Below are 121,896 nucleotides of genomic sequence, written 5' to 3'. Positions count from 1 at the left end.
TGCATTTAAGATAATGCCTAATGCACCTTGATCGATCCAGCCAAGAACGGATGGACCAACTTCAGCAACATATAATTTGCCCAAACATTTCCGTCCTTCGAATTCAAAAATTTCCTCAACGAACCCCACCATGGGAATTCTTTCATCAGTATACGTACCAGGTTTACTATCAGGTGGCAATAACTCCTTTTTTAAAACATGTGCAAACAACTTTTTCCATATATCACGCTTAACGATCGTGTAGGGAGAGCCAGAATCAGGTACAATATTAATTAAAACTCCCTCTATTAAGATGTCACAAGTAGGTTTTTTAGATCTGCAATTTACATTCAGAACAGCATTCTCATCGTCCCAAAAGTCAAGGATGCAAAAGATGCTATCATCACTAGATGCATCATAGTTCTCAGCATTCGGCTCATTAGAGTCATCAATGCATTTCACCATTTTCTTATCTTTCCCAGATTTAAATTTACAAACTTTAGAAAAATGACCAATTTTATAGCAAAAATTGCATTTTGATTTTAAGGCTGGACATTTAGGATCATTAGCATAATGTCCATTAAACCCACATCTGAAAAAATTAGGAATGCTTTCTTTTTATCTTTAAAAGATAGACCAGGATTAGCGGTTTTTTTATAAGAGAAAGAGGATTTATAATTATTCTTTTTTTGATAATTATGAGACACTTTGCTCACTGTTAGTCATCTTCTTAATCATTATCCTTAAGAACAACTTTAGCACACCTCTTAGACATCTCTGCCTTTCTAACAATTGCAAAAATGTTGTTAAGTGGAGAATCACCACAAGTCCAAAGCTTTTCTTGAATAGAGGTATTGTTGCAATGCATTACTAATTGGTCCCTAATGAAACTATCATGAAGGGTGCTAAACTCGCAATTAATGGCTAACTTCTTTAGAGATGAAACATAGTCCTCATCAGACTCTGACTTCCCTTGTTTCCTTTTGAAAAACTCATATCTGCTTATTCCTACACAAACTGGTGGATGGTAATGCATATCTAAATCCTCCAGAGCGTCTAGGAATGCAGTGTTGTCATCAGCTCTAACCTTTTTTTCCATCTGATTAAAAATTCTATTGCCTTCCGGCCCTAGACTATGTAGAAGCATTTTCTTCTTTCTATTTTGAGAAAATGCATCATCCGGTTCTTCCTCTAAGGCCTCTATATAATTTAAAAAGTAGACTTTCCAATCCGACCATTTCATTGATGGTTCACCAGGACGGGGTAAAAATGGAACAGGAGTATTCAACCCTCCTTGTGATGCCATTTGATAACAACTAAAGGCAACCTGAAAATAAAACGTTAATATTAGAGCAGAAAAACAAAATGAAGGTATAATGAGTTAAAAAAAAAAAAAAAAAGTACAATGTAAGGGAAATGAAAAGAATTTAAAACAAGTAAGAGAATTGCAAGGTGTGCATGTCACCGAAACTGTTCAATGTAACATGCGACAATGGTGTGCATATCACCGTAGAATCAAATCTTCAGAATATTTCAATGTTTCTTAAATTCACTGAGAAAAGGATTAAAGCAGTACCTTGAGTGTCTAAAAGAATCCGTTCGAGTAATTCCTAAAATTTCCGTTACTCGAAAATGAAGCAAATAATACTTGTGGGTGAATCAATGAACGAGAATGATATTGACAGTGAAGGCAAAATGGAGTCACGTTGCGTGACCTTGATCACGTGATGATGTAGTGCGTGACGTGACGTGAGGTGAACTTCGCCGCGTCGTTTCAAGATTCCGTAGAAACGTCACACAACTCACGGGGAAGAACAAAGAGCCTCACAACAAGAACATGCCTCTCCCTCCAGAACGTTCAGTCGATTTGAAGAATGCGCACAGGTACCGTTGCTTTTAACCAAAACGAAGTACCGTTGCTTTTAACCAATAACAAAGTACAAACTTGAATTGGTTATGTGTAAATAGCAGGATTCCAATTAAAATAGCAACGGGTACTATTTAACCCTGTGCAAAAACAAATATATATCCAAATGTTGTGGTGCATCATCCAACACTATGGCAACCGGAGAATGCACCACGAGCACGACACCACAAAGTCATAGAAAAAAAAAATATATTTAATAATGAAAGTTGTCACCGTAGTCAATGAAAATGTGAAGAACTTTATTGAACAGTAAGGTCACTTTCAATAATGTGCACTGTTACTACACATCACCAAACAGAAGAAGAAATTCACAGGTCTCCTGTAATAAAAACTCACCGCAAGGAAAATATTTTGCGAGGAAACATAAATTATACACTCTGCAAACGCTCATTTCGTAACGCTGAAGAAATCCAGCACACTGCAGAAACGACTTATACACTTTGTTGACGCGCATCTCGTAACACACTGACGAAATTCTGCCTGCAGCAGCAACGCAGACTCCAGTAGCTAAGCAACGTATACTCCTCACTCAAAGACTTCGTTTTAATGACACAACGTTGTCTCTGATTGGTAAGCAACCACGTTGATCACGCACGTTGATCACGCTCTCGCTCTTCATGTTGTTTCCAGTTGCCAAGCAACCACGTTGGTCACGCTTTTGCTTCCGGCACAGGAATCACCGGTCACGCTCCCACCAGTCGCGCTCCTCGGCCCACTCAGAAACCGTTGAGAGAATAACGGTGAGAACTTGAATGATAATAAGTTGGGGTTTTTTTTACTCACCAATGCTGCTTTGATGTTGGATTTGCCCGTATACGTGACCAATAAGTTAAAAATGTTGACCGCCAGAGTTTTAGTCCAATTTAAACCAGAGTTTGGTCCGTGTAACTGGTGATCTGCTGTCAATGCCTTGTCAATCTTCTCCACAGTGTGGCCGCAATCACGACACAGGCATCCTTTGAAGTAGATTAAAGTAATCTGCAGACACCTTCAGAGGAGATTCACATCCAGCTGGGTTGATAACAATTTTTTAACGTCTCTCAAATTTTTGTAATAGAAATTTCAGGGGTTAAATTCCAAAGCTGATAAAAGTAGATCCAGGAAATAGTAGTTTTGTCTCATAGCTTCTTCATCCCCTCCTCGTCGCCATTTTTAAGAATGAGAAAACACATTATAGATGAAAGAAGATTTATTAAGTTAACAGGAACAACCCCTTTACCACTCCTCTCTTGGCAGCAACTGTCCCAGCTATGGCCAAACTTCCAGAACATGGAAGGCTCACACATCACTAGGATACCACAAAGTAATCTTATTACCAAGATACAACAGAATAGAGTTGTATAACAGTCTTTTGCTTTAGTCTGAAAAGCATTTTTAAAGCTATGAAAGAAGTTTTATTTTATAAACATTCTAGATTTCCACTTTAGGATTTCCTTTGTGAATGTAATGTTTTCTTCCGAAAAAAAAGATGTGTTGTGATTAATTTTCATGCTGACCTGTTTGACCATGGGTGGCAATGTCTTCCTATGGCATGCCCAAGGCATTGTGATGTCGTTGGGTACCAAGTAGCACCTTGGGCAGAGGCGGCGGTAGGCAGTTGGTTCTTTTCTTGCTTACCGGAGGAGCGTTTCGTTCTCTGTACGGTGTCAGGACAATAAAGAATAAAGGTACTTCTACTTCACCAATTCCAGAAGGGTTCCGAGGCGACCGCTAAACTAGGTTCGCTGGTTTCCTTTCAGTCTCAGTCCGCAATCACGGAGCTAAGACTAGCTGGCGCATGCGCATTAGCGAGCGAGACGCTTGCCCATTTCAAAGACTAGCGCATGCGCAGTAGCGTACGAGGAATGTTTCCGGGTCAGTGTGTCGTAGAGGGGGAAGTGCCGGAGGTCGGAGGGAAGAGTAAGAGCTAACGCCAAGGATCTCTGAGAAGACTAATGGGAGCTCTGACTCCCTCTCTTGGAATGGCTGCGAGATAGGACGCTGAGCTGGTGAGTCTGCAAAGGTATTGCACAGCAGATTGCCCATGTCTCTGAGACTGCCACCCAGGAACTTCTCCTGCCGCAACACCCCAGGAGTCCCCGTCATAACCCTTCCTCTTAGACCTCAGCCATAGTCTTAGCCTGTAGCATCCCCAGGAAAGTAATTCAAAGACACGGGAGACTCTAAACTCAGCCCCCTTCACCCGGTACTACTGTAAGAGATTTCCTACTCTTGCAAGGGCACCCTACCATAGCTCCCCTCTCAGAACTCGACCATTAGTCTATTCCCGGAGTTCTTGGCCCGTGATCTTCAGGAAATCTGGGCTACAGCTATCGCAAGAAAGTCTTGTAGAGCTGCGCGTCCAGAGAATCTTCCACTAAGCATACCCCGAAGGATCCAGAACTCCGCTTTCATCCCTAAGTACTGCTGCTACTCTTCTAGGATACCCTGGTCATAACCCCTTCCCCAAAGCCGCCAGTCAAAGACACTCCAGAAGAATGCGGACACAGCCGTCCCCAAAGAGACGCAACATATAGGATGGTCAGATTTTTTAAAGGCACAAATGTAGGACTCTGTTGGCACTCATAGTGGTCATAGGAGAAGTACGGTGCCAGCAATCGCTGATACCGAGGAAGGATACATATGCATCTTGCAGGCGCGTAGAGCTCTCACGAGCAGCGATACACTTTACAAATGCGGTGCGTTAGATGTTTATTATTGGATGTGCACGACGAGTTGCTGAGAGCATTTTGAATGTTAGCTTAAACTCCTCACTGTCGCTACCCCAAATGAGCCCGGTGTAAGGATATTGACCATTAAGCGCCAAGTTCCCCAGGAACCAGAGGAAAAAGATCTTCTCTTATCTTAACTTCGCTTATCTGCTAGCGCTAAGAGCACTTAGAAACTTGATCATTTCAGTAAGGGAGTGTTATTGAAAACATTGACAGAAGCCACAAGAAGGTGGTCAAATCACTGGGGTGGGCAGCGGGATGTTGTAAATCATATCTTTGTAAGAATTGCCATTAGAATTAAGTCTTTCTTTTACTCTTTATGTAGCCTTCCAGAATCTCTGTTTATTCTAGTGTCTTACCTCAGCCAAGCGAGATTCCAGATTTGACAGTTAGGGTCTGGTCAGCTGGCAAGGTGCATGTTGTTTCTCTGCTCCGTAAATAAATACTAATTACTTACCAGACGTGGCTCCCAGAGGTGTACCTTACACTTACATCACGGGACCTTTCCAACAATCAGATGTGATATAGGGGCTAGTACCTTTTATCCATGAAACTATGCCACTGGTCATTTAATCCAGAGTTTACCCAAATACGATGGGAATAAACACTACTTTAAAAACCTGTGCAGGTTTCTCAAGAAAGTGGTATTGCCCAGGGATATCAACCCATTCCCCAGTTATGATGTTGCGGGCAAGTTGGAAACTCTAAAAACAAATTCCTCTGTTTTTAATCCTAGCCGCTAAAGCAACCAACTTAAAAAAAATATTTGTCTGTTCCTGTGTTTTGCAAAGCTTGAGATAGTTTTAAAAAAAAAAATCTAAATGGTGGCAGCAAGTGTATGATAATAAAATTGGTCCGAATGCACTAGACATAGAATATTTCTTTCTGGGAGACTACCAAATATTAGGGTCTATTCGCTAAAATGTGATACGACCTTAAACAAGTTGTTGTGCCTTTTATTTTTGGTTCTCCTAAGTGACCAAATAATTTGAACTCAGAATAGTTTTGTTCTTTCTGTTCCTTTATCCCCAGTGTTTCACTCAATTTAAGCACTTCAAAATGAACCTGATGCAGGAAATGAGCACAAAGGAACAGTAAATTTTATCAGAACAGGTCTCTGGAGCGGATTTCGTTAATACACAATGATTTCATGTGTTTTTGTGGGTAAAATTAGGTACTTGCCCAGCAATAATTAACTGACCCACTTCTGCCCACGATTTATTGAACACAATATCACATTATTTAGGCTCTAGTACTGCCTGTTGCCTTGGTGAACATTTGCTCAGTGATTAATAGTTAAAATTAAGATAATTGGAAGTATCAAAGATTCCTGATGCAGTTATCTTTTTAAACCTTAAAATTAGTTGTACTTATTAACCGCTGAACATATTCCCAGAAAAGTAGTTTTAATGGTGGTCTGGCTCAATTGTTAAGTCAACCTGGCTAATATAAAAACCCAGAGCTGTAAAAAATAAAGTATATTGCAAGTTGGTCTATGTCACACATGTAGCTCATCTAATCAGCTTTTACTTGTATTTTGGGTCTTCATTTACAAAGCTAAAATAAAACCACACGTGCCAGAAAGTATAGGACAATAACAGGTCTAGATATGCTTCAGTATATGTTTCTGTGGGAGAAAGTTTATAGATAGATTGACACGACCCTATAAAACAAATACTTCATAGGGCTAACACACCCAATGTAAAGTATTGAATCAAAACTCATTCAGGTGAAATCAGGAGCTAAGCTTTAATACAGGAATAACCTTCCTCTGTAACTCCACCCAGTAACCGATCTAACGTGATAGATTTATATTAATCTTGAGAGTATCAGTCCAATATGTTCGACCACACCACAATCAATTGTAATAAAAAACATTGACGTTCCGGCTTAGAATGTTTTTTTGTGTGATGAACTGTCTTAAGGACAAAATATACTATTAGAGAATTTATATCTATAGGCACATAGAGGGGCTTTGGGTCAGCCATCTTCATCCAGTGGTTTGTTAGCTTGGCAGTCTTATTTTAGTTCCTCCCACTCCCCAAGACAACCTTTCCTCATGCTGCATAAAGCATGGGGCAGTGGGCAGCAGGACTTAAGCCATTGACTCCCTTGCACTGTGAGTGGCAGCATTTTACCTGATCATGTACACATCTGCTTAAAAGTAGTACTTTTCAGTACTGGGCTGGTGGTCCAATCTCTCTTGTCATTTCTTTCGTTATTACCTATTTTCTTGCTCACTTTTAAACTCCTTAACCACATTGCTGCGTGCAAGACTCCCCTCCTGTGCTGGACCACAATTAAAACGGGTGTGGTCATGACGAGCTCAGCTCGTCATGAGCATGGAAGGGGTTAATTTGTATTGCATATTTTTTAAATAATTATTGAAAAACATTGCAGGCTTGCTAATGCGAGAGACATTAGCTTTACCAATGCTTGTCATCCTTGTGAACACTCCAGATTGCAGCCCATCCGATTCGTCACCAAAAGACGTCACGCTCTGCAAACTTAGCCTATTTAGCAAGTTATTTAACAGTTCCATATTTTCATTTGAAAACAGTAACCCTGTCTGTCAGACCCGTCAATTGCTGGCATTGTCCTACTTGGGCAGTGGTAAAGCCTTCTTCGCATGTGTCTAGCACTTGTGTTAGAGATGACTGTAAAGTTGTATGGTTTCTTCCAGACGTTTTCATACATATGCATCTTATGTAATTTGCAAACTGCTTTCCTAACCACGGCAACCAGTGTTCCAGATTTGAGGAAGAAGCAGGTGTGTTGAAAGTGGCTAAGTAGTGTTGTGCCTCTGTCCTAAGTGACACCAGCAGGAGTTTGCTGAAGCAAGGTCTGACCATGGTTCATGTTTATGACTGTTAGATAGGCATCTTCTGTCAAAAGGGAATTGATGTTCCTAATTACGAAGATGACACCCACATATAGTTTTGGCTCTCTGTGACAGGGGCTGGAGCTTCCTTTCAGGCAGTTGTTAACAAATTAAGTGTGTAGATAAATGTAAAAAAAACTGCAATCTTCCAAAAAAGCACGTTTTTGCCATTTGGTTCTCGTCGAACCTGCATAACAGAATTATTTTTGGTAGTTAGTTTCAGCGTTATGCTTGCTAACAAAACAATTGATGTCATGAAATCTTTACATGCATACAGTTAATGCAAGTGAATTAAACTGTTGCTTCGTCTAACTGTTTCACTGCCTTAAATTACTAAGACGGATTGGTCATATTTTGTCTTGGGTTCCCAGGGCCATTATTGTAAGAGCTATCTTTGGGTGGAAGATTGATTACTGCAGTACACTTCTGTCAAGTCCTCCAAAAAAGAACCTAAGGAAACTATAAAGCTCTCAAACTCCAGGGCGAGGAGTGGTTACTTCTATCCCAAGGTGAGAACATATTACTCCCTACTTGTGCATACTTGGCTGGTTTCCTCCTTATGCTTAAGTCATATTCAGTGCATTCATAATTGGCCATAACGTCGCTTGAAACTCATATTAAAAGCCTATAATTCCATCAACAACTTCTGCTGTAAAGGCCAGTTTTCGTTGGAGACGCCTCCTATAACTGGGTGAATTATTGGCGTATGCCAGTGTTTCCCAAACTGGGGTCCGTGGACACATTCCCAGGGGGTCTTCAGGCAGCAGTTTTAAAAGCACTTTAAAATTCATTGAAGAATTAGCAGTTTTCGAGCAACAATAGAAGTGTCAAGATAACACCAGTGATTAGTGTACCTACTGGATAGAGATGAGCGTTTTGTCCAGTGGCAGGTTTGACTTATCTAATGTAGCACAGAGGGTTAATATTCCTGCTACAAAGAACGCGTACCATGCATTTTAAAAAACTGTATTTTGTGTGCATAGGTCAGTGCATTACTTCTTTTTTCACAGAGCTTCTTTTGTTACTCTTCAGCTCATCAGAGACAATCATAATCTAGCACAGTGACCTATAAACTGTCATCAAAGAGCTGCTTACACACTGCATGGTACAAGTTTTTCCCAGCCTTTCATTATCCTGATGCTGCTGAAGGGGTTTATTTGGGTGGAAAAACATTTTTATTGTTAAAATCCAATGCTAACCACTGTTAGGTTCTGAATCCTGAGTTTGTGCTTTTCCAGACCAAGCACTCTTTAAAAATGCCTACCAGTATGAATGACATGTGAATCCTGCACTGTGTAGTCCCCTTTGCCTTATGTAACATTTTCTCTACACTGATTTACAAGTATGATTCATTGCCTCTATATGTGTGTGATGTAAAGTGCTCTGACATCCTACAATGGTATGAGAGATGCTATCAAACAAATGATATACATGTGACAGATGCCCATCACCACCCCCTTTTGTACCGCTTTGTTCGCCATAAGTTGGCAGGGTATACTCAGACGTGAGTCCCTTGCTCACTTTGCCACTGGATTCAAGCAAGCCTGGCTGTAATGCCAGAAACCGGTCCTAGGAAGCTTGTTTCCGGTCCAGGGAAGGCCTGGCTTGGCAGTTCTGGCTGGACTGGTCCCATGAGGCACAGGGTCAGATTGATTTGCATATGGCCATGTCTGAACTGGGGTGGCAGAGTGGGCTAAAGAACAGTGATGGATTAAACCCAGATCTGTTGACTGGGTGTGAGTGTTTGATTGGTTCAGATGCTCCGTCCATCACCACCCCATTTTGTACCGCTTTGTTCGCCATAAGTTGGCAGGGTATGCTCAGACGTGAGTCCCTTGCTCACTTTGCCACTAGATTCAAGCAAGCCTGGCTGAAGACGGCTGTAATGTCAGAAACTGGTCCTAGGAAGCTTGTTTCTGGTCCAGGGAAGGCATGGCTTGGCAGTTCGGGATTGACTGTTCCTATGAGGCACAGGGTGAGACTGATTTGCATATGACCATGTCTGAACTGGGGTGGCAGAGTGGGCTAAAGAACGGTGATGGATGAAACCCAGATCTGATGACTGGGTGTGAGTGTTTGATTGGTTCAGATGCTCCGTCCATCACCACCCCCTTTTGTACCGCGATGGAGAAATGAGAGGCACTGTTGAAGGGTGATAATAAGGGAATCATGGAAGAACCACAACAAAGATTGTTGTATCCTGGTGGGGATAGTAAGGTCATCATTTACTACTAAAGCTAATACAATTCAATATATAATGATAAATTTGTTGTAGAATGCACCATTTTATCCTAAATTTTCTTGGGGGGGAGAGCCTCCCAAAGCCCCTTGTGTAGTGGTCAGGCTCACTCACTGCACTTGGTGTGCACTGTATGGGGACTGGTCTGAAAACATTTGTCAGGGCTGCTTTGGGTTTCCACTCTGGCCCTGGCAGGAGCCTTGAACTGCGAAATAAAAGTAACCATTTAAAAGGTAATCGCAGAGATGCAGCATCAACCTTCCCATTAAAAATTTCAGTTTTTTGCAAACTTTCATTATAAAATACTAAAATCCTTATTAATTAGAGTATTTGTTTTGAGTGCACATGTGTTTTTTTTTAATTACTCTTTTAATGTTTGAAATTTAAATTGTACAAATTTCTGGGGGTCCCCGGCTTCCAGTGGTGAGTCAATGGGGGTCCTTAGGAGTTAAAAGTTTGGAAACCACTGGCGTATGCAATTCTCAAGCCTGTCAAGCAAACTATAGAGATCGCTCATTCTTTCATTGGTTGACTCAAGTCCCGTTCTCCTTTCCACAAAGCAGATTACGTTTCTATAGTTCTTGTTTTATCTCTATGTGTATGTATTCTCCGCTTGTGTGCCCCATGTGGTTAGTTCAGCACGTAGCAGAGACATGATGATGCACAGTGACGTTTTTTACCCTCTGTCTTTGGAGCTTATGATTTTAAGGAAAGCTGCAATTAGATTAAGGCCTTCCAGGTCAATGTTTTAATATTTGATTCCTGACCTAAGTTGTGATCATATATAAGGGCTACCTTAAGGCGTGTATGAACCTCCAGAGTAAATCCATTTCTTCTCCCATATTATAAGTGTCATTTTATGATAATGTAAGGCTTGGTATGCATGCATAACATACAGATGGGCTGTCATACATATAATTAATGAACGTGACATACATTAGAAATTTGTGTAGGTGCCACACGTATCTACAGGAAACAAACCAAGATTCCTCCAAACTTCAGATCCCACTGTGATTAAGGTGCTTTATTCCTGATGTTTTCATTAAATGAGTCTATCCATACATAGCTTTTCCTATCATATGAAAGTCACCCATTGAATGAAACTTTAAGTGTACGCTAGATGTGAAATGGATCAGCTGTACTTGGGGTCTGGGTCTGATTTTGAAGCACTCACTGAAAGCAGGTTCATTGAAGTGGGTCGGGTACGAAGTGGTCCTCAGGCCTCGAAAAATCTTCTTGCCCACTCGCTGTGGCGAGTCACATTTTATCAGGTTGATCTATTTTTATTACCTTCCGGTCCGTGAACTTAGGCTGCAAAGGAACAGGTTTTCTGTTAATTCAGAAAGTGAATGGGCAATAAAGATGCCTTTAAATCTTGTTTTTATTTTTACCCATTTGCGGGCCCTTTGTGGACAGGTCAAATGTCAGTTTGTCTTTTTACTTATTGCTGTTTATCTTATCCTTGAAAATGGTGGTTACTTTTGTTTCTCTTACTACAAGTTAAGAGGATTTTGTTAAGTGAGTTGTCTGACGATCATAGTGAAACAAAAGACTGTAAGATGTCAGTTTATTTTTTAACATCATTTAAATAACATATTTCAAGATATATCAGTAATAACTAAAGCACATTTTTTTGTAAATCAGAAATGTGATGCAAACAAAGATTTAAATAGGAGAAAAACTAATTAGAACACTTTACTTGGTGATGTGCAAATGATAAATATTTGCAGAAACTCAATTCTAAGTCAGGACTGGAGGCGAGGATTATGCTCTGCTTTCTTCCTTTATTTCTATTCCAGCAAATTTAAACAACCATATAAAACAAGCATTTGCAATGCAATAGGTATCGCAATAGGAAAGTTTGAGCTATTGGTATTGTAAATGACAAATATTTTATTTATGTGTTGGTTTTGAAAAGCGCTGAATTAATAGTTTTTCATTTACAATGCCAATAGTTGTAACTTTCGCAAATGTGACACCTAAAGCATTTGTAATGCAATATGTGTTGTATTTACGTGACTTAGATGTATTGATATTACAAATAACAATGGCTTTGAATTTTTTTAATAATTAATACTTAAATAAAAGTTATTGTAATTTATAATGGCAATAGCTTAAACTTTTGTAAATAACTTTTGTGAAGATTATGTTCAGTGTATTTTATTGTGATAAATCCAAGAACAGAAGAGAAATATTTTTTTTTGTTTTTTTTTTGTGGAAAACCTTTATTACAAGAAAAATAGTACAGTTACAAACCTACAACCACAGAGGCCGGCCAGTAGCAATAAATATCAAAATCAAAATGTTACACGGCTCATCAGCCGACAACCCGTTGGTCCGGCAGCGATACCATATGTCAATGCAGTGATCTTGTGGTGATAGGAGGATGAATGAAAGGTTTCACATTTTATATTTTATAAAACAAACACACCAACAAAAATCCGAGGCAATAGACTATACAATAAGTGGCTGTCTCAGGTAGCAGGGGGAGCGACCCAGTTAAAGGAACTAATTTGATAAAGGATAGAGGATCTCGAGGAGGGAAGGGGGCCCGAGAGTAGGCAAGCAAGTTGTATACAATAGGATATAGATGCATGGAATGCACGGTCACGGGGACAGAGGAATATCAGAGGTTTCTATGAAAGGGGGGGCAAATCTCTCCACAATACAGTTCCATTGGCCCCATATCCTCCCCCACTTCTTGGGCCTGCCACGGGCGACATACAGTTTTTTCTCTGAACATGCACCAGTCCATGTTTTCCTTCCATGTTGAAACTAGAGGTGCCCTTTGAGACCCCCACAGTTGGGCTATGTCCCTTTTCGCTATCATGTTGCCAAGGGTGGCCCATTGGGTCTGAGCAACGCTGTAATCATTCGGCTCCCAGACGTTCAACAAGCAGCGTCTGGTCTCAGGCAATAATAAAACCCCCGTTACCTCTTCCATAACAGCATGCACACGGCTCCAAAATACCACGACATCCGGACATTCCCATAAAATATGGAGAAAAGTAGCAAGCATACCGCAGCCGCGCCTACACAACCCATCCACAGAATAACCCATACTTATCAGGCGTGGACCCGTGACATAGACACAGTGTAAAATCTTCAGTTGCACCAGCCGGAGACGCGCCGGAATCGCGACCTCCTTTGGGGATGATATCGCGGCCTGTCAGTCTGCATCATCCAACTCCAGCCCATCGCCGGTCCAGGCCCCACGAAGCTGTACAAGAAGATCCGAGCGGTCATTGATAAGTTTTTTATAAATGAGAGAAATAGTACTATCGGGGACATACCCTTCAAGCACTCTATCTTCCAGGGGAGAGGACTCTGGAATAGCGGTTCCGGCTGGGAAGACCGACTCAAGCGCGTGGCGAATCTGGATATAGCGGAAGTGCTCCCTATCACTCAATTTATATTCTCGTTTGAGTTCATCGAAAGTTTTGATCCTATTCCTGACCCAGAGATCTCCGACCTTACTGATGCCGATGAGGTCCCATTTGTCGAATCCCTTCGTCTCCCAGAGACTGCCCAGTCTCTCTGCCGCGTAAAGCGGGGTAGCTCCAGTTAGCTTGTCCGACCATCCCGTGGCAGCGGTTGCACTACCCCACACTCGTACCGCAACCCCGGTGGGTCCAGTCAGATTCTTCCTAGCCGATCTAGAGTAGAGCGCCCTATTATAATCGCCTCCCGGTAACTGCCATCTATCCATCCCGAATGCTGGGGTTCGGGACCGGACCGTACATTGCATGGTTGACTGCACTCAGTTGGGATGCCCAATAGTATCGTTTGATATCGGGCAGCGCTATGCTGCCGTCGTACCAGGGCAAAGTCAATTTCGCCAGTGCAATGCGAGGCCGCCCGCCCCACACCAGCTTCCTCTGAAGGCCCTCAATCTTGCGAAAATAACTGGCAGGCATCAAGTCAAGCGTATTTTGGAGGGCGTACAGGAATCGGGGAAGAGACATCATCTTAAAGAGGGCTGCTCTCCCTACCGGGGACAGCGGCAAACCACACAGCGCCATGACGTCCGATCGAAGCCGGAGAAGCGGAGGAAGCAAGTTCCTCTCATATCGTACGGCGGAGTCCAATGATATGTAAATCCCCAAATAATTAAAACTGTCGTGTGATATCGGTATCGGACAGACACGGGGCAATAGAGGCAATTCTCCAGTAAGCGAATAGATGCAGGACTTGGCCCAGTTGACAACCAAGCCAGAATTCCTCCCGAAGGAGCTTAAAACGTCGAACAATACTCCTAATGATTTACGAGGGGAAGTGAGGTATAGCAAAATATTGTCTGCGTACAACGATATACGATCCTCAAAGTCAGGGGACCACCTAATGCCTTTGAGCGATGGCTCCCACCGAAGCCACGCGGCAAGGGGCTCAAGGTCGAGCGCAAAGAGCAGTGGTGACAAGGGGCAGCCCTGCCGTGTGCCTCTTCCGAGAACAAAAGGCTCCATTGCCCTACCGTTGACCACCACTTGGGCTAGTGGTTGCTCATACAGGAGTCTAACCCACCCGATGAAGTTTGGGCCAAAACCAAATTTTGCGAGGGCCGCCCACAAATACGGCCATTCCACTGTGTCGAAGGCCATTGAGGCATCCAAAGAAACCAAGATGGCCGACTCACGAAGAGACCCCGCCCTTGCCAGTACGCCATGAAGACGGCGAAGGTTGAGCGCAGTATTGCGATGGGGAATGAACCCAGACTGATCTGGGTGTATCAAATCGCTGATCACTTTAATCAGACGATTTGCCAAAAGTTTTGCCAAGATCTTAGGCACGACGTTCAAAAGCGAGATCGGCCTGTATGATGAACATTGGTCACGGGGCTTCCCGTCTTTGTGGATGACTGCAATGGACGCCAGTCTCTGATTCCAGGGAAGGGATCCAAGATCTTGCGATTCCAAAAACATTCGGCGAAGATGTGGTGCCATTTTGTCGGGATACAACTTGTACAGCTCTATCTGGATACCATTCGGGCCAGAGGCCTTCCCCGAGCGAAGGGAGCGGATAGCGAGCGCTATTTAATCGGTGGAAAAGTCCGCCTCCATAAGCTCCCTGTCTGACGCCGACAGGCTAGGCAACGCGATATCCCTAAGTAGCAAATGTGAGTCCTCCTCCGGTCTGTCCGAGACCGGCGCGTAGACTTTTTGAAAGTGCTGGGCAAAGACCGCGACTATCTCAACTGGGTCCACAGCACGTGTCCCATCCTCTTTTTCTACAACAGGCCCCACCCGATTCAATCGTTCTCTTTTATCCAACCAAGCAATCCATTTTCCCGCTTTGTCACCGACATCATACAGATGCCCCTGTTGCTCACGACTCATCACCTTGGCCGCATCCGTCACAAGAGCCCTGTAGTTGGACTGTTTAAGAGCCAGAACATGTAACCCCTCAGATGTGACCCCAGATTCCAACTCTTCTTCTAAAGCAGTAATTTCATTCTCCAAACATACCACCTCCTCATTCTTGCTTTTCTTCGCACTGGCAATCAGGGACAAGGTTTGACCACGGATCACTGTCTTATAGGTCTCCCACAGGGAGATGGAGGAGGATACCGACCCTACGTTCTCGGCAAAGTAATAATCCATGCATTTAACCACCTCAGCTCTAGTTTTAGGATTACGAAGGTGCCAGGGGTTAATCGTAGCAACCCGGCCCTCACTTCCCAACTGCACATCAATAGTAAGCCAGAGTGGGGAGTGGTCCGAGATCCCCCTAGCAAGATGTCGAATTTCCCTCACAGAGACCACCTGCACCGCTGGTACTAGGATATAATCAAGCCTCGAGAGACTCCCATGTGCTCCTGAATAAAAGGTATATTGTGCCTGTCCAGGGTGCAGTTGCCTCCAGCAATCCACTAAACCCAGCGCATCCAGGAAGTTGCCCAGCCATGATTGTGATTTCGGAAGAATTCTGGGGGAGCTACGATCCTCACTACCACAGGCAACCGAGTTAAAGTCACCACCCACAACCAACATACCCTCAGGGAAACCCAAAATCACCCTTCCCAAATCAGAAAACGTGGTGGACTGTAGGCCCGGCGGAACATATACAGAGAGTATGGAGATAGTCTTCCCCTCCCAGCGGCCCGTAATGGCCGCATATTGGCCTCTATCATCCAGCACAGTGTTGTCTATCTCCAGGGGCAGGGAGCTCCTAACGAGGACGCCTGCCCCCCCTCGTCCCAGTAGTAAATCCAGAATGTGCCGCCAGATGATAGCCTTTTCTGTTCAATGCATGGCATGTGTTCCCTATCAGATGTGCTTCCTGCAATGACACTATATCCGGTGAAAGACGCTTCACATATTGTAAAACTATCCCCCGCTTTATCCTATCGCCCAGACCATTGACATTCCAACTCAGCACCCTCAGCCCCCTAACCCCCATTCCAGAAATGAGAACTGTGCCCCCCCCCACAAAGAAACAGGCACAAAAGAAGGAATATGCAGCAAAGTGAAGCCTCGAAGTAAACAAAGAAACAAAGACCCCCCACCCCAGCGAAATCCCCAAAACACACCCCCCCACCCTGCACCCCTGCGTTAGACCAAAAAGCCACCCCAACTTGCAGTGTGCCTGTCACCCCATTAAACTAACTTACAAAAAGAGAGGAAAACCCCCTAGAGGAGGAAGAGTCCGAGTCCTCCCACCCCCGGGTAATCACCGATATATGTACATAAGAATCATCAAATGTATGTGTATGTAAATGTATTTGAGCTTATATAGCGCACAGCTACCCGCAGTGGGTTTCCCGGCGCTTGCTTAGGGAACCCGTCCTGGTATTCCCCTGTGAGATATCCCGGTAGGGTATCCACAAGGTGAAAGCCAGGCATCCCGCCGCGAGGGGCCGTTGTGGAGATTAAGCAAGCTATTGCCCAGAGTCGCAGAGTGTGAACCCGTGAGTCGAGAGGGCACCGGAGCGAGAATTATCGAGTCCGTGGAATTTTTAGCCCAAGACCCGCCGAGGCGGGGAATTGAACCCTGGTCCAGGGCCGATCTCAGCTTCCGGGTCCGCCGCCTCTAACCCCTGAGCCACACTTCAACCACTGCTATAAGTCCATAGAGCTATCACGCCAGTAGGGACTCATTCCTCCTGTTCCTCCAGGCCACCTTCAGCGCCTCTTGATTGTTCCGGGCGGTTCCGATGTGTCGGCAGAGTATCGAGCCAGTCGCTGACAACCTCTGGGCGGTCAAAGAAGAGTGCACGTTCCTCATATTCAATCCTCAATCGGGCCGGGAAAAGCATGGCGTACTTCAGTCCCATGTCCCTAAGTCGCCGTTTCACCCCGTGAAGCCCATGCGTTGTTTTTGCACCGCCTATGTAAAGTCCGGATAAAAACTGATCGATGCGTTTTCAAATTTTGTGGGACCATTGGTGCGTGATGCTTGAAGAATAGCGTCTCTGTCCCGAAAATTAAAAATCCTGACTATGATAGGCCTCGGGGCGGCAACCAGTTTAGGCTTCCCGCCTGGAACTCGGTGGGCGCGCTACACCGTGAAAAAGTTACTGAGGCCCTTGGGCGTTAGGTGATTCAGCACAAGGTCCTCCACCAGAAGGTCTGTGGATAATTCCGTGGAGTTCTCCGGTACACCAATAATGCAGACGTTGTTGCGCCTGGCCCGGCTCTCGAAATCATCCGGCCGACGGGCAAACAAGTCATTAGATGTCCGGAGATTATGGACTTCGGTCTGAAGGTCCGAGACATCAGTAGAAAGACTTGCAGTCTTAATGTCCAGGGACTTGACCCGCTCATTGGTCTTTGCGAGATCCGTCCTGATGAGGTTGACTTCAATCACCACTGTGTCTATCTTAGAAGCCAGTGTCTCGCACTGCTGGCCCATAGAGGTCTTCACACTTGCAATGGCGCCCATGACGTCCCACAGTGTCAATTCTTCCGTCGCAGGAGAGCCATCTCCGGTCTCATCTGAAACTTTACCCACACCACCAGGGGATCCCTTCGGGCGGGTGAAGCAATCCATAGTATTGGTTTGGGCGACACCCCCTCGGTACGTGCCCCTGGTGGCCTGCTTCTCGCTCTCCGACTTGCCCGCCATGTTGAGTAGCGAGCCCTGACGGGCCTTTTGAGATCTGGTTAGAATGGCTCTCCGCAGAACCGACTTGTGGAGTCCAGGGATGAAGGCAAAAGACAAGACTTGAGCCGGCAGCAAGACACAGGCCAGCAGTGTCAACAGGCAGCAAGTCGCAGTAGACAGTGACCAAAAACGAAACCGAAAGTACCACAGGGGCAGTGACCGAGTCTCACTGGCCGTTGTTGTTCAATTGCCACCTGGGTACCTCGGGGACTCAAGTCCGTGGATAATCGTCGATGTAGGCCGCAAAGTTTCGAAGTGTAGTGAGTCCGGTTCCCGGCGGCCAAATCGATTTTTGAAAAGAGATATCGTGTCAGCAGGGCATCAGCTAGTAGAATCCTTCATCAAAATCAGGATACGTGGCAGGATAGATGCGGGAAGAAGTGAAATATTAACATCTTTTTGTGACATTTGTAATGAAGCTTGAAACATTGAGATTTGAACCAGTTGTTGTTGAATGGTTGCACAGATTGATGCTGTGGTGGCGACGAGTGATGCTGTGGCGGTCAGTGATGCTGTGGTAGTGCATAGTGATGTTGTGGTGCCCCTGAGTGATTCTGTGGTGGTGCTGAGTGATGCTGTGGTGGTGCGATAGATAGATAGAGTGAGGGCGATAGCTAGATAGAGGGAGGACGATAGCTAGATAGAGGGAGGGCGATAGCTAGATAGAGGGTGGGCGATAGCTAGATAGAGGGTGGGCGATAGCTAGATAGAGGGTGGGCGATAGCTAGATAGAGGGTGGGCGATAGCTAGATAGAGGGTGGGCGATAGCTAGATAGAGGGAGGGCGATAGATAAAGTCAGGGCGATAGATGGTTGTGTGTGTTGGGGTTGTGTATGTGGTTGTGTATATTTTTTTGTGTGTGTGGTTGTGTGTGTTGTGTGTGTGTTTGTGTGGTTGTGGGGTTGTGTGTGTGTGGTTGTGTGTGTGTGTGTTTGGTTGTGTGTGCGTTGGGTTGTGTGTGTGTGCGTTGGCTCAGCGAGACCTAAAAAAGTAGACACTACATGTAAATCGTTTTTTCCAGTTTTCAATCTGAGATAAAAAATCCAAACTCCAATTTGTGGGTAAATGCTTGCTGGGTGAAAATAGCGGTACAAAAGGGGGTGGTGATGGACGGAGCATCTGAATCAATCAAACACTCACACCCAGTCAAAAGATCTGGGTTTAATCCATCACCGTTCTTTAGCCCACTCTGCCACCCCAGTTCAGACATGGCTGTATGCAAATCAGTCTGACCCTGTGCCTCATGGGAACAGTACAGCCCGAACTGCCAAGCCATGTCTTCCCTGGACCGGAAACAAGCTTCCGAGGACCGGTGTCTGGTGAAAATAGAGCACCCTTTCCTCACTGAAAATAACGACGAATGGTAGAATTCCATCGTTAGATACAGTAAAATAATCAGAGGAACTGGAAGGATTACTTCCATTATAAAGCGAGAAGGCATCAAATCGCCTTGCGATCCTTAACAAAGTCAGTACATGGCGTGCCATTTGTTATAAATTCATAAAGGCACAGGGAACAGCTATAAAACAGCCTGAAGCGCTGCGCCCATGTACACTATAACACAAGTGTTTTCTACCCGCGTACATACAATGCGCACGCAGCCACTTCGCATTGTTTCTTCAATTGGAAACAATATGTGGAAAAGGGGGGAAAAAAAATGAATACTGAAAATCTGCTATAGTGTGAAGTGTCAGCTTGTTCACACCACCTGAGAAAGGAAACCAGGCCAAGATAATTAAGTGCTTTAAGATCGGCAGTAAAAAATGTAATCTCTTCGTTCCCAGCATCAGTGAGATGCAAATGATGAAACAGCGTAAAGCGAAAGGGCTTTCTTAAAAAAAAAACACGTCACTGGTAATTTAAAAGGAAGAAAACAAAATAGCCTTCGGATTTGCATACTTTTAAATGCATGCTACATCAACTCGCCCTGTTATCCTTACGCAGGCAACATATGCCAAACTATCCTTACACACTGGATACATAACGTGCCAATTAGTAGGGAATTAATAAGGCCAGAAATTACAACTATAAAACAGCCTAAAAAGCTGCGCCCATGTACGCAAATGCTTTGATATGTGCTGATGCATGTGCAATTGAAAAATAGCAGCGAGTTTCACGCTCCCTGCTAACATAAGATGTTGATCTATTTTCGGCACTTATTTATGACATCAACTCGCCCTGCAATCCTTACGCACTCTGTACATGGCATAGCATTCATTACGAATTCCTAAAACCAGAGGTTAAAATTAGAAAACAGCCTGAAGGGCTGAGCCGATATTCAGTGTAACACAAGCATAGCTTAAAAAAACTATGTTTTGTTTTATGCAGATGCAAAAAACAGCCTGAAGGGTTGAGCCCATATTTAGTATAAAACAAGCATAGCTTAAAATAATAATGTTTCGTTTTATGCATATGCATGTGCAATTTTAAACTAAAGCGAGTTTCAAGCTCGCTGCTGACATCAAGTGGGGTGGTATATTTACAGGACTTAATTCTAACATCAACTAACCCTGCTATCCTTACCAATCAGTAGATAGCAGTGAATTGGTTAAGTTAAAAGTATAACTATAAAACAGCCTGAAACGATAAGCCCAGGTTCACTATAACAAAAGAATAGCTTATAATAAAAATGTTTTGTTTTATGCAAGTGAACGTGAAATTGTAAAACATAAACAAAGTTCACGCTTGCTGCTTACATTAGATGTTAAGGTATATTTACTGCACTTAATAAAGACATCAACTCACACTGCTATCCTTACGCCATCAGGTATAGCATACCATTGGTTATGAATTCATTTAAACAGGGGGTACAAGTGTTAAAACAGCCTGAAGCGCTGCACCATTAGACACTATAACACAAGTATAACTTAAAGTCAAAATAATAATGCTGCTAATATATTATGCCAGAAAGTGTACGTTCTAAAAACAATTTACATAGGCTAATAATGCAGCGCAGTTGACTTAGGCCCACTTTAAGAAGCTTATCATATGTTCACAACAACAAAAAATCTGCAACATACTAATCTACCCACGTCCATACAAACTGCACGCAGCCAGTGCAGCAGCTACAAATACAGACCCAAGACACTTCTTAGCGCTAGATGGTAGTAGAAGTAATGCATCAAACACTGAAAGTAAAGACCTAGGAGACTCCATAAAATGCAGGGAAATAAAATAAACCGGAGAGTACCCTAAAAACAAAGCGTTAAATGTCAGTAAGAGTAATGCATCAAACACTGCAATAAAAAAATTAAATAAAAAAACTAATTTCGGACATCAAATCACCCTGATATCTTTAGGCAGTCTGTACATGGCGTGCCATTTGTTGGGAATAAAATAGCATCAAAGGCTGAACTTATGTTCTCTATAACACGAGCATAGTTTAACCCCTTAAGTGCTGCCTCGGTGCATTGGCCGACGGCAGCACTACCTCCCCAGTGCTGCGCACGACCATTGGACGTCCATTCAGCACTAGTTCCAATGGACAGCGCAGCACTGGGGAGGAATGTTTAATAGCATCTATGAGGTTAAAACAAGAAAGTTTTATTTTGTGCAAACGCATTGCCATTTCACACATAAACACATTTCACGATCGCTGCTGATATCGAGTGTGATCATATATTTACGGAACTTAATTCACACATTAAATCACCTTGCGATCCTTAACGAAGTCAGTACATGGCGTGCCATTTGTTATATATTCATAAAGGCACAGAGAACAACTATAAAACAGACGGAAGAGCTGTGCCCATGTACACTGTAACACAAGTGTTATCTACCCACGTCAATACAACGCAGCCACTTCGCATTGTCCTCCAATTGGGAATAATATGTGAAAAAGAGAAACAAGGGGTACTGCGGTGGAAGTAAAAAGTGACAGATGTTTCTCTGGCGACGTGCAAAAGTGGGGTGGAGGCTTAAGGCTGGAAGCAAGGCTTAGAAAACGATGCTGCAGAGCGTGTGAATGGGAAGAGCGGCCGGCCGTGGGTGATAAAGCAGAAAGAATACAGAGAAACGGGACAGCATGCCGGGTCCCTCATTTGGGGGAAGTGCACAGAGCAGAGCGGCACACTGGTGAGAGGACCATAAAAGCACAGATGCGGGGGAAGAGCAACAGCAGGGAGACAGCTGAAACAGCCCTGCTGCTGCGCCTTGAAGTTAAACTAACGCCAATTAAGTCATTTTCGCCGCATTCCAACACAAAAACAAGTCTAAGTAAAGCATGTGAAATGTAAGCAGAAACTGCAAGCTTTTTTTCAGGGAACCAATTTAGCTCCTTGGATAGTGTAGAGCATAAAAAAATCACAAGTAAAGCGATCAGGCTACTGTGTGTTCACCGCTAACAAGATGGTTGCAACACTGGAGTAGATTTAAAGGAAATAAAAAGTTTTCCAAACAGTCCAGTAACTCTGAAAGGTTTAAAAACATAAGGAAGAGTCCGTGAAAAAAAAATTCGTGAGTGCAGGGGTGGAAGACTGAATACTGTTCGTTTGCTCCTTAATTGCAGTGTTGTATTGACCTCATGTCCAGCCAATGACCTCTTGGTTAACTTCGCGTCCTTAAGCAGACTAACCCTGAAATGGCAGTACTCGTTGCAGGCAAGGATGGCAAGTCTATTTGTCTGCTCGCCGTTTGTTTGCACGTTGCCCCATGAGTTAAATAGCACTTATCTAAAAGGACAGCTTTGCTCAAGTCCCTCGTTGTCTTTTCACCATGTCACGAGGCCGGCACTCTGTGCCAGTTCTGGTGACACCCACAAGTTGATTCATGAAGAATGTGAAAGCATTTCTTCGCGGCTCTGGCTTTTCACACGCTAAAGTTCACGCACTACAATATTTATTTACCATTAGTGACCGAGCATTTACAAACTGCAATGTGTACTCGCACTACTCTTTTGAAAATAGAAATGCTACAGCTGCGAAGCCCGAATGGAAATGCTTTTACACACGCTGCTTTTTAAAAATATAAATGCCGCTGCGGAGCTCGTACCTTGTAGGTGCCCGCTGGACCTGTGTTGGAGGGGTGTAGAGAGTCAGGGATGGTCGGGCAGACCAGGGAATGGAGGACGAATAAGGAATCGCTGACACTTGATTAAGAAATGCTCCGTTTGTGCTCCGAGGGTGGGGGGCTAAATTATAATGCCGAAGCGAAGGTCAGCATTCACCGTCATTATCTTCGGTCCCTACCGTATTGATGCGGACTGCGGACCGGCTCGAGTCTACCTTTCTCCCAATGCCTATTAAAACAAGCTTGTGTCCACTTTGGTCTACTCCGACGAAAACAGTGGAGTTCGCTCACTGTTTGGAAAGGAGGGGGAGGGAGGAGTGAAGTAGGGGGAGGGAGGAGAGAAGAGAGTTGGGTGGAGGAGTTGGGGTAAAGGCAAGACAACGAAAGCAAAACCAGCGCAACATTCATGAAAGGGCACCGTCCTGGAGCTTCAGCCTCGACTGTCTCACAGCAGAGCTGAGGAGTCAGGCGGGTGGAGAGGGAGGGCTGTGCTGGAGCCTGATGACTAATTGGGGGAGAGGAGGGTAGACAAGATAAAATACGCAGCAATGAATGTGAAACCAACGCTGCGCTTGTGAAAGGGGCGCAGTGCTGATAAAGTATGTTGACACATTATCCTGCCTGCAATAGTAACAAGAGGTAATACTGTATTTCTCCTGCAAGCTCAAGCACTTTAAAGTCACCACATGCCTACTGGTAATAAGGTACATACGGTTGGGGAACGTAAGAAGTGAAGAGCTTCTAACAAATGTTTTATGTTTGAGGAAGTGCCATCAGAGAAATGCATAACTTCTGTGCCTGCAACAACAACTATGTTGCAGTCAGTAAAATGGGTTAGCGTGTCATGGTGCACTTAGACCCCGTGACTGATCAAAAGATAAATAGAAAAAAAAATGCATTAAGGGCGGCGAAGTGAAACAAGCGCGTGCTGGAGAAGCGCGAGACTGGGGGCGAGTGGGAGGGAACGGGCCAAGCGCGCGCTGGAGAAGCGTCACGGTTGAACAATTAACATGCATTGTAGGAAATTCGGCTGGTTCAAGAGGCTTTGGTTCAGATGTAATAGGTTCGAGTATAAATACTCAACCGTAAAACTAGCTTTCCCAGCAGGAAATGGGAAAGGAACTACAACATTTCAATCAATCAGCTATCAGTCTAATAAATATAGGGAGACGTTCCCTAATTAGTTTCCTCTTTCTTTCCTGCTTCCAGCAGATAAGTACCTTTTTAAAATTATTTTGGCTTGAAGTATATTGAGAGTATTATTAATCAAGAATTTGGTGCTTAACTGTTGCTTTTGCCTATTGTGTTGTCTCCACCGTGGGAACACGTCTCAGCAATTCAGTCGTGGTGCCACTGTAGCCTCTCAAGTGCGGTGAGACCAGTTGGCCAGTACGCACTGCTCGCGGAAAGGAGACACGTCTTGTTGCTCGACTGGGCACATGCTCTAGTCGGTTCCACTGAAACTGAGGAGCCTGCGCCTCTCCTTTCTGCTTAGAAGCCACTGACGCCTGTGTTTCATGTGTCTGTATTATTTCATAGCAGATCAGCCAGTTGCCCTTGTTACGGGTCAGTACAAGCCATAAGGTTAATCCCTGCATTTCTCCTGACAACCAATTCCACTGTCAGGGACAGGGCCCAGGCGAGTGACAACCCGATATAGCTGCATGGGTGAGTCTGCACCAGGGCATAGACCCCCTACAAGCTCCATGTCACTAAAACCAAGGCTGGGTCGCCCAGCGTAATAATAGCTTTGTGCTACCTTGAATTTGGGCAGTTCCTTCGCGTCCAATTACACTACTGACTTCTGCTGTTGATTGCATTTTTTCACAAGCCATTCCCTGCTATCATTGCATTGTGCCCCTGTGCAATTGATCTATTGTGGCCCCTCTGCACTCTCAGGCCAACAGTGAAGGACAAGTACATTGAGGAAGAGTCCCTGCAGGTCCATCCCTTGGATGATGAATTCTGTGAGACAGTAGACTCCTCCATTCATCAGGCAGTGGCATTTGCAATGGAGGCCCTTGAACGCCGGCTCATGGAGTTGGCTTAAGCCTGCCTGGCCCTTCTCAACTTGATTGATTCCTGCCTCATACTGGGGGTGTTCTCATTCCCCAAGCCCGCTTTTAAGTGCAAGAGCAATTCATTGGTAAATCTGAGCACTTTGAAGTGGGTCCCCTTGCCCAAAGCTGCCAAATATGTGACAACCTGCCTTATGAAGCCATTAAAAAAGGAGGTGCTTGCGCACCTTAGGGCTTAGTGTCATCTCCTCTCCCTCTCAGGCAAGGCGGCTCTCATGTTTGAGTTAGATACCAAAATGGCCACCCTTCTTGCAAAAATATATACAAGACTCCCAAAAGGGGTAATGAGAGGTCCTTGAGATCCTGCCAGGATAAGCTCCTCAACATCTGAGGTCCCCTCACAAACATTTTAAACCTGGCAGAGGATCCCAAGCCCTCCGGTCTCGCCGGAGGATCTCTCAGGCTGAGCACAGCTTGCAGTGATTCTTAAGGACTGCTATCTTTTTGGCTGAAAAGCGAGCTGGGGAGTGACAATGATCAATCACAGAGAATTCAATGCGTGGCTGGTCTAACGGAACTTTAAGATGGGGGGTTGGGAATCCATCTTTTATGAGACCTGCTCCACCCTGATGACTGGATGGTGTGCTTAGATCTCAGACACATACCTGACGGTTCCCATTTCTCTTCCCCACCGCAGATTTCTGCAATTCCGGTGGCAAGATCGTTTGCAAATTCACAACTCTACCTTTCGAACTCTCCTCAACCCAGTAGGGTTTCACCAAGGTAATGAAACAGGTGGTGGAATCCCTCAGGGCTTTAGTTTTTGTAATATATTTAGGCACCACCTCCTCACGGACCAATGTCCACTGCGTTTGACGGAACAACTGCAAACTACAATCAACTTGATTGAATCCTTGGGTTTTGTCATCAACAAGCGGAAGTCCCTCCAAACAGGAAACATTTCTCTATTTTATCATCAATTCAGTAGAAAAGACCTTAAGCCTCCCTTCCCGCATGTGGCCAAGATCCGACTGGAGCTGAAAAGGACGCTGTCCAGACCACCAACCTTCCTTCGACAGGTGGCACAAGTGGTGGGCCTTCTGTCCTCCTCAATAAAAGCGATCTTCCTGGGCCCTCTTCACTACAGAGCTCTTCAGCGCCTCAAGGCCTTTCGCCTGCGAAAAGGTTTGCAATACTCAGAGCAGATTCTCCTCACATAGGAGGTCAGGCAGGAAGTGCAATGGTCGTTGGCCCATATGGAGGTTTGGACTGGGAGGGCTATTTTCGGCTCCGATCCAGATATAGCTATTGAATTTGACACCAGGAAGCCTGGTTGGGGAGCTCGCTGCGGGGAATCCTTTACCAACAAAAAATGGTCCGGCAGGTTGGTTTGCAATCCAGTGCTGGACAAAGGACAAGATGAATTGCAGGGTCCTACTAAAGATGAACGGCAGTTCGGTATATCAACCCTCTGGGGGTACCAATTCGAAAGTCCTGGGGAATCTGGCCATGGAATTCTGGGCCTACTGCCTTTCCCACAATTTTTTGGTGTCAGCAGAATAACTTCCTGGAGCCCCCAACCTAGTAGCGGATTGGTGCTCCAGAGAATCGTCCAATATGAGTCCCTGGCAACTGAATCCCCAGGGCTTCAGAAAATTGGAAGACCTATGGAGACCCTTCAAAGTGGACCTGTTTGCCTCCCAGGTAGACCATCAAGTCCTGAGATACTTTAACTGGAAGCCGGATCCTCTGGTAACGGCCATGGACGCTTTCATGCAGGATTGTTCTCTATAAGAGGGATATGTCTTCCCTCCATTCGTGATGATCATACCATTGCGCTTACAGGTCAGAAGGCAAACTTAGTTCTGATCTCTCCGTTTTGGAGGTTGCAAATCTGGTTTCCAGTTTTTCTGGAACTTTCTTGGGATTCTCCAATTCTTCTACCCCTTGCTCCAGATCTCCTTTGGGATCCTGTAGGCAACTGTCACCCGCTAGTCCTGCAGAGACGCATGCCCCTCATAGCGTGGCGGTTTTCAGTCAGTGCTGGCGAGTCCCAAGCCTTTCACAAGAAGCTGAAAGAATCCTGGCTGCAGCGTGAACAGATGGGACCAACAAGCGCTATAGATGTGCATGGTCCAGATTAATTAATTGGAGTATTCAAAACAGTCAGGATCCCATTCGGTACAAGGTGGTCCCTTTCATGAATTTCTTGGCGTCCCTGGCATACCAAGGTTTGGCATATAGGACAATCAACATGTATAGATTTGCCATTTCTGCAGGCCATGTTACCATATTGGGGTTCCAGGTGGGAGAACACCCCTTGGTGTGCAAATTGATGAGGGGGATACGCTTAGCGCTGCCCCCTGAGCCCAGATATATTCATCATTATGGGACAAGCGCAGCGGGAGCGCCGTTGGCGCGCCGAAGGCGCGCCTAAGGCAAGCCCGTCTGCGCCCGTCCGCGACCAGACGGGACCAGGGGCCACCCCCCCTGCCTCTCACATTCCTCTGGCCAGGACTTACAGCTCCGCTGCTCTACGCCTCATAGGAAGCAGAGCCACTGCCTTATGTACCTGCACTTTTGCAGCCACATCTCTCCCTCCTCGTTGCTCCGAATGCAAACACTCCTTCCGAAATACCCTGGCAGCCTCCTCGGTACAGAAATACTGCATGTTGGCATTAAATCGTCGATCACTGCCAAAGCATAGCATCCAAATGTCCATGCTGCTAGAGGACCGCAAGCCAGATGTTATCTTTTTAACAGAGACCTGGCTCTCCACTCATTCTGACCCAGACATAGTCGCAGCTCTACCCAGTGGATACCACATCGTTAGATCGGACAGACCAGTAGGAAGAGGTGGCGGTCTGGCTATTATCTACAAAAACCAGTACCGTTGTCGCATCACAGCAGAAAGTATTCCCGAGTGCGAAAGCATGGAATTCTGCATAGAGTTCAACGCCAACACCTCCTTCTCGGGCACGTTGATCTACCGTCCCCCTGATCCAACAAAACTGTTCCATAGGGCACTCCCGGAGATCATAGCGAAAAGAACTTTATCCGCGGCTAATTACACGGTCCTAGGAGACCTGAATCTTCATTTTAACTCCCCCGCCGATAATATTGCCAAGGAGCTAATAGACGACCTTGGAGCTCTTCAGTTGTTCCAGCTGGTCACAGCTCCAACCCATGAGAAGGGCAATCTGCTCGATCCAATTTTCAGCAGCTGCAGCGACCTGAATGTTGATTCCCTTGTCCCCCTCCCATGGTCAGACCATTTTTTGATTCCGTTTTCTTGGGCCACCCACAAGGCCCCCCAGTTACCCCCCCCGGACAACAATCAGGAGGAACTGGTCAAAACTCCAGCTGGATTCCTGGATGCACAGCCTGGACTCTACCCGCCCGCCTCCCTGCTCAAACCCCAGTGTAGCAAACGAAAATTATGTCAGCTGGATCACCAACTCATTAGACACGATCCTTCCCCTCCGGAGATCCTCATCTAAGAGAATGTATAAATCCGCGCCTTGGTTCTCCGACCCCTTAAGAGAACTAAAAACGCTGCTGCAGGCAACGAGAGAGAGCCTGGCGCTTAGACTTTCTCCCGGAAAAAAAGGTAGCCTACAAAGAGGCGATAAAAGCTTATAGAGACGGGATTAGGACGGCGAAAGCAACCTTCTACTCTGATAAAATCCTAGAGGCTAAATCTAAGCCCAGGGAAATTTTTCAGATAATAAAACACTGCTCAAGTGTCACCACCGCCCCCCCCCTCCGAGCAAAACTCAAGACCAATGCAACGAGCTTGCAGACTTTTTCCACAACAAAGTCCTGAAAATATATTCCACCTTTCAAACGGGAGCCACAGCTCCGGAGATAGCTGACCTACCCTCTCCCAAAATTCTCCCTCCCCCAGAACAGTCAACCCTCGAGCACTTCCCTCCCCTAGACCTCGACACCCTTGGCAAAATGGCACGCCAAGTTAAATCGGGCTCCCCTCGTGACCCAGCCCCACCAGAAGTTCTGATACAAGCCCACGAAGCCACCCTGCCTGTTATCTTAGAACTTCTAAATACATCCATAGCCTCATGCGCTGTTCCTACAGCATGGAAACAAGCCATGGTACGAGCGTTGCTGAAAAAGCCTACCCTGGATCCCGATGAGCACTCCAACTATCGTCCCATTTCACTCCTCCCTTGGGCTGGCAAGGTGTTGGAAAAATACATAAATGCCCAGCTGGTCCAGTTCATTGAAAATCACTCCCTACTGTAGGTATCCCAGACAGGTTTCAGGCCGAAACATGGCACCGAAACTGCCTTACTAGCGGTCGCCGAGGAATCCCGAAGGGCCCTGGATCAGGGAGGATCAGTGGCAGTGATCCTCCTTGATCAAAGCGCCGCCTTCGATACGGTCAGCCATGCCACCCTGCTGAACCGTCTCCGGGACATCGGAGTCTCAGGCGACGCTCTAAGGTGGTTCGACTCCTTCCTGTCCGATAGATCCTTTCAGATCTTCGATGGCGACATAACATCAACCAGCAGGCCTCTCAGTTGCGGAGTACCACAGGGCTCCTCTTTGAGCCCTGTGCTATTCAATGTCTACATGAGACCACTGGCTGGGATCGTCGAACCATACGGCATCAAAATTGTGTCGTACGCCGACGACACTCAGTTAGTGGTATCATTGGCTCAAGATAACATCAGTCAACTCCATGGAGGCCTGCTGGGCTGCCTAGAAGATGTCAAGGAGTGGATGACCAGCTCCTCCCTCAAACTAAATGGAGACAAAACAGAGCTCTTGCTTCTAGGCCCAACCTCGCCAATACCTTTTACTTCCTTGTGGCCCCAAGCTCTGGGCACTCCCCCCACTCCCAAGGAAAGCGTCAAGAGCCTAGGAGTGTGGTTGGACAGGAAACTTTCCTTTGCCACCCAGGCTACTAAGCTGTCCGCCACCTGCTTTGGCATCCTTAAAACTCTAAGGAAAGTCCTTCCACTTCTACCTCTAGAAGCCAAGAAAGTGGCAGTACAAGGCCTCATTCAGTCCCGCCTGGACTCAAATAATGCCCTATATGTAGGGGCTCCCGAGATGACCCTCCGGAAACTCCAAGTGGTGCAAAACTGCGCAGCACACACCCTGCTACAGATTCCACGAGCCCAGTCAGCCAGACCTGCACTAAAAAGTCTTCACTGGCTACCAGTCAAGCACAGGGTGACATTCAAGGCACTGTGCATTGCGCACCGGGCCTTTTGGAAAACAGGAACCGCAATTAACAGCAACCTTGTCATCCCCTATCACCCAAATAGGAACCTCCGCTCCACCGAGGCTTTCTTGGCAGTGGTTCCTAGAGTGAAGAGAGCTAGATCCGGGGGCAGGTTGTTCTCACTGAACGCAGCTAAACTTTGGAACACCCTCCCCCTCTCACTCCGTTCCAACCCGGACCTGCTCGCATTCCGTAAAAAGTTGAAAACTTTATTATTCGCCAAAGCCTCCGAGCTCTAATCTGTCACTCAGCATGTCTCTCCAATTCTTACTTCAGCGCTTGGACGCCCTTGGGCAGCAACCGCGCTCAATAAATTTATTTCTAATTCTAATTCTAATAGAGCTCTGTGCCTTTTTCGGTCATGGCAGAGAAATTAGATTTTGTCACACAAGGAATTCTCAGCAAAGCTCGTTTTGCCTCTATTCCTGATGTCCTGTCGAAGGGTGTCGGACCTCTGAGCACTGGCTATCCCAGGCAGGGTTTTTACCCCCCATGGAATTACCCTTCACATTTCCAAACGCACAAAGTCTCACAAGTGGTGTCATACCTGGCTTTTAATAAAGCCCCAAAGTTATGTGTGGTACCCTGCCTGAAAGCTTATGAGAATATGATGGAGGAGTTCTGTCCCCCTGGAGAGTGGCAGTTGTTAATCTCCATCAGGAAACCTTACAAAGTGGTCACTCCTCCCACCATAGCTCAATGGATCCTTTGGGCCATGCAGACAGCGAGCTTTGATGTCTTGCAGTTTGGGGCCCATTCAATTGGAGGTGCGTCTAAGGCATTCTCTCTAAGGGCTTACCCAGAAGACATTATTCATGCGGTGGATTGGCCTTCGGACTCCATGTTAAAACGGTTTTACTTGAAACTGTTTCTGGACATGCTTGGGTTCATACGATCGCTGTTCTGGGTTCTTTCAGGTTCCGAGAATAACTAAGAATAATGCAAAGAGATGGAATCGCTCCTATTGCAGTCAAGAAAGAGGAAGCTATTCAGGAGACGTCTGCCTATAGTCATTGGACAGCTAGGTGATTGGTTGAAATGTTGTAGTTCATTTCCCATTGCCTGCTGGGAAAGTTCGTTTTTTAACATGGTTGTTGAAGTTTGCTGGACTAGAAATAAAGTAAGATAGCAGAGCATAATCCTCGCCTCTGTGTCCTTAATAGAATTGAAACTTTCTTCATGTTTACAAGGCCATTTTCCGTTTGCAAACATTGTTTGTACACTGTATAGTTTTATTAGTAAAACTGCATGTCAGTGGGAAATTTTGTGGCTATTTCAATGGAAAATATGCTGAATGCAAATAAGGGTGTACTACCACTTCGTGCTTTAGTTATTTATTTATTAAAAGTGATAGTTTTCAAACATCATGTGATAAACATTCCTGCCCTCGTCCTGATGACAATGCTGTTAATCAGGTGTCCTCTGAATACTATATGTGCATTATATATGGAGCAAAAGTTTAGCCTATTAAATACGCAATAATTTTTTTGTACAGCAGATGTGTTTTTCTTCAAAACTTTATTCGTGAATGCATATTCATCACATATGTATATTGTATTGGCATCAGACATGCTATACATCACGCTTTTCACTTTACTCCCAGTTCACAGATAAAGGGTAGAGACTCCTCTTTCAGGACATTTCCATACAGTGTTGTACACATTATTAGAGTCCTCCATTATTATCAAAACATGTTCCCATACCCACCCACACTCTCCCCAACTATCCCACCCCTGCGCATCCAACTCAGGTGTCCAATTTCTCCTAACTGTTCCATTCCAGCTCCCCAGCGCTGACCACTCTCTGCCAGGATTACACAATAGAAGCTCTTTAAACCACCTCCGTCCCGCCTCTGTGCTCGGTAGCTACTACAGTAAGCCCTCAGGGTCTCAGTGTGTTCAGGTGCCCTGGGACAGTGGCCGATCCATACTATCTAATTCTAGTAGCATGACCTCCCAGTCCAGTGCCTTCGGGGTTTTTCTCCTCCCACCTTCTTCCTCCTTTCTAAGGGCAACACATTCCGTTCTACCCCATTTCACCACGTCCGCCCGCCATGCCTCCGCCCTAGGCGCTCTCGGGGACTTCCTCTGCATTGTAATCTTCCTGATCGCCAAGAGGAGAGCTAAGTCCACAAATCGCAGTTTGGGTTTTAATGGTTTGGGGCGAGAACGGGCTCCCACTAAGCAATACAATGCACTCTCCCTCACCTGGATCTGAGACGCATCTCGCACTGTCTGGCAGACCTCACTCCAGTAAACGCCCAACTGTGGGCACGACCAAAGCATGTGTAGGAGGCCTGCCTCATCTGCCCTGCAGCGCGGGCACTGTTGAGAGGCGTCGGGGAAACATCCTGTGGATCCTCTCCGGGGTAAGGTATGCCCTATGGAGTATCATGGTTTGAATGTATACAGCAGACATTTTGAACTCAAGTATTCTAAGGTGCTCTAATATGTGATCATGAAGAAAATGGCGGCTCCGTGAATTAAAATATTTACCCAGCATCACATAATTTGTAACCCGTTTATGGATCAAGAGCATTCCAATTAGGTCAATTAGATTATTTAAGTCACTAGACCTGCAAGACTGGTACTGTTTTAATGCTTTTTTTGAGACCATGTCCCTGTAACTGTGCTTAGTGTGCTGCAGTCAACCGTCTCATATATTTTTAGTTTTCTTTTAGTGTGTGTATTTAAACCATTTGTTTGTCAGTTTTTTAAAATTCTACATGACTGATAAATAGCACCGTACATTGGGGTTCATAGAAGGATAACATAGAGTACTTCTCTCATTGAAAATGCTCTAATTGAATTCCAGTTTCTCTATATGTGAGGTCTCCATACCTCCCTCCTCTCTTTGGTGTCATGGTCATTTTGGTACAGTAAACCTAAATAAAACCTTATGTAAGCAAACGAGGGGGAAAAAAACACCCCCCCCCCCTTATTGCTATGAACGAACTCTCCTCCCTCCTCTTCCCTGGTAGTGCTTGAACACTTATCTACTCTTCATAGAGCAGTCAGAGACGCATCGGGTATTAGGAATGATTCCAGTTCGATTGCATTGACCCTAAAACGCTGTTTGTGTATCAGGATGTGTATAGTCGGGAGTCCGAACTCTAATTAAAGCTGGAAGAGATGTAGTTCTCGTATGGAAGGTGGCCATAAGGCCGAGGGGAGACCGCTCAAGAGAAAGGAAACTAGCAGGCCCCATTTGCATGCAAAGTTTTTATGGTCGTCTCTGAAGATGTCTGCTAGTCTCTCCATCATAAGGATTCTCCAGAGACGTGGGTGCCAAAGTGACTGAGCTGGCACATCCCTCTTTTCCAGGCCACTGCTATCGTCGTTCTGGCAGCCCTCAGACAGGCCCACATTATGGCTTTGTCTGCTTTCATCTGATGCGCTAGGTCTGGATCCCTGATGCCTAGAAGCACTTCTGCAATAGAGGTTGGTATGGGGTAGCCCAGCATGTCTTTGATATGAGTGAGAATCTCCTTCCAGAAAGGCAGGATAGTAGGGCAATCCCACCATATGTGGCAGAAGTTTCACAGGAGACCACACCACGCCATCAGAGATATGAGGAGTTGGGGTAAATCTTCTTGAGTTTAGTGGGGTATAGGTACCAGTCAAAAAGAGTTTTGTAATGGGCCTCCCTTAGGGTTACTGAGTGATTGCTCCTTGTAACATCTGAACACAAAGGCTTCCACTCTTTCTCTGAGATGTTCCTCCCGATTATATGTTCCCAGAAACTTTGTAACACGCTTGTGGGCCATGTATTTCAGAGAGCCCCTTCATGGTACCTGCTTTCTGTAACAATCGTTCTATCAAGGTGTGCTCTCTTGTGGCTGTCTACCGCACCCGTGGTTGGGAAATAACCATCGGACAACCCCCCCTTGCCCCTCTCCCCACCCGCCACGTGTCGAATGGACCCTCACGTTCAGCTGGTGGAAAGCCGGGATTAAAATGAATGGGAGTATATGGTGACGGAAAGGAAGTCAGCCTCCCCTCTTTTGTGACCTCATCCCAAACCTTAAGCCTAGTGCGTGTTGGGGTGCTAATGTACGTATTGGCAGGCCTCTCACTCTTCGATCTCCACAGCAGATCCCAAATGGATCTCCCCATTATTGCCCTGTCCATGTGTAGCCAATATTTATCAGATTCTCTCATAGACCATTCCACCAGCTCTCTCAAATGGGCCGCTTTGTAGTACACTGAGGTATGTAATGGAAGTCGAGCTCTTCCCCACCCCTGCCATATGAATTTAATGATAAGCGAGCAAAGTTTGGGCATTAGCTCGCGATCTAGATCTACTGGGAGTACCTGAAAAAAATAGAGCAATTTTGGAAGTAGTATCATTTTGACAGCATTGATCCGGCCCAACCAGGAGATGAATAGTGGTCTCCGGCGTTTTTAGGTCTTGTTGCATTTTGATCAACATTGGGGGATAGTTTGCCTTATATTGGGTCTCCACCCTTGGGGTGAGTTGAATTCCTAAATACTGAATTTAATTTTTGGCCCATTGAAAGGCAGACTGACCCCGCAATTGTTGTGCCTCTCTCTCTCTCGTGAATGGTAAGGTTTAGTATGAAGGATTTCGTGGTATTGACTTTAAAGCCCCTCTACCGACTCAAACTTATCTAGTTCTCTCTGAAGCGCTGGTAGTGAGGTGCTCAGGATAGTCTGTCATCAAAATGTCATCTGCAAGAGCGAGGCCTTGTGCTCCACACCCCAGAAGGGTATACCCCTGATGTCAGGATCAGCCCTAAACCGGACAGCCAGGGGTTTAATGCTCAGGGCGAATAGAAGTACGTATAAGGGACAGCCATGCCTCGTCCTTCTGCATAAAGCGAATGGTGGTAACTGCGACCCGTTGACCTGTACTCTCGATTGTGGTTGCGTGTAGTTGGCCCGGACCATGTTGATGAACCTATGCCCAAATCGAGGTGGAATGGTAAATTCAGAGACTTTTTCAATCAGGTGTACGGTCCTACGGATGTCTGCCTGTTTATTATGGCATTCAATTCTATGCATTTGCCTCTGAGCACAGCATTAAAAGTGTCCCAATTGTTCTGGGGTGAGGTTGCCTGGGGTTGGTTTAATTCAAAGAACTCTGAGATTGAGCTCCTCAGCTCTTCCCTTAGGAGTTTGTCCCTGGTCAGCGAGATAGGGAAGTACCATCTACGCTTGCATGCTCTGTTGTGACCCCAAGACAAACTAATGGCTATCAGGCCATGATCTGGGATAGTGATTGGAAGTATTTTTGCTGCGTCTAGAGAGCCTAGAGTGACTGGCTTATAAAGATGTGGTCTAGACTAGAGTATGTGGAGTGCACATGGGAAAAGAAAATGAAATCTTTAGTTGTCGGGTATAACCATGCATCCCGGAGACCCAAAGCCTGTATTTTCTGCTTGATTCCTTTAGAGAACGTGCTTTCGGCCGCCCTCTGAGTATGTGTACTATCCGTCTCAGCCTGCCATATCAAACTAAAATCCACCATAAGTATCTTTGGTCTCTCTGCAAACTCACCAATCTGGTCTAAGAGGCAGGTCAAGAACCCTGTTTGCCCTGTATTGGGTTTGTATGTAGATATAAACATACACATTCTGTCTCTGTTTCCCCTTTACCATTACTATTCTGCCATCCCGATCCGTCTTTATAGCCTCAGTTTTGAACTTCACAGAACTGCGAAACATCAGAGCCACACCCTTCTGCTTTGAGTTAGAGGAAGATCTATAGATTAAGGGATAGTTTTTGTAGCAGTCTTAGCTCTTGCTTTTTTTTTTTTTAAATGTATTTCTTGCAGCGCAACTACTTCGGATTGGTGGTCAGTAAGGTATTTACAGATTTGTTCCCCTTTTAAGAGGCAAATTCAGGCCCTTCACGTTCCAAGAGGCTATTGAGACCATATTGAATGCTCCTGAGTGTTATTTATCCCTCTCAAGTTTTCCCCTGTTGATCTGCGATGGCCCCTGGGCCCCCCTTAGGTGTTCCCCGTATTTGCTCCTGCCTACCACTATACATGATCCTACCTGCTCCCGCTGTAGAGATTGCCCTCCCAATCCTTGAGCCCACCACCAGGTACTCCCCCCTCCCTCCATTTAACAAAAAAAAAAAAATCCCCAATAACCCTGTGCTGGATAGCCAAAGGGCCACCAGCCACCTCAATCTTGGAAAAACATGGCATGTTAGTGGGAGACTTGGGCCATGCTCGTAGCCTCGCCCGGAGTTTGCTTCCAAAAACAGTTCTAGTTAGAAGTAGTCCTCTGATTGATTGAGCCAGCACATTCAGTTATGGTTGACGAGGATGCAGAGGTCTCTTTTCTCAGCATTTGGCCTGTGAGCATCGTGCCAATCGTCTTATCACACTCTCCCAGCATGGACTGCTGTCTTTATTCCAAACATCGATTTGGTTGTTCCACACCATCATTTCCCTCTGGGTTTTCTCTTGGTGATGGTGTGCCATTGCTATCTCGGCCGCACCACTGCATCTAAGCATTTCAGAGGTTCTCGGCTGCTGTCTTCTTCAGGCAGCGGGAGGCCCAAAATGCGCAAGCCCTCCTCTAGGTCCTAGACATGTTGCGCTTTGTCGTTCAGTTCCAAGGCAAGACCAAATAGGAATGTCCAGCTATGCTGTATATTGTCCTCCCGGAGCTTTGTTATCGGCCTAAGTTGCTGCCTGCGTTGCAATGTAGAGGGCGCCAGGTCCTGGAACAGCTGATATTTGTACCCCTAAAAGGCTTTTTCTTCCTTTTTTCTCGCTTCTTGTCGTATGGCTTCTTTTGTTTTAAACTAGTGTAGCTTAACGAGGATGTCCCTAGTACGTCGCCTTTCGTCAGACTGAAGGTTGCCAACACGGTGGGCTCTTTCGATCTTGATCTTCAACTGGTGTGGGCTTAGAGCCTCGGCAAAGAGCCCTTCCACAAAGGCCTCCAAGTCTGGTCCCTCTGCACCTTCCTCTAGCTCCCTTATGCGGATGTTCTCCCTCCGGGATCTGTTTTCTAGGTCCTCTGCCTTTAGGCGTGCCTGTTGAAGCTGGGTCTGAAGCTCTTGCTGCTTTTCTTGTAGCCTGTTGGTGCGGACATCCAGTTCCTGAGTGTTCTATCTCCTGGACTCGAGAGCCCACCACGTCCACATCATGTTGGATGGTCGACATGCGTTCGGAGCACAGTTCAGATTTAAAATGCCCTTGGCGAGGCCATCAGGTCCTCCCTAGTGAGCGCCATTGTACCAGGGAGTCCCTCTTCGCCTTGCACATGTCTTTTCTCTGCCCCCAGCAATATGAGTGGAGACCTTGTTTGTCGCCTTTTTCGGTGGCATATGTGCAGCTCAGCGTGCACGCTTTGTTGGGGCGGTGTGATCCCCATTCGGTATGCGGATTCTAGGCGTAGAGAGAGTACGCAATGGAGGCAGTCCGAGTATAGGCCAAGTCATTAGCACATTGCCTTACTTGTATGCTATGGTGGCCATCTTAAGGTCAGGCATAGAGTGAGGTTCTGTGTGTCATACCCTTGCAAGCTGCTCTCTTACTGTGCAGTGTGGGGAATCAGGGTCTCCACACTAGGCCCTCAATCAGTTCCTGCTCCTGTGTCTCAGAGCCTTGTGGCCCCACTCTTTTCAGACTCTCTTCCTATGGGCACCATTATGGAGTCCGACGGCAAGACTCATCCCCCTCTAAGCTCCAAGCCTCACCATCCACATAGTTCAAGTTCAAAATTTGTATAGCGCACTACTCACCCAGAGGGTCTCAAGGCGCTTGAGGAGGGGGATGTACTTTACTTATCGAATATCCAAGTTTTTAGTTGCTTTCTGAAGGAGAGGTGGTTCTGTGTAAGGCGGAGGTGGGTGGGGAGAGAATTCCAGGTTTTGGCCGCTAGGTAGGAGAAGGATATCCCCCCCCCCCCCCATATGGTGGATCTATGGATGCGCGGAATTGCGGCGAGGGCTTGATTGGACGATCGTAGTTGGCGGGTGGGGGTGTAGAAGGACAGGCGCGTGTTGAGGCATTCGGGTCCTAGGTCGTAGAGGGCTTTGTGTGCGTGGGTTAGGAGACGGAATGTTATTCTCTTGTTGACGGGGAGCCATTGGAGGTCTTTCAGGTGACCGGAAATGTGAGCTTGGCGGGGGATGTCTAGTATGAGTCTGGCTGAGGCGTTTTGGATGCGTTGAAGTTTCTTCCGTAGTTTGGCTGTGGTTCCGGCGCAAAGGGTGTTTCCGTAATCCTGTCTGCTTGTGACCAGTGCGTGGGTGACAGTTTTTCTTGTTTCGGTGGGGATCCAACGGAAGATTTTTTTGAGCATTCGTAGGATGTTGAAGCATGATGATGAGAAGGCGTTGACTTGTCTGGTCATCGAGAGGGAGGAGTCTAGGATGAAGTCCAGGTTACGTGCGTGGCCCGTAGGTATGGGTGCTGTTCCCAGGGCCGGTGGCCACCATGAGTCGTCCCAAGCAGAGGGGGATGAACCTAAGATGAGGACCTCCGTTTTGTCCGAGTTCAGTTTTAAACGGCTGTTCTTCATCCATTCGGCAACTTCTTTCATTCCTTCGTGTAAGTTGGTTTTGGCGGTGTTTGGGTCTTTGGTGAGGGAGAGGATCAGCTGGGTGTCGTCTGCGTAGGAGATGATGTTGAGGTTGTGTTGGCGCGCGATGGATGCGAAGGGACTCATGTATACGTTGAAGAGGGTGGGACTAAGTGATGATCCTTGTGGTACGCCGCAGATGACTTCAGAGGCCTCTGATCTGAAAGGGGGGAGGCGGACTCTCTGGGTTCTTCCGGCGAGGAACGAGATGATCCAGTCCAATGCTTTTCCTTGTATACCGATGTTGTTGAGGCCTTGTATGAGGGTGCTATGACAGACTGTGTCGAAGGCTGCGGAGAGGTCAAGTAGGATGTGGGCAACTGTTTCTCCGTTGTCCAGTAGTGTTCGAATGTCGTCAGTTGCTGCGATGAGGGCGGTCTCGGTGCTATGTTTGGCTCGGAAGCCGGACTGTGAAGGGTCGAGGGATTTGTTGGATTCGAGGAAGGCGGCGAGCTGACTGTTGACGGCTTTCTCAATGACTTTGGCAGGGAATGGGAGGAGCGAGATGGGGCGGTATTTCTTAAGTTCAGTGGGGTCTGCTGTGGGTTTCTTCAGAAGGGCGCTGAGTTCGGCATGTTTCCAGCTTTCCGGGAAGGTAGCGGCGTTGAGGGAGCAGTTGATGACGTCTCGGAGATGGGGTGCGATAATGGAGTCTGCTTTGTTGAAGATGTGGTGGGGACATGGGTCGGTTGGCGATCCCGAGTGGATGGAGTTCATCAGGCGGATGGTGTCTTCAGTGGTGATAGGGTCCCAGGCGCAAAGGTAGTTAGAGGGGGGTTTTGGTTCGGAGCTGGGTAAAGTGGACTGGTCTCCGGACTGGTTTTCAAAGCTGTTATGTATGTAGGCGATTTTGTTGTGGAAGAATGAGGCTAGGGAGTCGCAGAGGTCTTGGGAGGGGGTGATGTCGTTGGTGCCGGCGGTAGGATTGGTAAATTCTTTGACGATGTTGAATAGTTCCTTGCTGTTGTGGGCGTTGTTGTCAAGTCTATCCTTGAATGCTGATTTCTTGGTGGATCGGATTAGTTGGTGGTGTTTGCGGGTGGCGTTCTTGAAGGTGGCCAGGTTGTCAGTGGTTGGGTTTTTTCTCCAGGCTTTCTCGAGGGTGCGACAGAACTTCTTGGATTTCTTAAGGTCATCGTTGAACCAGGGGGCATTTTTGCTACCTTGCTTGATTTGATGGTTTTTCAGGGGTGCTAGTTCGTCGGCGCTGTGGGTGATCCATTGTGTGAGGTTGGTGGCTGCTTGGTTTGGGTCCGATGATTTGGCAGGGGGGTTTTTGTGAAGCGATGTGAAGAGTTGGTCGGTGGTGATTTTGTTCCAGTTTCTTCTGGGAATTGGTTGTGGGTCGTAGTCTTTTTGTAATTGAAGTGAACGCAGCTGTGGTCCGACCAGTGGAGAACTGTGGTGTGGTTGAAGGAGATGTGCTTGCTGGAGGTGAAGATTGGGTTGAGCGTGTGCCCGGCATAGTGGGTGGGGGTATCAACAAGTTGTTTGAGTCAGAGGTTGTCCAGAAGGGTGGTGGTGTTGCTGTCGTTTTTCTTTTCCAGGTGGAAGTTGAGGTCTCCCAGTAGAATGTAGTCTTCGGTAGAGGGGGCGTGTGGACTGATGAAGTCAGTGATGTCTTCGCTGAATTGTGTGCGGGGTCCTGGTGGCCTGTAGAGGAGGGTGCCTCTGAGTGTTGTTTTGGGGTCGGTGTGGATCTGGAAGTGAAGGTGTTCGGCGGTGGTGAGGTTATCGTCTGAGCTGGTCGAGATGCGGATGGTGTTCTTATGAACGATGGCGATGCCTCCTCCTGTTTGGTTGGTGCGGTCCTTTCGGATGATCTTGTAGCCGTCCGGGATGGCTATGGCGATGTCGGGAGCTGATGAGGCGTTCATCCAGGTTTCTGTAAGGAAGGCGACATCCGGTGATGTAGTGTCGAGTAGGTTCCAAAGGTCAATGGCGTGTCTGTGGACTGAGCGGATGTTGAGCAGGATGCATTTCAGGTGGTTGGTGTCAGAGCTCTGGTTGGAGTTTGTGGATTTGGTGTGGGTCCTGATGCAGTCGAACTTGCAGGACTGGCAGGTGAAGGGTCCATGGGTGTGTCCTGGGGCGGCTTGGTAGCAGTTTGGGAGTCGGCCGGGGTTAAGTGCAGAGAGGGTTGCGGCATGGTACGTTATGCGGGCAGAGTGGATTTTGCGGGGGTCTGGCGCTGGGCGCGGTCCAGGCGCGGACGGGCGTAGACGGGCTTACCTTTGGCGCACCTTCGGCACGCATGGGGCGCGTCCGCTGCGCGTGAATCTGCGCGCAAAAGCATCTGTCATAAGTGGATAGTGGAGGGGGGTGGGGCGAGGGAGGGGCAGCTGGGAGGCGGGAGCGGGGTGGAGGCCCGGGATGGGAGGCACAATCAACAACATCATAGGAGTTTGCTGGGGGGTGGTTCTTCCTCCCGTGCTGTCCCCGCTGCTGCTCTTTGTCAATCCCCCTTACCTCCTCTTTCTCACGGCGGCAAACACGTTTAGCTCTCACCAGTCATGGGCGCGCCTCTGTCCTTATGGGAGTGCCACTTCATATGGGCGTAATCCTTGCCAAACTTGCACCTCCCGGAGTGCTGTGCTGTTCAAGAGTGCACCGGTGTCTCTGCTCCCTGCCCCAGTGCCGCGAACATCGGGTGTGTCTTATTCCCCGTTCGCGTCTCCTGCGGGTCCCGAAGCTTCCACCCTCTTGTCGCCTCAGGCTCCCCTCTGCCTCTGATTCCATGCCCAAATTGCGGGGATCTTCACAGGTGTAGCTACTCCGCTTGTTCCCGTGACTTTCTTCGGCCGGTCTGATAACTTTGGAACGGCTATTGGTAGATATTTGTTACGCCGAGCCTTTCGAGGCTCCGGAGCTGAAGTGGATTACATCCACTCAGCCATCTTGCCTGGCCACAACCCCTAAACTGTTTTTTAATGGGCTTTTATTTATCTTGCGACACCATGCACTACCTAGCCCACTGCATCTGGTTATATGTGAATTGAAATCCAAACGTCCTTATTTGGCACGCATCTCATTGTTAAACCTGGCACCGATGATTTTTTTAACACTTTTGCCTCTTGTGAGCAGAGTGCAAACAGCACTAATTGGAGTTTTGCTCTCATTTGTCATTAGTTGTTAGGACAAATCGGGCACAAACATTTTTTGCCTCATTACTTCCAAAGTTTGTGCAAAACAGTAGAGGTTTGCTAGTACCTTGTGCAGTTCAGTAGTTAGTAATTGTGCTCTGGTTTTTACACCAGATTTAATGCTGAATGCTAAATGAGAACCATCGTGTTTATAATGATTGTATATGTTTTACATATCATTTTTAGGTGGAACCTAGCGGCAGCGCACATGCACTGCTCACTCTGCGAGGCATGCTGTATTGGAGTATGCACTGGAAGTCCAGCCCTTTCTCCGCCCATATTTCTCATTGTCCTTTGTAAATGCTGGCTTCTAATTTCTGGTACTGCCTTGTCTGCATTTGTTACTTCTCTTAACGACTGGACCTTTTACTTGGCTTGTTACACGGACTGCATTATAAATCGGTGAGCACTATTTTGTTTATGGACACCGATGGGGACAGTGGCGGCTGCTTTGTTATGTATTTGCGGCGCCCCCACTCAGGACAATGGCGGCTGCTTTTCTTATAGAGCGCTATGCTGCTCTAACTTGCATGCTGAGCGCGGCGCCCGCTTTAGGGGCACCACACTGAGTTTCAACTTTTTTTTTTTTACTTGCAATCTGAGCGCGACACCTCGCTCTGTTGCATGTGTTTTATTTTAACAGTAATACTGAGTGCAGCGCCTGCTTCAAGGACACCGCTCATTTTATTTTATTTTTTTAACTTTAATGGTGAGAGTGGCGCTCGCTTCACGGACACCGCCATCTGCAATACAATAAGTACCGCTTTTGCAAAAGTTTGAACTGTTGTTGTAAATGACAATGCCTTTTAATATTACAAAAGGTATTGCCATTTACAATTCCAATAGCTCAAACTCTTGCAATTGCGACACCTATTGCACTGTAAATGCTTGTTTTTTGTTACATTTAATGTGCAATTGAACACGCTATGGCTACTGAGCTGAATGTTTGTGTTTCACAATGCACTACAAAATAACATGTTTTGTAATGAAAATTGCACTGATCTTCCCGTAAAGTTAAGGCATTAGTAGCTGGAGCACACATAGTGGACAGTAATTTATAGAAATAGTCACCCATATTATCACCTTACATCTTGTTGCATACTTCTAATATTATTGTTTTAAGTAAGTTTTTAAATTGTACAGATAATTAAAAATCCAAATCCTGTTCAAATATGCCTATTTGAATACATTTATATAATTAAATATAGCCAAGCTTTTCAGAACTTGACAGAAAATGGTCTAATTATGTCCAATGAAATTTAGGTGTCTAATAGTAATATTTACCAAGATTCTGGCTGCCATTTCAATCGTGCATGTGAAGTATTTGCACTTTAAGCCATGTTTATTTTACATGTATGTATATAGATATATTTCTATAGTGCAAGCATAGCCAAAAAGCTGCCAAGCACTGTAGATGGTAAAACACAATTATGCATGTGCTGACACCATAGCCTCGCGTTGCTGGAGTGCTGGGCAGCAGTGTTTTAAAAATTGCAGTTGCGCTTTGAGATTTTAAACATTTTAAATTGAAATTCATGCCTGCACTAGAACTTAGTTTTAGATCTTTTTACTGCGTATGATTTTGTGTGCTACGCGTAAGCCCTGTGCCAGTCAGTAAGACCGGGCCCGTCTTCAAAGGTCAGCGCTCTAGTTGCTCACAACAATTCCCCATATAGCACGCAATGCTGCGACCGCGCCAAAGGCAAGCCCGGAGAGTGACCTGCGCCAGAACCCCTGCCCATTTTACCCCGCAAACATATACTCTGAGCAAACTCCTTAATCTGAATATCGGTTAGTTCCTTAACCCCACATTATTGCTGGACCGAGTTAATTATAGCCTTAGAAGGTGCAACTCATGTGGCCTGATGGCCTTGCATCAGCCCATTAAGAACAGATGCTGCATTTCAAGTGGGTGTAGGGCTACTCCACACTAAACTATGGACAATAATGATGACACCCAATGGACGAGGGGCTCTCAAGTACATGTAACAGACCAAGGAACATACCTCCAGGGTTCCCCAACTGAGTATAACATATCCCAGGGCCAGAGCTCAGATGCAATTAGCCGCATTTTACTGAACACAAGATCAATGAATAAACACAAATATGATCTAGAATGCCAGATTCGAACCCTGATCTTGTGTTCCTAACAGAAACATGGGTGAAGTGTGCTTCGGAGCCGGACAGGAACGTAGCAGTACAGACAGGCTACCTTGTAGCACATGCAGACAGGGCAGGGATAAAAGGGGCAGGGATAGTTATAATCCACCGATCCCACTACACGGTTAGGATCCTGCCAGCACCATCACTGAAAGCTGAGGCGATGACCTTCAGCATTAAAGCTAACAACTCCAAACTCTTCCCAGGGCTACTTATTTATAGTCCACCTGGGACGAGGTCTTTCTTCACTAGCCCACTTCAGATTTTTCTGGAATCCTGTCTAGATAATCCTAGCTCACTTCAGATTTCCTGGAATCCTGTCTAGGGACTCCCACCTTTACGGTATTAGGGGATGTTAATTTCCATCTTGAAGCGAACAATGACTCTGACATCTCCAGGCTGATAGATAACCTTGCAGGCTGTAGATTGAGACAGATTGTATCTGAGCCAAGGCACCTAGCAGGTCACACGTTGGACGGCATATTTACCATCCAACATATTTAAATAGTAAATTTGATGTAACGGCGATGGATCAAGCCCTGATCTTTGGACTGGGTAAGAGTGGTCTGCTTAATTCAGACACTCTGTTCATCACCACCCCCTTTTCTGAATCGTTTTTGGCCACTATAGGTGTGGCGGGGTATACTCAGACATGAGTCCCTTTCTCACTGCATCATCAGGATTCAAGCAAGCCGGGCCGAAGAGGCTGAAATGCCAGAAACCGGTCCCTGGTAGCTTGTCTCCTTTCTGGTGAAGAATTGGCTTGGTAGTTTGGTCTGCCCTGTTCCCATGATGCCCTCGGCCAGGGACAGACTGATTTGCATATAGCCAGGTTCTGAGCTGGGATGGTGCAGTGAGATAAATAACGGTGATGGATCAAGCCCTGATCTTTGGACTGGGTAAGAGTGGTCTGCTTAAAACTCTGTTCATCACCACCCCCTTTTCTGAATAGTCATTGTGCGACCAGTACCATGGTCCGATCATAGATTCACTTTAATGTAATCCCTATAATCAGTAGGTGCCATCGGAATAGACCTCTTATGGTCAAATCGCATCCATGGAAATTAGTCCCAAAAAACGATCTGGTAATAGCTCTGGCGAGACCAGAAGGAGGTACACCAGGGGCGAGGTAGGCGGACACCAACACGACACTACACTTGGCACTGCACCCAACAGGTGGGTTAGCGAACGGGTAAGGCAGCAAGAGGGAGGGGGGTATGGGGAGTTCTATGGGAGGTTTCTTTTCCTTGTTTGCCTCTGAAAGGAGAGGGTAGTTCACTGGGGGGGGGGGTGTTTTAAAATACAAAACACACCTACATTTCTAGCTTTACAGCTCGCGGCCTACATAACCTGACCTCTGTAAGTGTACAGGCACTGTCATGTGCTCACCCATGACGTCGGAGGAAGTCTGCGATTGAGAACTCCACTAACTGGGGCTGATACGCCGCCGGCAGCAGGCTGTGTACTTTGCATGAACTGTTTAGCGTCTACTTGCATCATTTTGCCTTTATCGCATCGCCGGCCTGGGAAGTTGTAGGCGGACTGCTGTGTACGACTGGAATCATGTTAATAAAGGTGTTAAAAAAAAATAAAAAATAGCTCTGGCGAGGAATCCCCCTAATATGGTTTCAGACTCTAATGATGCAGCTAAGAACTTTGAAGACTGTCTCAGTATATCAATAAATAGGCATGCTCCTGAAATTACTAAGTACTCCAGTAGAAAACATGGTATTCAGCTGAGTTCAAACAGATCAAAGCTAAATGCAGATGTAAGGAGTGCTATTGGAGAACAGATTATAGTGTTAAACATAAAAAGGACTAAAGTACAATGTAGCAATAAAAAATATTAAACCTGTATATTTTAACACTAAAATCCAGGTGGCCAAGAACTCCTCTAAGGAGCTTTTTTAAACTGTAACAGCCTTATCAAAGTGTCCGCAAGACAGTCCATTCTCACCCGACCAAAATGTGAACAAGATTGCCTCCTTTTTTCAAAACAAAGTAAAACAGTTTATAATGAACTCCATAAAACAGCATTTGATCCTATGGGGAACAGTGAAGATCTGTTGGGGGACATCTCAACACATTGTCTGTCACGTTTCTCTGTTCTAGTGGCAGAGCAAGTCGCAGATTTGCTATTTCAAGCTAAGTCCGGCTCACACCTGGACCCCTGTCCCCCTTACATACTGCATCTGGCTTCCAAGGAGGTCCGTGCTCACTCGACTCCCCTATTAAATGAGGTCACTAGTTCGGGGGGGGTCTTTCTACACTCTTGGAAAATGGCCTGTATCAGGCCTATCTTGAAGAAAGCTACTTTGGATCCCACGGAGGCGAATCATTATCGCCCGATATCCTGTCTTCAACTACCTTAAAAAATCCTAGAGAAAGCTATGAACTTGGAACGGACAGATGACCTGTATTGCAATCACATTCTTGACCCCACCCAACACGGCTTCAGATCTCGGCATTCCACCGAGTCAGCCTTGATCATGGCCACAGAAGAGATCTGTTAAGTGATGGATGGGGGGAGAGCCGTTCTCATCCTGCTTGACCTGTCCGCTGCATTTTCTATCGTAAACCATGCGGTACTGTTACGGCGGTTGAAGGCAGCAGGTATTAGAGATAAGGCTTTAACCTTATTTACATCTTTCTTGGCATCCAGGGAACAGCTGATCCATTGGGACGACCTTAAGTCAGGTAATTTCTGTCTCCTGTGTGGAGTCCCACAGGGGTTGGCCTTTTCCCCGAAACTGTTTAATTTATGTGTCACACCCTTAGCAAGACTAATTTAAGATCATGGTCTTATGCTAGTGTCGTAAGCGGACGACACCCTTAGTTGTATCGATCACTCAAAGTGTGGAATTGTTTGCAACTCCGCGTTCTCTGAAGAACGCGAAATTACCCAAATTGCGCAAGCGGAACGGAATTTACCGCCGAGGTCTAGTATCAAACGGCCAAACTGTGTGACTCCCTCCTCACTCTGATCAGACTACAGTCGAACAGGGCTCTTTTTAGAAAATTGATAAAGACATGGCTCTTTCCCTAAACTCGAATAACTAGCATTAGCTCCGGTATCCTCTCACCTCATTGCCAAGACGCCTCTGCAATAGTGCCCTCTATAAGATATCAGTCAGTTACCATAAACAAGTAATAGGAGATTAAGCTGAGTTGTGGATACCTAATGCATTGTGATGTAGTGTTCTTTAAAGAGGTGAGTCGTCAACTGTCATAAATTGGAGCAGCGTTGAGGCAGCCCTGATGGATACAGGGATGTGGTTCCAAATCCTTGCCTGCTGTTTTGTTTTTTCTTTTTTACACTACTTATTCTGCAGTCATGGTGTCATGCCTGCAAATGTGTCCCGAGACACCAGGGATGGTGAGCAGATCTGCAAGGTAAGTGGGAGTTGTTAGTTGAGATAGGTTTGTAAATAATGCTGCTGGTTTTTAAAGATGGTACAGGCTGGCAAGGAGAGCCAAAGGAGTTCTTTCAGAATGGAAGTGATGTGATCATATTTTTGCAGGTCCTGGATAAGATGTGCTTCAGTGTGTAGAATGCCCTAGTGGGCGCCAGTATTGTGTTTGGGAGGCTGTTGAGTAGAGTATCCATATTGCTTGAAAACAGAAACATGTTTAAAATCCTTCCATAAATGTATTTTCTGATTAAATTTTTTCAAGATGTAGTTCATGATATTCAGACATTTATTTAAATGAAGTCAGTACTCTTTCCTTTGACAGCACAACCTAAAATAATTCCTGTTGTACTCGCGCATAAGAATTAATCTTTGTATAAAATTTTTGCAGTGTGTCTGTTTAAAATGTGCTCTGTATTTTCTAAATATTATTTTGTGATGTATTGATTTCATTCTTCATTGAACCTATTTTTACATTGCTTGTTGTTTAAATACACGATGTACAGTGCATTAGTTGACTAACATTTTAGTGTGATCTCCTGGCAGATATGTGTAAGGGGCTAGAAAGCAGCCTCCTTAATTACTGTTTATTTCTAGGCTGTTCATGAAAAAATGGCCTCTCCGTTCACCGGTCCGACTGCGGTAGCTGATGTAATTAAAGACCTAGACACTCAGATAGCTGTAAGTAAGTAGCCTGCGCTAGCCTGCAGTGGGCATGGACGAGGTGTGTGGCATGCACAGCGGTGGGCATTGGTAGCCTGGGTTGCCCAACTGCATTTTATCTTACAAATCATATTGCACATTTATCTATTTGATCTATCTGTATATTAACAAGTACTCCTGCACCTCCCCCTCCTCTCTCCCCAAAAGATGTTAAGCAGTGGCAGATAGCGTAGACCTTGAGATGCTGTACACCGTTTGCAAGTTTAAATTTGTTAGTCTCCTTCTGACTATTGCTCAGTCATAATGGTTCTTATTGAGCACCAGAGAGATTAGCCTTTTCCATAGGCAAAATCTTAATTCATCTCCGTAATTAGCCATCTCTGACAGTACTTGATGTCATTTTTCTTTGGGGAATCCTTTTGTTTCTTTGATTTATTTAAAAAAAAAAAAAAAGTTAGCAACCAAAAGAAGGAAACCGGTAGCGGCTTATCAGACTAACGTTTCACACCAGCGCCTGTATTGTCTAATAGTCGCTCGCCCTGATTCCTTGTTCTGGCTAAATTACTTGATTCTTATGGAGTCTTCTGTGAATCTTCGTCCCATGCTGTGGTTTACAACTGTTACTTAGTAGCATCTTTAGTGGGTCTGCCATGACTGTGCTATATTCTTCATTCTTCCCATACTTTATTTAAAAATAGGTCATTGTTTCCGGCATCAACTTCGCTACGCTCCTCCCTTTCTTTGTGTTAAAAATCAAAACAAATGTTTGTATGGAGGTGAAGGGAACACCCTCCAGTTTCTTAATCCTTTCTCTTTAGCTCCAGTAATTAGCTACATTTTGGTGAAGGTTTCGAAGTTCTTGGTTTAGGGTTTATGTGCTACATAATGCAATCCAAATGTTAAGTTGTTGATTTCAATCTTTTCTTTGAGAGAAAACCAAGATAATCAAAAGTGTAAAGATATTGACTTTTTATATATTTTTTGGCTTCTAATGAGATTGACTAAATTATTGTGCGATGGTAATTTGCAAATTCAAACTTATTTCATCTTACATCTCTTCAGTGCCGCAGTTGAATTTGCTAAAGAAAAACATGTACTACCTACTTCCTTGAGTCATTGAACTGAAGATGTAGCCATGAAGCACCCACCATCCAGGACTTGATGTATCTTAAGAGCATTTTTACACACAAAGAGCACTGATGATGGAATTTAGCAGGAAGGTAGCTCCAAACAATAAGCCTCATATACAGAAAACAACCTATCACCTTTGGGGATATTGTAAAGTTGGACCCAATCCCTACGTTTATATCCATTGCAATGCAAGAATAGTTCTACGCCTTATTGTCTTTAAAGTGTTTTACAATCATGTGTATCTGGTTTGTAGATATCATTTGTTACTGGTTTCTTTTTTATTGTCCTGTAATTTTCTCCTAGAAAATATTTCCCTGGTTGTAAGCTCCTTCTAGCAGGGTTCTGACCCAATCATCTTATCCATTTTGGTGTTTTATGGTGAACCCTGTTCATAGCTTTGCTTGTCGTAGGTAGAGACATGCAGACTCTCCATCTCATGACCTGCCTTTCCAGTGTCTGCTTAGAACACCAGTTTTCCTTTTCCTGTCTCCTAGACCATTCTACAGGCTCCCTTTTTCTGGCTCCCTGTGTTACTCAAGCGAGGGATAATGTTCTCGGTGGTCTGAAACCCACCCATCGTCTTTCCTGTGCCTCACACTGGTCTCACAGGGGTAAGAGCTGTTACTTTTCACGCATTGTTAGGACATATTATACTAGCTTTAGTTTATACTGTCCACAGACAGTTTTTTTGTCTTTTATCTAACCAGCTTGTGACATTCTCTACTTCCTTCAGTCCTCGCCCAGCAGCTTACCGAACTCTTTTTTTAATTAAAATCTATGTATATCACATTTCAATTTTGTAATCTGGTCCAGTTTGTTGTTCAATCATTGCGTCGGGTGCTTGAAATGTTGAGGATAGGTAATTCTTTACACCTTGTGATTCCAGTCTGTTCTCAAACATGTAGGTTCAGCATTACTGGTGTATGGAATCCGGATTGCACCCATATTCCACAATTTAGTGCAGGGCCCATCACCAGCCTCATGTTAGTTCCTGGGATCCCACCAGTGAGCCGTATGTTTTACCATTGATGCTGCTAGCATAAACTCCTACCTTCCAGTCATTTAGTGATCTGCCCAGTCCTATTCTATTCGCTTTCAATTTTGCTACTTCAAGCTGGACTTTTAATATGTTCAGGGGTGTGCTGGGATCTTGTAGCTGAACACTCACAATTTCTGCTAGAAGTTTTCAACCAAAGTGCTTATTCTGAAATTGAGTTTGTATCTCCTGCCCTGAAATTCATTTACACCCTCCTTCCCAAGCTATGATTTAACTTTGAAAGTCCTAAAATTGAAATATTTAATGTGTTAATTGCAAAATGTTGTTTCCTGCCCATCTGGAACTGAATTGGGTCCAATTTTTTTCTTCATAAAACCTTTATGTTGCATCCGCAGAACAGCTAACAACTCATTTTTGTCTTCCGACTTGGATCATAAAGGAGGCAGATTCGTGATCGTGCCTCGGGTGCTATACATACATACCTCTGACCAGCTGGATCCATTGAGACTGCAAGGAGCACTGGTGACACCAGTCCAGTGTCCTATTCCTAATATGTCCCATGTGTCGAGCCTCCATTCTTTTGTAAAGTGGCCCCTGTTGTGCTTTAAAGTCTCAGACTTGCAGTTATGAATTAAAATGTTTTTACTTAGTTGAACATAAATTTTCTAAGCAAAAGTAAGTCAAACTATAAAAACGAATATGGTGCTGTGTGTGGTCTAACAAACCCGGATTGCACACTAATGATATCTGATTCTTACATTGTCTTTTAGTGATTTAGTAAAATGAAGCCTGAATTCTGATGATAAAACTGAAGGGGTGCTAACTATTTGTTTTAACAGTCCCTCTAGTCCAGAGTAGGCCCTTTTGGTCTTGTGTCAAACATTTATAGGTTGGTGGCCTTTGGGTGCCAACTGCACTGAGTGGAATAGAAACTTCTGCTGTGCCACAAACTCCAAAATAATTGATTCTGCTGTTTTGTTAATGTAAGATGGAACCCTTAGTTCAGGCTCATCAGTACTGAGGAGGATAATATGGTTGGACAAACAGCAACCCCTTGCAGTTTGGAAAGTTGGCCAGCCCCTTTGTCGTTTTTGTTTCCTACTTGCACAAATATTAAATTACTGCTGAATTTGAGAAGCTAGTGTGCAGATAACCATCCCTGCTCTATACAGTTTGTCCCACGCTAGGTGTATCAAGGAAGGTGATGGTTCTATCATTTCTTCATGTAAATCACACACTGGGCCTTCCACTTGTGACATTCTTCGCTGGGAATCTTCTTGTTAACAGCCTTTCTTTTTTATTACTAACAAAGACATTTCAATGTTGCCTGCTGGTTTTGGTGCAATGTGTTTGGGGTGAGGTTTTTGTATTGTTTAAGACTGTGTTGTGTCCCTCGCCTGCACTTCATCGGGTGCTATGCAGGGACTGAGGTTAAACCTCTGTTGCGCCTCATCTACAGATCTGTGGCCTGAAAAGGCTCTGTTCTTTATTCATTTTTGCTTTTCAAGGAACTTTTTTTCTATCTCACTTTATTTCCCTTTCCTTTAGCTGATCGGTCTTGGCCCACACACCCCGAAGCAGAAACAGGACAGAGAGAAGCTCTTCGACCTCAAGGCCAAGGCCCAGCAGATTATGAACCAGTTTGGGCCTTCAGCATTGATCAACCTATCAAACTTCTCATCAGTGAAGCCGGAGCCTGTCAGCACTCCACCACTGAACTCCATGGCCAGTTCTCCTGCTGTGGCAAAGATGCCCGGTGCTACAAGTGGAGGCGGTGGCCGCATTAGTCCTGAAACCAACCAGGTACATTTACATGTAGTGCATGTTTGTACTTGAGGAGGCTTTTTCCCAAGAATCCTACCAATAGTTCTAATAAAGGGGAACTTATTCACATGGGTTTTGCTCCAGGCTGCATATTAGGCTGCAAATACAATGCTGGGGATGGAAACACATGGCAAGCCTACTAAATAATATTCACCTAAGCCTATCACTCCTGATCATCTGTCCTATTTGTCAATCCATGTCAGTCTGTATTTGCCCCCAAACTCTTTACGTAAAAGAAAATGTTTTGGCCAACTGCCTCCTCTCTGTTTTTCTTAGCACTTTCTCCTCTGCACACAATTACTTATTATGTGGAAAAAGTGTGTGAGTGAAGTTTACTGTTAATCCTTTGTATCCTAAATTATCACTTATTAGCTCCAGCCCTTACTCTCCTTTGAGTGTCCGAGCATTTTTTGTCATCTGAACCATTCTTCGTATTATCTGAACTCTACCATTCACAGGACTGCCCCATACATGATGATGCCATCTCCAAACTAGTGTTCCTTCATACCTGTCCCTCATTACATTCTTTAAGGCGTCTCTAAATTTGCAAGTAGTAGAAATATTTGCTCTGTAGCTTCTCTGTGCAATTTGGGTTGTCTGTGACCTCACTGACCAAGGCTCAGTAACTCATGAGTGGCATGCAAAGGCCTGTTGGCGAGCAAAGCTTTATTCTGAACAAAATGGGGGTAAACACCCCTGTCACCCAGCGGTTGTAGTCCTAATCCCCTGACATCCTTAATTTCATCGATCTTTTCTTGTAGCAAAGGAAATGCTTGCTACCGCTTTTTGGGGTAACTTTAGTATAATCCCCTTTCCAATGAAGTTTCTATGGCTTAGGAATGTCCGCCTGAAATGCACTAATGTATACAAAAAAGTGATGGATGGAATGCACGGATTCATCTCTGCCACTGGTAATTTTTTGGGCTGCATCTCAGTCCAAAATTAGTTTTGCACACAATGCCACCTCAGTTTGGACCCAGTCATCCATAAATCATTCATTCTCAGCTCCAGTGGGAACAGTCCAGCCCAAACGGGTTGGCCAGGTCCTCCCTGAACTGAAATACAAGAAACCCAGGAATGGTTTTGCCCTAGTTAAGGCTCATCAGCCACGTATAGCTTGATTCCAGTGACAGTGTTCATGGGAACCACACCTGCCCATGCCCTCCTCACTTGAACACACTGAAGTTTACAAAAAAGTGATGGGTGCAATGCTGGAATGTCTTTGGTTGCTATATGTTCCAGTTCAGGGAGGGAGGACTTGGCCTGGCAGTTTGAGCAGGACTGTTCACGCTGGTGCAGGGTCAAGCCATTATACTTGTGACCGATGCCCTTCTGAGAATTAACTTCACTGTTTTTCTCTGGATGTTAGGTTCTCACTAAGAAGAAGTTACAGGATCTTGTACGAGAGGTGGATCCAAATGAACAGCTGGATGAGGACGTTGAGGAGGTAGGAAGTGACTGGCAGTGATCTGAGAGGTCGGAGATTCAGGCGGCGGGACTTGAGCACGAATGCCAGTTTACCTATATTGTGAACCTAATCTGACCTACAAGTTGTCAATCGTGAATTCCTTTCAACAGTGTATATATTCTAGCCTTCAAATTAGAGTTCTGGTCCTGGTTACAAGTATCTTTGGGGTGCAGTGTGCATTTGGGAAGCACACAGCATTATTTGAAGGCTGCATTTGTGCAGTGCTTTGTAAACTGCTGTGTTCTTACCTGGCATGGGTGTTGCTTTAGAACTGATACTTCCTCTTCTTTAACACTTAAAGATTGGGCCTAAGTACCCCAGCATGCGGACAACATTAGTATGGGCGTATTCTGGTATTTAAAAACCCAAGCCAAGAATTGCATGTTCACATGAAGGTTGCTGCATGTGCAGGGACACCTAAACAATCTTTTGACCTGTGTGTTCTTGCTTGCGTTTGAGTGAAGTTTGTATTAGTGTAACCCACACTGTGCTTTACCTCTAATAGAACATGTAAAGTGCTGCTGCCCTCGATTGAAGTGGTGTGTGTGTGTGTGTGTTTCTCTGTGATATGTATTTTGAGACATATGTAATATTTCAGCATTTATTGTACAACTGAGTGTGAAAGAAGATGGCATTGCTATCCTGTATAATGCATGTGTGCTGCATTGGAGTGAAACTTTCATTGCTGCTGCTTTTTTTTTTCCCTCTGCCCTTTTCTCTTTTTTGCCAAAGGTTGTTCTACTACTTTCTTTGTTGTACTTTTTCTGTGTACTAGAAACGTTTGTTTAGGGTTTTTTTTGTGTGTAAGCAATATTTGCGGGACTTCAGCGAATGCTGTATCTGTATTAGGTTTGAGAGTAGCTTCTGTGGGGCAAACATGCTCTCCTGTATATACACTTACTTACAGCTGTTTTTGTCAGTGCATAGTTTCAGTTCTTGCTTCTGTCTTCTAACAGATGCTTCTGCAGATCGCTGATGATTTCATAGAGAGTGTAGTGACGGCCGCCTGCCAACTTGCCAGACACCGCAAGTCGAACACTCTGGAGGTGAAAGATGTGCAGCTGCACCTTGGTAAGATGTTTTCTACATGTTCTTATTCTGTCTTCAGGTCTCATGTGTTCCTTATGCATGCCTGTTGTGCTGTTCGCCCTTTAAGGGGCTAAAGGCTCCTGAAATGTAAGATGCATATAAACTAGACCTTTTCTAGATATGACTAGGTCCGATGGGGGTGATCACAGGGATTAATAGATTTTTTATAACGAACAGCCTATTTTACTTGATGAGATGATAGCAGCTTTGTAAATACATTTATTAGGGCAACTGATGGTTTTTGTGATCAAAATGTGTAGCTAATCTATTGGAAGGAAATAACACTTCTCATACTACAAGACATGAATCGACTGAACCTCAGGGGGTTTTATTTACACTGAAATAAATCACACAGACCTGGTGACTACCTTGTCTGCCCACTCTGCTTCAGATCTCTGCCCTGAAAAATCTAGTTTATCCTTCAAAGGTAATGGTAAGCACTTAACTGTTTGATCCAGTGCAGGATCCTAGAACACTTTTTAGAAAACATTAGCCACTGCATTAGTAAAAGTGACGAGAAAAACTTGTTCATAAACAATTTTAAAGGAAAAGTGAGATTAAAAAAGCTTGCCAATGTATCCAAATAGGCTGCACCACAAAGATGGATAATTTCGAGACTGAAGGCATATTGTCCCAGAAAGAAATGTCCTACCTCATAAATCTGCCAGAACTCCGAGCGGTTCATCTCACACTCAAGTCAGCTTTTTTTCTGGCCTTCAAGACCGACCAGATCCATTCTGGTCTTACGGACTACATAACAAAGCTGTACAACCTGAAAAAGCAAAAAGGCACCAGTAAACATACTGGGGACCCAGGCAATTGAAGTTGCTTTTTGCCAGGAATACCGAAATCGACACTGCTCATGTCCCAAGCAAAATAGAGAAGGGGACACACACTTCTGAATTTTCAGAGGCATCCTGAGTGGGACTAAAACAGATATTTTAAAAGACCTCTTCTTCAAGTGGGGTTTTCCTTAATTAGACTTCTTTACAAATGCCGAAAACAAGAAATGCACAGACATCACATTTTTGTACAACCAACCGGGGTTGAACGGGAATGCTCTATTTATAGACTGGTCATGGAAATTCTTTACACATTCCTGTGATCCTGGTGGGCATATCCAGACTGAATTATTCCACGACCAGAATAATCCTTATGGTCTTGGAGCGGACAGTAAAGTGATAGCTCATAACTCTTTTTTATCTGTCAAAACGTCCACATTGAGACTGCTGTGCAGACCTGGTATACTTCACAAGTTCAAGGTTTACCATTCTTAAACTTGGCTCCTTAATTCATCCAATATAGTCACCTGAGTTTTCATGAAAATTGCATTAGCATTCTTAGAGAAATGAGATGCTCATCCACTATGGAGTGTAATTCTTTGGGGCAGCTTTCAGAAAACATTGACTCGCCAAAATGCCAGGAAGAAAGGGTAGTACTTCGTCTGCTGTACTTGGCCAAGTATGAATTGCCGTTTTTCTGCCACTAAGCTCATCCTGCATCCACAACAGCTTATAGAAAGTGTCCTTTAATAGACTTAATTTCCAGTCACTTGGTACGTTCCTCCCCAAACGAATGGGTTCTCCATTTGAAACAGTGTATAAAGCGTATAAAGTTTAATGAAAAGCTCTTTCCTGGTTACAGTGACATCTACGTGCATCATACATGCAATCCAAGCCCCATGCTCTTTTATTTCGCTGCACAGTATTCCATAGGAATAAAGTGGTTGTGAGAATACGTGCACCGTTCTTACGGAAAGTTGCTTCAGACTTCATGTTAATCAGTCTACAGCTTTTCCAACATTTTTTAACAATTTTTCCACTTCATCAAAAAGGTCTCTGCATACTTTAGATGTTAATAGGGGGTGTATGTTAAGTTTAAGTAGTTGTTTTAGTCATTCCCTCTCTGTACAGGTTTATTCACTTTCAAACAGTCCATTTTCAGATGGGTCTTATTGTGTGTGGGGTTTTTTCCCCAGTAGTTTTTCCCCAGTACTTTATTAAGCTTTGCAGTATAGCATACATACAATCCGTGGGTGCTTATCCCAGTATGTGACAAAGCTTATATTTTCAGTTAGAAAGTTTAATAATTAGTGAGACACACTGGCCTCTCCCCTACACACTACCATAGGCATTGAGCAGTTAAGCATAATGTTTCACAGTTTTAGTGGTACGGATTGAGGTCTTAAGGAGGCCGTTCGTCCAGTGCGCCGATCAGTGCGCGTGACAATACCTTCCAAAGGTTGAGGTCCTCTTGCAATTTATGATTAGTACTAGTTAGTGACATTTTGATTTCTTATGCAGTTGTCCAATATGTAACGTCCTATAACCAGCTTTGCATCTCAGTGCATTGCTACACGTCGTTTTGCCAGAAGTGTGAGCTGTACAAACCTCTTCTTGACTTTAAACTACGTTTTAATAACATCTATGCCTAGCAAACAGGCATGTGACACCAACGGCACAGTGAGGGACATAAGCGTTGAATATCGCCCCACCACCTCCTCCCACTTGTGGCATTCCCAGACCAGATGATAGTATGTGGCTTCAGGGTCAGTACACATGAGGCAGTGTCCCAGAGTATGTGGTGGTGTAACATTGCTGGTGTAATGTATGTGTAATGCGCGTAGTTAAAGTTGGGTAAGCGAAACCTGGCATTACTTGACACTTCCTTTATCAGCAGAATACTTTGTTTCCATTGTGTGTCTGTGAAAGACCTGGTCCATTCTGTCTCCCATTTTGCACGTGAACATAGTGGGTGCTTGGGTGAATCCTCCCTAATGGCCATTTAGATTTGTGTTATGATTTTGCGGACACGGTCCATCTGGACTAGTATTTCCAGGGTGGCAGCTCTCTTGGGGCAGTTTGTCTATCTGACACACAATTCAAGCATTATTTCCTTAATGGCTCTATGTTGTAGAAGTTGTCTTCTAGTAATCTGCTATTGAGCCTGTGCTGTCTTGAAGGAATCCATTTCATTTGTCTCCCATATGTCCGCTATTGTAAGACAGCCCCCCTTTTCCATTCTGTCCTATCCATGTTACATTCCAGGTGGGCAAAGTCCTGTATACATCACAGCTGTAATTCTACAGCATGTGGCATGCGTGCGCCCCATTGCCTGTGATATCTCTGCCATATTTGTGCCATGTCTTGTATGATGCAGGGAGCAATGCTGAGGGTCCCCTGTGCCATAAATAGATAGTGCAGTGGGCAGGTGCCACTCCTCGGCACAATCTCGCAGCAAGTCCCGTCTGTGCTGGCGCCCATGTTGAACCAGCCAGGTGCATACTGTAATTGCAAAGAAGTACCAGAGGGTCTAGAAAGGGGAAGAGTTTACAAAAGGCAGAGACCAGACCAACTAAACAACACCCTTAAACTGACTAAACAGAAACGTGGTATGCAATGACATCTCAATAGATGGAGACAAATACCCATCAGTCACCACTCGGATCCGCCCTTCATCATTTGGGATTTGTCCAGACCATCCGTGTGAGTATGTATTGTCACAGACGTAAGGAGACCAGATGATAAATGGGTCTCCTTCGCCGGCGTCTGAGCCTCCCCAGTCGGTTCAGACGCCGGCTAAGGAGTACCGACGGTCAGAGCGGTGCTTCACTCTGCTCCTGAGCCACTGCCAGGTGGGGTGAGGTCTTCACATCTTACAGACTATGTGTACAACACTAGCTGTAAGCTTAAGACAAGACTTTGCACTTCGAAAACTGCAGGTGACTTTTGTACTCGTCTGTACTACACCGTTTCGTAGTTGTCACTTATTATTTATTTCACAGTTTGCAGTAGCATTCATTTTGTTATATGGTCCTGATGAAAGCAAGGACGATTACGTCCTAAATTGCTGAAACATGTCGACCTGGTTCCACCTTTAGACAGCCCATTCTTTCTAACTGTCTTTAACAAAAAAAATTAATTTTGGTCAAGCGAGCATCATTTGAATAAAGTTGGTTCTATGCTCCCTTATCCAATTTTATAACACATTGTTTATGTTTATTTTTTCACGTTTATTGCACTGCACTCCCTAGTCACACCACGCCTTACCACTCACAAAGTTTCATAGAGTGGTAGACCATACTGTTGTTGGTACAGAGAAGGAGACCCATTTATCATCTGGTCTCCTTACGTCTGTGACAGTACATACTCACACGGATGCTCCAGAGTCTGGTCTTTAAATATTCCCCTGGGTCCTACCCCACCGTTGTGTTTTTGTTGCATACTGTAATTGCGCTGCCCAGTAATAAGCCTCTACATCTGGAACCTGCATACCCCCTCTTCATTTTTGCAAATAAGGGTGTACATTTTTACTTTGCTTCTCTTCTTTCCCCATATGGGTGTATTTATTAGGGACTGGAGCTGCTTGATTTATGTCTGGGATATAGTGTACAGGCTGCACTGCAATAGGTTCAGGATCTGGGTAGCACTTAGTAATAGCTATGCATCCAGATACCGATACGGGGGTGGCGGTTCAGATGTCTATGGAGCTTTTTATACCTTGGATTCGTTTGAGTGTTCAGTTTGTGCCATTTGTGTTCTGAGATGGTCACCATTATGCCCAGATATGGGAAAGTCTTTTTCCGATGGTATGCTGAAGGTCAAAAGTTGCAGGCTTGTTAATGTATAGAGATGCAAGGTATTTCAAATGACCTGCCTCCGTGTTCCAGGTCGACGTAGTGTGTGTTTTACTAGGCTATTAGAGGGTCACCATATCTTTGCCAAGTAAACTAAATGCCTACTGCAGAAGAGATCAAACTGTTAATGCTGCATTGTTAACCCCTTCCCCGCGGATGACAAAGCCAGCTCGTCATGGGCGTTACCTGCGCTGCGCGGATGACGAGCTGGCTTTGTCACGTTACGCGGGATTTTTAAAAATGCCGCGCACAGCGGGAAAAGCCGCCGCGGCGAAGCGGTTAAGAAACATCCACGTAGCAGAAATGTGCAAGTAAGCTATCTTGAAGTCCGTGGATACCTTTACAAGGCGCTGTCTTGAATTTGACTCTTGTGCTGATGTCGAAGACGATCATGCCAAAGGTTCTTCTTTGTCTCTCTTTTTCTACTGTATCGATGGGATGGGCATGCTACTCTATTCACTGCTTACCATTATCAGTGGGAATCACCTGACGTAGAACACAGAATTACTTGTAATCCTACCTCTCCTTTTGGGGAATCTCCATTGAAATCCTAAGCAGCCCACCATTCTTTTCAGTACCATTGACATTGATGGCCTCTGGAGAAGGATCTTGAGTCTGCGGAGAAAGTAACTGGAGTACCTGCCCCTGACAGCATGATGGGATTCCTATTGTGTCCTCCTTTAAAGGAGCAGTGTTCATTTTTGAGCCTCTCTTGGCTGCTGTTTAGCTACTGCACCTTGTGTTTCTCTCACCCTTCAAAAAATGGTTTGTGAAAGTATTTCTTCTCATTTTTACTAATATTGTGACTTGAACATTAGCTTTTGTTTACAGAAAACAAGCAAAAAGTGGCAGGCATAGCCTGTAGTGGGGTGTCAAATATGTGTATTTTTTTTAATGTTTTTTTCCAGAAAATTAAATGATATACATATGTTGTTAAAAATGATCTGGGAGTTACAATTCAGTGCTTCTGATTTCACTCGAGATTCCCCCTGGATATCCATGTAAAACATAAATGAATTACTTATCAGACAAACTCCCCATAATACTGAAACAACTTAACACTTTACGCAAATCTGTATTGTAATAATGTGCATTATAAACAGCTACTAAATCTAACAATTTTTTTTCCAGAAAATTAAATTATATACATATTTTGTTAAAAATGATCTGGGAGGTACAATTCAGTGCTTCTGATTTCACTCGAGATTCCCCCTGGATATCCATGTAAAACATAAATGAATTACTTATCAGACAAACTCCCCATAATACTGAAACAACTTAACACTTTACGCAAATCTGTATTGTAATAATGTGCATTATAAACAGCTACTAAATCTAACAACCAAAAGATAAATGATAAAAATAGCTAAACTCCACAAACAGCCGTTAATTGCTGTGCTTATATTTTTAGGTCGAGCATAGCAGCGTGCATCCGCTGCTCTGCTAGGCATGCCATATCTCCTCCATTGCCATTGATCACGTCCCTTGAGTCTTATTGGTTCCTTTATGTGCTTTTGGAATATCCCTTCATTTCTGGGGATAATTTTCACATTGGTTTCCCTTTTCACATTTCCCTTTCATTGGGTGGCTCCCGTGCCTGGCGACTGGCCATGTAATGTGTATTATTGCTCTTCTCTGTGATTCCTTACGTTTTGTTGCACTTCTTTTCATGTTTCCTTGTGAAAGCCCTCCTTTCAGCAGGGTTAAGCCTTTTCTTAGCCACACCTATCTATCATCCCTCCTCCGCCTCTGGGATTTCCTGCGCCAGCTGCTGTGTGACTCACTAAAACTAGCTCAACTTTGAGTGTGCACCGGGCTCCCTTGGAGACCGAAGCCTCCTCCCCCCGCTGCTGCTGCCTGTCCTCTGAGACTTCCAGTCCTGGGTGACAGGCCTGCTCGCTGAGTCTTTCAGGTGTTTTCCATACTCTATCTATCCAGTGCATGGCCCGGGCACTGACTGGAGCAAACGCAGCAGGCTTGCATTAGTTATCGGACATAGACTCCATTAATATTTTTGGGGCGAGCATGGCCAGCGCATGCACTGCTTTAATGGGCATGCTGTATTAGAGTATGGACTTAAGGCTCCGCCCACTCTCCGCCCATATTTTTCATTGGCTTTTGTCATTGTCCTTTGTAAATGCTGCCTTCTGATTCGTCAATAGACTTGTTAGTCCCTCCGTAGTACTGACTTGTCTTCATTTGTAAACTCCCATGAGGGCTATCCCTTTTACTTCTGTTACACAGTATGTCTGTAAGCACTATTTTCTCTAACAAGTTTCTCCTTCAGCAGGCACGACATGCTTCCTTGCAAGATTCAGAGCGCCATGCACGCTTTCACTTTCCAAGCAGCCAGGGACAATGGCAGACGCCTCTTTGAAATGAAATCGGTCTCGCGTTTACAAGAGTTGGAGCTATTTGCATTGTAAATGACAATGCCTTTTATTTATTAGTTAATTATCAAAACAGAAAAATAGAAGGCATTTTCATTTAATTGCAAATAGATTAAACTCTCGCAAATGCGAGACCTATTCAATTGCAAATACTTGTTTTGTATTAGTACTGTGAAAACTCTGCTGTACAAAGGCACAGTGCCCTTTCACAATCCTTGTGGCCCTGTGCGGCACCCAACCGTACCTCTGCTCTATTTACCAAAAAACCTCTGTTTCTGGGTCCCTTTGGCCACTTGGAAACACCTACTCCTCAGTAAGCATAGTAGTGTGTCCTTCACTACGTTCTCACTAAAACCACACTGGTCGCATCCAACTCTTTACTTCAGTCCACATCACAAAGCAGCTAATTAAAAGAGGGTGCCCCATATTCACAGAAAATGCATGCACTTCACCCAGGAACCTGGCTTAGCAGCGACAGTAAAAAAAAAAAATTTTTAAATACTAAAACATGCCATATAGCTGGAAACCAACTGAGGTTAGTTGAGAGACGGTAGCTGAAGTGCATGGTGTCCACTCACTTCACAGGCAGTGGGATCGTGATTGAAAACAAGCCTGTAATTCTTTTTTTGGCAGTTTCCAATGCGTGTTGCCTGCTCGTGTTTGCAAGCTTTGGCTCAGTATCTCGGTATTTCTGGTTTAAAATGCCCCCTAGCTGTCAGTCTCACCTCTGGGCTGTAATTTGCTTTCTGGAATATTTATGCCCTACATTAACTGGGTTCTCAACAATGTGTTTGGCATGTCAACGTGTTCTGCTTTTTTGATCCACAATGAAATAAATGCATGTTATTATTATTATTATTAATGAATTTTATATAGCGCCCGGTTACCCTTGGGCATCCCCGCGCTGATCCAAAGGAAGACACTGCCACTGAAACACAAGAACTAGACAGTAAATAAATGGGTTTTTAAAAGCTTACGGAAGCGAAGAAGACTCGTTTCCGAGCGTAAGTACAAAGGCAAAGAATTCCATAGCATGGCCACATTCACAGAGAATCTTCTACCCCCAGTTCTTGCCTTCTTCACCCTCGCAACCTGCAGCAGACATTGATGGTCTGAGCGAAGGGAACGAGAGGCCTTATACGGCTGAACCATGTCCCCCAAAATGGGTGGACCTTTCCCCTGCAGGATTTTGTGGGCCACACAGAGTGACTTAAATTTCACCCTGTCTCTGACAGGGAGCCAGTGTAGGGCCTTCAATGCAGGGCGAGCCGATTGACGCTTAGGAAGGCCCATCAGGAGCCTGGCGGCCGCGTTCTGCACCTGTTGCAGTTTGTTCAAGGTAGATTCTGGAGCACCCAAGAACAACGCGTTGCTGAAGTCCAACCGCGAGATGATAAGCCCCTGAATGAGCAACCTCCTGGAAACCTCTGGAAGAAGGGGTAGGATCTTCCGGGCAGATCGAAGCAGGCCAAAGCACACGCCAGCAGTCTTCTTGGCATGTGTTTTAAAAGAAAGGTCCTGCTCGAGCCAAACCCCCAGGCTCTTGATCTCCTGCTTGGGGATAGGTGCTGGACCCAGACAAATGGGCCAGCTGCTGGGAGAAAGAGATGACAAAGAGTTCCCCAGCAGCATCAGTTCCGTTTTGGAGCCGTTCAGCTTGAGGGCTGAGCTGCACATCCACTTGAAGATCTTATCCAGGCACGTGTGCAGCCGGTCGGGATAGAAAGCCGACTGGGAAAGGCCTACCACCAACTGGGTATCATCAGCATAGCTGATTATCTTGATACCCAAAGGCAGTACAACACTCTCCAGGGGGGCCATATAAACGTTGAAAAGGGAAGGGCTCAACGATGAGCCCTGTGGCACACCACACTGGAGAGGTAACGAAGATGATTTCTCGTGGCCTTCCCACACCTCAAACGACCGGCCTTCCAAGAAGGAAGCAAACCACTTAAGGGCCAGCCCAGAGACCCCCATCCCTGACAGCCGTTGGAGAAGCACTTGATGGTCTACAGTATCAAATGCAGCACTAAGGTCCAGGAGGATCACTGCCACCGATCCCCCTGAATCCAAAATGCTTCTCGCGTTCTCCACGACTGCCAGTAGGGCGGTATCGGTCCCCTGACCAGGACGAAAGCCTGTCTGGGAGTCGCCCAACAGGGAATTGGCCTCCAAGAAGCCCGATAGGCGGCTATTCACCAGTTTCTCCGCCACCTTGCTGATGCCGGGGAGCAGGGATATAGGCCTAAAGTTGGAGAGATCTGCTGGGTCCAGATTAGGCTTCTTTAAAAGAGCCTTGACTACCGCTCCTTTCCAACCAGGGGGTACCACACCCTGGGAAAGAGACAGGTTGATGAGATCTGTCACTGGGCCGCCGATGGTGTGGGCTACCTGCTTCAGGTATTTCATAGGAGCAGGATCTTTTGGAGAACCACTTTTCATAGTTGACATAATTGTCAAAACTTCCTCCACCGTGACAGGGCCAAAAGAGACCAACTCTGCAGTTCGCACACTAGGCTGAGGGCTCGTAGTGCAACCAGAGGAAACATCCTCGGATGACTGAGGGAGAGATGCCAATATGTTATCAATTTTAGTTTTAAAAAAGGTGGCCAGTTCTGAACACTTCTCCCGAGGGTCCTCATGATTGACCGGGGGTTCGGGGATTTTCAGGAGTTCTTTAATAACTCTGAACGATTCTTTCGAGGAGTTGGCCGCCATGCCTATTCTCTCCTCAAAGAATCCAGATTTTGCTACCCGAATAGCAGACTTGTAGGTACTTAGAGCCGCCCGATAATCTTTGCGGCTCGTTTCGCTCCAGTCTTTCCTCCAGGTCCGCTCAAACCTCTTGCAGCCTTTCCTCAATGCCCTTAGCTCAGAAGTATACCAAGGCGCCGATCCTACTCTCTTCCCTCTAGTAAGTTGTTTCTTTTTGGGGAGGAGAGCGTCCAGCGAGCTAGTGAGCCAGGAATTTAGCTTCTCATCTGCGACCAGCGGATTGGACCCTAACGGGGGCCGAGATGCCTCCAGGTGAGCCGCCCAACTATCCACTGGGAGTCTAGACCACGCTCTTTCTACGGTGTGTACTCTGGGGGCCGGCGCAGCTGAGATGTCAAACTGCCACCGTGCAGACACCATGAAATGGTCTGTCCAGGGCAGGGCCAGCGCAGGACCCGACTTCAAGTTGTCCGAGTTGGAGAATATAGGGTCCAGCAGGTGGCCCTTCACATGAGTAGCACCCGAGTTAGCCAGATTGATCCCATAGGCTTTGAGATCGCCTAGCAGATCAGTTCCCAGGATGTTAGAGGGATCCTCAAGGTGGATATTAAAATCGCCAAGCGCAACAAAGTTGCTTGTGGAGGAAGCGAGAAGTGCGATAGTTTCCAAAAGGGAGTTAGAAAAAATGTGCAGTCTGGTCACTAGATGAATACTTCTACCATGTTTAATTGCTGTAGCCCTTTCCAGGGATGTTTCACGGGAGCCATTTCTATGCATAATATTAATTAAATGCCAGCCCCAAACTGTCACACATTAGGAAGATGGCCCATTTTTGTTCCCAGTGTTTATTGCATAGGGCAGCTTGATTGCTCTCTGTTTTCAGCCAAAAAGAATTTCCCTGAAACATGAGCCTAAGCCTCTGCCAGCTGCATTTGGGCACTGACCGGGCTAATAAGGAAGATTGAAGGCACATTGCTCAGCCTTCACTGCTTGTAAAAAGATAAGCATGTTATATACGTGCTGTCGGGGGTGCTAGGTGGCGCTCGACAAAGATGGCCGCACTTCTGTGAGGCTCCAGCCCTCTGAGCCTTTCATGATCCTGTACCCCATCCTGATGTGCATTTTAAAGCCTGCAAGTATCACCGCTGACACCCTGAAGGTGTAAGGATTCTCCCGCTGTGTCTACTGTCGGCGCAATCACGGAGGGAGCCGAGATATAGCCATCCCTGGCTGTCTGCGGACCCTGCCGCCCAATCCTGGAGCTCGCTGCCTGGCCACGGCCGTCACTCCACGCCGCGGCGGCTGGGCCTATACAAGACCGCAAAGCTGCCCTGAAGAGAGGCGTATGTCGGAAGTCAACTAACGCCCATCCTACAGCCCGGGGACATCAGCGGCCCGCCCGGAGCTGAGGTGAGGGAACTGCTTGTGTCCTCCCCGCTCCCGCTGCGCTAGTCACCCGCGGAGGCGCGCCCCTCCCGAGCCCGGACCCTCGATCGTCTGGAGGCGCTACTCCAGGTCGGAGATTAAGGCCTTCTCCCCGTGGTGCCTGTCAGACGGCGTTCACTGCCCATTTGAGCGGCACGAACGAGCCCATTGCCTGCTGGACATTTAAGAGAGAATGAGGCATTACGGGCGATAGAGCTAGAAGCACTGCCACAGGGCCTTGGTCCCCCCTCCTTATCGAAACGCGCCCGTCGCGACAGTCTGGGACGGCGTGCTTTTCAGGACATAAGATACTACACCACCGTCCCCCCTCCGTGTGAAACATTGGTCACCCATGCCTCATCACTGATCTGATGCGCTTGACTTACCGACCACCTCATTGTCCCAGGGTCGGCTTCCCTCGGCTCAGCTCTGCCACGCTGCTTTGCTCCTGTCCCATTTGAGTGTCTGCTGCTGCCTGGGGTACGGGCGACTGAATGAGCTAGCCCTGATTATGTGACAACCCCCCCCCCCCCCCCCCCCCCCCTACGCTGATGGATGGAAAGCTGAGTTGGGGAACACACCGCCTTGACCTGCAGCAGCTTCATCACTGTGGAGGCGTGGGCGCACTTTGAGGCCGCCATTTTGAATCGGCCACCATTTTGGACAACCTTCCTTCTCCGCTGTGGTGTCATCGCGGCAGTCTGCCACACTCTGGTCCTGCCCAGGCTAGTCGGTGCCTAGACGCCGCATGGTGCTGGATCTATTACACTCCTAGCAAGGACCACTAACTGCGCACCCCCTTCTCACTTGCCTCAAGTCACGTAGGGCCCATCCTTGATTTTCCTCGCCTCCTGGTACCACGCCTCACGGGCCGCGACCTGCCACCCTTGATGTCTGCAACTCGGGGTTAGCCAAGAGAGCCCTAAGGTCCTATCACCTCTTGTCTGTATCTCCAGACTGCCCCCCCCCATCTATAGCACATCCTACCATCTCAGACTCTTCCACCTCGCCACAGCCCCACCAGATAAAGACTGGAAGTCACTCCTCCTCAGTATGAACCAAAGCCTCACCTCGATAGACTCCAAAATCGATGCATTAAACACCAGAATGGACACTGTCGTGGCTAAGCTGGGCCAACATAACACCCGCTTGAAAGAGGCGGAGAGTAGAATCTCTGATCTTGAGGACACCGCCACATCCAATGGCCGCCAGGTCACTCAAGCGGACAAGCTACTCAAAATCATAGCGGATAAAAATGAGGACCTTGAATCCAGTTCACTAAAAAACGTGTGAATTTTAGGCCTTGCGGAGACAACCAATACTGGGCGCATGGAGGACTTAATTGAAAATCTGCTAGCCGACCTATTTGGCAGGAACTCCTTCTCCGCGCACCTCATGATAGAGAGAGCGCACCGTTCTCTTGCGGCCCGTCCTCCCCCAGGTGCCCCGCCACGGCATATCATCGCCCGGTTCCTCAATTACTGGGACAGGGACACACTACTGCGACTGGCACGAGAGAAACATGTCCCATACGAGAATACTTCGCTGTCCTTTTACCCGGACTTGACAACTGCGGTACAGGAAGCACGCAGCAAATTCACTGGGATAAAGAAAAAGCTGCAATCTCTGGAAATTCCCTATGCCATGCTCAACCCGGCCAAACTAAAAATCACACACTGTGGAAAGCAACACTTCTTTGCGTCCCCGCAGCTGGCTGAGGAGTACCTCAAACGACAGACAGGCGACCTGCGGGACGATGGAATCCAGCAGCCACTCCAGATCGCCCTCTCCACTTTCCCACCAGGACTGACTCCAAGGGTCGTGACGAATTCCAGTGAAGAACACTGCCTTCTTTGATATGCAACAACACTTTGAACTGCTTGGTGATGTATAAGACTATCATACTGTTTGATTATTGCACTCATCACTTTGCTCAGACTTTCATCTCCGTCCCACACTCGGGTGCTTAGCTGCTGGCTGAGCCACCAGAGGGTGAAAGTAGGGAGATGTATGGGCGGGTCGAGGGCCCCTAGCGTCCTTTCCTCTTGCCACAGGGCGAACCCCTGCACTTCCTCCACTGTTGCCTTGGTGGAGAGGACATTGTTTCTTGGAAGAGTTTTTGTTTTGTGGGAGGGACTGTATTTCCCGGCAAGTTGGGGATGCTGGAGTGGTTGGGGGGAGGGCTTAATGGGCAACGTATCATACTGCATACCGTAGCATTACCTGTAGTCGTGCCACATACTGAGGTGAACTCGCAGGACCAACTGCTTTGTTTCATTTCACAACCTACACATCCGCATCAAATAACCATGGACATGTATAGTTATGGGATCCCTAGGCGAGAGTACAAGCCCGTATGCGCGAAAAACTAACGGAATACACCCAAGTAGCCAATAGGAATGCAAATTCCTTGGACGACTGCATATGGCTTGCATTTATGGGGAGGGAGACAGGTCGGGTAAGACGTTGGCAAATTCGATTAAGCCCCCCAGATTTCACAATTATGTCACTGAAATACAAGACACTGAAGGTAACCTGCATAGGAACCTCCCTGATCAGCTTCACATATTTCATGAACACTACTGTGCTCTGTATTCCTCCCACAGGATAGAACCTCTTGACCTTCCAGCATATTTTGATGATGTCGCATTGGCTTGGCTGGGGGACACCCAGCAAAAATTTCTCCACTTAGAGCTGGAAGTTGACGAAATAACCGAGGCTATTATGGGTATGCGATCCGGCAAGGCTCCTGGATCCGATGGCCTACCCATAGACTTTTACTAACTCTTCGCTCCCATTTTGGCCCCCATTTTGAAAAAAGTATTTTATGCATCACTGGAGGAAGGCAGTCTACCCCGTACCATGCCTGAAGCACTCATAACTTCCCTGCTCAAGCTAGGCAAGCCCCCCACTCTAGTCGACTCCTATCGGCCCTTATCGCTTTTGAACTGCGATACTAAAATCCTAGCTAAAGTGTTAGCTACACGCCTCAGCCTCCTTATGGAACGTCTGGTTTTGCCAGACCAAGCAGGCTTTGTCCCGAACGGGGCAACATCACACAATCTTCATACCCTACACGCAGTACTTCAAGGCATCGACCCGAAATGCGAGGCTGTAGCTGTATTCTTAGATGCCACTAAAGCTTTCGATTCGGTAGTGGGACTACGTGCTGGGCACACTTCGGCACATGGGGATGCCGTTCAGCTTCATAGACTGGGTTAGACTATTATATCATCAGCCAACCGCTACAGTATTGCTCAATGGGGCGAGGTCTACCCCTTTCACTGTTCAGAGAGGCACTCGACAGGGCTGCCCCCTATCCCCTATTTTCGCCTTTGCGATCGAGCTTCTAGCCGCGAAGCTCCGTCAGAAGCACAACCACCGCTCCCTCGTCTACCCTGCCCGACAATTGCTCTTATCCTTTACGCAGATGACATGGCACTTTAAATTAAGATTGCCCAAGATAATTTGAACCCGGTGTTAAGGGAGATTACCAAATTTGGTGGCATTGCCGGAGTACAAATCTACCGGGCCAAATCTGCCATTTTCCCATTAACTGATAGCACCCACTCCCACCCGCACCAGCTGGACTTTCCTCTGGTTTGGGAACAAGACGAACTGAAGTACCTGGGCGTCTGTATCTCTAGACAGAAGGAGGCCATGATGCGTTCCAATTATGGCACTGTAATCAATAAAATCACAGACCGTGTCACTAAATGGATACACCTTCCACTGTCAATAGTTGGGAGGAAGCCCTTGCCAAAATGGTATTACTGCCGAAACTCCTATATCTCTTTGTCAACATTCCATACAACCCAGGGAAGTTTTTCTTCAGCTCCCTGAAGTCCCAACTTACAAGACTAATATGGGGCGGGAAACAGGCATGCGTCAGCCTTGACACGCTTATGCTCCCCTTTCACCTGGGTGGATTCGAGGTTCCCAACTTCGAAAGGTACTATGACTGCGCCCAAGCTCACTTTGCTGTATATTGGTATCATCCCCCACCATACATGGCACACCTTGCTGTTGAGGATGGCCACATGGCTCTAATAGTCAGAACTGGATATATCCACACTAAGGTGGGTCCCACGGAACGCGACCCCTCCACTGTGGACTGCACGGTGACTGCATGGAGCCGAATAACGCATACCCTAGACAGTGCCTTTTTATATTCACCCAAACTGCCACTGGATAACGATCCTAGACTTCAGATCTCCTGCGAACCCATAGGTCGCAAACTGCTCAGAGAACTGGGGTATGCCTTTTGGGGCGATCTATATGTAAATGGGACATTTCGGACCAGTGAGCAGTTTTTTAAAGAGAGGTCGCCCTCTGTTATGGACACCTTTTTATTTGCCCGACTGCGACAGAATGTCCGAACTATTACTCCTTTGTTTCCCACTGAGCCTGAAACCTTTGCGCCACTACACGCCTTAGTACACACAGATGCACCACGCCATGTAGTTTCACAGCTGTACAAACATGTGCAGGACGTGCCACGACTCACCACACTGCGGGCCCGACGGGAGTGGGACGGGGACCTCACTGAGCCATTGACAGATGAACAATGGGAGCTTAGGTGCACACAGACGAAAGCGATCACTGGTAACAACAGGTTAAGGCTCCAACATTATAAATTCTTACACAGACTATACCACACCACCGTTCGGTTACATAAATTCCGCCTGCGCGATTCTGATTGCTGCCTCCGTTGTGGTGCGGCTGGAGCTGACTTCATGCATCTGGTTTGGTACTGCCCCCAAGTTGCCTCATACTAGATTCAGGTGTTCGAAGGGCTCTCTTCCATGCTAGGCGTTGCAATTCCCCCCTGTCCACTGAAGGCGCTATTAGGCCTGATAGAACCGGTGGAGACTGTACATAGGAAATTCCTGGCGTTTGGCCTCCTATTAGCCAAACGCCTAGTAGCATGCAGGTGGGGAAGGGGCCGAGCTCCAAAATTTAAATGTTGGGCCCGTACCATGTCCACATGGCAGGAACGTTTGCATGATTACGCGGATCTACTGCCTTTAAAGACATCTAGGCTCCCTTCATGTCCTTCCTCCTTCAACAGCAAGCTGAGGATGGGGACGAGCAGGAAGAAATGCCCGCTGCAGACGTCAGCGCGTCACAATCTTCTGGTTAAGGATAGCACATTTAGAGTAGCGCATACCGCTAACCTCCCGACAGCACAACCGATGGGAGTATATCCCTTGGAGTACACACATAGATAGATAGATAGATAGATAGATAGATATCTATCTATCATCTATGTGTGTACTCCAAGGGATATACTCCCATCGGTTGTGCTGTTGGGAGGTTATATATATATATAGATATAGATATATATTCTAGTCTGGATATTTGTATTGCGCAGACATATCACATCCCGTGAGGGAGTCTCATGGCGCATGCGGACAGTCCCAGAAAAGAATGGTGAATGATCCTGTAAAAGAAGGCCTAGCTAAAAAGCCATGTTTTTAACAACTTTCGGAAACTCATGTGTTCGATAGTTACACGGATGTTTAGAGGAAGTTTGTTCCATAGGAGTGGTGCCATATAGGAGAAAGCACGTCCACCATTTCTAGCTGTTTGAACTCTAGATGCCGTGAGTTGGAACTTAGAGCTAGATCTCAGTTCTCGGCCAGGCTGGTACCATGTCAATTTTCGGTTCCAGTATTTTGGTCCTGTGCCGTGCATATGTTTATGAACCAGACACATGGTTTTAAAAATTGCTTTTTTTTATAGGAAGCCAGTGTAGACTTTTTAGGCACGGCAGGGAGGGGGATCGTTTTGGTAGTCCCAGAAACAGACGAGCAGCAGTGTTTTGAACAACTTGCAATTTCTTGATATGGCACTCATTTATGGCAAGCAAAAGGGAATTACCATAATCTAACCTATTTATTATGAGGCCCTGAACTAGAACTCTGCGTGCTTCTTTTGGTATCCATTTGAAAGCTCTGCGTAAGCTTCGCATGATTCCAAAACAGGTCCCATCAGTGTGGTTTACATGGTCCTTCATGGATAATTTATTATCCATGTGGATTCCAAGGTTGCGGACGGATTCTTTTGGGACAGGGCATTCCCCCATTTCCGGGAGCCACCAGTCCTGGGTCCAGTGTACACTGGCTTGGCCAAATGTCATTATTTCAGATTTAGCACCATTCAGTTGTAGGTGATTCAGACTCATCCAGTTTTTTTACCTCTATCAGACATTTTTTGAAGCACTTTTTGGTATCATTTATGTCATGGCCAAGGGTGACTAGTATTTGCGTGTCATCAGCATATGATAACAAGTCACCATACCATCCCTGGTAGCTTTCAAGGACCTTACGACAGACTCTGCACTTAAATTGCTTACACAGTGCAAATCGGGCTCTCCCTTAGACCCGGTCCCCCCTAAGGTTATGAGTGACCTAGCTCCCCTTTTGATAGTGCCACTCATTTCAATCTGGAACGCCTCACTACATCTGGGCCAATTTCCTACTGCCTGGAAGGAAGCCATGTTAGTTCCCATCTTAAAGAAGACGGATGCGGACCCTACGCAATTTTGTAATTACCGCCCCATCTCCCTCCTCCCTAAACCAGCGAAGGTCTTAGAAAAGGCCGTACAACTTCAGCTCGCGGACTATCTGGAGACCAATTCTTTACTTCATGATTCCCAATCAGGTTTCTGCACTGGTTTTAGTACGGAAACAGCGCTTTTGGAAGTCTCTGAGACCATTCGAGAGTGTGTGGATAGGGGAGAGGAGGCCATGTTGGTCCTCCTCGACCTATCCGCCGCTTTCGATACGGTGTCCCACAGGATACTTTTAGATCGATTAGAGCAGACTGGACTGGGCGGTTCTGCTCTGTCGTGGATTAGCTCCTTTCTTCAAGGACGAACGCAGAGGGTTCTTCTTAGACCTTTTCAATCTGAGTGTAAGCCCCTTGTCTGTGGAGTTCCGCAGGGCTCCGCTTTGAGCCCATTGTTTTTTAATGTTTACCTGGCCCCTCTGGCTAAAGTGGTCGAGTCGTGTGGGGTCAGAGTGATCTCTTATGCTGATGATACACAGCTAATGTTTTCCTTTAGAGATCACTCTGACTCCAGCCTCGCCAGTTTCCGCCACTGCACTTCGACTCAACACCGACAAGACGGAGGTCTTGTTTTTTAATCAAAAAATTACTATACCTTCTACCTTGTGGTGGCCGACTGTACTCGATCCCCCCCCCCCATTCCTGCTCACACGGCTCGCAATCTGGGCTTTCAGTTTGACGATGCTCTCATGCAATCCCCAAATAAATAAGGTTACTGCAGCCTGTTTTGGGAAACTGCGGATGATGAGAAAGATCTTTCCTTTTTTGCCTTTGGATGCCCGCAGAACGGTCACACAGGCCTTAATTACATCACATTTGGATTATGCCAACAGCCTCTACGCAGGGGCCCCCCAATACCAAATTGAACGCTTACAGATCGTTCAGAACGCGGCGGCGAGGCTGATTGGCAATATCCCTTACCGGCACTCAGTTGCATCTTATCACAAAGAGCTTCACTGGCTCCCAATCGCCAGCCGCATCAAGTTCAAGATGCTAACTCTTGCCTTTCGGGCCCTTAATGGGTCAAGACCGGACTATCTACGAAAGAGACTAGTACTATCCCACTCAGTCAGATCCTTGCGGTCCAACAATCTACGTCTCATTGTTGCCCCTCGGTTCCGTCGCTCCAGAATGGGGGGCAGAGCTTTTGCAGTCATGACGGCCAAACTATGGAATAGCCTCCCCTTAGATCTTAGATTTGCTCCCTCTGAAGCACTCTTTCGTAGCCGTCTCAAGACCTGGCTATTTTCATCTGCATAGGCACAACTCCCTTTTTTAGCTCACAGTCTTCAGCGCCGGGACACCCCCGTTGGGGGTAGCCGCGCGCTATACAAGCTTCATAAATAAATAAATAAATAGAGTCAAATCCATATGCCCTAATAAGGTTGGCCAAAGGGGCCATATAAACATTAAAAAGCGAGGGGCTATATAAACATATATACACACACACACACACACATGCAGTCCAGGTTACTCTAGGACTGAGATAATGGGAAAAGGTCTTGGTAGGGAAATGGGAAAGTTGAAAAGAATCTCTAAAATAGCTGTACAAATAGAAAGCGTATTGAAACTGGTTTAAAGTTGAAATGAAGTTATGTACAAGTAGCTGAACTCTCACACACTCTCGGAACCTGCTCAGTTGTCAAGGTTTAAGTTGTAGCAATCGCTTTTGTGTATTTTTTAAACAACCCATTTTGCCCATAAGACTTTAGAATTATTAATATGAGGACAACATAAGGCACATTATCTACTATATATGAACTGGAAAACACAAAAATGATTTGTAACACTGCCTCTTAGTTGCATCCACAGCTGTCAAGAGCGCCCGTGCAGTGGCAATATCTTGAGAAGGAGCTTGTGTCTTAGCTAACAGCAGCTCACATACTGGGACATGGAGGTTCACTTTTCTGTGTATATAAACTTACGCCAATGCATTCTGGCATACTGCTGGTAGCTTACATTAAAACACACAGAGAGGACATACTGAAGGTGTTACACTTGACAGGTCTAATTGCCATATATTAGTGTTGAAGGGATTCTGCACATACACAGAACTATGCACAGGAAAATGGGAGCTCAGTGTATAGGGGCTAAGCCTTCCCACCACCTTAGTGCCCACGAACCCAGGACCGACTAGATATAGTGTCTCACTTGCTCTTCTACACACTCAAATGATTAGACACCCCAGAACACAACACCCTGGATCTCTCAGGCATCGTGATAACAAGACACACCTTTGCGCTCACACTCTTGTGCCTGTCCACAACAAGAACTGACCGAAACACAAATAAAGTTTAAAATGTTTATTTTAACTATTGTGCTCTAAAATGCAGTATACGAGCCACAGTCAGCAGCAAAATGCATAAGATCAATACAGTTCCCATTGCACCAAGGCCATATATCATAAAGGGGGATTTCATCATATAAAGACCATGGAGAAAGGACTATAAGTCCTAACTAGGGGTGGGCGGAATTTGTGTAGTCTCACTACGCAAAGCTCTGGCAAACAGTAAAAAAATCTCTGCGAGCACGCAAAAGTTCTGTGAACACGCGGAATTGCTTGTTCCGACCGTTCGCAAGGCTTTTTGCCTGTTCGCGAACGCTGTGTGCATGCTCGGGGAGATATATCTCGTGAACACAGTTTGAAAGCGCGAACAAGCAAAAAATTCTGCAAAGCCACAGATTGTAGAATTTGCCAATTCCGCGATCTCCGCTGAACGTGAAATCACCCGAATTCCGCAAGCAGAACAGAATTTACAGCCCAGGCCTGGCCCTAACCACCCTCCCCTTGGCAAAAAGAAGTATTAATATATGATAGAAGATCTCTGAGCTTTGTCAGCAGACCCCATACCTTAGGCCCTAGATGGTATATCTACATCATAGGAACCACATTGCTCTTCACCCTGGAAAGCTCCCTCTCCAAGTGTGTGTTACCTAAACATGCATCCCCATAATATCAAAACACGAGTTTCCAGAAGCAGCTGTGTTAGCATGTTTTGTCTAGGTGCTAGGGACTGACCAGAACAGAATAACAAGGGGCATTGTTTATCGACTGTGCTCACAGTGTTTAGACTAAACTCCAGAAACAGGCAGAGTACGACCAAAGCAGACAGTTCTCATGTAAAGAGCATAAACAGAGTTTTGCAAAAATAAAGTCATGTAGTAACGTGCGCAAAAGCAGCATCATGGTTTCTGGGCTCATGCTAACTTAGCGATGTTGACAATGTCATTATCGGCCACGTGACCTTAGCACTCAGACGTCTGACTATTAAATTAGAAGAAGAATTATCTTGTGCCTCTCTCGCAGAATTGTATCTGCTACCTGATGACTTCAACTGTAATTAACTTATTGTCACACAAGTGGTTTTTCAGTAGCCAGTCGCAAAAGATTACTGCAGAATGCTCGCAGAAGCACATGCGTATCAGATTCACTGTGCGCAGTGCAAAAGATAATGTCTCCTTTCTTTTCGGTGCAGCAGAAATAACAGTGTGTTTCAATAGATGCAGTTCCTTCCAACAGCAAACACATGTGCCATGAAAATAACAAAGCAAAAAGTAATTACAAAGCCGCCAATTTAGATTGACAACTTTTTGGGTGCAGCAAAGCTTGCTTGAATGCATACAATTTAAAAGCAGGCTTCTGTCATCTCCTTCTGTCTCTAGTCATAAATTCTGAGGTTGACATACAGTGGAGTATTGTTAGCAATATTTTGAAAAACATAAAAAGCCAGATCATTGCAAAACTGCTAAATAATTCAGTTCCACAGAGAGAGTTAATTTAAACATTCATCAAGGCCAAAGTTTAAAATCTTTTGTCTGTCTGGGGCTGATATTGCGTGTTTCTAAAATTAGTTTTGGCTCACTTGTATCACTGTTGCACTGATATAAAAGTAATCAGTGCCACAGCTTTGCGCCAAACATGGCTCCCAGACTGCAGCTACGTTTTGCCCCCGTTTCCCTGGAGATCACTGTGCCGCAAGACTCCTTGATATGCTTCACACACTGGGAGTTGGTGTCCCAAGGCTATGGATGTTTGGAGACCAGGGTCAGGATAAGTAACCCATTCTCCCTATGCAGTGTTCGTGCTTCCACTTTTGTGAGTTTGCAACCCCTTCTGTATTATGTGACCATGCCTTGCATTGGTAGAAAATCTAATTGATGTACTCCTTTATAGGTTAATGTCCCCTCAGATACATTGGGAGTGAGTCCAGCATACATTTAAACCTTTATCATAAGCATAACTGCCAAGCTTTCATATTGTTTGTGTTGTCTATGGTGTAGTACTTGACCATTGAAGTTTGTTCACTCTCTTGTGACCCAATGCAAGCCTCACCTGGCTTGATTGGGTTTCAGGCTTCCACGTTCACCAGTGGCATGTGAAGTATCAGTAGATGTTGTAGCACCCAGGATAATATGCTGCATGGCTAAATACTTATCAGGTCCCAAAGGCGAGACCTATTGGTTGTGCCAGTATTTGTTTTCCCTGCTATTTTTCCCTTAGGCCACTGCGAAAGTTTCACTTTAAGGCCTGTGATCAGTAGAGTAGTTTATCTATAGCCACTTTGAGGGTGTGCTATACAATTTAGCATAAATATCTTCCTACCATTTAGTTATCATCACATGGACTTTGTATTGGTAAGATGTGCTTTTATGATAATAAACTTGTCTCCTGGCACAGATGACTGCTATTTCACCTTTCATCTCAAATAAGCTGTATTACCAGCATTTGTATGGTGCACATCCGCCATTGATATGGAGCTCTCTTGTCTGCTTCGATGTTTCTTGGCTTTCGCACCCAGGTCTGTATCGGAGCAATTGAGTTTGGTGTCCTTTTAGTGATTGATCATTGTTGGATGTGTGGAGACTTGGAGGTCAGATGTGTGGCTAATGTATCCTTTTTAGGTCGAAGCCCACCCAACAGCGCAGTTTTCTGGTTTGCTAAAGACATCTTGGGGACACTCGGAAAGCTTCCTTGGGAACGCATTCTGCCATTGCTTTCCATTGACATTGTGGTCTGTAACTCACATTTACTTGCTTTCTATGTGCTGACTCTATTTGTTTATTCTTTCTGATGCCTAACTAAATATACTGTACTCTTTCACCAGTGCTCTATTCCTGTAAACTTGTTCTTGTCACATTTGCTGTGCATTCAAAGAGAGCGGTCAGATGTCAGTCTCTGTCTTCCAAGGAGCTTGGCGGTTACAGGGGTGTGGAATTTATTAAAATATCTACTTGTGCATGGGGTAGGTTGCCTCCTAAATCTACTTTTCCTGTAACAAAATCCACTTGTCCCTTTGGTGCCATGGAGTGCGCTGACAAATTATGATAACAACCTCATTATGTAAGAGCTCTGATATAGCCTCTCTGATTATGCCAGGGCTCATACCACAATAGTGTTTAAATACTAGCAATCCCCTTATGTTGCCACATTTCCGCAGATCTACATACTGAGGCTGAAGATAATTGTAAGCAATTCTTCCAGAGTTGGTATGCCCTTTTGAATTTGTGCAAACATTCTAACTTACATGTTTTAAGTGTTTTTAGCAACTCTTCTCTAATCTTTTCCCATACTGAGAAATGTTGGAAATTTACTCCTAACATTGCAGATGTAAACCTTCTTCCATAGTTTAGTGGCGGGGGGTGAGATTGGGGGAGTGATTGGACGGAAAGTGAACTTAGCAAACACTCAGATTTTCGCATGAGCAAATCTACACATGCCGATTTGCTCATGCTAAAATGCAGTTCACAAATATTTTCTAGGAGTACTATTTCTGTAGTAGGGGATCTCTGTGTATAGTCATAATCTAGTGAATAGTCCCGTCCATGTGCGTGGACCCCGGAGCAATCAAAAATAATCTCTTAAAGTGTCGAAAAAATGCAGAACTGCACAGACACTTAAGAGAGAATTTAAAGACAGATAATGCAGCCTATAAACAGGCTACACTGTCCAGTACTTGAACTAGAAATTCCACCAAAAATCCACAAACGGCAAAGCCTGTCCAGATTTCCCTTGCCTTCAGCAAAAACCCCTCTGGAATGATAGAGAGGAAGACATGGACAGACAAGCCCCATAGGCTGCCATTATGTGGCTCAGAACAGGATACTGTGCCTTTAAGAGAACTTTCCAGAACTTCACAGTATCCCAGAATGCCCTGCAGGTCCCTTTTACTTTCAGTTCTTTTTTCCGGCTCCTGCTAGCAGGACCCTGGAGCTTTGAGCTCTCCCTTTTTAGGGTTTTTGGTGATTATTTCACTGCTTTTTCTCAAATTAAGTGCTTTATTGTACTTTGGTGCCTTTCTCCTTTGTCTTGCACTCCTTTTTTTTGTCGAATATGCCTGTTTTATTCGATAAATGCCCGGAGTGCTCCAGGAAAAAGGCCAAATCGGATCCCCATGAGGTGTGTATCCTCTGCCTTCCTTCTTCACATATCCCTGAGGAGTGTGTGATATGTCAAAGCTTCTCTGGCAGGACCCTGAAGGACAGGAAGAAGATCAAACTTCAGGGCCTCGAGGAAAGAAGATTGAAGGCACAAGGTGGGTCTGGAGGGGCTTCTTCTGCCCATGCTGAGGCCTCTGGGGGGCTCCCCAGGGGCAGGAAGGCCAGCAAACGTCACCATTCTCCGCCTGGGTCTGTTGCGCCCACTACGGCGTCGAGAGGAATGACTACGGTCTGCTCCCCATCGTCGGAGACTAAACGACATCGACGCTCGGCGTCGAGGGATGTTACTAGACCTTCTAAGTCCCCGGTGACTGTTTCTTCGTCGTCCTCGTCGTCGTCGAGCTTTCAATGTCGACAGGCCCGGCGTCGGCGCTCGCCGTCGAGGCGACACCGCCGTTCGCCGTTGGCGAAGAGGAGGCGTTCGGCATCGAGGGAGTCCTCGTCGTCAAGGTCGCCGTCGAAGCACGGGTCGACGTCTAAGCCCAGGTCGCCGTCTAAACCCCGATCGCCGTCGAGGCATGGCAGATCGCCGTCGAGGCATGGCAGATCGCCGTCGAGGCATGGCAGATCGCAGTCGAGGCATGGCAGATCGCCGTCGAGGCACAGACGGTCGCCGTCGAGGCGCCGAAGACCGTCGTCTATCGCTGTCGAGGCGCCAACGATCGCAGTCAAGGCGCAGACGGTCGCCGTCGAGGCGCCGAAGACCGTCGTCTATCGCTGTCGAGGCGCCAACGATCGCAGTCAAGGCGCAGAAGGTCGCCGTCGAGGCGTAGAAGATCGCAGTCGAGGCGAAAGCGTTCGTCGCCGAAGATGGGGCGCTCGACGCCAGGAGGCCGGCGCTCGCCGTCTGGCCGCCGTTCCTCGACGTCGAAGAGAGGTGGAAAGTGGCCTGACGCTGTGGGAAGTTCGCCAACGTCCCAGGCTGGTAGAGGTGGAGAATCACCGGGCTCGGTGTATTCCGAGGTGTATACCCCGTCGGGGAAGGTGACTCCCCCTCCTCTGTTACTGAGGAGACTCCCTTCGAGGACCCCTACTCTTCGTCCGTTGCCTCCGCCGCACCCTGGACCAGGGTTGCCAGTGAAGCCACCTCCAGTTCCACCGAGGTCTAGTTCGCTGCCTGTGTTTCCTACACCTCCCAAGGGTACGCCAAAACAGAAGGCTCCGTCCAAGTCGCCCGCACCGGTGGACCCGGTTGACCGCCCTTGGCCGAGGAGGTCACGTTCACGCTCCGGACGGAGAGGAAGATCGAGGAGTCGTCATAGATCCTCCACCAGATCAAGGCGTCGCCATAGGAGGCGGGGGTCGAGGTCCCGAACGGACTCTTCCAGGACCCGTTCCTACTCCCCGACCTTGTCGGACTCCCCAGAGACCAGGGTTTCTCCAGTGGATGACATTGCCACTTTCCAGGAGGTCCTCCTGAGGGGGGCTGCGAAGTTTGGTATCGCTGTGACGGTTCCTACACCTTCGACTTCAGTGCTATTTGAGACGCTCCACAAGAGGCATCTGTCTCGCCGTTTGCTTCCGTTAGTACCTGGATTGAAGGAACCCGCAGAGGAGCTGTTCCTCACACCGGCTGTGGTGAAGGCCGCTCCATCCCGACTTCTAAAGAAGTACAGGGCCCCGGATTCTGACCCTGCCTTTCTGAGAGCTGATCCGGTACCGGATTTGGTGATGGTGACGGCGGCCAGGAAGCTACACTCTACCTCCCCGTCCTCCACCGTGCCTCCAGATAAAGAGAGTAGATGGATCGACTCAGCTGGACGGAAGGCATGTGGGACCGCTTCCACAGCCATGAAGGCGTCCAGTGATACAGCTCTGCTGGGACGTTATGACCGGGCTATGTGGGACTCCCTGCTACAGTTCGTGGAACTGCTACCGAAAGACAAGAGGGAGGACTTCCAGGAGATCCTCAAGGAAGGGATGCTGGTGTCCAATCAGATAGATAAGCTAGATGTCCAGGTAGGAATCATTCACAATAACCACTTAATATTTATCAGTGTCACATATGTGATCACACAAATCAGTAGAGTGACCAAAGGGTTTATATCAAAAATATATTCACTTTATTTTTGATTATGCAAATAAAATTTTTTGGATTTTTTCTATACACGGCAAAAGTATCAAAACTGGCAACAGACAGACTAACATAACATGTAAACTGAATGCTAGTCTACATACACCTACAGCATAGTGTGTGGCTATGACCACTAAACCACAGCAAAGTAAGTATTTACACACAGAAATTCACAAATCAATTTGCACAGTGAATTATACAGTGTATTGCATGTCAGGTGTTAAGCGTCGACGTTTCGGTCCATGCTGGTCAAGTAGATCCGTCGGACCATCTTCAGGACAAAGACGTTGCACAGCAATGTCTAGTGTAAACACAATAATAACAATAATAAACCCTGAGGCACAAGGAGACCAATATCCAGCTTAGCACAGACCAACACAAAAAACCAACAAAGTGAAGCCAAATAGCAGGTTAATCACTAAAAAACTACTAAACCACATCAACTAGGACAATCAACCCATGCAGCCAGTGAGCATGCGGGTACAGCACTACATGATGTTTATAGATTACGTGGCAACATTTTGGCATGTAAGTTTACTTCTGTTATTTGGTGTACTGGTGCGTGATTATAGTGGCACTTGATTACGCAATTTACAGGCATTTACTTGGGATTAATGCATTTTGTTCTTAATTCATATACAGAACGACCTGAGTGGCGTTTTATTTTTCGTGAGTATCACTCAGGCTTTCGGATATTAATATGTCCTTGATTTAATTGATAGTTGTAGATACCCCTTGCACTCTTTCACTGGGGTGTGTTTTCATTTTAAATTTCACGCTTGGGCGAAATGTGGAATATTAGTCACTGAGATATACCACCTCATGTAGTGCTGTACCCGCATGCTCACTGGCTGCATGGGTTGATTGTCCTAGTTGATGTGGTTTAGTAGTTTTTTAGTGATTAACCTGCTATTTGGCTTCACTTTGTTGGTTTTTTGTGTTGGTCTGTGCTAAGCTGGATATTGGTCTCCTTGTGCCTCAGGGTTTATTATTGTTATTATTGTGTTTACACTAGACATTGCTGTGCAACGTCTTTGTCCTGAAGATGGTCCGACGGATCTACTTGACCAGCATGGACCGAAACGTCGACGCTTAACACCTGACATGCAATACACTGTATAATTCACTGTGCAAATTGATTTGTGAATTTCTGTGTGTAAATACTTACTTTGCTGTGGTTTAGTGGTCATAGCCACACACTATGCTGTAGGTGTATGTAGACTAGCATTCAGTTTACATGTTATGTTAGTCTGTCTGTTGCCAGTTTTGATACTTTTGCCGTGTATAGAAAAAATCCAAAAAATTTAATTTGCATAATCAAAAATAAAGTGAATATATTTTTGATATAAACCCTTTGGTCACTCTACTGATTTGTGTGATCACATATGTGACACTGATAAATATTAAGTGGTTATTGTGAATGATTCCTACCTGGACATCTAGCTTATCTATCTGATATTACCCAGTCCCGGTGGGATTATTGGGTGGCTCTATTCTATATATGGTGTCCAATCAGGTCATCAGCGCAGCTGCGGATGTCTCCTTGTTGGCTTCCCATGGTTACTGCCATGGAATCAATCAGCGACGACATGCCTGGCTCCGGCTCAAGTCACTCAAGCCGGAGGCCCAGCAGCGGGTGGCCAACCTGCCTTTTTCCGGGGATACTTTGTTCGGAAAAAACGCAGATGATGAGATGGCCGGCATGAAGGCGGAGGCGGAGACCCTTACGGCTGTGGGCTTGGAGAAGCCCAAAGAGAAGAAATCCTTCAGGCCTTTCCAGAGGCGCTATGGCGCACAAGGAAGAGGATGGGGGCAGTCTTCGGGACAGCAGCAGCAACAACAGCAGCAGTTCCGGAGACCCTGCCAGAAACGTCAGAAGGGTAGAGGGGGACAACAGTCCTCTACCGCGAACAAGGGCCCGGCCGGGTCTCGACCCTGAGCGGTTACTTCCCCTTCATCCGTTACCCGCTCCGGTGGGGGGGAAGCGTTCAATTTTTTCTGGCAGAGTGGAGAAAAATTACTCAGGACAAGTGGGTGCTGAATATTGTTTGCAATGGATACAGTCTTCGGTTTATCAGCCCTCCTCCAGCGATCCCTCCGGTCAGCTCGCAGTATCAACCGCGCGAGTTCCAGGCGGAGGCCGATATCCTGTTAAGGAAAAAGGCAATAGAAGACGTACCTCTGTCTCAACGAGGAAGAGGTCTGTACTCCCGGTTCTTCCTGGTTCGCAAGAAGGACAAGAACGAGTTCAGGCCAATTCTGGACTTGCGGCAGGCAAACAAGTGGGTTCGCAGAGAAAAGTTTTGCATGCTGTCGTTGCATCAGATTTTTCCTCAGTTGCACCAAGGGGACTGGCTTTGTGCCATAGACCTACAGGATGCGTACTTCCACGTGCCCATCGCGTGCAAACACAAGAAGTTTCTGCGATTTCAAGTCGGCACCAACCATTATCAATACACAGTGCTGCCATTTGGGCTGAAGTCTGCGCCCAGGACATTCTCGAAGTGCATGGCAGTGGTAGCGGCACACCTCAGGAAGAACAGGTGTTTGTCTACCCGTACCTGGATGATTGGTTGATCAAGGCCTCCTCCTTCTCGGAAGCTCAGGCAGACTTCCAGAAGACGTGCGTTCTCTTGAACAAGTTGGGGTTGCACATCAACATGTCCAAGTCTGTCCCGGTCCAGTGCATTCAGTACTTGGGAGCCACCATCAATACGCTGTCAGCAAGCGTGTCTCCGGAGGAGGAGCGACGGCGATCGATCCTTCGGAAGGCTCAGGCTCTTATGACCGCTCCATCTACAGCAGTGAGGACGGTGTCTTCGCTACTGGGGTCGATGGCCTCTTGTATCTTCCTCACTCCTCATGCACGACTACACATGAGACCTCTGCAGGAGTGCTTGGAGGACCAATGGGACCAGAGGAAAGGATCTTGGGACGACAAGATACGACTGTTTCTGCATGCTCTTCAGTCTCTGAAGTGGTGGTGTTCAGCGGAGAATCTCCTCAGAGGGGTTCCCTTCCACAAGGACATTCCTACTCAGAGTATCGTGACGGATGCGTCTCTCCTGGGATGGGGAGCGCATTCCGGGAACCTACAGATTCAAGGAACGTGGTCTCCGATGGAGTCCACGTATCACATCAATTTCCTGGAACTCAGAGCTGTTCACTTGGCGCTGAAGGCCTTTCATCCGTCCTTCCAGACCAACTCTCTGCTTGTACAGACGGACAATACGACCACGATGTATTACCTCAACAAGCAGGGGGGCTCAAGATAGCGCACCCTGTCTCGGGAGGCGCAGACGATCTGGCACTGGCTTCTGGCCAGAGGATTGACGATAACGGCTACTCATCTACCAGGTGTGCAGAATGTTCAGGCAGACGCACTGAGCAGACTGATTCAGGAAAACCACGAATGGGTCATAAACGACGATGTACTGGGAGAAGTCTTCGAAAGGTGGGGGACTCCAGACGTAGATCTGTTCGCCACCGCCGAAAACAGCAAATGCCGAGACTTCGTCTCCAGGTACTACCAGCAGGGACGCTGGGGAATGCACTCTGGATCAACTGGTCGAACAGCTTTGTTTACATACATACGGTTGCCGTGCAGGCCGGACCTTCTCACGAAGTTCGGGGGGCAGATGTTGCACCCCAACCTCTCGTCCTTGAGTTTGGCGGCATGGCTCCTGAGATAGTGCAATATGGCCATTTGAATCTGCCCGAAGATTGCATGGACCTACTGAAGGAGTCTAAGCGACCTTCCACTCGGACTTCTTATGCTTACAAGTGGAAGAGGTTTTGTATCTGATGTGTGTCCAAGAACTTTGACCCAACGACGTGCAAGGAAGATGTCATCCTTCCTTACCTTCTGCATTTGGCGCGGTCTGGCCTTAATGTTCATTCCATTAAGGTTCATCTCGCTGCATTGACTGCCTACAGGAAAAGCCCTTCACAGACTTCCTTCTTCCAGATCCCTGTGATCAAAGACTTTTTGGAAGGCTTGAAGAAAGTGTTCCCTCCTGTCAGGCTTCCTTCGCCTTCATGGGAATTGAATGTGGTGCTGTCCAGTTTGATGAAGGAGCCTTTTGAACCCATTCATAAGGCTTCGTTGCAGCATCTGTCCTGGAAGGCGGCGTTCCTCGTGGCCATTACTTCGGCCCGCAGGGTGAGTGAAATTCAGGCGTTGTGTTGCAATGAACCTTATACTGTATTTCATGCTGCTAAGGTTGTTATGCGTACTCACCCTAAATTTCTTCCCAAGGTTATTTCTGATTTTCATGTCAACCAGACTATAACTTTGCCTACGTCTTTTCAGAACCCTTCATCTCTAGCGGAAAGGTCTCTGCATTCCCTGGATGTTAGGAGGGTGTTGAAATTTTATCTGGATAAGACCAAAGGTATTCGTAGGTCAGACCAATTGTTTATCAATTATGGATCGGTCAGGACGGGTCTTGCGACCTCTAAGCAGTCCATTTCTAGGTGGATTGTGTCCTGCATACAACTGTGTTACCAGAAAGCTAATAAGACCTTAGGAGGTAAGCCTAAGGCTCATTCCACCAGGGGCAAGGCTGTCATGACAGACTTGCTCCGTAATGTGCCGATTGCAGATATTTGCAAGGCCGCCACTTGGAAGTCGGTTCATACCTTTGCTAAGCATTACTGCCTGGACACTGATGCCAGGGCGTATGCTCAGGTTGGACAGGCTTCGCTGCGGAATTTGTTCGTACAATAGTGGTGTTGGTTTCTTTTCTCCACCGCCGCTTTGGTGTGGGGATGGGCTTGCCATCCTATTCACTAGATTATGACTATACACAGAGATCCCCTACTACAGAAGGAGTAGTTTCTTTTCTGTAACTCCAGTTCTGTAGTAGGGGTATCTCTGTTATAGTCATAAGCGCCCGCCCTCCTCCCCGGTGGAGAGATGATCAGGTAAGGAATGCTACAGGTCTGGCGTGTTACGCCTTCAAAAAGAACTGAAAGTAAAAGGGACCTTCAGGGCATTCTGGGATACTGTGAAGTTCTGGAAAGTTCTCTTAAAGGCACAGTATCCTGTTCTGAGCCACATAATGGCAGCCTATGGGGCTTGTCTGTCTGTCTTCCTCTCTATCATTCCAGAGGGGTTTTTGCTGAAGGCAAGGGAAATCTGGACAGGCTTTGCTGTTTGTGGATTTTTGGTGGAATTTCTAGTTGAAGTACTGGACAGTGTAGCCTGTTTATAGGCTGCATTATCTGTCTTTAAATTCTCTTTTAAGTGTCTGTGCAGTTCTGCATTTTTTCGACACTTTAAGAGATTATTTTTGATTGCTCTGGGGTCCACGCACATGGGCGGGACTATTCACTAGATTATGACTATAACAGAGATACCTCTACTACAGAACTGGAGTTACAGAAAAGAAGCTACTCCTTCTTGCCCTACTTCTATAAATTCTAGTGAATTCACAAAGGTCGTATAGCTGCCCTTAATGGAAGGACATATGCCATGGGTGCACTTTTGAGACTTTTAAAAAAAACTGGGCCTCTAATTTGGTGTGACTTTAACCATGACCTACGCAGCATCCACTGGTACCAGAACGCAGCACCTATCGCACTGAGGGGCCTGATTGCAATTGCGCCAAAGGACTTCGCACCACTTTTGGCGCTGTTGATGAGGCAGGGACGGAAGGACCCCAAACAGAGGACACTTCGATTTGAGAAAGTGGTAGACCACACCTCATTGAATCCCCCTGATATGGTTGACAACACGCAAGTCATGGAACACACCACAAGCTCCGAATCACCTATTGCTTCACTGCTATAGGAAATGAGGAATGGATTAAAGTCCCTTGAATCTCGTTTCGACGCTCTGGATAAGAACATTGCAGCTATGGGGGCCGAGAGTCAGGTTCACACACGGTGGCTGGACGTAGCAGAGGCCTGCATTTCAGACATCGAAGACTGGACCGCGCAGTCCCTTAAGAGACTATGGGCGAACGGAACGGCTACTAAAGGAAGTAGCGATAAAGAATGAGGATTTAGAAGCCCGAAGCCGCCGCAATAACATCCGCATTATGGGGGTTTCCGGAGAAGACAGCCACGGGTCGGATGGATCAATTTGTGGAGAAGTTGCTCACTGAACTATTTGGCTGTGAAGTTTTCACACCTGGCTTTGTGGTTGAAAGGGCACACAGATCCCTCGGTCCCAGATCTAATCCTGGTCTCCCCCCCCCCCCCCCCCCCCCCCCCCCACCCCCCCCCCCCGACCCATAATTGCACGTCTTCTGAACTTCGGAGACCGAGACACTGCACTAAGGCTGGCAAGGTAACGCTTAGAAGTGACCTGGCAGGGGTCAAAATTGTCCTTTTATCCTGACTTCGCGGCTATGGTGCAGGACGCCCGTCGCAAGTACAATGGAGTAAAAGCCACTCTTCGAAATCTAGGTCTCAAATATGGCATGCTCTATCCGGCGAGGTTTAGGGTGGTTAATAATATGTTAACCTGTTTTGACTGTGCTTGTATATCTCTCTTGGGGAACGTTTATTGCATTCTTCATTGCTATTACATTTGGCTTGTCCGACCCAGTGCTGCCGCCCCCCATGGTGCATCCGATTAGTGGGTTCATATCCCCTTGGGGGCTCTTTGTTGCACTAGGTAGGCGCTGCAGTTATTTCCTTTGTATGACGAGTTGGAATTTTCACTGTGGGTTGGCCTCCTTTGGGTTGACAGGCGGCTGGGGATGGATATGGTACATTTCACCAGTATGTTTTCACACCTTTATTCAACCCGATTAGACTTATTCCAAGTACATTGCAGTTCCGATAGAGCAAGATGCACACTTTCCTCTGATGGCACGATTAGGTAATATCGTAGGCCCATCTGCGCTCACCGTGATGTCTTGAAACGTCAGAGGCCTCACGTCAATCGCAAGCGTAGGCAGGTGCTGCACTATTTACTCCGGCATAACCCAGATCAAGCGTAAAAAAATGTAAATGTCTGTAGATGAACTCTGCAGGTCTTTCAGAATATAACCAAATTAGAAAACCACTAAGGAAGCACAATTTTGGGAATTCTGGTGTGTGATGGAAACTAATATTTTAATACAATCAATACACTTAGGGCCTGATTAAGAGTACACGCCATGCTCTTAGTGGTGGTCCGACCACTGCAGGTCCTCTCGCAGTATTGAGAGTGTGGCAGTTGGACCACCACAGGACTGTTGCCTCCTCCGGGAACCCTGGATCCCACACCGGTGGTGCAGCAGAAAGCGACAGGAATTTGCTGGTGGTGCTGCTGGGGCATCACAGAGCATATTGAGTTTTCCACCGCCCTTTCCATGGCGTTGAGCCTGCCATGAAAAGGGTGGCAGACATGCATCAAAAAGGCCCTAACAGGGCCCTCTGCCGCTTCTGGGCATAAGGGTGCATGCAGGGGGCACATGTGCCTCTTCCCCCCCACCCCCCGGAATTGCACCCTGTTTGTGCACTATGTAGCGTGCACAACATGGTACATGCGACACTGTGCAGGAACATGCTGCAGGCTCTGTCACAGCGGCAGTCTGCTGTTAAGGATCTCGTATGAGTCTTACACAGCTGCCGCAGTAAGACAGCGGCAGCACTGCCCGCCCGCCCTCGATTCAACTCTGAATCGGGCTGGCGCACCACGACCATGGCGGTCCTCTTGAGGGCCGAGCGGTGGCAGTCGTACAGGAGGACCACCAAAGCCATAACACTGCGCTATGTTGTGACATTTCCCCACATGAGCATGTGTGAGCTGTATGCTTTTATCTCTATAAAACTGTATGTCTGTGCAAATGTAGTGACCATTTCATTCGAAGATGTGTTGTGTATAATGGCAGTATGCTACCACACCATGCATACTTCACTTTACCCCCACTCCACTGTACTCTCCACCACTCCACACTGCATCACTCCACGCCTCTCTTCTCCACTCCACGCTAATGCTTCCCCACCCTACTCTACTTGCACCACTGCAGTCTTCGCAACTGCATTTTGCACCATTCCACGCTGTTTCGCTCTACACTGCACTCTGTTCCGCTCTACTCTACGCCAGTGCACTCTATGCCAGTCTGCTCTACGCCACTAAAATCTACCACGTGCCACTCTACCTTGCGCCACTCCACTCTACTTTCAAACAACCTACTTTACCCCACTGCACTTTACTCTCAAACAACCTACTCTACGCCACTGCACTCCACTCTCAAACAACCTACTTTACGCCACTGCACTTTACTCTCAAACAACCTAGTCTACGCCAATCTACTTTACACCACTTCTCTCTAGGCCACTCTAGAACACTCTCCGTTACTCCAGTGTATAGCGTTCTTGTCAACTAAACTCTACTCCGGGGGGGGCGTGGCTACGTAACATGGCCAACAGGACGTGAGCTCCTGCAGCTCCCGGCCAGCCTAGCCCAAAAATCCTGTTAAAGTACTGATCCTGTGCCCGATCGCTGACGAAACTTGTGGGACCAGAGGTCTGAAGTCCAGGGTCACTCTCCAGTGTCGAGTTTGAGGAGGTCCGACTGTGGGAGGCGGCGAGAGACGCGTGGACTGTGGGCGCTGGCGCCCTGTTCACGGGAGGCCGAGGCTGCGGCCTAATATACGGGCCGCTGCCGGGTGACGTCTGAGACCGCCGCTGCTCCCGGGACCACGGCGGATCCTGGTGTGCGTGTCCCCGGGCCCGGGAGCTTGGAGAGTTGGAGGCGATTCTTTCCACCTCTGGGGCCCGGATCCTGGCGGAGCGGCGGATGGCGGTGAGGCTTGGAGAGTCCGCCGGGGGAATACTGCGGTGATCCGGAGAGTGCAAGGCGGAGCGGGGGCCCCTGCAGCCATTGTTGGGAGGAGCACTTGAGGGGGCCTCACTGGGCACCGATGATGCGGAAGGACAGGATGGCCCACGCCTCGCAGCCCAATACCATTACCCAGTACACCACCCCTTGTCTCCCTTTGCAGCGTACCACCCGCCAGACCGGCCAGGGGGACGAGGGACAGGTGTCCGGCAGCTTCTCCGAGCCCTCCAGGGCGGAACTGCTGAAGGCCATACAGGGATCTCACACCGCCCTTGAACTGCAGATTGAGACCGTGTCCATCGACGTTAATCTGCTGAGAGCGGACCTTCGCAAGGTCACGGATAAAGTTACCGAGGCGGAGGGAAACATAGTTCAACTACAGGAGGAGGTGGCCTCTCTTAAGCAGACGGTGACACGGCTCTCGGCCACCACAGGGTAGCTAGAGCGAAGTGCGTAGGATGCAGAAGGACAGGCGCGTCCTGGGCATCCCGGAACGGGCGGAGATGGGGAATGCGGAACGCTCTCTAGAGCAGTGGATCCGTACCACTCTATGCCCGGCAGGGCTTTCGGAGGTCTTTGTGATCGAACGTGCCCATAGAGCGCTGATCCCACCAACGCGGCCTGGGGCCCTACCACGAGCCCTCATCGCAAAAATTTGGAACTATCGCGACAGAGATTGTATCCTAAGGGCAGCATGGGAAACGGCGGACCTCACGTTCGAGAACTCTAAGGTCTCTGTCTATCCGGACTACACCCGGCAGGTCCAGGAACAGCGCAAATCCTTTTTGGTGGTTAAGCAAAAGCTACGGGACATGGGCCTCCAATATGTTATTGTACCCTGCCAAACTTAAGGTCCTCTTCCAGGGCAAGGCCCATTTTTTCGAAAGACCAGAGGAAGTGTGGGAGTGGCTTGAAATCAGGGGTGATGCACTCCCCCCTGAGGAGAGCGGTCGCTCTAGGGCTACGTGGGAGACGCAGCCTGCGAGGAAGCGACGATCCGGACGGCGGCGATCCACTGGCACCTCTGAGGATGCTGCTCAACGAAGAGTCACGGTGGGAGATGATGGGGCCCTCCGCATGGAATCTACGGGGGCTGAGGACTTGCTGGCAGCGGATGCAGACAGCCCGCGGGATGATGTGTTGGTACCGGACACACTGCTGCCGCAGCTGGATGCCCTACCGCCCACAGTGGACACAATAACGGAGACGATGACTGATGCGGCCGCTGCAGCGGAGGTCGGGCCATGAGGGACATATCCTTGCACGATAGCTGAGTACACGAGCTGCAAGTCCTTTGTAATTGGAAAGTCTGAGGGGCGCAGAGTATTTTCAGGGGGCTAGCTGTGCCCGGGGATGCTTGGGGGAAGTGGGGGGGTTTGTTTCTCAGTACTGTTGGGGTGATTGCTAGGGTTTCAGGGATGGGGTTGATGTGTACGTCCTGGCACCAGCAGGGGAAGGGCCTTTCAGCAAGTTTAGTTGTTGCAGGAACATTGCTCTTTGGAGGGTGGAAGGTGGGTTGTTGGGGAGGTTTGTTGGGGGGGTTTGTTACAGGCATCAGTTGTATTACAGTGCGGGCACGAAATGGGAAAATTACAGGATGTTTTTAACGTGGAACTTGAGGGGGCTGGGTACGTGCGCTAAACGACATAGAGTCCTTTCATTCCTCCGTAGACACTGCGTCTCCATTGCATGCCTCCAGGAGACTCACTCACACACAGATGATGAAGGTGCCCGTAAATTGGGGAGGAAATGGCGAGGCCAATTGTTTCACTCTTCCTTCTCCTCCTATGCTAGGGGGGGGGTACTTATCTGGGTAGCTCCCGGGATCCCCTCTGCCATTCAGTACATGGAGGCGGACATACAGGGCAGATACTTGCTTTTGAGGCCGAAGCTGGATGGGAGAGACCTCACGCTTTTGAATTCTTATGCTCCTAACGTAGATGACCCTGGATTCTTCCTAACACTTAGAGAGGTGCTGGTCCCGGATCTGGAGGCCCCTCTGTTTTGGGTGGGGGATTTGAACTGCGTCCTGGATCCCGTACTGGATCGATACCCTCCCCGCGTGGGCACGAAGCCGCGCATGACAAAGCAGCTCGGCGAGGTAATGGGGAATCTGGGGGTGATGGATATATGGCGCCAGCGACACCCAACCTTGAAGCTCTATACATGTTTCTCCCCCACTCATTACACACATAGCAGGCTGGACAGGATTTTAGTCGCCAACGTTTATGCCTCCATATCGCTGGCGATCACACATCAGGCTCGCTTTCTGTCTGACCACTCCCCTGTGACGTGCGCGGTGCAGTGGGAGGGGCGACCTGCCCGCCCTCGAACCTGGCGGATTCCGGGGGATCTGTTGCAGGACCCGATAGCGAGGGACTCTGTCCAGAATGCTCTCAACAGCTACCTAGAGTTGAACTGGCAGGAGGGGTCCATTGCTTACGCCACCAAGTGGGAAGCCCTGAAGGCAGTCGTAAGGGGTGAGTGTATGGGCCTCACTTATGGGGTCAGGAGGCAGCTTCTACGGGAGCTGCGGGAAGCTGAGGGTGACTTATTGCACCAGCAAACATACCCGGACGAGGCACAACAGGAGGCGGAACGGGCGGCCCGAGCCTGTGTACATGACATCCTAGATAGGCTCGATAAGTACACTTTAGGCCTATTTAGACAGCGGCTTCATAGGGAGGGTCATAAGGCGGGTCGAATACTGGCCTGGGTTTTGCGGCAAGAATTTGCGCCGGAGAGGATAGTGGCGCTGCCGGACGTGGCTGGGCGCATGGTGCACTCTGAAGAGGCTATACTTCTGGTCTTCCAGTCCCATTTGTGAACGGTGTATGCGGCCGACCCTGCGGTTACTGAAAACACATACCTGCCGTATTTGCAGGATTTAAACTTGCAGTCCCTGTCTAGGGACGCAGTGGAGGACTTAGATGCGGCATTGACGTTGGGGGAGGTGCAGGTCGCTATGGCTGGTCTCCCGAGAGCCAAGGCTCCGGGGAGTGATGGTTTCCCCACGGAATTTTATCAAGCATACGCTGATACGGTTGCCCCTAGCCTGTTGCAGGTGTATGTTGAGGCGTTTGAGAGCGGTGGTCTACTGCCTACCATGAACCAGGGCGAGATCTGCATGATTTTGAAACCAGGGAGTGACAAATGTGACCCGGCAGTGTATAGACCCATAACTGATTAATACTGACGTCAAGATTTTGCCAAAACTTTTGGCGGCCCGATTAGCGCAGCACATGACACATTTGATCCACTCTGATTAATGTGGCTTTATTCCGGGACGTAATACCGCCATGAACTTGCGGCGGTGGAATCATTTTCTGCATGAAGTTCACGATCTGGAGGAACCATTGGTTGTGGTGTCTTATCGACATCGCCACGGCGTTCGATACGGTTGATTGGGGATGCCTCCTGGAGGTCCTCAGAGTGGTGGGCATGGGCCCCAATTTTCGCCGCTGGGTCCGCCTGTTGTATACAGCTCCCAGTGCCAGAGTACGGTTGAGCGCGGGGCGTTCTGCGGAATGGCGGCTGGGTCGGGGGACGCGCCAGGGGTGCCCCCTCTCGCCGCTCCTCTTTGCGCTGGCTATAGAGCCTTTTGCGGTCAAGGCCCGCGCGGAGATGGCACAATGGGGTATTCTGGTGGGGGACACGTGTAATGTGGTCTCCCTGTATGCAGATGATGCTCTTTTCTATTTGAGGGCACCAGCTGAATCGTTACCCGTATTGTTGCACCACCCCGACCGTTTTGGGCAGGCCTCGGGTTTGCGACTGGCGGGTTACGGGGAGGGACCGGCGGAGGGCTTCCCAGTCCTAGGACTGCGCTGGGAACGGGAGGCTTTTTGGTATCTGGGAATTCAGGTGGCCCCGACGGACTCACAGGTACTGGCTCGAAATGTCGGTCGGATACTTACGTCCTTACAGTCGACGGGTCCTTTCCAGGTGGATAACAGCTCGGTCACGATCTTTCCCGACTACACGCAGGAGGTCCAGAAACGTAGGGCCTCTTATCTGGCAGTGAAAAAAGAACCGAGAGACGAGGGCATACAGTATTCACTGCTTTTCCCTGCCAAGTTGCGAGTGATCCTGGACGGATCGACCCATTTTTTTCAGAACCCCGACGAAGTATGGTCATGGCTCGAGTTGTATCAGGCTGGAATGGACCGAAGAGGTAGAGGAGAAAAAGAGAGACAAAAGCCTGTCCAGGTGCGAAAGTCACAACGCATCCGCAAGCGAAATAAACTCAAGAGAGCGATGCGGGATGACCAAATGGCAGCGGACAAAAAAGGACCTTTGGCGGCAACGGCGGTCATAACGGGCTCACAACAGGAGGGACAGTCGGTGGGCTCGGACTCTGAAGAAGAAGGGGGAAAATCTGGAGGAGACATCTCGGACGTTGACAGCTCTGGGGGGCCGTCGGTAAAGATCCCATCCTCCTCAGACGGCGGATGGGATCTTTACCGAGTGACAATTCGAGCAAGGACCATGATCACTAGTTCTGCTGGTACTTATTAACCTGGTGATCTGCAGAGTAGCAGGTTCTGTTTCGGAGCACCACATGGGATCTTGGGCTGCCTGCCCCCGGTTGGCTCTGAATCACCCTCTCGTTGCCATTAAGGCCTTCTGTAGTGACGACTACAGAGTAGTAGACTGTGTGTTGTGTTACAGGTTTGGATGGGGGCTGATGTTGTGTTATTAGGTCCTGTTCTGGGGAGAGGGGTTGTGGGAGTTTTCAGGGGTGTTTTGAGCGGGGGGTTTTGCTGCAATGATGTGGGTGGTCGATTGATACTGTTAAGGTGGTTGGGGGACGGCTGCAATGGGGACATTACCTAACTTGAAATGTATTACATGGAATGTCCGCGGACTTCGAACTATGTCAAGGCGATACAAGGTGCACGCCTATTTGGTGAGGCGTGGTATTCAAATAGTGCTGCTGCAGGAAACTCATTTAACCAAGCAGGAATGCACTGCACTGCAGAGGAGGTGGCATGGCCAGGTGTTTGGCACGTCTTGCTCGGCGTTTGCCAGGGGAATGTTGATATGGGTAAAAGCGGGGGTCCCTTTTCAGGCCACGAACCATCTGGTGGACCCTGAAGGTCGATTTGTAGCAGTAGAGGGTAGGCTGTATGGCCGTGACGTGGTTCTATGCAGTGTATACGCCTCCAATGCAGACCAGGCCCGTTTTTTTGATAAATTAACAGGTTCGCTGACACACTTTTTAGCGGGTCCCATAATATTGGGAGGCAACTTAAATTCCATCACCGATGTATTGCTGGATAGATCACACCCACCACTGGCCGACTCCCCAGTATGCAGGCTGTCTACTCACAGGAAGGATTGGCAAGAGAGATGGGGCCTTATTGATGTATGGAGGGAGCAACATCCTGCTTTTAGGGACTACTCCTTCTTCTCTGCACTGCATGCTTTACATGTTAGGATAGATTCCATCTTGTGTAGTGGCCCCCTGGCCGCCATGATGACACACACAGAATACCTGGCTAGAACCATTTCAGACCATAATCCCTTACTGATAACGGTTCAGTGGCAGCGAACGAGGTTGGCGGTTGCCACATGGAGGGAATTGTAATTGGGCTTAAAGGGGGTTTTCACATTAAATTAATATGCCCTTGTGTAATGTAACTGGTGCTCATGTAAAGTGCTCCAATATCCTCAGGTCGAGTTTGCGCTATATAAAACTGCTCCAATTTTTTTTTTCAGTATAAACATTGCTTTAATGGTGCCGGCACTCACTGGTACTGAGTACTGGCATTTTTTAGGTCGTGCATTGGCAGTGCATGCGCTGCTCTGCGAGGCATGATGTATTGGAGTATGGGCTTGAAGCCTCGTCCACTCTCCACCCATATTTGTCATTGGCTTGTGTCATTGCCCCTCGTAAATACTGGCTTCTGATTTTTTTTATGTTTGAAAATCTTTATTTATAATAATGATAACAACTGACGTCAGGAAGGGGGATATAAAATATACAATACCAATAAGAAATATAATAATCCTAATGACAAGCTAGAGAACAAAGCATTTTATGGTATTTTGAAAAGGAAAAGGGGAAAAGGAGAAAGAAAGGGGGGGGAGAAAATAAAATGAAACCAAAAAAACGGCAAAGGCAAAACCACACAAGCAAATATCAGAAATTATATGGGAGATGCAAAAACATTATCATAATAAGGGCAAGTTAAACAGTATGGAAATATACAAGGAGGAGAGAGTAAAATCATTCAAGGGGGTTTAAAATGTTCTGCATTTATAGGAGACGTTTTCTTTTGAGCTAAATGATCTAGGTATACAGTAAGAGGCAACCAGGGGAGGTCAACATTACGAGGTGGTTTACAGGAGGAAGCGAAGGAAACATCAAGTCTATGGAAATGACATAAAGAGTTCCACCAATGTCGTATGGAAACACTTGTAAGGGATTTCCAATTGGAGGATAAATGTTGAAAGGCAAGTGCAAGGATAAGGTCGAAGAGACCCTGCGAATATGAGGGTAAAGTGAGTATATCTGAGAGACTGCCAAGAAAATGAAGAAGGAGCGAGTATGGAACAGAAAGAGAGAAAACATGGGAAATGCAAGACCAAAGCTGTCTCCAAAAAGTGGAAACTATAGGGCAGGAAAAGAACATATGTAGAAGATCAGCATTAGGTGATTTACAAGTCCAACAAGCAGAGTCGGAGGAGGCTGAGAAGCGAGAAAGGGAAAGAGGAGAAAGATAAAGTCTGTGATAAAGAAAAAAGAGAGATTGAGTGAGGGATTCAGAACGAGAAGTCTTCAAGGATTTGGACCAGATTTTATCCCAGAGGGAAATGGGCCAAGTACACCCTAAATCAGCCTCCCAGGAAAGTGCCACTTTGGATTTGAGACGCTCAGTATTAGGTGAAGAAAAGAATTTATAGGTAAGAGAAGCTTTAGGAAAAGTATGGAGCAGTAGCAAAAGATGAGAAGAAGGGGAAGCAATGGAAGAGAATAATAACGTTCAAGAATAAGTTCCATAAGAAGAGTGTATTTCTGCAGGAAAGAACGAGGACAAGGAAATTTAAGTTGAAAATGCGGGAAAGAACAAGGCATTACACCATCAAAGAGTTGACGGATCCAGATAATACCCTTAAGTCTCCACGAGGACCAGTTGATAGGTCTATAATTTACAAGAAGAAGGGAGTTATACCACAGGGGTAAATGAAGAAAGGATTCACGCGACATTGATGCAGGAGAGAATAAGGGCTTAAGAAGAGAGGAAATATGTTTAAACAAGGGAAAGGAATCATAAGGGGATTTAGATGGGAAACTTATGAATTCGTCAAAGGAAAAGGGCGATAAGAAGGAACGCTCAATAGAAAGCCAAAGAGGAGAGAGGAGAGAGGGGAGGAGAGTCCAAGGAGAGCCAACGTGAAGCTTGACGAAACGAAAAAGATTTATGATATAGACGAAAATCTGGGAAATTAACACCACAATTTGATTTAGGTATGCGAAGAGATAGAGAAATTCTAGACTTTTTGTTTTTCCAAATGAATTTGGAGATAGAAGAGTCAAGACGTTTGAAATAGAGAATAGGGATATGTACAGGCAGCATGGAGAGAGTATAGAGAAGAATAGGAGCAATCATCAACTTAATAGAATCCAGTCTACCCCACCAAGAAAGAAAGGGAGGATTCCAAGAAGAAAATAATTGATCAATTCGGGAGAGAACAGCAGACCTATTTAGTTTAACAGAGGAAGAAATAGAATTAGAAAACCAGATCCCAAGATATTTAATCTTAGTACTATTCCAGGTAAAACCAGTGGAAGAAAAGAAAGGAGGGAGACAAAACTTATTCAAAGGGAGAATTTCTGTTTTATCTGAGTTGATCTTATAACCAGATACAAGAGAAAATGCTTCAAATTCTGATAATAAAGGAGGGATAGACGATTCAGGATTTGAAATAAATAAAAGGATGTCATCCGCATATGCAGAGATTTTTAATTGATGTTCACCATAGGGAAAACCAGAAATGGAAGTATTCTGGCGAATGGAGGACAAGAAGGGTTCAAGGGCCAACACAAAAAGAAGTGGAGAGAGATGGCAACCTTGACGAACTCCTCTTTGAAGAGTAAAAGAAGAAGATAAATGACCATTCACAAGAACAGAAGCTTTGGGTGAAGAATATAATAAGGAAATGAGAGAAATACATTTGGAGCCAAAGCCATGCCATTCAAGTGAAGCAAATAAAAAAGACCAGTCTACTCGACAGAAATAGCATCTAAAGGTTGTACGAAAGAAGAAGCTTTGTTTAAAACGTTTAAAAAAGACGGGAATTATCAGAAGTAAGTCTTCCTTTAATAAAACCGCATTGTTCTTTACCAATAAGATGAGGCATAAAGGAATCCAAACGCAAAGCAAGTAATTTGGCAAAAAGTTTATAATCAACATTAACTAATGAAATGGGACGATAATTTTGACAAAATTTAGCATCAGGACCATCTTTCGGGATGAGACCAATAGTGGCATCCTGAAAGGTACCTGCCACTATACCAGAAGAAGAAAAGGATTGAAAAAGTAATAAGAGTTTGGGTAATAAAAGGTCAGATAAGTGCAAATAAAATTCCACCGGAAAGCCATCGGGCCAGGAGTTTTACCCTTAGTAAGAGAAGACAGAGCCGTAGACAGTTCATGAAGGGAAAGGTCAAGGTCAAGGGATGAAAAATTAAGGTGAGACGTAGAAGGTTTAGGTAATTTATCAAAGTAAGAATGGAGCATAGAAGAAGGTGGAGGGGATTCTGGAGTATAAAGTTGTTGATAAAATAATTGGAATTGTTCAAGAATTTGCTCATTAGTGTGGAGAAGAACTTTGTAAAAGGAAAAAATAGATTCAATGGAGGTACGTTCTTTACGAGATTTGAGACCGTTAGCTAAAAGCTTCCCAGATTTGTTACGGCCTCCATAATAACGCGTACTGCTACGGAGAAGAATTGAGGAGGCATTGTCCGTAGTAAATTTATTAAAGGAAATCTTTGCACGTAAACGTTCAGGGGACATACACTTATCAGAAGAGGTGTAGAATTGATGTTCTAATTTTTTAATATATGCGAGAGAGGACTTACGTTTTTGGAGAAATTGTTTTTTTTTCTTAGAATCAAAATCAATAATGAATCCTCTTGCCGTAGCTTTAAAAGAGTCCCAGAGAATATGAGGAGGAGTGTCAGGGGTAGAATTAGTTTGAAAGAAGTCAACAGTAAAAGTACGAAATGAAGAAGAAAAATTGGGGTCAGTAAGAAGAGCAGAGTTGAAGCGCCATCGAGAGGGCTTGGGACGAGGAGGAAGTAGATCAATGTCCGTTATAACAAGAGCATGATTTAAAATGACAATAGGCTCAATAGAGGAAGATAAGAGATTCTGAGTAAGAGATTGAGAGAGAAAGATATAATCTAACCTAGAAGAAGAAGCATGAGGGTGTGAGAAAAATGAATAGTCTAGAGTGTCTGGATGCGTGAGTCTCCAAGAGTCGAAGAGATTTTTTTGAAGGATAGTGTTCAAAAACTGCTTATGAGGTTTGTGGGGAATGAAACGCACAGTGGACTTGCGATCGAGAAATGGATCAATAACCTGAATGCAATCTCCACCTAAAAGAAAAAGGTCATCTTTGTGTTGAATACATTTGCTTGTGATTAAAGGCCAAAACAAACAATCAGGTTGACTAGGATCATAAATATTAAAAATAGTTATAGAAATAGAGTTAATTACCAATTTAACCAAAATCCATCTCCCTTCCGAGTCTTTTTCCTCCAATAACACTTTACATTTTAACTTTTTATAAACTAAAATCGCAACTCCATTTTTCTTATTGGGAGAGGGAGAAAATAAAACTGTACCCACCCAATTCCTTTTTAACTTAAGGGATTCAAGATCATCAAGGTGGGTCTCCTGCAAAAGAGCAATATCAGGGGTATAGGAGGACAAATGGGAAAGTACTCTCTGCCGCTTGATGGGGTTAACAAAACCTTTTACATTCCATGAAATAACTCTAAATTTGTAAACAGGATAAATATGAAAACATCAAACTTTGCAAAAAGATATATAAACAACAGAACGCCGAAGAGAAAAATGCAAGTGAAATAGGGAGAAGAACATCAAAAGTACAATAATGCATGCAAACACGTAAGAACCGACAGATGAGAGACAAAATAAGCAAGAATAAATAATAGAAACCAAGAAACAGGAAAAAAGGGAGAAAAAAAGATATAAGCAAAGAAAAAAGGGGAGGGGGAAGGAAAGGAAAGAAAGAAGATAGAAGAAGAAACAGTACATATCCAAAAGATAACTGAAAACAACGTACCTGAAAAAGAGAAACACAGGGATGTGGGGAGGTGGCGACACTCTACAAGACGGACCTTGCAAAGGGAGGAAATCCAACCGCAACAGGACAAAGGACAAATTGGAAAAAATGGATAAAATGACCAGCGTACATGCAAGGTAATACACCAGGGACCTGTGTTACAGGAAAGGATCTACGCGAGACAAGGGGGAGGTCTTCATGAATCTATGAAATAAAAATAAAACGGTAAAGGACAATAAGAGAATGACAATAGGGATGTATACTATAAATACTAATAAACAACAAACATAAGAATAGAGGATGAAATAACAACGGGAAGGTATGCAATATAGTGCACGTCTTAGCCGTGGAGTAAATCCAAAAGGACAATAATAAGAGCAGTAGAAATGCTGTAAAAGTGAGAATAAACATGTGTAAAACTCATGGGTATATTAGTAACATGAGAATGCAGTCAACCACATGAAAAAGGAAAAGCTGAACATAGAACATAACAATTCTACATGTAGAAAATCCAACATAAGAAGTATAAAGGAGAGGACAATCAACCACTTGAAGAGGTGGATGTATCCATGTCACCACCAGACTGAAGATGAATAAAATTCTTAAGTTCTCTGGGATCCTGAAAAGTCCAAGTTCTATTTTGGTGGGTAACCCTGAAAATACAGGGGTGAAACAAACCATATCTAGCACCTAGATAACGTAGAGATGGACGAAGATTCAAAAACTCTTTTCTCCTGCATGCTGTTGCGTTGGATACGTCTTGGGAAAGGAACACTCTTTGACCCATCCAAGAAATTTGACGTTTAGATCTGGCTGCAGAAAGAACTGAGAGGAGATCCGTATGTTTCAGAAAAAGAAGAATGACACCTCTTGGTTTTGGCGAGTCAGAAGAACGTGGGCTAAGTCTATGAGCTCTTTGGATACTGAGAGAAGTGGTAGGAGGCATGTCCAACAGCTTAGGGATGAAGGAGGTGAAGAATGTGACTGGATCGTCTCCCTCCAAAGACTCTGGAAGACCATAAATACGAAGATTGTTCAGTCTGTTCCTGTTTTCCAAATCCTCAGTGTGCTGGTATAGGGCACAGACCGAATTCTCCAGGGAAGAATTGAATCTCTGAAACTTGTTGCTCCACAAAAGTGATTCTGGCATCCATAGACGACCACTTATCTTTTAAAAGTTGCATGTCTCTGTTGGTGTCCTTAACAAAAGGGCGCAAAGCGCGAATCTCCTTCAGAAGTAACTCCATAGAAATTAGAGAGGATGGCTTATCTGGTGACTGAGGATCCTGCTTGAAGCGTTTAGAAGAAGTGTTGGGAGGAGAGGATTTATTTGATGACGTTTGAGATGAAGAGATACGATGTGGAGCCGGAGTAGCCATTTGATCCACAGAAGGAGAGACGTTGGAGGAGGTTGAGATTGAGGATACTTGAGGAGATTTAGAAGAGACAAAGACAAACTTTGGTTTACGCAGTTTGCCCATATAAAGAGACGTACTGTAAGATGTGCAAAAGTACGGTAAATATAGTGCACAGCAAAAGTCAGTTCAGCAAATGAGACCATACAGGATGAATATATGCCTCAGAAAAAAAAATGCAGGAAGCCATATAAATATATTGACTTATCAGGAAAATATCATCAAATCGGTAGCGAAAGAAGCCAACAAAATACATCCTCAATATGTAGTAATATAAGAAATTATATGAGGGTAGATGTGGCGAGGCTGGATCTGAAGTAATATATGACTTGAAAAGGACAAGTTGGTAGTTGGATGAACGTGTTAGTTCCAAGACACCTAGATGTCAACAGTAGGTGATGTATTTCAGCTTTAAACCATAGAAGCATCTATAAAGGCCATTCAGCAAAACATCTTCCATATAGTATCATAGTCTGTGTGGAAAATAGGACATAATTCCTATAAAAGTACCAGGCACAGGCATCAGGGTTGTAATTGGGTGGAAAAACATAGAAAGTAAGCTGCACTCCTGAAATAGAACAAACTGTTAATGCGCTTTGTGAGAAATAATTATTCGCGCCATGAAGGAGAGGCACAAAATGGCAGGCACAACCAGCTTCGAAGCCTACAGTGGGTTAAAATCAAAAGCGCGATGTCAAGAATACTCGGGAGTAAAGCAGCAGAAGAAATGACTCCCATATGGGCTGAATAGCGTGGCCACCGCAAGTCAGAGGGCGCCGTGGAGTCACAGGAGATTGCCGATTAGAAGTCAGTCACTGAGGACAAAATGGCGGGCGCTACAAGCGTCGGAGCATACAGGTGGCAAAAGTCACTTAATCTTGATTAAGAGGGAGGTCGGAGACAGCTGAAAAGATGCCATCTACATTCCGGTCAAGGAAACGTGTAAACTTGCTGCTGAAGATACCTAGGAAGCGCCGAAGACCGCTAAGAGGAGGTCCGTCGCGGCAGAGAAGCCTCACTCCGCGGCCATCCTGTGCGACACCGAAACCACACCCCAGCATCTGATTTTTTTAATAGGCTTGTTAGTCCCTCCTTAGTACCACCTTGTCTTCATTTGTAACCTCCCATGGGGAATGGCCCTTTTAAATTTGTTGTTACACGGCATGTCTTATTTAGTCTGAAAGCACTATTTTCTTTAAGGAGTTTGTCCTACTGCAGGCACAACATGCTTTCCTGCAACATTCAGCTCACCATGTGCGCTTTCGATTTCCAAGCTGCCCGGTACAATAGCAGCTGCTTCTTTGAAATGGAATAGGTCTCGCATTTACAAGAGTTCGAGCTATTGACATTGTAAATGAAAATTCCTTATCAAAACAAATAAATAAAAGGCATTGTCATTTACAATGCCAATAGCTTAAACCCTTGCAACTGCGAGACCTATTGCATTGCAAATGCTTGTTTAAGATGCCGTTAGGGCCGTGCCTAAAGGGTTGTCCTAAACATCAATGTGGGGTGTTTGTGGTTACCCCGTCTCCATCCAAGGGGGCAGGTGAACTTACTAGTGTACCTTAAAATGCTAAATTTCCATAAATGTACACTAAACACGATTTCGTAAATTATCCCAATAACTCTTGACATGATACCTTAAAGTTGAATCGCTGCGCACATTGTTAGCTGCACATACTGTTCCAAAATACTGTCCTTTCGCTACACACGTTTCAGAAAGCTTGCTACATTGGTACTACTTATGGACGTAGCTGAAGTTAGCACCGCAAATAAAGCATCTCCAGCATCATGAGGTTTACCTTGCACCCAAGTTATGTCTTTCTTTTACTAACCAACCAGGGTCCATGGATATCTTGATTGCTTTAGGGCTTTTAGCACCCCTGTGTAGTGTTCATGATTGTAAGCGTAACCACTAATGAGAATGAAGTGTGCATAAAATAGTGGATGTATTCCCTGCGGAGATCAATGATTTGATGTGACTTTTATGCCAGATTGTGTTTTATGTGCAAACGACCTATTCTCCCAAACACTGTCACTATTTGTTGTTTTCTTCCGGTCTGTTTTTCTCTTCTTCATTGAATCTTTATATCTCCTTTGTCTGTGCATCGGTGTCATTTATCACATTAATGTGGCATGACTTCAACTGGGTGTTTTAAATTTTTTTATTGTGTTGTATATGGTAGAGCGACAGTGGAACATGTGGATCCCGGGCTTTGGAACAGACGAAATCAGACCTTACAAGAAAGCCTGCACAACAGAAGCTCACAAGCAGGTGAGGCCTTGTCTGAGAAGAAAATGGCACTAAGGAGACTGGGTTTGTGTGAGCCCCATGACAGGTGGATTAGCAAAGCAGCACTAAATCCTATTGTGTTTATTTTGTTGATGTTTTATTATTTTATTTGGTTTATTTTTTAAGGTAAGTAGCAGCTATTCACAATAGCACGTTCAGTCCTTTCTGAGAAATACTGCTGATGACTTCAAAAGCCCAAATTAACTTGGCAGGCCCAGAGTCCCAGTTCTTGAAGTTCTCTAATCATCATCTCTCACTGCAGTGAGCAGCTCTCAGGCCACAAATGGACCTGTGGTTGCTGATAGCAGTGGGCATTGCTATTGTCATCTGTTCATATGTATAAGAAAGAGAAGAAGTAAGTTTGTAGGGACCATGCTTCATCAACGACGGTGCAGGGAATGAGCACTAAAGATGTTTTCTGATAAGAGGTGAAAAGTAATAAATCCACTTCCTCCTGAACGCTCAAAGTCTTTGTGTTCTAAGCTAGGTTTGATATACTAAAGTGAGAAGGGGGTCAGATTCTGGGGTTAGGGGAAGACACTTTAAACAGGAGAGAATATGGCAATGGAGCATTTAATGTAACGCCTAGTCACCACAAATTTAGAAACTGCCCCTAGATCGATCCATTTTGTCTCTCCTGGAAAGACCTATTCTGTCAATTGAAAGTGTAGACTTTTTAAGTTGGCACCGTGTTCAAATAAACTGCCATTTATATGAGTTGCATCTTTTGTAAGTATCCTGTACTCTTCATAGTGGTGGCTTTCACCCAATAGCATACGTTGATAACAAAGCATAAGTGCGTGTGCCTATCACAATTAAACAACAGTTTTTAGGGCTCGTCCTATTCCATTCCGCAAGGAATGAATAGGATGAGCCCTATTGGGGTTAAACTAAGAGCTAAACTAATGCGGATTTTTAGAAGTGCACGAGACCTCGATGAGGTCTCATGAACGCGCTCCTATCCGCCAGAGCTGCCTGCCTCCACATCAAAGCCATCTTTGCTTTGTGCTCTGCTTCAGGCCGGCTTTTCTCCTCCCCTAATTATTCACTGCATGGCCGGCCGGCCGGCACATCAAAGGCTGCTGCTCCCCATGCGTCTCGTCACCCTTCCTTCCTTGTTTATGTGCTTTCTCTCGTTTTTTTGTGAATTCATGCGTTGTTCATAAATACATAAATAACATGCTTTAGACGTCTTCTTTTGTCCTCAACACTAACACATAAGTTACCCTGGTGCCTCGCCACATGTCCAATTGCTCTTTTTCTGGTAACACCATGCACACAATAATTGAGTTAGGCTGGCGCCCATTGCTACAAAAGAAGTGCTTCTAAGGAAGGCCTTCTCCTCTGCATCCGTAATGGCATTTTGTATATAAAGTTGCCTTTAACCTTTCTGCTCTATATGTTGTTAGGAGCATTTTGTGCTAAATTGCAAGCACAGCATGCGTATGGTCTTAAAAAACACATGTGCATAATGTGCACGCAGTTAATTTGCCGTTATCACAGCATATTAAAAAACACGTGCGTAATGTGCACGCAGTTCATTTGCTGTACCAGTGCATTATAAAACTATTTACAAAAATGCCGTACTGCTTATTTGTATAACCTATATGACGCAATGATATACTAATCCAGTCCTGACGCTCAGCCACATTTAAATTAAACGCGCAATTTTTCAGATGTACATTTTCGATGCTTAAAATTGCATTAGCTAAAGTTGCGATCTAGCTTACGGTTCGCATTGTTAATAGCATTTTGCCCTTAAAGTTACCTCACCCTTCAGCTTTAGCTGTTTTAAAATACATCAAGGCAGTCAATGTTGTGCGTCCAGCTAGCGCCATATAGGTGATTTGTTTCTCTTTCTTAGCGCCTCAAAACATAGCACTTAAATTGCTATGGCCCGACACATTTCTAATATTTGCCCTTCTTGATAACTACTCATGCAGAATGCTTATGTTAGCCTGACGCCCATTGCTACACAAAAACTGCTTCTGTGCCAGGCCTTGTGCTTTGGCGTACATGTGTTATTAAGCATTTTTATAAATTTGGTTGAAAATATATGGACGCAGACAATGTTGCACATCAATCTGTGAACGCGCACTTTTTCAGCTGTACATTTTCGATGATTAAAATTGCATTCGCTAAAGTTGCGTTCTACCTATGTAAGCTAGCTGCCGTATTTGCACTTTTCGGCTTTAACTGGTTTAAAATACATTGACTAAATTTACGATCTAGCTATGTATGCAGCTTTGCTAGCGCGTTTGCAGTCTTTAGTTATTTGAAATACATCAAGGCAGACAATGTGGCGCGTTCAACTAGCGCCATATTGGTCATTTATTTCCTTCCTGCTAGCACCTCAACACTAACAGTTAAGTTACCCTGGCGCCTCGCCACATGTCCCATTTGTTCCTATCCTTGTAACGCCTGGCGCACAATAATTGAGTTAGGCTGGCTTCCATTGCTTCAAAAGAAGTGCTTCTATAGAACGTTTTCTTCTCTGCATCGATAATGGCATTTTGCATATAAAGTTGCTTTTAAGCCTTCTGCTTTATATGTTGTTAAAAGCATTTTGTGCTAAATTACTAGCGCAGCATGCATGCGATATTAAAAAGCACATGTCCGTAATATACACGCAGTTCGTTTGCCGTTATTTGTGCATTATCCACCATAAAATTAATGCCGTAATGCTTATTTGTATGCCCATTATGCTGCAATAATCTACTAGTTATCCGTTTCTTAGCATTTTATATGTAGCTTTTCTGTGGTGAGCTCTATATTTTGCATTGTTAATAGCATTTTGTCTATAAAGTTGCCTCACCCTTCAGCTTTCGCTCTTTTTAAATACATCGAGACAGTCAATGTGGCGCGTCCAGCTAGCGCCATATTGGTGATTTATTTCCCTTTACTAGCGCTTCAGTAACATTTGTATATAAAGTTGCCTTTAACCCTTTTGCTCTATATGTTAAGAGCATGTTGTGCTAAATTAGTAGCACAGCATGCGTGTGGTATTAAAAAATACATGTGCGTAATGTGCACGCAGTTCATTTGCCGTTATCACACCATATTAAAAAACACGTGTGTAATGTGCACACAGTTAATTTGCCGTTACAAGTGCATTATAAAACTATGAAAATAAATGCTGTACTGCTTATTTGTATACCCAATATGACGCAATGATATACTAATCCAGCCCTGACGCTGAGCCACATTTCAAATTTGTTACCTTCGTGGTAACACGTCACGCACAATAATAGTTAGCTTGCGCCTATTACTATTGAAGAAGTGCTTTTATGGCTCCACACCACCGCTCAACTCCACACCACCGCTCAACTCCACACCACCACTCAACTCCACACCACCGCTCAACTCCACACCACCGCTCAACTCCACACCACCGCTCAACTCCACACCACCGCTCCATCCATCCATCCCCCTCCATCCATCCATCCCCGCACTCCATCCATCCATCCCCGCACTCCATCCATCCATCCCCGCACTCCATCCATCCCCGCACTCCATCCATCCATCCCCGCACTCCATCCATCCATCCCCGCACTCCATCCATCCATCCTCCATCCATCCCTCCCCCGCCCCACACTCCATGCCTCCCTCGCCCCACACTCCATCCCTCCCTCGCCCCACACTCCATCCCTCCCTCGCCCCACACTCCATCCCTCCCTCGCCCCACACTCCATCCCTCTCTCGCCCCACACTCCATCCCTCTCTCGCCCCACACTCCATCCCTCTCTCGCCCCACACTCCATCCCTCTCTCGCCCCACACTCCATCCCTCTCTTGCCCCACACTCCATCCCTCTCTCGCCCCACACTCCATCCCTTGCCCACACTCCATCCCTTGCCCACACTCCATCCCTTGCCCACACTCCATCCCTCCCTCGCCCACACTCCATCCCTTGCCCTCTTGCCCTCCCTCAATCTATCTTTCGCCCTCCCTCTATCTATCTTTCGCCCTCCCTCTATCTATCTTTCGCCCTCCCTCTATCTATCTTTCGCCTTCCCTCTATCTATCTTTCGCCCTCTATCTATCTTTCGCCCTCTATCTATCTATCGCCCTCTATCTATCTATCTATCTATCGCCCTCACTATCCATCGCATCCCCACAGCATCACTCAGGGTCACCACAACATCACTATGCGCTACCAGAGCATCACTGAACGCCACAGCATCACTCGGAGCCACCACAGCATCAATCTGTGCAACCATTCAACAACTGATTCAAATATGTTCTCTCAATGTTTCAAACTTTATTACAAATGTCATTTTTTAATATTTCACTTCTGTTCTTGTATTTTCATCCCAATAAAATAAAATAAACATAATCTTCCAAAAAGTTATTTGCAAAAGTTTAAGTTATTGCCATTATAAATTACAATAACTTTTATTTAAGTATTAAATATTGAAAAAAATACAACCCATTGTTATTTTTAATATTAATACATCTAAGTCATGTAAATACAACACATAGTGCATTACAAATGCTATAGGTGTCCCGTTTGCAAAAGTTAACACTATTGGCATTGTAAATGACAAAGTTATTAATTTAGCTATTTTCAAAACAAAAACATAAATAAAAAATTTGTCATTTACAATACTAATACCTCTAACTTTACTAATGCGAGCCCTATTGCATTGCAAATGCTTGTTTCATCTGGCTGGGTTTATAGAAGATTATAAAGGGAACAGTTAAGTTGGCAGTAGTCCGTGGCGTGTGAGCTGCAACTCTACATCAAAGCCTTGATTTGATGTATTAATTTGTAGCGCACACTGTGATCTCACGATATCCTACACACCGCCATACAGTCAGAAGCCAAATTGTAAAATAGGTTGAAGGAGAAGAGCCAAGCTTTTAACTTATTTACGTTTTCGTAATTTATCATCACAGGCTTTCAGGCTAACTGGAAGGAGTTCAAAGCCTTAACAAAAGTTGCCTGACAATTGGTCAGTGCTAGTTGTGATGAAGAGGAAGGTTTGTCGAGGTTAACCAAAAACGGCTGTCTTCTCAGGGAAGGGGCCCATCCCGCAGAAGTGCTTTACGTAGCCCTCCAGCCTGCTTGGAAACATGAATCCATAAGACACCTCTGACGGGCAAGATAAATTATAAAGTATGTGTGGTATGAATGTTTTAGGAAGACTGCTCCTTACTAGAAGGACACTGATGAGGCCTCCCAATCAGTTATTGAATGATCCGCATGAAAGTGTGGTGCATAGCCGGTGGGTTCCAGCTTTTGCTTGGCATGACTACAGCTACATCTCAATCTTTTCTATAATGTAGTTGGTAAGGAGAATGGCAGCTGCTAATAGACAAGACGTGTTCAGTGTACCAGTCCAGACATCACTACATCTATCCAGAGGTGAAAGACCTGCAGAATCACGCAGCTCTTTTCCACAAATTTGTGCAATAACAAAAATATAATTTTATTTGGTTGCCTCTATAAAACTTCAACTTTTTCATTAAGACAACTCAATTCCATTGCCTGTTAAAGGTAAAGTTCTGGAAGTATATTTTGACTCTTTTTGTACATCCCACTTGACCCATCAAGCTTGCATTATCAAATTTTGAAGGCGTGTGCTACAATCATTTCGGACAAGGTTACAAAGTTCTGCAAGGCTCCATTTGTGGAAGTGTGCCGTATAAATGCCAAATACATTAACATTGTCAATGGAACAGCAAATTGTTGAAGTCGCCAGAATCTTTGCGTATTTCATAACATGAATGTGCATTCAAACTCACACGATGATGCTGCAGCTTTTCTACAAGCAATCTTTGGCGCCAAGCTGAATCCTGGAAAGCATTGTACTCTGGTCTTTTGAGCTGAGTATTGGTGGAATATTCAAACCACCATAGCGAGAACAGGCACTAATAGTGCCTGAAAGGTGCCAATAGCACTAGTCCTGTGTAAACTGCATCGACTTCCTATTAGGAGTGAAATCATATTCAGGATGCATTACCTGATGACCTAAAGTTCATAGTAGTTCCCCTGCCTACATCAGGTATGTTGAGACGGTATGTCCCATGGCGTTAGTGGAGATCCTGGTGCAAAAGACTACTATGGTTGTCAGTGGCCAGAAGCTGTTGACTCAGGAGCTCGGGATCCTGGGTTTGAATGTTGGCGTTGGCGCAACATCCTGTGATTCTGGGCAAATCGCTTAATCTCCCGGTGCCCTAGTACATGGATACCCTCACAGGTGATAAGCCGTGCTCTAAAAATCTATCTACTTTAACTTTAACCAAGGTAATAAGAGCTAGTATATGGCGTAATTTCCTTTGCATGCCATACTATAAAGCTCTGAATTCCGCATATTTGTCCTTTTCATTACTTCCAAAAATTACAGATCCTGATCCATGGAAAGTATAGAAAAGCCAATCCTCTTGTAAAGCAAATGGTGTGTGCCCATGCTTGGCCCATCTTGGCTGCTTTCCATACTCAAGACTGTGACGCTAGCAAGGATAGCACCATAAGCCAAATGTTTAATGCTCGAAAAACGCAGTGATCATTAAGTCACAAAGCAGAATCCCAGAAAGGCCGACACTGCCGTTCATCCTCTCAGAGCGAAGTAAATTGAGTACCATAAGTGGACAATAGTAACATCTGTCATTTCCAAGTGCTGTAAATAACAGAAGTGTGGTATGAAGAGCGATACAATAACCAGTTGTTGTTATGCCACTGGTAACCAGACACCCTGTCTTAAATACAGGAATACCAACGAAATTAAAAGATTGTCATTGTTACTGTTGCACTCTAGCAATCCTCTATTTATGACTGTGTCAATTCATCTGCGAGCTGTGCAACATAATCGTGTTGGCTTTATCCAATGGCTGAATCATGATTGGTATAGGTACTAGCTAATATCTGCAAAAGCCATGTTTTAGTGTTTGTATATGGTGTAAAGTGCATTTAAGGTGCCAGTAATGGGATGTTGGTTGGTTATCTTAATCCAAGCGCTTGCTAATTTTTTTTTTTTTTTTTTTTGTAATCTGTACAGGGTGCATAGAACAGTGACAAAATCCTTGGATGATTCTGAGATTGCCCGTTAAAGTAATTTGCTTTTCTGGAAGGGGTGGGGTGCTTAACTTAATTGAACTTTTCTTCATAGACCGTCAAGTGGGGTGGCAAGTGACATGGATCAAGGGGATGTTTACCTCCTCAAGTGATTCAGAGCTACATGTAGAAAAGATGATGCTCTTCAGAAAGTCTTCATATCAAGACTGTCCCCACTCCGCTAGAGACTTTGTAGGCTTAGATGGTTAAAGTCACCTTATTCGTCAGTGTGTCAAAGGGTGTGCCTTACTGAAGTAAATTACGTCATGGGAAAGAGGGCCAAGCTATTCAGCGGACAGAGTGCATGATGTGGGAGGCCTCTTTTATGAACCGAGGTGGCGTAACATGAAGCCCAGGTGTACGTGGGTTGAGTGGAGCATGACATGCAATGCTTCGTTCTTCGTAGACCTGCAGTACGACATGCAGTGTCTAGCTCTTCATGAACCAGTGGGGGCACGATTATGAGGCCATACTGTTCATGGAGCGAGATGTGAGTGAGGCCATGTTCTCGTGAACAGAGAGATGCACATGGGTGCTCGTGGGTAGAGTGATGTATGACATGCGATGACCACCTTTTTGTAAGTAAAGGTGTATGAATTGTGATGTCCAGATCCTCTTCAGTAGAGTGAGCCCAGCTTTTCGTAGACGGGTGCATGATGTGTTGAGACCTACTTCTTCATGGACACGTGTGCATGATGCGGAAAGCTCAGATCTTAATGGACAGATGGTGGCTGATGTCAGATACTCAGTTCTTTGTAGACATAGTGATGTTTACTATGATTCTAGAAGGGCCTTTGACTCATGTTGGGTGGTTTCCATTATGTACACCTATCTGCCCGACGAGTTGGGGGGGGGGGGTTGGGATGGGGTTCACAAGTCATGTAGTCCTCTGTGTAGACGAGGGGTCTCCACCATTTTCAATAGTGACCATTACTTCTGATCAACGAAAACTGCCCTAGCTACTGCCTTATCGATATATTAATTAAAGATACATAAAGGCGAAGAGACAAATGCCGAGCCCCTGTTCTGCTTTAGTGATCACGCCACTTTAATTCCCCATGAGCTGTATCATGACAGAATTATCTGTGAAGTGTCCCAAGTGCCGGCTTTTGTTCCTTTACTATTGTTTATTATGAATTACCTTTGAGAGGTGACAGTCTGCGCTGGATTTGTGGTCTCATAGTCATGCAATACATCCAATCCAATGCTCTGGTTATAAGAGCTAGTACCCGAAATACTTCCATAAACGAACTGCCCTAAAGTCCATTGGTTGATGTCCAGAAAACTGGTGTGACTTGGTGGTAGGAACATTACAAGGATTATGGCAAGCCCATTCCTCGAGTTTTCAGTGACTGATGAGAAAACGCCCATGTACTTGCCCCAGTATTGGAACTTTCATAGATTCCCATGCTTTGTATCATTCCCCGTCGTCGGAATGGGAGCCTCGGTAAATAGTAAAAAACTATAGTAGTAAGCACAAAGTGAAAAAATAGGCCTAGGCCTCATCTCATTTTGTAGCTTATCCACCTCTTTGTGTAAAAGAGACCAAATTTCTGCAGCAGTCAATCAGAGCAGCCTCACCCCATAGAACCTTCCTGAGAGAAGCTCAGAGCCTCAGATTTTCTACCGCACGTTGTGCAAGGGAGTCTCCATTGAGCTCTGCTCAGTTTTCTTCAGTTTTTTCTTCAACTACTTGGATTTTTTCTCAGCATGTCGGAGAGGAAAGCCCTTTTTAGAGCCTGTGCCACCTGCTCTAAGAAGAGGTTGTTTGTCGAGGACAAACATGAGGATTGTATCTACTGTTTATATCCGGACCATAAACCGACAGACTGTCCGATTTGCAGATCCTTCTCAGCCAAGACCCAGAGGGACAGAGAAGGACGTCTCCTCACATGGCTTCAGAAGGTGAAAGACCGGAAGGACATTATCTCTTCGGACAGTGAGGGCTCCTCGCCTATGGTGTCATCCAGAAGGTCTCAGAAGAGGGGTAGGTCCCCCCTTTCTGCTTCAGACGAGTCCCGACACAAGGCCTTACCAGGGACCTCTGACAGGTCTGACAGGCCGGCTGCCCAAAAATCTCCTCACCGAGGTGAAAAGGAGAGGCAGGGTAAGCCTGAGGAACTTCTGACCTCAAAAAAGGTGAGAAAGGCTTCTACAGTCTCTTCGCCTTCCTCAGAGAAGGATCGTGGGGTCAAAAAGCCTTCAACCCCGACTCAAGAGGTGGCTTCAGACAAGAAGCAGAAACCGTCGACGACTAAACTCCCAGGTACGTCGTCTACGAGTGTTAAAAAGGACAGCTCTACCAAGGTTGCCTCGTCGACGGGCTCGTCGACGACGGCTGCGTCGACGCCTACACCGTCGACTGCTTTCAAGGCTCCGGAATCCTGCTCGTCGTCGACGAGGGTGACCACCTCCACGTCGACGACAATGTCTGCAAAGCTGCCGTCGACGGCGGTGTCGTCGACGAGAACGACTTCGACGACGACGATGTCGACGACGCCGGTGGCCATGTTGATGACGACGAGCTCGTCGACGGTCCCGTCGACGATTCCACCATCGTCGACGATGAGCTTCACCTCGTCGACGACGCTATCCTCGTCGACGAAGACAGTTTCTATGTCTACACTTCCACTGTCGACACTGACACAGAAGACCTTCCCGTCGACGAGGGCCTCGTCGACGAGGGCCTCGTCGACGAGGGCCTCGTCGACGAGGGCCTCGTCGACGACGACCTCGTCGACGATGGAAATGGCGGGAAAACAGGTTTTTTCGCGGAAAAGGAAACATATCACGCCAGAGATGACGTCTCCTCGCCAGGTTCAGAAGCTACCACCAACACTACTATTGGAGGATGACTCTGAGGAAGAGACTTTCAGTGAATTTGGGCAGGCCTATAGCCCTTCTGACCTCCAGGTTAAGGTGCAGGAGTTTAGCTCTGAGGAGGAGCAGATGGAACGACAGCACTATGCTCCAGAGCATTATTATGAGGAGGAATGTACTGCTACCAGGCACGTGCCTCCACAACAACCGATGCGTCAGTTACCCGAGGGTATGGTGGCAATACCATCCGCTTTAGTGGTGGATTTACAGCTTATGTTGCGGGATTACAAGCAACGTTTCCCGGCACCTCCGGAAGCCCAACAGGTGCGCCCCACGACACCTCCGCCTCAGACATTGCGTCCTGTGGCAGACCATTCTTTACCCTCAAGAGAGCGGGCCACTGCGCTGGAAGTGCGCCCTCAAGAGGTAGTGCAGGTGCAAGAGACTGATGATGATGATGATGCTGCGTCTTCAGATGCAGACCAGCAAGCGGATCCTGATCAAGATCAACAGACGCCATGGAATACTGCTGACCCTATAGATCCGGACAACACCGACCCGGATAATATTACTTCGCCTCCAGCGGACGTTGGAGGGTTTCACAACTTAATGGACAGGGCATCCAAAAGATTTGGTCTCCCAGTAACCACAGTGCAATCGGATTGCTTTTTATATGACTTTAAAGAACCATTCAGGAAGTCAGTGAGGTCCATTCCAATCATCGAGCATGTCTGGTCTGAGGGCTTGAAGGCTATGCATAATCCGGCTACAGTCCTCCCGGTACTTCCGAGACTAGAAAAGAAGTATAAGGCACCGGATGGCAGTCCAGCATGTTTACTTGGCCAACCGAAACCGGATTCGGTCATTTCACAAGCTGCCCAAAGCAAGTCCAAAAATCCTTCTGCGCCGATGACTACGCCGCCGGATAAGGAGGGCAGGCGCCTAGATAATGTGGGCAAGAGGTTTTCAGCTATGGCCAGTCTCCTGGTTAGGGCAGCCAATGCGCTAGCGATTCTGGGACGCTATGATCGACAAATGTGGTGCGATCTTGCCCCATTTGTTGACGAACTGCAGGATTCGTCTAAGGAAGATGTGAAGAAGATTTTGCTCGAAGGGGAGCGGGCCTCTTCGGAGGTCATTGATGTGGCAATGGATATTGCAACCACCGCATTCCGGGCACTAGCTGGCTCGGCGGTTCTGCGACGCCAAGGGTGGTTAAAGGCCACATGGTTCAGGCAGGAGGTGCAGAATAAGATCTTGGATCTGCCATATGACGGTGAGATGCTATTTGGCAAGCACGTCGATGAGGCCCTGCAGGGAATCAAAAAGGACACGGATACAGCTAAGTCCTTGGGTACATTGCAGTATCGTAAGGTGCCCTTCAGAGGAGCTAGAGGAAGAGGCTTTTCTTCTTATCGTGGAGGTAATCAAAATCGCTACTCCTCTGGATCTCAGTCCAGCCAGTCGTATAAGCCACAATACACTCAAAGGGGCTCTTTCTCTCGCCAGCAGCCTAGAGGACGTCAGGGGCAGCAAAGGAGAGACAACACCAGGAAACAATAGCGGCCAGGTGGCTCTTTCCACTGTTCCTGTTCCCTCATTCACATCTGTGGGGGGCAGGATTTCCCATTGCCTACACAACTGGATGATTATTACATCGGATCAATGGGTCCTCCAGATTGTCAGAGAAGGACACACATTGGAGTTTCAAGACCTTCCTCCAACAAGAGCGCCGGATGCCTTCCTTCCGAAACATCTCAGGCTCCTTCATCTCGAAGCCCACCAACTTTTCACCAAGGGGGCAGTAGAGCCTGTACCCCTTTCGCAGAAGGGGAAGGGGTTCTATTCCAGGTTCTTCCTGGTTCGGAAGACAAAGAACAAGTGGCGTCCGATTTTAGATCTACGGCAGCTCAACACTTATCTCGTGAAGTTGTCCTTCAGGATGGTCACTCTTCAGGACATCCTTCGTCTGCTCAATCCGGGGGATTATATGGCGACCCTCGATTTGGAGGACGCCTACTTCCACGTTCCTATCCATCCAGCTCACAGGCAATATCTGCGCTTTACAGTGGGCAAGAGTCACTTTCAATTCAAGGTACTGCCTTTTGGTCTCCGGTCCGCCCCACGGATCTTCACAAAGGTTCTAGCTCCGGTGGCAGCTTTTCTCAGAAAACAAGCTATTCAGGTGTTTCCATACCTGGACGATTGGCTGCTGAAAGCTCCATCTGTTCAAGAAGCGTCCAGTGCAGTCCGGACGTGCAAGGATCTGTTCGAGCGGCTAGGTCTTCGACTCAACAGGGAGAAATCGGTTTTATACCCATCCAGGTCAACAAGGTTCCTGGGAGCCATCCTGAACACGGACAGTTGCTTAGCCCTTCCATCGGAGGAGCGCCAGACCAAACTAATGTGTTCAGCTCGTCTTCTCCAATCTCGAAAGACACTGACAGTTCGCAAGTACAAATCACTTCTCGGATCAATTTCATCTTGCATTCCTTTAGTTCCGCACTGCAGGCTCAGGATGCGTCCACTACAAGAGCAACTGGACAGACAGTGGCGGCAGGTCACAGGATCCTTCGACGACAAGGTTGTCATTACCAAGGAAATGAGAAAAGCAGGCGGCTGGTGGCTGGAAAAAGACAATCTTTCCAAGGGTTTATCGTTCCTCATTCCTCCATCTCCCCTGATTGTAACAACGGATGCTTCCATGGAAGGATGGGGAGCGGTCCTCCAGGAGCTGAAGGTCAGCGGTCACTGGAGTCCAGTGCAACGCAAGTTCCATATCAACCTCCTGGAACTTCTCGCGATCCGCTTGGCTCTTCAAGCTTTTCTTCCGAGGATTCAAAACAGGACAGTGCTGGTTCGTACGGACAACACTACAGCCATGCACTACATAAACAAACAGGGTGGCACAAGATCCTCCACCCTCTCCAAGGAAGCCCAAACGATATGGAATTGGTTAATACAGAACAACGTCTCCCTCTCAGCGGAACATCTAGCGGGGACGCTCAATGTCAAGGCGGACGCTTTGAGTCGTCAGAGGACAGTCTCTCACGAGTGGGAGCTGGATCAGACCGTTCTGGAGGATCTCTTTGCTCGATGGGGGGCACCATCAATCGACCTGTTTGCGACTCCCCAGAACGCCAAATGCCTGTCCTTCGCAAGCAGGGTTCACCATCGGGAATCCTTGGGGAATGCGCTTTTGATTGCCTGGTCAGGCGCCTTTGTTTACGCCTTTCCTCCCATTCCACTGATTCCGAAGTTGGTCAGCAAACTCAAGGTGGAACCGTGCAGGATGATTTTGATCGCTCCAGCATGGCCCAGACAAGTTTGGTACTCGGAGCTTCTTCTCCTCTCCCAGGACCAGCCAGTTCTCCTACAGCCTATTCCAACTTTGCTAACAATGTCTCACGGTCAGGTTCTACATCCGGACTTGAAGTCCCTGCGATTGACAGCGTGGCTCCTGAGTTCAGAGAGTTCCAGGGATTAGATCTCTCAAGTGAATGTAGAGACATTCTAGCTCAGGCTCGAGCCCCTAGTACCAACAAGACCTATCGAGCCAAATGGAAGAGATTCTGTGTTTGGTGCCAGAAGGAAGGTTTACACCCGTATACTTCTTCTCCACACAAGCTCTTGCCTTACCTCCTTTCTCTGGCAAAATCGGGATTGGCTCCATCGTCGATAAAGGTCCATCTGGCAGCCATCTCTAGATTCAGACGTTCATCTTCAGGGCCTTCCCTATGGTCGGCTAGGATTGTCAAACAATTCCTGAAAGGTTTGTTCAGGGTTTTTCCTCCAGTTCGACCACCTCCTCCAACTTGGCACTTGAATCTGGTTCTGTCATCCCTCATGAAAGCCCCTTTTGAACCTGTGCATAAGTCTGACCTTAAGTTTCTTTCCTGGAAAGTGGCTCTTCTCTTGGCCCTGACATCGGCTCGTAGAGTAAGCGAGATCCAGGCTTTCACGATTGAGGAACCTTTTCTCCAGTTTAAGAATAATGTGCTGATTCTACGGACAAATCCTAAATTTATCCCGAAAGTTCCTTCGGAATTCCACCTAAATGAACCCGTGGTCTTGAAACCATTCTTTCCAAAACCTGCTTCACCTGCGGAAAGGACTCTGCACTCTCTGGACATTCACAGATGCCTGAAATTCTATCTGGAGCGAACGAAACAGTTCAGGAAATCTTCACAGCTCTTTGTTTCCTTCAGTGCTCCACGCAAGGGTTGTGCTGTTTCGAAGGCTTGTATTTCCCGTTGGATTTCCAGTGCTATACAATTTTGTCACCAGGCGGCTGGGAAACCTCTGCAGCGAGCAGTTCGTGCTCACTCTACCAGATCCATGGCTTCATCTGCGGCGTTATTCGCAGGAGTCCCTATCAAGGACATTTGCAGGGCGGCTACGTGGAGCAGTGTCCACACCTTCACCCGCCACTATTGTCTGGATTCTTCTGTGAGGGAGGATGCAGCAGTGGGCCAAGCAGTCCTGAGGAACCTTTTCCAATGAGTCGGTGAGCTTTCCTTTCTATCCCGCCTTCCTTTGCATATTTTGTATACTGCATTATTGTCATATTTCATGATCCTATGTGTTCTGCTGTTTTTTTTTACAGAGATATGTCACATTTTCAGGTTTAGGTATGACAAAATATGTTTTTCTTTACTGCTAGTTACTCTGATACAAAGCATGGGAATCTATGAAAGTTCCAATGCTGGGGCAAGAAAACAAGTTACTTACCTGTAACTTTGGTTCCCCAGTATTGGTAACTTTCATAGATTCCCATGCGCCCACCCACCTCCCCTGGGAAAGCTCACTCTTCTGATCTTGGTGGATAGCTGTATACAACGGCTACGAAAATCTGAGGCTCTGAGCTTCTCTCAGGAAGGTTCTATGGGGTGAGGCTGCTCTGATTGACTGCTGCAGAAATTTGGTCTCTTTTACACAAAGAGGTGGATAAGCTACAAAATGAGATGAGGCCTAGGCCTATTTTTTCACTTTGTGCTTACTACTATAGTTTTTTACTATTTACCGAGGCTCCCATTCCGACGACGGGGAATGATACAAAGCATGGGAATCTATGAAAGTTACCAATACTGGGGAACCAAAGTTACAGGTAAGTAACTTGTTTTCTTCTCAACATGCACACATTCACACAATTACATTGGTTATTCTCAAACATGTACCTTGTACTAGGACCTTTAGCAGTAGGTATCTACGGGTTAGCTAGCACTCAACAAGCAAACGTATCTGCAGCCATCCCCTACCCTTGAGTATACCCTTGAGGCAATGTGAAATGTGAACTAACAAAGGGAAAGATTGCTGTAGGAAGTTGAGTACTTTTAACAAAAGGAGAGGATGGGGAAGGGAGAGAAAGAAGGAAAATATTATTTTGAATGGGAGCAACAAAAAAAGGAAGGAGTGAGAAAAAGAAAGGAAAGCAGGGCGAATAAGGACAGAATAAGGACTTGATGCGAGAGGATGGAAGTGCAGAGTGAGCAGAAGGAAAAATAGATAACGGGAAGGAATAAAAAAAATGAAAAAGCGGGGAATGAAAGTGAGGCTGAAAAATAGAAGTAACGAAGAAGCAAAGGGAAAATGAGATGTAAAGGGAAGAAGGAACAAATAGAAAGAAATAAAGAATGATGGAAAGGAACAAAGGAGAGAAAGAGGGAAGAAAAGGAAGGAGCTAAGGACAGTAAATAAGGAATAAAAGAAAATGAAAAAGGGAAGACGTCATGAAGCTGAGAAATAGGAAAGGCAACAAGGAATAGAGGAGAAAATGAAAGAATGTGAGAGTGACAAGTAAGAAAGGAGAGAATGAAAGAAAAAACAGGCGAGAAGCAAATTAAAGGGAAAGGAATGAGATGAAGGAAAGAAAAAAATGATAAAGGTGTAAACAGACACAGGACCGAGATAAAGGAGAGAAAAAATAAACTAACAAGAAGAGGGAATAAAGATACAGAAAGGATAGCAAAAAAGGAGAGATAAAGAAATGAGACTACAGAAACTATTTTTTTAACTGAAATAAATGTTAATGCAGTGGTATTCAGTCATGCGTCTTTGGAAGTTGTTTAATAGCCTTCAAATGTATTACTGCGTTTTACCTTTATTAAATAAGTCTCTGACTTGGACACATGGTTAGAAGATTATAAGTTTATGGAAGCATTATTTTTCTCTGAATGGTTTTCAGAGATGTATTGAACAGCATGCTCTGATCTGGGGTACTTGGCAAGCTTCTTATCAGCAGAAATGCGATGCTCCCGCATAATCAGCAGTCCTCTGTTTTAAAGTCCTGAACTCGAGTTCCCGACAGCTACTCGCTACTCAAAGACCGCCTGCGAGGTAGCTTGTGACCGGCCCGACAAAGAATGCTGCTGTTCTAGACTCTACATAAAGAACAACCCAGGCAGGGCTCAGCTGTTAATGGACACATGGGTGTACGTTATACAGGTGGCCCAGCCCTTCATAGATAGCGTAATGCATGATATGCATGTTTCTGGACAGATGGACCTGACTGAAGAGACACATCTTTTCATGGACAGGGATGTACATGACATGGAGTATTTAACTTCTCATTTTCGGAGGGGTGCCCAGCCCTTCATGAACGGTGAACAAGTGTGTATGCATGTGTATGTGTGTATGTATATATATATATGTGTGTGTGTGTGTGTGTGTGTGTGTGTATATATATATATATATATATGTATGTATGTATGTATATATATATATATATATATATAAACAAAATGTTAGTATGTTATTTCATTTTATCACTGGAGTAAAGTGCATTCCTAATTTCTGTCTATTTTATCGCTGCATGCAATCAAGACAATTTTCTAAGCAGCTAGCATCAGCACTGAGATGTTACCATGAGACAACATGGCACCAAACAAATGCATTAATAAACCTTTTTGGAACAATGTTCACCAGATGCACTTGTATCCATTCCATTTTAAAGGCATCCTCCGTATTGTATTACTAATCTCTGTATGGAGCTAGGAATATCCACAAGCAATGGTTCTTCTCGGTGACAATATTATAGTAGTCTTGTGTTGAGTAATGTTACAGTAGCATAGAGAGGTCCTCCTGTGGTGTCCATAAATCTGTCACTCCTGTGAAGCCTGTATGTTCAGACTTCCTGCATCAATGAGTCTTCCCAGCTGTACCTGTCTCTGTGCGCCATTGCTCATTGGGTTAACACAGAACTTTCAGTTCACTGAGTCAGTCTCCTCTGGAAGGTCTTGCGTTATATGTAACTATTCCTTTCTCCTTTTTAATTTCAGAGAATGGCTTTGATTCGCAAAACGACAAAGAAATGAGGCCTGGAAATGACTGGGAGAGACGTTCACAGTGCAGTTTGCGATATCTGACTCTGACGCAAAAACTTCAGCGGCATCAAAAGGACCTTCCTGTTTTTTGGTTAATGCTTTACAGAAGAGCATATAGTTTTGACAGCCGCAGCAGCAATACACTTCATGAATTTTTGAGCAGATCTGCCAAAAAAACACTGAATGCCTCCTCCGTTCCGGAAATGAGGAAATGCAATTTGAGAGATGAAGACTCTTATGCGAGACATTGCAATTGGATTATTCTCTTTAGGTGATTGCTCGTTGGGGACCACGGCGTATGCGTGTGGTCTTTTGTGGTGAGAGTATTTGATGTGACAGTAGAGGGTTTTTTTTGTCCCCCAATCCTTCCCCAGCCACTTCTCCCCTTCCACCTTCTCCTTCAGACTTTGTATTGTCGGTGTTTATATAAATACGACTTGCATTTGTTTTTCAAGATTAAAACAAGTTATTAAGCCAGAGGCTGGCTGCCTTTTTCAAGACCAGTGTCCACAGGGATTGTGACACCTTGTTACCAAAGGAACTGAAGCTATGTTCTGTGTGCTGCTTTAGTGTTTTTAGGTCTCGCTTAGGCAGCGCTTTTGCTGTCTCTTAGAGACATGCTCTATTCAGGATATGGGCATGAAGCTCCGACCATTTTTTGTTCTCGCGCCTAGCGTTGCAGTGCGCAGCAAGACTTCATGTATGGGCTTCAAGGGGCTTCAGAAAGCTGACCACACGCTCATGCATGTGCTTTTGTTATTGTGACAGGCTATTGGCTTTTGCATGCGTATTTTTACCAAAGACAGGACGCAACTAGCCAAAGACGGGTGCATTGCTCCGCCCATGGCCTATTGGTGTTGGTTAACCGCACGGCTGGCATGTAATTTCAATTATCATGCCCAGACACGGGCCTGATAATTGAAACCAGATGTCTTGCTGTGGCGCGCGCCTGCACCACTCTGCGAGCTTGGGGTTTTTTTTTGATCCATTTCACAGGGAAGCAACTAAATGAAAGAAGGAAAGAGAGGTTGTGCACCGTTTTTTCAAGTTACGGTTTTCAGTAA

General features: G+C 46.1%; 1 protein-coding gene across 4 annotated transcripts; it reads left to right on the top strand.

Moving 5' to 3' along the window:
- Nucleotides 1-3,738: 3,738 nt before the first annotated feature.
- TAF12 (TATA-box binding protein associated factor 12) lies at nucleotides 3,739-121,309 on the top strand. Of its 4 annotated transcripts, none has more exons than XM_086957549.1 (8): nucleotides 3,739-3,894; nucleotides 7,870-8,007; nucleotides 47,993-48,076; nucleotides 51,735-51,989; nucleotides 53,380-53,457; nucleotides 54,435-54,549; nucleotides 103,528-103,616; nucleotides 120,788-121,309. In XM_086957549.1, exons 3-8 carry the CDS (start codon nucleotides 48,008-48,010, stop codon nucleotides 120,821-120,823), a joined length of 642 nt encoding a protein of 213 aa, XP_086813675.1. In that variant the 5' UTR covers nucleotides 3,739-3,894; nucleotides 7,870-8,007; nucleotides 47,993-48,007; the 3' UTR covers nucleotides 120,824-121,309. The 4 variants fall into 4 exon arrangements, with proteins under 4 accessions (XP_086813675.1, XP_086813677.1, XP_086813676.1 ...); XM_086957551.1 differs by having other exon boundaries at nucleotides 3,759-3,908; XM_086957550.1 differs by lacking the exon at nucleotides 7,870-8,007 and having other exon boundaries at nucleotides 3,763-3,894.
- The last annotated feature ends 587 nt before the right edge of the window (nucleotides 121,310-121,896 follow it).

This window comes from Lissotriton vulgaris, chromosome 2_1 (assembly GCF_964263255.1).
Source record: "Lissotriton vulgaris chromosome 2_1, aLisVul1.2, whole genome shotgun sequence".
Taxonomy (NCBI): Eukaryota; Metazoa; Chordata; class Amphibia; order Caudata; family Salamandridae; genus Lissotriton; species Lissotriton vulgaris.
Note: the sequence above shows the minus strand (reverse complement) of the source record. Positions and strands in the feature narration are given on the sequence as shown.

Bases quoted from the DNA above. Each gene is read 5' to 3' on its own strand.
- TAF12 (XM_086957549.1), top strand. From the start codon at position 48,008: ATGGCCTCTCCGTTCACCGGTCCGACTGCGGTAGCTGATGTAATTAAA. The intron at 54,550-103,527 runs GTAAGATGTTTT...TGTATATGGTAG, and splicing joins AGATGTGCAGCTGCACCTTG to AGCGACAGTGGAACATGTGG. The intron at 103,617-120,787 runs GTGAGGCCTTGT...TTTTAATTTCAG, and splicing joins CAACAGAAGCTCACAAGCAG to AGAATGGCTTTGATTCGCAA.